General features: G+C 35.0%; 13 protein-coding genes and 1 pseudogene across 13 annotated transcripts; 5 read left to right on the forward strand and 9 right to left on the reverse strand.

Annotated features, from left to right (window-relative positions):
* Positions 1 to 2,535: 2,535 nt before the first annotated feature.
* On the reverse strand, positions 2,536 to 7,017 carry LOC120283357 (phosphatidylinositol 4-phosphate 5-kinase 2-like). Its single transcript, XM_039290015.1, is given in 14 exon segments — positions 2,536 to 3,051; positions 3,763 to 3,850; positions 3,934 to 4,064; positions 4,144 to 4,337; positions 4,473 to 4,514; positions 4,516 to 4,533; positions 4,535 to 4,585; positions 4,899 to 5,064; positions 5,182 to 5,195; positions 5,197 to 5,350; positions 5,430 to 5,526; positions 5,529 to 6,188; positions 6,191 to 6,269; positions 6,271 to 7,017. Coding segments are annotated over 14 exon segments (2,151 nt in total). The 5' UTR covers positions 6,424 to 7,017; the 3' UTR covers positions 2,536 to 2,747.
* Positions 7,018 to 11,275: 4,258 nt separating this feature from the next.
* LOC120283356 lies at positions 11,276 to 18,023 on the reverse strand (annotated as a pseudogene).
* A 4,679-nt stretch (positions 18,024 to 22,702) lies between these two features.
* On the reverse strand, positions 22,703 to 27,986 carry LOC120249342 (serine/threonine-protein kinase MPS1-like). The gene is given in 9 exon segments (XM_039257840.1): positions 22,703 to 23,298; positions 23,409 to 23,501; positions 23,503 to 23,571; positions 24,113 to 24,313; positions 25,521 to 25,712; positions 25,715 to 26,348; positions 26,430 to 26,480; positions 26,600 to 27,014; positions 27,632 to 27,986. Coding segments are annotated over 9 exon segments (2,292 nt in total). The 5' UTR covers positions 27,810 to 27,986; the 3' UTR covers positions 22,703 to 22,839.
* Positions 27,987 to 28,839: 853 nt separating this feature from the next.
* On the reverse strand, positions 28,840 to 33,862 carry LOC120250423 (histone-lysine N-methyltransferase ASHR1). The gene is made up of 14 exons (XM_039259241.1): positions 33,735 to 33,862; positions 32,986 to 33,131; positions 32,726 to 32,860; positions 32,124 to 32,178; positions 31,916 to 32,034; positions 31,707 to 31,795; positions 31,507 to 31,588; positions 31,297 to 31,395; positions 31,105 to 31,195; positions 30,874 to 30,993; positions 30,595 to 30,701; positions 30,033 to 30,102; positions 29,760 to 29,823; positions 28,840 to 29,179 (listed from the first exon to the last, which is right to left on the reverse strand). The coding sequence occupies exons 1-14, from the start codon at positions 33,832 to 33,834 to the stop codon at positions 28,999 to 29,001; spliced, it is 1,458 nt and encodes a 485-aa protein (XP_039115175.1). The 5' UTR covers positions 33,835 to 33,862; the 3' UTR covers positions 28,840 to 28,998.
* Positions 33,863 to 34,196: 334 nt separating this feature from the next.
* On the reverse strand, positions 34,197 to 37,494 carry LOC120283552 (probable plastid-lipid-associated protein 4, chloroplastic). The gene is given in 7 exon segments (XM_039290253.1): positions 34,197 to 34,498; positions 34,841 to 34,908; positions 35,075 to 35,149; positions 35,504 to 35,602; positions 36,457 to 36,477; positions 36,479 to 36,571; positions 37,102 to 37,494. Coding segments are annotated over 7 exon segments (762 nt in total). The 5' UTR covers positions 37,435 to 37,494; the 3' UTR covers positions 34,197 to 34,425.
* Positions 37,495 to 39,548: 2,054 nt separating this feature from the next.
* LOC120283614 (30S ribosomal protein S13, chloroplastic) lies at positions 39,549 to 40,515 on the reverse strand. Its single transcript, XM_039290320.1, has 3 exons — positions 40,339 to 40,515; positions 40,031 to 40,258; positions 39,549 to 39,935 (listed from the first exon to the last, which is right to left on the reverse strand). The coding sequence occupies exons 1-3, from the start codon at positions 40,462 to 40,464 to the stop codon at positions 39,771 to 39,773; spliced, it is 519 nt and encodes a 172-aa protein (XP_039146254.1). The 5' UTR covers positions 40,465 to 40,515; the 3' UTR covers positions 39,549 to 39,770.
* Positions 40,516 to 40,786: 271 nt separating this feature from the next.
* On the reverse strand, positions 40,787 to 44,815 carry LOC120250575 (uncharacterized membrane protein At4g09580-like). The gene is made up of 4 exons (XM_039259402.1): positions 44,442 to 44,815; positions 42,803 to 43,073; positions 42,434 to 42,604; positions 40,787 to 41,202 (listed from the first exon to the last, which is right to left on the reverse strand). Exons 1-4 carry the CDS (start codon positions 44,702 to 44,704, stop codon positions 41,071 to 41,073), a joined length of 837 nt encoding a protein of 278 aa, XP_039115336.1. The 5' UTR covers positions 44,705 to 44,815; the 3' UTR covers positions 40,787 to 41,070.
* Positions 44,816 to 51,291: 6,476 nt separating this feature from the next.
* Positions 51,292 to 56,401, forward strand: LOC120283293. The gene is given in 8 exon segments (XM_039289934.1): positions 51,292 to 51,640; positions 51,642 to 51,770; positions 52,688 to 52,831; positions 53,084 to 53,156; positions 54,036 to 54,141; positions 54,841 to 54,937; positions 55,830 to 55,925; positions 56,011 to 56,401. Coding segments are annotated over 8 exon segments (1,146 nt in total). The 5' UTR covers positions 51,292 to 51,301; the 3' UTR covers positions 56,173 to 56,401.
* Positions 56,402 to 56,791: 390 nt separating this feature from the next.
* Positions 56,792 to 60,291, reverse strand: LOC120250251 (transmembrane protein 87A). The gene is given in 6 exon segments (XM_039259046.1): positions 56,792 to 57,197; positions 57,267 to 57,403; positions 57,882 to 57,977; positions 58,135 to 58,485; positions 58,487 to 59,072; positions 59,993 to 60,291. Coding segments are annotated over 6 exon segments (1,536 nt in total). The 5' UTR covers positions 60,208 to 60,291; the 3' UTR covers positions 56,792 to 57,046.
* A 575-nt stretch (positions 60,292 to 60,866) lies between these two features.
* On the forward strand, positions 60,867 to 66,004 carry LOC120283496 (partner of Y14 and mago). Its single transcript, XM_039290191.1, is given in 5 exon segments — positions 60,867 to 61,139; positions 61,141 to 61,179; positions 61,271 to 61,384; positions 63,807 to 64,067; positions 65,528 to 66,004. Coding segments are annotated over 5 exon segments (681 nt in total). The 5' UTR covers positions 60,867 to 61,010; the 3' UTR covers positions 65,666 to 66,004.
* A 3,958-nt stretch (positions 66,005 to 69,962) lies between these two features.
* On the forward strand, positions 69,963 to 71,686 carry LOC120250205 (transcription factor CYCLOIDEA-like). Its single transcript, XM_039258998.1, has one exon. It carries the CDS (start codon positions 70,628 to 70,630, stop codon positions 71,483 to 71,485), a length of 858 nt encoding a protein of 285 aa, XP_039114932.1. The 5' UTR covers positions 69,963 to 70,627; the 3' UTR covers positions 71,486 to 71,686.
* Positions 71,687 to 80,392: 8,706 nt separating this feature from the next.
* Positions 80,393 to 85,534, forward strand: LOC120249859. The gene is given in 9 exon segments (XM_039258537.1): positions 80,393 to 80,884; positions 81,714 to 81,955; positions 82,050 to 82,172; positions 83,032 to 83,061; positions 83,064 to 83,150; positions 83,246 to 83,425; positions 83,614 to 83,755; positions 84,735 to 84,939; positions 85,062 to 85,534. Coding segments are annotated over 8 exon segments (1,359 nt in total). The 5' UTR covers positions 80,393 to 80,490; the 3' UTR covers positions 84,896 to 84,939; positions 85,062 to 85,534.
* Positions 85,535 to 89,316: 3,782 nt separating this feature from the next.
* LOC120249618 (DELLA protein RHT-1-like) lies at positions 89,317 to 91,979 on the forward strand. Its single transcript, XM_039258192.1, is given in 3 exon segments — positions 89,317 to 90,505; positions 90,507 to 90,851; positions 90,853 to 91,979. Coding segments are annotated over 3 exon segments (1,917 nt in total). The 5' UTR covers positions 89,317 to 89,638; the 3' UTR covers positions 91,558 to 91,979.
* A 5,238-nt stretch (positions 91,980 to 97,217) lies between these two features.
* On the reverse strand, positions 97,218 to 105,364 carry LOC120249881 (translocon at the outer membrane of chloroplasts 64-like). Its single transcript, XM_039258574.1, is given in 14 exon segments — positions 97,218 to 97,694; positions 97,819 to 97,888; positions 98,248 to 98,299; positions 98,377 to 98,504; positions 99,332 to 99,523; positions 99,641 to 99,775; positions 100,326 to 100,494; positions 101,177 to 101,321; positions 101,399 to 101,581; positions 101,882 to 101,900; positions 101,902 to 102,008; positions 103,152 to 103,276; positions 103,488 to 103,640; positions 105,007 to 105,364. Coding segments are annotated over 14 exon segments (1,761 nt in total). The 5' UTR covers positions 105,207 to 105,364; the 3' UTR covers positions 97,218 to 97,611.
* Positions 105,365 to 105,693: the final 329 nt, after the last annotated feature.

The following is a 105,693-nucleotide window of genomic DNA, read 5'->3' on the forward strand; positions in this document are numbered from 1 at the left end:
AATTTAAATTAAAGTTTAAATACTGAAATAAAAAATGAACTATAATTTGGATTCATATTATTTACCTTAGAAAAACAATAAAAAAACCCATGTAATAATGAATATGGTTTTGTACAAAATAAGAGCACATGCATGCACACATGAATAACAATTTGCACGAGAATGCTACTGTTACTATCACTGTTAAGAGGTTTGTAGTTTTCTAAAATCTCATAAACAAGAATTTAGTGGGAGTGTCCTTTTTTGTCCAACTCATGAATGAAGCTGACAAAGTGTGTGCATACATTTAATCAGTTTATGTTCATGGTCCGTGTCTGCATTGAAAGCTATGTCTCATTCCGGTCCCCACACACCAACAAACTCTCTCAACCTATATATATCTATTCATATATATATATATATATATACATCAATCTCCAAAAAAGTAATAATAATAAAATCTTTAAATTACATTAAAAAAAAACACATTCAAACCATAAATCAAATTTCAGTAACATCAAACACTACTTCAACATTTATACTAAAACATCACATTGCATGACTCTTTCACTCCCCTCCTTCTCATCATCAATCTTTTTTTTTTATATATATAAATAATATATATATTAATATATATATATATATATATATATATTGATTAAGGTTGAAGAGCATTAATGGATGGTATGCTATGTTTGTGGAAGCATGGAAGCAGTGAAGAAGGAGACAGTGAAGCAAGTAACTAGTAACTGAGATGGCAGAGATAGAGTGATGTTCAGGAGGCTCGATGCATGCATGCATGCATTGTGTTTCTGTTTCCTTAGAGTTCTCGTGACAAAAAAATCAAACCCCTTGACTTTAATTAATTAATTATTTATTTATTTCTTAAATTTAATAAAGAATAATATAAGAAAGTAATTTTCTTTTTAATTTTAATTTTAATTATAATTAAAGGGAGGTAAATGATGGTTGGGGGTTGGGGGTGGGAGAGGAGAGGGAGTGGGAAAGGAGAAAAAAAGAAGTTGATTTATGGAAACACTGTGGAAGTTATCCTTGTGTGGTCTGCCACATTGACTATGTGCCGGCCTTCTCTGCCATTCATGCATGCCTTTTTCCTCTTCTTTATTTTTCATCACCAATGTTAATAATGATTCTGAAAAAGAACACAAGATGTACCGTTTGTTAATAATTGCTTCTTTTTTTATTCTCTCTGCAAAGGAAAAAACAAATTCTTGTGTTTAGATTTGAATTATACTTATATAACAGTCATCCTCTATCTCAAATAAATGTTACATTTCATTTTTTGTATAGAATTCTTGAAAATAATATATTATTTTAGTTGTTTTTATAGGTATAATTTAAAAGGTTTAAATTTAAGAATTATGACAAATCATATTATGTTATTCCTCAATTATAAAATATGACGACCTGAAATGATTTCCATGTCCACGTTGAAGACTTGGGTTATCTTTCTGAGGGTGAGATCTATTTCCCTGGATTATCATATTTTATATAAAAAAAAAAATCCCTCTAATAACATTTGAGTAGGTAATTTCAGATTGTTGATCATTTCATTTTCTTTGATAATATTTTATTCAATAAGTCAATAACACAGAATCAAGATCCACAAATATATAACAAAAAAAAAACCATTTTTTTTAAATTTATATACACTTTATTTTTATTTAAAGACTGAAAAGAAAATCAACAACAAAGCCACCCAAGATTATATATATATATATATATATATATATATATATAAGAGAAAGGAAGAAGCAAGTACGGCAGAATCCATCACAAGGAACCAATGGTTTAAAGACGTATTTATTATTATTATTATTATTATTATTATTATTATTATTTAAGGGAGACAGGGAACAAGAAAGAGGCACAATAAAAGATGAAACATTACAAACCAAAAAAATAGTAATAAAAACTGAGATGAAATCCCCAGCGCATCTATATACACAGGGTACTATTTGAATTTGGGTCCCTAAACAGTAGCTATATGTAATAATTCACATCACAAGGTAATGAATTTTTTTTTAAGAAAAAAAGAAAAAGGGCAAGATACAACAGTAAAAAAAGTGGCAAAAAGGGTAACATAGAACAAGGGAAGGGTACGGTAAAGAACCCCACCAATCCTGACCCTGACAAAGACTTTTGACCTCATTCTCATATACAGAGAACAATAAAAAATAAAAATAAAGAGGCACGTTTCTCAACGTGAACACTAGCCCTAACCCTAACCCTGACCTTTTGAACCTTCACACCAAACCCGACCGTGTCTAAGACTTTAAACTTGGTCAAACAAACAGTTAACCAAAATTGGACCTAAGATTTGCACAAGAAGCAACAGATTGGATCAGCAATTTCAATTAGCTTTTCTCTTCTTTTCATGCAATCCCTTCTTCATCCTCTCAAGAATGAAGTAATTGAAAATCCAATTCATCCATAATCACCACCACCACCGCCTATCTGTACATTCTCAACCTCTTATTAAATAAAAAACTCTCTTTCTTCCCACTATCTTTGATTCTTTCACTCACCAAAAAAATTTAGATCTCTCCTGAGAAACATGTACAGGAATGATTCATTTCGTACCATGGCTGAGCATCAAAATTCAGCCCCACCTCCACCAGCAAATGTGCAACCATGTTGAAGTGGTTGCCAATTCTTTTAATCCCAAAATTTGGAATCATTGATGAATGCCTTATATATATATATATATATATAATATTTATGTATATCTCTTCTGTGACTGTGACTCACTCATCTTCCATGAAGATTCTGCTTAAAAATTCACGGAACCTCTTGGAGTAGAGCTTTGGGTCCACTGCTGAGATGGAGGCAGGATCCACTTGTAAGGATTTGTAAGCATGCTCCAGCTTCTTACTGATGTCATAGTCCTGAAGAATGTCGATGATCCCAAAGTAGAGTATAACTTCATACACTTCACCATTTCGCCGTTGTCCTACTACTCTGGTCGGAGACAATGGCTCCGATTCGCTTCGTCTTGGAATGTGCTCTGCTGTGGCCGGCATGTTTGCGCCCAGCCGGATCAGAGTGTTTCTGATTAGGATATTCAAACAAATAAATAGAACACATTAGATTATGTGATTAAGAAATCTTTTTTATTAGAAGATTCAATGTGTTAAGAGAATGTAATTAAGATATCATTTTATTCGGCAATGTATACTACCCGTTAAGTAAACAGATAGGGCCCTAATGATGCAACACTCAAGCTTATGTCAACTGAGAACAAGGCAGTGGGGGGATGCATCATGATCAAGAAGACAACATGATTGCAACTAAAAGAAGATTGAGATAAGAAATCTTATGAGGAGTCATAAGGCGGCTTCCAATTTAGAAAAGATGGTTATTTTTTAAGTTTGAAATGGCAACTGTATACATGCTACAGAAATCCTAAATGTAATTACCCTTCTAAACTTCATAGCTCCCTTCAAAATCAATAAAACACAAGCTGGATCATACTGTAACTTCCAGTGGCTATTATTATACTTGAGCAAAAATAAATAAATAAATAAATGATGCTCTTAAAAAGGTGGATTTTGACAGGGATGAAAATCGGTGTCATTATCATCATGTGAATAAGAATATGACTCAAACCAAGTGATACACTAAACGGTTGGTGGTCTCACTGGTGATGGTGATACCATTTGGTTTTCTCTTACACTAATAGGTGGATCCCACTTCCCTATCAACTCAACAGAAAAGATTATAACATGTAACTAAAACAAGGTACTTGACATCAAGGCATACCTTCCATTTGGCCAATCCTGCTCTGATTCTGATAGGCAGAATTCGACCATGTCTCCATCTAATAATGAATTAGTCTTGCCAGAGGATTCTGATAAGGTGTTTTGAGAAAATTAGATTATCCATTATTAGCGTTTATAGGCAATCAAAAAACACTAATATGAGCCAACTTACTTGGGGAAACATTAAAACGTGACAAGCCCATTTTAGAAGCTGAAGCATCATCACGGAAGTGAACTCCAACAAGAAGACTATAATCCATGATCCTTTCTGCTTCCAAGAACTCACAGTCCCGATCAATTTGTCTGGAAAAACAAGGTATTTTTAGACCAATAGAAGAGCAAGAATACACTTGAGGCTTATTAGGCCAAGATGATGAATTACCTTAGAAGCTCTTCGAACCAATACTTATGCAAGCGGAACACAAAATTGAGGTCGAGATCCTTGAGAGTGGTGGTCTCATCAATCTCTTCCTCAGCCTTGTCAGTCGTTCGTCCATGGGAAGAACCTTTCAGATCAAATCGCCGATGAATTCGATACTCAGAACAGAACAAATTGCCCATCACTATAAATCGCACCTGATTATGATCAAATACACATGTAAGAATTGAAAGAAAAGCACCTATCAGGTGCATGAATCAACCGCAAGTTCATTGAATCATTGTTGGCAGAGAGTAAAAAGATAAATAATTTCTGATAAGCAAATGGGATACCTTCTGTCCGCCAATTGGTTTGACACAGTGCACACCATAAAAACTTTGTAACTAGTGTGTTTTTCATATTGACAAACATGCTGATAGTAACTAGGCAACATCCTAATAAGCACCTGCACAAGATTATTCAATAAGTCAACCACAAAAAAATTATGAGTGCATTGCATGCTTCCAACTGAACGGCAACTCCATGTGCTTGGATCAGAAATTTCCATATGAGTACTCATTGGGTGATTCAGAACAATCACAGAAGTAAAACATGAACATGAAGCTAATCTTTGCTACAATATTTCAAAAAAAAAATTCAGTATCACCAATAGCATCAGAAATGATTTGTATCTTTTCATTAACATCCCAGATAAAAATCAGGCAGATTTGGCATCAAAATTGAAAAGGAAGATCAAAAGATAGAAATCTAAGGCAAACCTTGACTTCAGATTTCTTCACAGTTTTGATCATGAACCGATCATCCTGGGTTAGATAGAAGAAGCTGCCACTTTTTCCGGGCGAAGAGAATTCTCTAAGAGCATCATTCCCACAAATGGCCATCATATAATCCGCAGGATCCACAGAAAACAACTTCCTCAAGTGCCTGTCAAAAAAACCATTAACCGCAACAAAAATCATGACAAACTTTCAAAACAAACGTAAACAATTAGAAAAAGCAACGGCTGAATCCAATTGAATGTGATCAAGGAGAAATCAATACCTGAAGACCATAGGGGCAGTAATCCTTCCACCTGAACTCGCTCGTAGGGTGAGGAGGAGTGATCTTGGACCCCTCGGGAGGGAATCTCGTCCAGAACTTCTCCTTCGGGTCGAAATCGCCTGCCACGAGTTCCCTCATCTCGGTTGACGCTGGCTTCCCCACCGAATACCTAATAACAGTACCAAACAACACAACAATTAACAACGAAAAGAAGAACCCTAGACACCACCAAAAACCCAAACAAACACCTGATGCCCAGTTGCAGGTTAAGCATCAGATCGTAGTTCTTGTGCCCTTTGGATATCGTCTGGCCGGGTTTCTTCGCCTCCCCGGCGTGAGACAACACGGACTCCTCCGATTACACGCCGATCCCCGATAAAATGATGTCCCATCACGGTACAACATCGAGGCCTCAAGCGTATCGATGATGTCGCAAGTGATGTCTCCGGCTTCCCCATCCGATTCCCAGATGCAGATCCGAGGAAAACCCTTCTCCGCCGCGACGCCGCTCCCTCTCCCAAGCACCACCCCATCCACTGAGGATCTCTTTCGAGGCTGCGGCAGCGACGACGGGTAGAAGGTGCCGTTCAAGCTCCTGGGGTCTTTCCCCCAGGTACCGACGTAGCAGCTGCCATCCGGCCAGGTGAAAACCCCGCTTCCCTTGGGCACGCCATTCTCCCAGTGCCCATCGTACCGATTTCCATTGGCCCAGATGAGAATCCCGCGGCCGGAGATCACCCCATTCTTCCATTCCCCAATGTACTCGTTCCCGTTCTTCCACACATACCTCCCTTGCCCTTCCTGCACGTTACGTCTCCACGATCCCTCGTAGTAATCTCCATTAGCGTAGCACTTGCGGCCGAAGCCATGCTTCCGATCAGCAACCCAAGACCCACGGTACGTACAACCATCAGGACCAGTAAAGGTCCCGATCCCCTCCATCCTCCCCGACCGGAACTCACCCTCAAAGGTCGCCCCCGAAGGCCATGAAAACTTCCCTTCCCCGCAGCCTTCCCACGCCTCCACTCCCCTTCGTACATGCACCCGTCCGTCCACAGATACTTCCCAACACCGTGTGGCGTGTTCCCCCACGAATCCACCACGATACACGTCCCCGTTCAGCAAGACCTTCTCCACGATCGAACTGTTCGTCGTCGGCGTAACTCGCCGGCTCTGCGATCGTCCCCGTGGTTTCTCCTCCTTCTCTTCAAACTGCTCCTCTTGGGTTTCCAGCCGCCGCATTATCCCTACTACACTCTCAAACCACCATTAGATCTCCACTTCTCACCTTCCTTCTCTCAATCTCGTCAATGGCGTTTAGGAGAAGATAGAGAAGACGATGAAGACGATGATGATGATGGAGGAGAAGCGATCGAGATGCTTGAGAGGTTCAAATGGAGCTGATGAAAAGAAGAGCGAGAAAGGAAAAGAGAAAAAGAGATAGAGAGAGAAAGAAGCCGGCTTTGGTTTGCTTTGCTTTGTTTTGCTTTGCCCCCTTGGCCTGGGGAACGTTGCAGAGGGATAGACAGTCTAATACCGAAACTACCCCCTTTCTAACTTTCATAATTACGGTTATACCCTTGACGGAGATGTTTAACAGAGGAGCGTGAGTTTGCCGGGAAATTGAAACGGAGCTGCAGTGAAATGACCTCTATGACCCCTATAACATAGGTAAGGTCTAGTCACCGATCATCGTACGGCTGAGTGTGTGGCGTGAAGTGAACGGAGGGACGGATTTGGATTTCAATTGGCGGGGAATGGATCTGGTGATACGTATGGTATGAACTCTGAAGGCGATTGTGATTTACGTGTTGTGTTACCGTTGGATGAGCTGCTGAGCTGGCGTACCTTGATAGGCTGATGCTTGTCTTGCGTATAAATAAATTATTTATTTATTTATTTATTTTGGTTTGGGAATTAGCATGGTTGTAATTATTACATGGATTGAGTTTTTATTTATTTAATTATTTGTTAGATATTTATTTTCAGATTATATGTATATATATTTATTTATTTATTTATGGAATTCATGAAAGTGTTGTGAGATTTACTTTTGGGATTTTTTTAATTAAAAAGGAAAACGAAAACAAAGACATGCACTCAATCATCTGATTCTTTTGTTTGGCTTAATATTTTGGAGGCTGTTTAATTGCTAATAATAATGATTACAAATGCAAGTCAATGTTTGAGAAGAAATATTTGTATATTTTTAATTAATTTTTAATATATACTTTGGATGGTTATCTAATTAAGTGATCAAACAGTAATTCACATGTTGATTATATTAGTAATATTTATGTCTCACTTTTTTCATAGATTTAAAGTAGTTAGCTTGAACTTGTGATAGACTAGGCTAATGTCCAATGTCTAATGGCTAATGTTCATTTAGCCCATCATGCTACTTTGTTTTCAACATTATGCTTTTTATTGAATATGGTCATGATAATTATCTTTTATTGTAAGGTGAGAAGTTGTGAGTTGGATTATTTAATTCCTATCACAAAGGCCTTTTTCAAGTTCATCCGTAAAAAAATCCTTTCTTTTATTTCTTATTTATTAAAAATCTATAAATAACAATGTTTTAAAAAGGGAAGAAACAAAAATCACAAGATCATTCTCCTAATAAACATGGTGATTAAATTAAGGGCTAGTTGTATAGTCCTAAGGTTATAATAAGTATTGACTTAATAATTAAAAACTGGGGGAAAAATAATAAATGACTAACAAAGCATAAACTTCGAGTAGATAAAAATTACTTTCAAAAATCGAGTTCAACTTGCTCGATTTGAGAATCAGGCAATTCTTTTGTTCCAGTCTATCGAGGCTGCCACGTATCCATTTATTTTTTCCTATTATAATTAATTTTTTTTCATGTGGACACAACATCTTATGATAGGAGAGAATTAGGGACTTGCCTGGTTCTTAAATTAGGCAAGTTGAGCTCTTCAAAACCAATGCATATTAATTTTGATTTTATATTCATAAACATTTGCCAAAGGGATTTTTGGTCTATATGCATTGGGCTTGCTGTGATAAGGTTTGGTTTGCAGAATGTTCATTAATCAGGTTTGAAACACCTTGAATGCAATGATGCCAAAGGTCCCTGATTGTGAACGCAAATTTGCAACACAATATTTGTATAAACCGGTACAAATGTGAATGATACACTACTACTGCAGTTAGCCTACTCAAGTTCAATTCGGAGAAAACTTGAACTCGACTGATCGCATCACATGTTAAGTGAGTCAAATTTGAGCATCTTAATACTTGATTCAAACTAAGTCCAGTGAGTTTTCAATTGAACTCAAGTTCAAGTACCTTGCCACTTAACTCAAACTCAATTAATTACACCTATATCGCCTAGGTGAGGGCATGCAAACTGACTATATATATATACCGCTTGTTGCATTCGGGGGAAAAAAATAAAAAACAACAACAATGAAAACATTTGATTGATTCCATGAATGTACAAGTAATGTGATCTAAACTTTTTAAAATATAAATAACGCCAATAAAATAAAAACATTTTTAAAGTAATGAAAAAAAGCAAACAATAAATACAAAAAAAGCGTTTAATTAAGTATCAAAGGAGGTGGTTAAGTTGGAGGTCTGAAGAAAGGGTTGGTTAGTTAGTTAATGAGAGAATTGAATGCGAGTCGTTGTCCAACGTGCGAGACACGATTGGGTCATGGCTGGACCCGGATTAGCACACGCTGGACAAGGACGTGTGCGATCATTGGACCCGTTCCAACCACGTTGTCTCACCGACCGATTTCATCTGGGTCCGTTATTCAATTCTGGTCCATGACTTTTAAACCGGGCCTATTTCGTTTGAAATTGAAATAAATTACAGTAAGTTTGGAATGGGCATTTTTTTTTTTTATTTTGAATTTGATTATTTAATTTATTTTATAGTATTCTGTTCAAATTTTTTTTTATACTTATCCCTATGAAAATTTAAGTTTTTTAAGAATATTTAAATAAAGTCTAAAAACTGAAACTCTAGACAAAAATGAGTTGTCAATAACAAAATAATACAAAAGGACGAAATGTACAATTGTTTGAGTTTAACATGGATCTTACATATATCTTTGATGCAATTATAGAAATAAATTCAATGAAGTTAGTTATAAAAACAAATTCCTCTAAACTTGACTAATATAGAAACAAAATGGATAGAAAAAAATCATTTACATATTTTCATATTTACAATCATTATATATATATATTTGTAGCCATTATTCTTCATAATAACAACTAAACATGTGAAGAATCAGGGAGTATACTTAATTTTTAAATAAGAGTTTTTATTTCCGAAAATAACTAATCCATAGCATTATTAGAGCATTTTCAAAATTAGACAATTTTCCAATTAAGTTAAGAGTCCAAAATAATAGATGTTTTATTTTTTATTTATTTTATTCTAGTATTCGATTTCATTATGTTATTTTTTATTCACTGTTCCCTGTTTATTGTGATATTAAACACAACCAAAAATAAAAATAAAAAAATAGAATAAATAAATAATAATAATAATAATAAAAGGTAATATTTATACATAAGTATGAGTAGATACGAAAGGGGACATAAAGGAGAAGGGTGATGTAGAATGAGTATGACAAATGGGAAGGATAAGAGACAAGACTCAATTGTTGAAAAGGGAGTTGGCACACCGGTTACCTCACAAACCCTTCAATATGCATTCAAAACCATGTGATATTGTTCCCTATCTATAACATTCATTTTAATTATAATATTTATATATATTTATGATTTTTATTATATACATATAAGAGATAAATAAATAATTAATAAATGTATGAAAAATGAAGAACAAAAGAGCTTTTTGTAATCTCAGGTGGTGCAAATGTGGTTGATTGTGTTGCTCTATAAGCAAGACAGCGAGTAGACAATGAGATCACTTGAGAGGGGACCAACAGAATCAATTCAATATGAACTTGTTCTTTTAGTTTATCTCTAGTATATATTATTAATTAGTATATATCATTTAGTGCCAAACGGTTGAAGTTATGAAAATAATTAATGATAATGATAATAATAAAAATTATTGTTTGACTGAGAATAATAGAGTCATGAATAGAACAACATTAAAAATAAAAATATTTAAAAATAAATTTTATGACTATATATATATATATATATACATTCAGTTTGTTCTTGTCAATGTCTTCATCACAAGCAAATCCTATAGTGATATTGTTTTTAAATGTTTACTTTTCCAATGCATGTAGTGATTTTATGATGCACGCATCTCCAAAATGACATGCTGGAGTTCCATCATCTGAGGAGCAAGTGTCAACACATACATACATATATACATATGTGTGGGTGTATATATATATTATATATTATATAATTAAAAAAAGGAGTGAATAGAAATGTATGATGATGAGGTTTTGAATGAGAATGGAGGAGATTTTTGACAAGTTGATGGATGGAGATGATAGAAGAAGGGCCTTAATGAGAGGCACATGCAGGTCATAAAACCAGGGGGGTGAGTTGCAATATTGTTTTCTTTTGATGCTTTTTTACTTAAAAAGCTTATAAAATATTATTAGTTTTTTATGAGAGAGCACAAGTTCAAGATCAGCGAATAGCCTTTTTTTTATTTTTATTTTATGTTTTATATTCCATGGATTGGGCAAATGATACATGTATGTCTATCTTTTTAATTTTTTTATTATTAATTTTTATTTTAAATGTTATCTTTGAGGAGTATTGTTGTTGACTTGGAACAGTTGCTTGCATCATATCATGGGTTTGATTTTTTACTTAATTTGGTTCTGGATCATTAGGTGGCACAAATTTTAAATGAAAAGCTGAGATCATAGATTTTAATACTGTTATTACTAGAGTTCAAGATACAAGAATCACATCTGAAACTCAATAGACAGGAAAAAATTGGGACTTTTATTTTTTATTACATAAAAAACCGCTGTAAAAAAACATGAAGAAATTTCATTCCCTTAATCAGAGAGATCATAACTTGTCCATATTTTCTTTTTAAGAAAAAGAAAAACCAAGTTTTTTGTTTACAAGCCATGCGGCACATCTGAACTGCTCGAAAATGGCGAGCATCAGACCTGAAACTAAAAAAGATTAATGAACTATGAGAGATAGTTATAGCGAAGAAGAGCATTAGCAAGCACGGTTGAATTGAAGATTTCATCAGAAGCTTTGCAGTGATTTCGAGTCAGTCGATCGTTTGATCGGTAGGGACCTGACCAAATATATCAGGACAACCTTCCCAGTTTCCTTGTTCTCTGGCCTCCCAATAACCGCCGATGTAATGATATGTGTCACTGTCTTTATCTTTCGCAAAACCACCTTGGTTTCCAACCCCTTTTCCTGCATTTTTTTCGCGCCTGCAACATGCATTTGTTACGATGAAATCGAAGATTTTAAGGTTTGTAACAAATGGTGGCATAGAGGTTTTATGCAAATAAAAATTTCAGGTTTGATGTAACTTAATAATAGGAGTTGTTCTCTTTTGGAAGGTCACTCACCTGCCGTTGTCTCTGTTCGAGTCTCAACTTCTCCGCATTGGCCATCTCGTACTCGCCGTTCTCCAAGCATCTTTGGTCAGGCCTTAGCCTTGAATCAGTTGGAGGTAGTTTTTCCTGCAAAAGTTTATATTAAAATTGAATTATGGAAGCAGGCAGAACGACAATGAATTATACTGGTTGATTAAGAATGTGGCGCCATTTCTTACCTTTAATCCTGGAGTGAGCTCATTCATTGTGATTGCAAAATCTTGTAAGGTTGTAGCGAGTGGGAAATCTCAAGGCTTTTGCACGCTTCCACAATAAACGGGCTTCCGAAAATGGTTCAGATCCTTTTCCTTTGCCAGAAAAGTCTCCATACACGTAATGCACGCTCTCGTCCCACTTACCAAAGATTGTGGCCACTGTTTTCCCATTCCTATCTTGAACAACACCTTGCACCTGTAAATAAAGTTTTAAATTCCATGAATGAAGTATATCTACTTCCTACAATTCATCTAGGAGGAATTTACATTTTGAATCTGGGAAAGTATAGGTAAATAGTCATATAGCTGAATTAAACACAGGATCACTAAAGCTAATCCGCTACAACTTTTTGAATACAATTGCTTCCTTAGATATTTATATATAGGCAGAGCTCCTATGCATTGAAAATTCTTAACCAAGCAGTTATAAGAAAGATGAGAAAGTCCACTTATCAGGGAAAGTTTAAATAAATGACATTACAAAGTGACTGAAAAAAGTTGCAAGGCCAATGGCAAAGAGTTTAGTGAAGTTTCATCAGTATATATGAAGGAAAAAAATAAAATCACCTGGTGAGGATTCCGGTCTATTATTGATTGCTCCTTAAACTTTATCTTGCATGAATACTCGCCATTTCCTTGGATACGCATCGTACCATAGTGATCACAGTAAAGTTTGCCAAGTATAAGGTTGTAAATGGATGTTGTTACCTAAGAAATTCACCAGTCTCAGACTAGACCACCAACTATGGAAAAGGGAAGAGAACCAATATCACATCCTGAAAAACAGGGAGAGGGGGAGTTTATACCTTGCTCCACTGAAAAGTTTCACCATCATCAAATTTAAGTGTTAGAACACCAACAGGATCAAGCTGGATTGAACGACCCCAAAACTTGCTTTTCAAATTACTATCTCCCCAGAACTTCCATCCATTACCGTCGCAATGGCATGCAACAATCATAGGGGTGATGACTGACCTGTACAAGTAAAATAAACCAACTAAAACAAATTACAACGTAAGTTCTCAAAAGTTACAGATTATTTATTTATTTTTGTTAAAATACTAATGGACTCAAGTGAGTCAGCGAGTCACATATTATCATGACAGTTTGTTTTCTATAGTCATGAAGTTACATACATAAAGCCGAATATAAAAATCTGGAACAGATACAAAATCATGAAACATCGAAATGAAGCATACACAGTGATTCATAAGTTCAAGTTACCTTTTCCGAGAAAAACCGCAGCCCTCTGTCTGGGTAATCAGCTTCATAAGTCTCCCCAAGAAGGGGGTTAAAAGGTTTACAATGTCTGCCCTCGGTCGAAGCATATCCAGAAATAGCAAATGCAGCAACATTTAACATTCGCATGATACTGTTCCCCTGCATAAATTTCAGAGGACATTCAAATACTATATGAAAGTTGGCATGCATCATTGTCAGGCAGACAATAAAAGTAGGAAGAATTTAAGAACTATTTTTGATGAAAACTTTAACAATAATGAGATCAAAGCTTGTTCAAAACCAAGAGAGAATGGAGGGAGGATTCACTAATTACAGGCAATCCTTCATAGTATGTCAGAGTTTCTACCGCTTATGAGTTATGAGTTCCTTTCTCTAGGGCATGTGTTCAGTCACTAGCATGCTTTCCACAATGATATATCCTATTAGTGACTTCAAAAAAAATCACCAATCCTAACTTATATGGAGAGACTAATCTAATAATATCTTTGCTGGTCTTTAAAAAAGTAGAAATGGTTTTCAAAGTGAAAAGAAGTCCAAAAAAACTGGGGTGATACAAGGATGACAAACTGAAAGCCTTCACCATAAAAATAAGAGTCTTTTTATTGCTGCAATATATCAGACTACTTGTGGAAACAAATGTTTAAATTAAAAAACGAAAACATATTTCAGACTTTTCATGTTGGGGTTTTTGAAATAAATAAGAACACAATTTTTAATAATTGATACTACAGACAAATTGGAATTTAATGAAAATGAAAGAGAAACAATGTGCCATCAAAAGTTTACCTTTCTACCCCATTCATATGCTTGGTCTATGAGGTAAGAGTACTCGAGGTCTTCAAAACACTTCTGTAATGATGAAAGTGGTTCATTAAAGTACACAGGAAGACAGACTTTGGTAAGGTCTTTCCCAATGTTATCTTTGATCATTGACCAAAGGCTGACTCCTTTCTCTTTCTCAACAGGGTCAGGCAACTTTTTACGCCTCCCTAACATAGGGGTAGTTAGATCCAACATGCTTCACCGAGTCAGTGCCGTCGAATGAACCAGCATAGAGCTCATCATCATCCGAATCAATTTCAGATCGAAGAAAATCAGATCCACTGCTTTTAAAAGAACTTGATGAGAGAAAAATCTCGTGTATCAAAAATGCATTTTTCTTCCTCATCTGTTTCTTCCTCAGCAGCATCGTGTCTTTCGTTGTCTTCATCAGATTCACTTCCACTTCCACTTGCTTCTAAATATTGAAAATTGCAATTAAAATAGGTATAGGCAATGCCATATATAAGAAAGTATGCCTGAAGCATATACATCTCAATGAATTAAAAATAATACTCCAGAGATGATATCAAATTCCAGAGGTTGTCAGCCAATGAGCCAATTCATGGATGACAGGTTTTTGAAGGTCCTCAAAACAGGTTGAAAATTGGCCAGAAGGAAAAAAACCAAATGCATGAAATGATTACAGATCTGATGCAACCATACGTGTCTTAGTAATGAAAGCTAATGCTAGCATTTGATCATTTTTGCTCAAAAGTGGTCAGGAGTGGACGGAAACTTAGGTCAGATCAACCAAAAATCCAAATGAATCCACATGCATGATAGACAAAAACATATCACAGTTGATTCAGTTGCAACAAATTATAATCACAAAGTACTGCTAGAAACTAAAAGCTCAGTCTATCCAATGCAATACAAAGCAGCAAAACCAGTTAATTCCATGAAGTATTCATCTAAAACAGGTCTGGATTCCAACCAAATACAGAAATTTAGAATCCAGAGTCTCACAGTCACAGAGGAATAAATGGCAAAAATCATGCCAAAGCATTACATCATTGTATGGGTACTTTTAAGATGTTGCATGGTACATTTTCATAGAATTGAACTCCACAGTGTGGGCAATCTATCTATATACTACATTGGCTTAAACATGTGATTTGAATATCCAGAAAAAAATAGTACAAAAAAACCCAGTTGGAGTGATAACAATGTTGGGTCACAGAACATGAAAGTCTAATTTGTTTCATGCTGAGTCAACTTGCATTAACATGAGGTCTGTATTTCATTATTTTGCCTAGATTAGGGCACAACTAGTTGAACTAAATGCTTAAAGAGAATATGGTGACCAAATTGCCACAAACTTGGTCAGGTTCCAGTCACAAAAAATGCATAGAAGCCGACAAAAGATGAATAGAAGCAAACAAAACATGCTGTGACATGCACAATTTTCATCAGATAATAGCAATAGATGCAAGCAATAAATTTGTTCAGAGACCATGATACTATAGTCTGTATGATATACCACTAGATTTCTCTTGCCGTGATCTAGAAGCAGATTCATCATCTTTTGCCTGTTTTTGGCTCTCATCAACCAGGGTATTCTCCAAATCAACCTTTTCTGTCTAAATAAAAAGAATAAGGAAAAAGGCAAATTTTAATGTTACCAAATAAAGCATTTCAAATCTTAGCAATTCCAGAGAATAATAACCCCTCTTCAGGTTTATATAAAAATCAACTAAATTTAAGTGCTTCACATAGGAACAAAAAATTGCTTCCCTGGTCTGTGCCAGAAACACAAATTGAAGAAGTTTCAAATGGTTGCCAATTCTATTACGAACATAAAGATTTAAATAGTTGATAACTTCATCTGACGCAGCATTGACCACATGTCTGCAAATGTGCATTATCCATCCAGCACATAAGATGTTTTATTCAAAACAACATCCATATTAAAATTTTAAAATTAAAATTTTTCATTTTTCATCCAAAGGGTCACCTTAACTTGCCTTTCAATTTATTCCGCGGATAGTTTTTAGACTTATGCTAGTAAATATAGCATTAAATATAACTTCACTTAATAAGGGTAATCCATTTTCATCAAGTCAGATGAAGGAAATACAATACAATTTCAGGGATAAGTCCTTGCTCATAGCAGTCAACTGACTATTGGGTTCGTTATGAGATTCATGTCTAACATGCCAACTACTTCTAGAGTAGTCGATGGTTAATCCTTCCAACCACAATTCACTATCACCAGCTCTCATGGAACTAAGATGGCAGACAGAAGGAACTAAAGAGGACATGGGACTTCCGAACAAAACTACTGCTAAATTGCCTTTAAATAGTTTGTATTTGGATATAAAGATTTTACAGCCTGTATGGCGGCAAAAGCCATAGATTTTTGTCTATTTTAGGCATGACATTTGGACCGCTTAAATTTTCCCTCGAATTAAATTTGAATGTGAGCCAAAACTTGAATTCTAGAAAGAATGGATGTCGCGTCTTAACTGACACGATGACAGTTTGACATAATCTAGAGAAAAAGGCCCATCTAATCCTCCTTGGCATGAGGCAGATGCAAAGTTATCGAGCTCTACATATCTTCTATCATGGAAAATATCTAATTGCAGATAAAGTAAATTCTATGAGGAGGTGGCTTTCAACTAACTGGTGGAGAATATGAGATTCAAATCACAGAGATGACCTTATATTGAGTTTCTTTTTCAATTTCATATTTCTGAATGTAAAAAGCTTTATCCAACATACAGAGACCATGCAGATTTGATCAAATTTTAACAGCCATCTTGTAGAGATCATCACAAATTCTGAACCATTTTAAATAAGAAGGCAAAAGATAAAACTTCAGAAACCAAGAGAAAAAGGAGAACTTTATCCATGCAAGATCCAACAAGTATTGTATCAGTTTACGGGAGGCACGCGAGATCACTTCGTACCTCTAGTTGACGGAGGGTATCCACGAGAAGCGACTGCTTCTGCTTGAGAGCTACGAGCTGGTTCTGTAACGCAGCAAACTCAGCCCTCATGATCTGCTCGCTGTCCTGTATTGCTGCCTCGCTCACCCCCTCCTGCTGCAACCTCTGCCTCAGTTTCTCCGTGGACACCACAAGCCCATCCACGGGGGCCATCAACTCGCTGTTGGACATTCTCGGGAACATCTCCTTCACGGCAAGCAAAGCCTCCATCCACGATCCTCTATCCTCCCGCGTCTCCGCTCGCAGGTGCAGCGTCTTCGTTCCCGTGAATATTGAAAATCGCTTGTCATCCGATCTGCTCTCCTTTATGGACGACACCTAAAGAAAAAGAAGAAGAAGAAGACGAGATCCAAGATCACAGAAGATCACAATCACAACCGAAAGGATCAAATCAAAAACAAACAAAGCATCTCACCTTGAGATGAACCTCACCGATAGGCTTCCGTCGGAGGTGTGAACAATGATGTTTTCTATGGCGACCGATGCGGCGGATCGACTCGTCGCCGATGACTTTCGATCCCTTCTCCGTCTCCTTATTAACCTCGATGCGATCAGGGCCATGGATCTTATAGTAGGAGAGCACGCCATCCTGAAGAACAAACCACCTAGGCCGCCATCCTTTCCCATAATTCACCCACTTATAGAGGATCCCAGAGATCCCACTACCCACAACGTCGTTCAACTTCACCTGTCCGCCAGGAGGGAGGAGGCCTTCATGGAAGGAAGCTCTCAGAGGGGCAGAGAACTCGACGCGGGGGGCTTGACGGCCGTGATCGCTTGAAGACCAGCGGAGGGCATTGGGTTGGAGCTGTTTGGTGATATGGGGGTCGCGTGGAATGGGATCGGCGGCAGGGGGAGGGGGCATGGGGGGAAGAGGAGGGGAAGGTGCAGCGGGGGACACGGGGACTGGAGGAGCGCAGCAGAAGGAATGCATCAACGAAGGCGAAGGTGCAAGGGATGGAGAGGAGGGCGCTACGGCGTCGGCGCGGGGAGCGCGAGGGGCGGTTGAGAGAGAGAGAGAGAGAGAGAGACGCGGAGGTGGGCGAAGATATAGGAAGGGACGATGACGAGAAGACGTACCGAGTCAGCGAGGGTGACACGGTTTAGATTCGGGTTTGGGTTTGGTTTGGGTTTTGGGATTGGGTGGAATCAAGTAAGGATCAAAGGGAAGGATGTGGTCAAAGATGCTTGTCAGTTTGACTGGTGGGCGATGGTGTTGTGTGGGGCTCGTTTGTTTCTGCATTTATGTTTGTGCTTTGAGATTCGGGGATTTTATTTGAGATGGACAAATGGGTTGGTGAAAAATTGGTGAGTTTTTGTGGTGATTATTTATTTATTTATTTATTATTATTTGGTATTTTAAAAAAATATGGATAAATTATTTTGTTATTTTATACTTGATCTTTTAGCTATGGAAGGTGTTAAGATTTTTTTATTCAAAAAATTAAATAATAAATTAATTTAATACATTTGGTATTGAAGTGTATTTTGTTTGTATTTGTTGATAAAAAGTAAATTTACAAATAACATTAACAAAAATTAATTAAAAAAAAAAAGAGAAATACCAGGAAAAGGACAAAGGAGAAGAAGTAGGGGAAGAAGAAGAAGAAAAACAGTACAAAAATAAATGATGAAGCATAATGTAGTGAGTTTAAAAGATGAAGGCAACCCTAATTGATAAAGAATCATGTCAAACAAACAATTACATCACCTCAAAACATCAATTCAAGATCTAGTGATAGAGAAGAAAGAGTATGTGTATGGGCAAAAAGGTCCTAATAAGGCACCTGCCCAGACTAGGTACTATTAGAATTTCAAAGGCTGGGGTACCCTGCACTTGGATTTCAAGTAGCCAATCAATTGGTCCTTTTTGTGTTAATGACCAGAGCTTTCTTCCTTTCTTTTCTTTCTTTCTTTTTCTTTTTTTCTTTTTTATTTTTTTTTAAATATTTTTTTAATCATTTTTAATATTTATTTATTTATTTATGAGGAAAAGAGAAGAGAGGGAGCGTGATCCCAGGAAAACCGCACGCTTGGTTTAGAATCGGACTCATGCACAGTACAACACGCAACACCTTTTTAGGCTCGTTTATCACACACACACATAACAACGTGGCTTCACGGATGTTGCCAACTAATCCAACGTGCCACCATGCCTTCATTTTTTTTTATTTAATATATATATATATTATATTTTATATAGTTATTTATCAGAGATTGATAATAAGATTTTGCTAACAGGAAAGTCGTTTATCTTATCTATAAAAGAAATACGAATATAATTTAAAAGAAATAAATTTGACTAATAATATTTATGAGTAAACGTGATATTTCAGATATAACTGGCGTGGATAATTTTTTTATATCGATGAATAATTATTTATTTGTTTTTGTATGTACTACAAAAATTGCAGAAAAATAGAGAATATTCATGAAATACGCTCTTTTATACTATCAAAACTTAAATTTCTCATCACAGCATCACCCATTTAAGAATTAAATACACACTAGCTATTTAAAAAAGGGAAAAAAAACAGAACAATTACAACAAACTACAAACTAATTAAATTTCTAAAATACACTAAAAAAAATCAAAGTGATTTTAACCAAAAAAAAAAAAAATTGCACCCAAATGTTGTAAAGGTAAACTGATTAATAATAAATAAATAAAAGAATAGATAGATAGATAGATATGAAATAGTGAAGTTGGGTGGCAATGAAAAAGAAAGAGGGGGTGTGTGTGAACTGTGAAGAAGTGGGAAGGGGGGCATGAGGACCAGTCAAAGAGTGTACTCATGTTGTGATGATGATGGTGGGCGGCGCCCATCATCACATGAAGAGTGAGTTGAGGCAGGTGGTTCTCACGTGGGATTCCCGTGCGTTTTTCCTACTTAGCCAATCCAATCTTAAAACCCACTTAAATCATTAACCATGTCTCTTCCCAAGCCATAACCCAAGTAGGCCAAGGGAACCTGTCTCCTCAAACACTCATTCTTCATTAAACTATTTAAATAAATGCCATCTCAACAACTATTTTCGGAAAAGACATTAACTACAACCCAAAACCTTAATAAATATAAATAAAAATGTAATAATATTTTTTTTTAAAAAAAGTACTACTATTGTAACAAGAGACCTAAAATTGGTTCAACTTGTTTGATTTCACATCAACATAGAGAGCAATTATTTTTTAAAAAATTTAAAAAAAATACAAAAAATTAATAATAATCTCTAAATTACAAGAAAACAAATGAATAGTGGTGAGGTCTGTTTTATATTGTTATTATCATCATTCTTTGTTTAGAGAACTAATTTGAATGGTTCTTAGGCATAAAGATCCAACTAAATAGTAATATGTCCATAAACAAATAGAAAACTCTCACCAAACATAGGAGAAAATCATTAAATAAAACAACCAACACATCAATCAAGTTTAGTAAGATGAAAGAGTAATTAGAGAAGCTCATAAGAAAAGCAAAGTCTTGGGAAAGCATGCATAGTGCTTTACCATATTCTCTTTGAGAATGGAAAGCTAAGCAAAGTGGGGGGGAAGATTACAAGCTTAGGAGCCAAGCATGCTTATTCTCTCTAATGAAGGCAAACACTTAAAAATTTATAGTGACCCACTTCCTCTACAAAAAGGAAATAGGCCACACACTATGTCCTCTATTCAATCATGGTCTAGGATTCCTATCACTAGAGAGGTTCATTAACACAATACACATAGCCTTGAATTCAATATCCTGTAAAGATCTGTTGTTTGGCTGGCATCCATATTTGTTCAACGAGATTAAGCACTAATTAGGAGAGCTGAATTCATTTGTACAAATGCAAATGCAAATGCTAATAATAAAAAAGAAAAAGAAAACAGCTTCAATTATTTATTGGCCAAGCAATTCAAAAAAGGTCAATTGTCTGATTGATTGACAAGCTGGTATATTCTTTGCTTCTTGTAGGTGATGGGATGTGATATTTTGCTAGGAAAAATCAGCTGCAGCTGTTCTACGATTCTTAGCTAATAATGGAAAGATTCACTATTAAACAAGCTATTAAAGAAAATCACAAGTTAGGGTGTCTAATCTCTGTCATTTTCAAGCTAATATTTGCCATACCACTAATACTCTAATCATTCTCAGCTTTTCTCTTTTAATGTCAGTATCAACTGTGTTTGTGAGCAAACAGAAAGAATATATAGGTTGAGTGAAACTAAGCACTGAGAATTCCTAATCCCTTGTGCACAAGAAAGAAAAGAAAAAGTCTTATAACTTTTTTATCTAGTGAAGTAGGCATGAACTTGAGGTTTTATTGGTCATCCCTTTCAAAATATATCAGGGTCTAATATACAACTCGCCGGCATAATATAAAAAACAATCTTCTCTTTAAGTTAAGGAACAAATGAACAAAGTCTGGAATTTTTAATAATAATAAACACATCAAAGGACCAAAGAGGACAGTGAGGCACGTAAGGCAATTAAAAAATAAAAATAAATAAAAAAACAATTTCTACATGTAAGGGCACTAATTTCATTGTGATTCTATTGCTATCATGATGCAACTAAACTTAGGTTTAGGATTTCTTATCAAGTCAACTTTCTCTAATCCCTCATGTTGTTTCAATAATAGTTAAGTGAACTTGGCCAAGTTTCCTCTACATCCTAAAATAATAGAAGACATGACTTATTTCATGCAGTCACTATCAACTGCTGATTTTTTGTTTGTTTTGCAGGAGATGCCAGAATATTCAGCTCAAGATGTTTTGCTAATGTTGAATAGATAAAACAATTGAAGGAAACTTAAACAGAATGATGCAAATAAATAAAATAAACTGCAATTTCCAAGTAAAAAAGGTTGATTGCGATCTAGATATGAAAGTCATTATTCTATGGACTTCATTGCTCAAATCATTCATATAAAAAAAAGGAGTATACTTGAGGAAGCTTCATTGTATGCAGTCCTCTTCATGACAATATTGAAACATCCGAAATGATTCAGTGTTGATCAAGGCTAGGAGATCACCTAACCCCACATACACAAAACTACAAGGAAATACCTAGCCATTATCGACAGTGGTTCAAAAATTAGGAGTGATAATCAAGGGTCCACCGTCCACATATCATTTTCTTTATGCTTCTAAGAAAACCAAATATGCTAAGAATCTGTTTGGCATCGAAGTTAGAGTCTCCATCAATCTATTTAAACAGCCTCAGGAAACATTTTGAATGTCTTAACTATTGCCTGACAATCTCAATAGAATACTACTATAATAGTGCAAAAGCTCAAAAAACTTGTTCCCCAAAAATTTAAGTTCTGGGTGTTGTGGGCCTAAGTCCAAAAAATTGCTGATTTTGATTCAGTGTTGGGTCAGTTTCAAATCAACTTAACCAATTCCCAGTCCAAAATCTAAAGGGCAAGACTTTGAATTAACTGCTACATGTAAAATATGGTACACATCAATGTCAATGCAACAATACGTGTTGTAAATAACTTAATGATATAGGTTATTCTACAGATTAAAATTTACCAAACCGTTTGACAAATTTACCTGGTATTCATTAGAAGGCGATTACTTGAATAGATGAAGAAGCTCCCCGCTAAGCTAAGCTGCTTACTGCAAGAACAATGACTGAATTAAGGATACCATCAATGAGGCTCTTCCTGATTGACTCATAAAGAAAATTGGTTAATATCAAATATTTTCCTCCATGGTAACTCTCTAATTAAAAAGATTACTGGAAACAATAGGTTGAAATAAAAAGCAGTACAAGCAACAGAACCCTATATTTGACAGAAGAAAACCATTCCGTAATAGCGCATCGTAAGCATCAAGCAAGCTGGCATTCTTGTCATGCGTGCCTGGTTAGGTCTGATGCTTGTTTAAGGTTTTTCAACAATCATATGGAGTTCAGAACACAACTGAGATACTTTGGGTTCATTCCAAAACAGTTGAACCTTCTGCATAAGTAATCTACAAGGATGGTCTTGAGGGAGAGGAAGTTCCTCTGGTAATGGAGGAACAAGGAATGGGTGCCGAAGTAGCTCAGGTATCCGCCACCTCTCATTCCGGTCCCATGCAAGACATCTACGCATCAGATCAATGAGCCATGGGTTGGAGACTGGCTCATATACAATTTCGTGGTTCCTATCTGTTATGACTTTAAACTTGGCCCAGAAGGTCTTATATTCTGCAAATGGTGTCTTACCATAAACCATTTGGTAGAGGATGCAACCAAGGGACCAGATATCTGAAGGACGTCCACACTTGATAGTGTTTCCATTTGCATCATGTTCATTCCACATGAATGCCTCTGGAGACATGTAGTTCAGTGTGCCAACCTGCAGTTTAGTAACATGAAATGACAAACTACAACAGTTAATTCTACAAGACATTTGTCAATATATTTGTGTAAAGCCAAAACGTGTATAAAATGTTTAGAATATGAGACCTGTGCATCACGCTGGATGTTGGTTGTATCACTCAAGATGGCTTTAGCAATGCCAAAGTCAATAAGCTTCAATGAGCCTCTAACAAGTAGAAAAATTTGCAGGTTTCAGGTCTGAGTGCACAATACGCTCCTCGTGTATAGTGTTCACAGCTTCAAGCATTTGCTGCACAAGGTTCAAACTGTTTAATGACGTGAAAGGGAAATAAATAACAGCTAAAATATCATCCCTTCGTTCAAGGTGAAATAGTGTAACATGCCCATTCAGAACTCAGAAGTCAAGGATCTCAACTGGGCTTGCTAAAGAAGACATACTACCACTTGGTGCTTGTGTTATAGCTCCAATAGCAAAGGCACCCTACTCTAATTCTTAGTGTTGGTCTTATCGTGTGAAATTTAATTTATAAATGTCAGGTATATGTGCAGAGCCTAACTGAGAAAAAAGCTTCACAAAAATTAAAAATATTACCACAAACATGCCTTTTGCTACTGCATGTCTGCAGTTCGCATTTGCTGATCCAATAATTCCACACTAAAAATGAAATCGTCACAGTAGCCAACAAAGATAATCTAATTAGCCATCCACAAGACACGATCGCTGGCAAGCAACTTCTAGTTTTCACCCATATGTTCACCTAATGGTTCCCCACTTCTATTGATAACACAAAAAATCCTTCAAAAACAAAATTAAGCAAAGTGAAAAAGACCTGCCAGTAAAATCGCAGCCAATTCTCATCCAATCTCCAGTTTGAGCTATCCATCTCTTTCCACTTTTGTGAAAGCATGTGGGCCAGATCAATTTCTCCATATTCAAGCACCATATAGATGTGCTCATCATCCTTAATCCTCCCCTCCTTTACCGTCATGCTGCCATTCACAACCTCCATAAGCAAAGTTTTGTCTGTGACCTAGTTTACATTGAACATTAGAAGTATTAGCGGCACGCAGAGCAAACTAATTACATTTCACAATTGTTATGAATAGCTGAATTTCAGACAATATGGTGAAGTTCAAAGAAGAACGAATATATCTCGAATTCAAAGAGATTATGCAAACTCATATACTCATTTGCAGGGTTCTGTTTGCCTATTTTTGGCACTGACAATAATTAATTAATTAGAAGACAACTTCAAGAAAACATATCTCAACATTTTTCCCATGGCAACAAGATAATAAACTGTTCGTAAAAATATGATGCCAATGAGAAGATAATAAATCCAACCACCAGCTATTGGCCCTTGTTTCCGGAGGCATTTCTCTCAAAAGTTAAGATTACAACCACAACACAGAAATACATTTATCAAAAAAAAGCTACACTAACATAGTTCAAACATGAGATCTTACACCAAAGAATGTTAATAGTCACTCCTAACCATAGACACACCTTTTGAGACAACCAAATGGCTGCAAGAAGATATTCATAGTATTATTGCCATTATTATTACATAATAGAAGAATGAAAAGGAACTACTGCAAAACTGCGCTTCAAGTGGCAATGAGGGGAATAAATGACATATGTTCTTGTTTTATGGTACTACACATAATGATCCTGATGAAATGGACAACTCAATATCAATGTGGTTAGTAATATTGCAACTTACAGAGTGTATTGTTTGATATGACACTTCTAAATTTAAAGACATGACACATAAAACTTCACTTCTAAGTGATACATTTTTCCGTGAAAGAATTCAGTTCTAGTTATGTTCTATTGCAAGAAGATGTTGATTATCAATGGGCTCAAACACAGAAAAGAGCATACCTCCATAAATATGGAAACAAATCACAGTTTAAAATTCTAGATTCTAAGAAATTTTATACAATGTAGTTGTTCAAATATCAATATAATACATAATTTTCTACCAGATCTAATAGATACCAACAAACAAAGTCTATCTATTAATCATGCAGAAACCTACCAATTGTCTAAAGCAGTCGCACAAATGTATGAAAACTTAAGAAAATTCTCCTAACAGTTGTTAAAGTCAAGCTGCAGTCTTTTTTGAACTCTTAAAACCCTACATGGGATAGATGCAAATCACCAAATTGATTTTTTAATCAGTAGTCTAAATGAACAATTTTAGAAAATGATGTACACAGCTTAAGAACATGCACCTCATAGTCAATCAGTTGGATGATATTGTTTTTTCCCTTCAACTTGTTCAAATACTCTATCTCCTGACAAAATCCATATGCAGTTGGGTAATCACGACCCTTAAGTTTGATCTTCTTAAGAGCATATATACTTCGGTCGGCTGATATTACTTTGTGAACTTCACTGCTCCCTCCGCTGCCTATTTTTACCAAGCTTTTTGATAGAGCTTTCCATTAACTTTGAAGAAAACATCTGGATCATACTTCTTTTTACGAGAGACCTTTTCAACTTTGCTTGATTGAGAAGGTTCTAGATCCACATGTGAGGATGGGTTACCTCCCCAGGAACTAGAGATTGGGGAGCATTTACCAGAATCAGTTCCACCTTTCTCTTTAATGCTGTTACCCATATGAAGAGCCTGATGTTGATGCTGAAGAGCCTCACCTACGTTCTTTAAACTCCCTTGTCCCTCTTGAAGGCCATAATCCTGGAAAGCTGAAGAGTTCTCCACAGCAGATGATGACATTTGAGTTGGAAAGGCAGTTTGTCCACCCAAAGGAGCATGTGTCCCCTGGTATGTTGGGCAGGAGTGCACTGACATCGTAGTGGCATTTGAGGCGCCTACAACTGAAGACCGAGTTATTGGAGCCACAAAGTGATGACTATCCCTTGGTTCATTATGTCTCACTAAATCCTGTTCACTCACAGCTGTTTCGTTGTTCAAACTGCCTCCTCCTCCCTCTGTCAATGCAAGAGAATTCAAATAAGATGAAATGTCATCCATTCTAATATGAGTTTTCAGCCATGCATCAGCACCTGCATGAATGTAGCCTAAGATAGATAAATAACTATACACCAAGCAAGCACACATTAGCTTATCACAAAAACCAAAGCCACATACAATAGAACATAATGAGCAATGGACAAACTATCTAACTCTCATGCTTACTCTAACAAGTTGGACCTGAACAGCATAAAGTCTGAGACAAATCTCACATAAACAATAAGCAAGTACACATGAGTCAGCAGTAAAATCAAAGCCATATAAACAATTAAAACATAGAGAAGAAATGAAAATTTATCTAAAACTTCTGCTTACTCTGAAAAGCTGAAACTGAACCAGCATCCCCAAGAGAAGAGGACTGTTGCTTCTTTGAGACATCCACTGCTAAGGCCTCTCTGAACAGCCCGTAAAGCAGGATCACTGTTCTGTATAGCAAACAAGTTCATGTTCTCATCATTTGCAGCAGTTATAGTTCCCGTTATTGATGGAGGGGTAAGGGAGGAATCCTCGGCAGTGTTAATTCTAACTTCCACAGCAGCATCCTTCCTCTCCTCTAACGATATTTTAGGATGGTTTACGGCTCCAACAACCACTTGACTTTGAGGCAATATATTACCAACATTGTCACTAGTCGTGGCAGAGATGGTGGTGCGATTCTTTGAAGACTCTGTTTGTGAAACCATGACACGAGTTGCACGAGCTGGTCGGGAGAAATTGGACTGCATAGTACCTGAGAGCAAAATCACAGAAGCAGTTCATGAGCACATCAAACGCGCACAATAATAATCATCCATCAAACCAACAGAATTAAGTCTTTACACAAAAGAAATTCAAGCAACACATTTGCTTTTACTTATAAATCAAACCCACTATAATGTTGCTTTTAACAATTGTCGTTTGTCCTTCAAAATTCATGTAATGTGCTGAATCTCAATTGCAAAGATTCCAAATTTTAGAAAATAAAAACAAATTATGTTAGAAAGATCCACTACAGCTGAATCAGGTGCTATAGGTACCGAATGTGAGAAGAATGCCAAGGCTAGAGCACAGTTCATGACTACACAATATAGTTATTAACACACTTCTTACTGACAAAAGAAGTCCAAAAATCAGTCTGATGAGCAAAAATCTCCAGAAAACAAGAGACAAAAAAACTTAAAAAGAAGTTCGATTTCCAAAGAGACCTATTGAACTAATTTATTCTGAACAAGATACAGAGCAAAAAATCAGCAGAAAAAAGATCTATAAAACAAGAACTACTCAGAGTAAGCATCAGATGCACACCAATACCGAAGATCCTTTTGGCAAGAAAACCAAGAAAAGAGATCGAAAGGGGGAAGGGAATACCGAGGGGGCGGTGGCGCTTGAAGACGGCATGAACGTGGCGGAGGAAATCGGGAGGGGAGAGGGAAAGCGAGGAGGAGGAAGACGTCGACGACGACGTGATATTGGAGTCTCCGCCGGCGATCGGACGGATGGAGATGCTTGACGGCGGAGGAGCCGGAAGGTCAGCCTTCCTTTCCATCGGGATCCAACGGCATCTCGGCCGGGTAAGGTGGTCAAGAGAAGACAAGGAGAGGCTTTTCGTGGATCTCCGATGCCGGATCTCTCCGGCGGTGATCTCGATCCCGCCGGCGGCGGCAGTGAGAAGCTTTGCGCCGTTGAAGGGAGTGGGATCGAGGAAATTTGAAAAAGGCCTTGACGCCCGCTCTTTGCCTCTTTGGGATGTTTTCCCCCCATTTTGTCCTTTTTTTTAAAAAGCAATTACCTTATTTAGGTTTTTTTAATTACAACCCTGTGAAACCTATAATTTCATTTAGTTTTTTGAAAAATAAACTCCATTTTTTTTCTTATATTTGCATAAGGGTATATATGTAAGAATCTTTGATTTAGTGTGGGTAGTGGTCTATTGATAGTTGGGTCGCCGATAGAGCTTTTCATCAAATGGTGAGAGTTCGATTCTCGGTTGTCGCAGATTAGTCTCAAAAGTCCACGTGTGCGCATGCGCCCGCCCATCGACGATTTAGCGAGGCCTTCATTGTCTGCTCCTTTTGTCAAAAAAAAAAAAACATTATTACTATTTTTAAAACTCCGAATTTCTAATTTGTCCACTCAGACTTCTCAAAATTAAATTGTTGATCATCAAAGTTTTAAAAAAAGGAATTATTTGGGTAAAAAAATAATTAATTGTTCCTCGTAATCACATCATTCACAACAAATTTTTATGATTATTTTTGCTGTTAAATACTTCCTCCATTTTTTTTTTTATTAATTTATATAATTCATATTGATTAAAAAAACTGATTGAAATTAATTAATAATCTAAAATTTATAAAAATTATATTAACTTTTCAATTTTACCATATTAAAAAAATATACTTTAAAAAATTTTATAATTAAATATTATTTATTAAAAAAATTGTAAATGTATATTAAATATAACAAATAAAAAAATAATATTTAATTTATACAAAAATTTTTTTAAATGAACAAATACAAAAAAATTCCAAAAATGTGACCAGTAAAAAAGGAAAGGAAGATGTAATAGTCTAAATAAAGAGAAATCTTCCATTGACCCTGTAAAAAATGTCAGAAAATTACATCTAGTTGTGATTGATTAACAGAGGACTGGTGCCATACAGCTTAACAAGAATCCATGCAGTTTTGTAGGCTTATCATATCATAGGCCACGAATGATCGCCGATAACATTCATTCAAAGAAGTTTATTAGCGGAGGATTGGCCCGCGGAGTATTTATAAGCAGCCTCAGCGCGTGCTTCGTCAAGCTTGTTCAGTAATTCTCTCATGAAAGGGGTGTTCGTCCCATGAGTGATTCGGAGTATATTAGTGGCCTTGGTGAATGATTTCAGAGCATCATCAGTCAGCTCCAAAAGCCTGTACCGACAAAACATAAATAGCAATGAGCACATCGAAGCACATGGTATTTGTATTCTTAGCCTCAATCCAAGAAGACATGACAAATATCAACTTATAGTGTGCTGCATTGTGATCACTTCACGCATACATGTTATTGATGGAATGCAAGAGTTTTGTTCCAGTAAATCTAAACTTCTAATCAAAACTAAACAAAAAAGGCCGAAGACTAACAGATTGACGAAAGAAATCATATGAATAAGTAGTTGCAAGCCAAGTTGAAACAATACTTGTGCTAGGTTCGAGATATGCTTCACAACAAAACAATCAGGTTCTAGATTTTGATAAACAAGTAAAAATGCCCATAAACAAGTCCATTTATGATTTACAACCTCTAGAGTCTCAAAGTTGCTGATTTTATTTGTTTTTGCCTTCAACTAAAATTGCAGAGTGCACAGATGTTTATAAGACGCCAACATAAACAACAAATAGAAAGATGTTCTGAAAAGATACTTAAAAATGTTAAGCATATCACAAGCCCAATGCCTTGATAAAGATGAAGACATGGGTGGAAAGTTAAATATTAAAGAGCATGACCTACCATTCTAGCTTCCCACAAGTGTAATATTGCAGGCCAACCATAGGATGATTTTCTGGGTACACTCCTGCTCTCATAAAAACACCAGTTTTGTCATAAAGTATGGCATGAAACTACATGAACTACCATTCAAAACAATAGAAACTGTATGATGGTTCTAATGCCTAGGAAGACAGAAAAAAATAACAAGCAAGGAGGCTTCCCAAAGCAAGAGATGGTATGATTATTTCTCAAGAGCAAAATGATAATTTAAAAGTTAACACAAGTCCAGCATACTCTGATAAACTGTAATGGTCAATTGACAAATTGTAAGGGAAGATCTCCAATCTTTTAGTTCCATGAAAATCTGCATCAACAACATAGCATATATGGTATGATCAGTCAACAAAAGACCACTCATGCAAGACAAATTGTAAAGTAATGTGGTCAACCAATTATATAAGTCTTCTATTATCTTGTAGACAGAATGTCTCTACCAGTATGACCAGAGAGATCTAGATAAACAATAGATTAACAATGACAGAAAGACTTCATGCACTCCATTCAATAAAGAAAATATCCCAATAATCAAAAAATAAGATCATCAGCAAATATAAGAATAATGTATGTTAGTTCATTCAGTAACTATACTTTCATTTCTGATAACCATGCAAACAGCCAACTCATTGTTCAAAGTCAAGCAGTTAATCGACATGATGGTTGATGTCATACAGTTCAAAGCAGAACAATAACATTCAGCTATAGATTCTAAGCAATTCTGATGTATTCAGTAATTTTAGATAGATATGGGAAAAAAATATACATAGGAAAAAAGATGGCACTGAGAAGATGATTGCACCTTCATAAGAGTTTCGTGAGTTCGCATCAAATTGATTGAGAATGGATGACAGAGCTTGCTTTGAATTTGCTCGATATTTTTGTACAAAACACATGCTTCAGAATAATCTGATCTATAGTCAAGTTCAATGAAAATTATCTATATTGGTTACAGCTAAATGAGGAAACAACAGGGTTCCACAAAAGAAGGCAATGCAACGCACAGAAGAAAGTTTCAATTATGAAAAACAAATATATATATATATATATATTGTCTATTACATCTTGTAATGAAGGATACTTCCAGAGGAATAACATGTAGAAGCTTTTGATAATAATTTTTCAATTTCATTAGCGGTCTTCTTGGTCTTTTCCTGATCCCTGGGAAGGCCGCATTGCTGGCAAATGAATGTTTGCTTCACTGTATATCAAGGAAAGCAACCACCTGAGCAGTTGAGAACCAACATGCACATGACAAATGAAGTGGTAGTTCCAGTTAAAAGTTTTTCAGTGGTCACTATTAAAGGCTTACCAGTGTCATGCAACAAAAATCCATAGCATTTTTTGTCCATACATCGATAGCCTTCCATAATAGCATTTTCCCGAAGGTCTTCATCCAAGCTCTAGATATGATAGAAAAATTTGTTCTTGAAAAGAGTTCAAGAGAAAGGGAGAAAGGGTGATGAAAAACTGTTATCTTAAAAACAGATCTAAGCTAAACAACCTTAGTACAGCGGGGACATCTGCAACTGAAGAAATACTGCTTCAAATCCTTCTGTCGTGTTGAAGTAGTTGCTGCAGTTTCTATATAACTTATCAAGACCTTACCAAGATACAGGCATAATTAGCACAAAAGGTCCTCTCCATTTAAGTTGCAAGGAAACACAAAACATTAGTAACGATTTGTATTCACATTTTAAAGGTTGATTCTCACCTCAATCCCTTCAGTAATTGGTTCCATGGCACGAACAACAGCTACACGGCCTTCAAATACCAAAACTGAATTGGGCAAACAACTGAAAATACTTATGATTCCCATACAGAAATAACTGAAGCATATACTGCTAAAGAATAATTCACAAACTGAAGGTTTACAAAGTAAAAGAAGTAAACAAACACATTTTAAGTAACCACCTGTGATTAATTGTTGAGATAACAGGGTATAGACCAGTCCCCAAGGGCCTTAGCTCACTGTCGCAGATTGTATGCGCATTGCATGCTATCTGCAACAAATCATAAAATGGCCAATTTTGAGGATACTATTATGAAAGTGGTGTCCCAATAAGAAGGAAAATAATTAACAATAAAAAACAACATGAGAAGCACACAAGAAATCAAGTTACCTTTGAAAAGTTCTCTGAAACCTCCTTTAAATTAATCTCCACATATGGTACTACCAATTTGACAAGGTTAGCCATTTGTGCATACAGCACAAGTTGATTCTCATCAATGTCAGAGATATCTTTCGTAAATGGTTAATCAGACCAAAAACTAAACCACAATAATAATAAAAGATTGTCTCCTCTAATACAGAAATTAAGATTAGGATACGAGATACTAAGGCATTCACCAAGTCATAGTTGTCTGTTGGTGTAGTTGGAATAACCTACATGACACAGAGAAAGAGAAACACAGGATAAACTAGATAGAACAGCAGATAAACTACCCCAAATGTTTATACTCACATAATTGCATCAGACCAACAAACTATTATAGGTCATGTAGATAACTCTTGAAGTTTATCTTCTTAAATGCAGTTTCTCTGCTTACAGCATTGTATTTAAACTGTAAGGAATCTGCCTTATTCTCAAAACAAATAAATAAATGGAATAAGACAATCTAACCACGTACTATGGAAGTAAGCAAAAGACGTATTAGTATTTATCCAATCACTCACATAGTAAAATTGGAAGAAACATTAAAGGAGAGAAGAAAAGGTGGTGCTGAACATTACACAAAAAGAGCTTCAGAACAAGATTTTGATGAATAAAGTTGTTGCAATCTTATTAAGAAACCATCTTGGATGGAAATATAGCAGAGAAATAGAAGCATCCACAAAAATAGAGAAAGATATTGAGAATATCAATAAACCTAGAATATGAAAACAAGGCATTATCTACCAAGAAAAGAAAACACAGCAATAAAAAATGAACCTGCTCATCTTGAAGTTTTCTCCTCAATAGGAGTTTCACCACAAGGCGTATAGAAGGAGTAAGCATTTTTCTTCTGTCTTCACTAAGTCCTGCAAGTGCTTGGCATTCTAGTTGATGTACCTTCCACTCAGATCTCTAATGGATAATTGCAGCACTCAACCTTGTTAGATAAGAAAATGAAAAAGAAAAAAATATGTGCAAGAAACCAATAACACAACGCAAGCTTATAAAACAGAAAATTTCTGCAGATTCATCAATACCTGGCAAACATTTCCACAGTACCATGCAATGCGGCAGCCTGAGCATTTCCTCAAGTTGCTTGAGCCAAAACATCCATCACAAACAGAGCCTCCAAGTAACTTACTAGGTGTAGAGGCATAAGGCTCTTGATAAAAAATCACATCTCCTGGAATATATAAGTAAGAGAATGAGTTCAAGACCAAACATCTCACAATTACAACAGAGTTGCCCAAAAATCTTTCATCTCAAATCCAACTCAAAATATGCAGACAAACTGGCAAGCACAGAGATGTTGAAATCTTCAGAGCTGAAAGTCATTCAAACACTACAGACCAAAAACTATCAAGTTGCACATACTTCTGACTTTGATGCTTATCTTCTTTTCATGTTCATGATTTCATAATAAAGCAAGCTCCTGTAATGTTGAATATGTAATTATATTTATATATATATATATATATATATATATCATCAAGACGAAGCCAATGACATCTATTGATTGCCTGATTCTGTGCATTGACGTTAATTAGATTAAAAATTCAAGTATTCAACTGATAATCGAAAAGATGGAGCAATAAACACCAAAAATAGAAACTTTCCGACATTTTTATGCTTGTTCAGGCAAATGCATTGTCTAGCTCTACTCAAAATCACTCCTCTTCGCATATCTAATCTCAGGAAAGATAATCACAACGCATACAGTAATAGCAAGACAACAACGAGACTTGATTGAAAGAGGGGGCAAGAATGATAGGGAGAAGACGCTTACCAGGAGAGAAGTCTTTGGTGGTGACGAGGCCACGGCCCTTCCCTGGAATGGGAACCACGGCCAAACCACGGGAAGAGAGGGCTTGCTGGAGAACCTCCATGAGATTGCCCCCAATCTTGCTCGTTGTGTATGCTAAAGAAGAAGAAGAAACAAGACCTTGGCTTTTCTCTTATTGCTCCCTCGAAAGTTCAAAATTATAATTTCATTAACTTCTCAGCATCAAATTGAATGATAGAACGAGAGATATTTCTCATATAATTTTTTTTTTTTACATAATAAAAAATAAGTTGGTAATTTTAACTTTTCAGCCCGACTATTTTATTTATTTATTACATAATAAATAAATATTTTTTTAACTGCAAGACCAAAATGAATGCGAACAGTCAAAAATCATTATCAAGTATCAGCTGTGAAGGAATTTTAAGATTGTGGAGGGGTAATAAGTAAAAAAGAAAAACACACTGAAATTATTTGGCTTAACTTCCTTGGTAATATAGCACACTGGCAACAAATCCAGTTTTACAACACACATTTGATAGTTATTTATACAGATATACATAATTCATATTACAGATATACAATTTTTTTTTTCTTCTTTTTTCTGATAGAAGAAAGGGGCAATATATCACTCCAAAGACTGAGAAAATTTGCAAGTGATTCTGATAGTTGCAAAGGTGCTTTCTTCTATCAATCAAACCGGAACTCGATAAGAACGATCTACCATTTTCAAAATAAATAAGTTTCCTTTGTCACCTCTAGAGATCCTGCAAAACCAAATGAAAAAAATTAGAAACTCCACCACAATCAGTAATTTTTATTTTAAGCATACATGCCGTCAGAGTAACTGATAGCTTTCACCACAAATGAAGTTTCAGATATATAAAGTTTTTTTTTTTTAATCTAAAAAAAAATGCTAAAAGAGGAATGGTAAATTTATTGTTTAGATCGTGTATGGTCAGGTGTGCAGTCAAGTAGATGCTGTATGCAATCGAATCGACAAAATTGAGACTTGAGAGTACATGGCTGAAAATAAGTATTACAACCTCTTTGATTATTATAAACGATGAACAGAGTAATATGGTGGACATATATGAAAACATCATTACCTTATCTCTTCATCCAAATATGTGATCTCCAGTTCACCTCGACCACTTCCAGGTGATTTTATAGGAATCTGTTGATGAATTTGCAGAGATATAATACCATTTAAGGGTCATCAAAGAGTTTGTTGTGCAAAAAAGAATGGATGCGAGAAAACAAAGGGATTAGTTCGTAAGAAAATATTAGCTATCAATTGAAGCGAGATCAATAAATTTGAACTTCATGAATCAACCACCTACCAACCCAAATATCTTGAAAGTATCAAATCTGACAGCCACCCTTCTCGCATTTATGGGCACCAAATCAGCTGTGACCTGCAAAGGCAAACTTTATTTGAAGTACAGATTATCTAGAGTGACCAAGAAACAAGACAAAAAGTACAGAAGAACCTCAAATCATAAACAAGTTCAACAGGATTTGATTCAACTCTTGTGGCTCACTGGCTCTGTAACTCTAATGAATATCACTGGCAATGGCATGATTGAGGGCTTGGCAGACTAGAAAGGTATATTCAGGTTTTAGACAAAGAAAAGCAAATTCAGAAAGAACATCGAAAAATAAGTATCGAAATTGAGATACATGTAATTTGGATCATTCTGCTGTACTGAATGTGAGCCTAACGCTTGAAGAATTAAACCCAAATTTAAAGAAATAAGATGCATAAGTACCTGATTAAAATAAGGCCAGGTTTCCATATTTTGAGCTCGTAACGTGTCTGCATTTATGGCTTGATAAATTTTCCCATTGGGTCGTAAAAATTTAGGTCTCTGCAATATTAAAAAGAACAAGTATATTAGGTGAATGATCCATGCCCTTCAAATATCACGTAATCAACACTCAAGCACCGAAAGAAAAACAGAAGAAAAGACTGTTAGCCATTCACAGCAGCCACTAAGAGTATACTCCAGAAGAAAGAAGGTGAATGGTCAAGGCAATGACTGTGCATGACCACTAGAGGGTATTATGGGAAATTCCATATTGATACTATGACCAAGGGTTCACGTGCAAGGATTATATCAAGGGTTAGCAAAGGGGATCTGGGGAGAAAAAGAGAAAAGAAAGAAAGCTTGATAACCTTACAGGTTGGCCTCTATCTTCCAATTACTTTCTATTAAAGACACTTTCTTTATGATCTCTTAAAGTTTTAATAAAACAATGTGCAACGATATATAGAACACAGAGATCATGCAACACTGAAATTGGTAATTGGCGTACAAGAATGCTGCCTATGCAGTGTAGTGCTATTCATGCAGTGTGGCTCTTTGGAGATCAGATCAAGGTACAGAATGACATTGTAATTGCAAAACAAGCCAATCTAAGAAAATTATATAAGTAAAACTATACAACTATTACCAAAATAGGTACAACCAACATGAGCAATCAATTAAACACAGAATATATGGATCTTAGTCTCATATGAAAAGCTCCAAGAAAAATAAGGCAAAAGAAAGAAGATCATTACTAAGTAAAACATACTGTATAGGCATCAACTTGACATTAACAGTCATGAGAACTCTAGATGAGAATATTTTATACAATTAAACAGAAAAGCTGAATTAAAAAAGGGGGACAAGCTTTTACTTGAAAAATCCACACTAGGTCAAGCAAATGAAAAGAAAACCTGGGGTTGCAAAATTGAGTCTTGAAGTTGTATATAGAAGCTCCCATTTCCCATTAAGCAGATCAGACTTGAGTGGCTCCTTGATTGTATTGACAGCCTCAAGTTGGCGAGCAATCTAATCAAGATATAAGCCAAATGCATCAAGAATTAACGCAATATCTCGTTCAATATCAATAAATGCTAGAAATTACAAAAGCATGAATCATTTGTAATAGTGATTTGACCGCCATGCAAGATAAAGCCCAACTGAACATCATACAAAACAACATCTTTGAAGCTTCTTGATAACAAAAAGTCAACAAAAGGAAACAAATGTCAAGAACTAGAGCAATATCTCTCTCAGAGACTATAAATGCCACATTTTTCAAGCAACTACAAAAGAACAAGCCACCTGTAAAAGTGCTTTTGACTGCAATGCAAGCCAAACATTGTCAATAATTAGAGCAATATCTCCTATGAGGACCATAAAAACTACATTTTTCAAAAGAACACAACATCACAAAGTCAGTCTTAATATTAATTTCACTACCATGCATGGTGAAATCAACTCCCATATCAAACAAAACGACATCTTTAAAAGTTCTTGTGAAACATTTTCAGAAAATAAAACTTAAAAGAAAAGGTGAACAAAAAAAACCCGCATACCTGATCGACCATTTCCTGGTCCTCAGGAGAGGCCTCAGCGCCGCGATCAAGAGGGGCAATTGCCTCAAAGAGCTCCTCTTTCAGGGCATCCTTGCTCTTGCCTCTCTTTCCGATGAAGGAAGGGAAGAAGGAGACACTAGTCCTCCATTTGGCGATGAGCTTGTCAGGGGTTGCGGAGAAAGTGAGAGGATTGGTATTGCTGGACAAGGGACCATGGCAAGCAAGATAGGAGCAGGAGAAGGAGGAGGAGGAGGAGGAGGAGAAGGGTTGAAGGTTTCCATGAGAGCCGGAGAGAGAGAGATGGAGAGCCCGCGAAGAATAGGCGCAAGCCATGCTTGTTGGGAGCGCGAACAGAGAAATGAACAAGAGATGCTTGGGAATCGGGATCGCGAGTGGATAAGCCAACCATCAATCAAACGAAGGGATTTTTGCATGTACACCCCTCAAAAAGAAAATAATGAAATTTCATGCATACAATACCTCCCATTAATTTTATTAATTATGTGTTTACTGTAGGAGAATTTTGCATAATATGTAACCCTGGATTTCAATAAGATATAAACTTTCTGAAGATAAAATTATTATCTTCATATGTAAGTTCTTGGTTTATGTCTTCAGATGAGGATAACAATATTTTTTTATAAATAGAACAATAATATTGTGTAATAGGTGAAGATGAGGAATTATATGATATTTTTTTATTCTATTATTATTATTATTATTATTATTATTATTATTATTATTATTATTATTATTATTTCACCACCACCATGCCCGAGTTGAGATATAAACTTTGTAAATTCAATAACTTTAAATTAAAAAATTTTAAAATAATTTGTCTTTAAATTTATATTTTTATTATTATGTTCAGATATAACAATTTTTTGATTTATTAGCATTAAATCATGATTATTAAAGACTCAAATTCAAATTTTAGTTTAGGTAAAATGAAAGCACAAATATATTAAAAAAATCAACTCCACGCATGGACACCTTAACATGGTACAAGACCAAAAATGATCTTCATTGAAAGTCCAGGACTGTATAGCACATGAACCAATAGTGTGGTCAATCTTTAGGAAAATACAAATGTAAGTTAATATATTTTAAATTAATATGGGAAAACATGAACAAAAAAATCCTTACCACTTCCGACCCATATCAATATATATCTTGCTACAAATATCAATGCCTTCATTGAAAACAATTAATTAGTTTGGAACCCTGTAGATCAGCAGTCAAAGAACTTATTTTTGACAAATAAGAGATAGAAAGACCAAATACACAAAGTAGAAGTGGGAAGGAAGAAAGAAGAAAAAGAGATTCATCTATGTTGAGAAAGAAATGAACAAAGCAGACAAGAAAATCTTGAAAATAAAGACAGTGAACTGTGCATATAAACAGAGATATACTCAATTTTACCTCTGAATTTTCCAAGTTACTTGCAGATGACAATGAGGTAAACCTAACTTGGCAGTTATTTTAAGTCTATTTGGTTCTGAACAAAATTGTAATTTTAGATTAGATAGGTGATCTCACACAAACATAAAATTTAAAACATAAAAGAACAACCTCAATTCAAGGAATAATCTGCAAAGGCAAAAATCAAATATGTATAGAGAGCTGAAATGCTAAACACACACACACACACACACACACACACATAAATAAAAAATAAAAAAAATAAAAAAAGGAGAGAGAGAAAAGGTTCATATAATATATGAAAAGCAAATTCTCTTTCCCCAACTAAGAACTACCCTGGATCATTCCATAGCCTTTGTTATGAACCACTAGTGTAATGAACCTATGATGCAATTGAGAAATAATAAACTCTCACACTGACAAGTAATTAATTATGAGAAGAAAGAAAATCACATGAGCATGAGCAATCAGAAAAACAAGATTCAACAATGCGTGAAGTTAATTCAATTACACCAGTAGGCAAAACACAACACTCATAACAATGATAATCACAATAACAAATTTATCCTCATACCACAATAAAAGAAACCAATACCATGTTTAGCAATAACAAATGGACACCACATCAAAAATCCAAACTAATCACTGATTACTCCATAATCTTTGTCATGAACCACTAGAGTTAGATGTAAGTGAGAGATGAGAAACTACAATGAAAGAGAAGTTAATCACATAAAGATAGAAAAACACATGACCATGATCAATTAGAAAAACAAGATTCAACACTGACTGATATTAATTCAATTACACCAATAGAAAAGGAAAAAAACACCAACAACATTCTCATAACTTGATACTCACAGTAAAGAGCATATCCTCACACCACAAATGGAGAAAACAGTACCACCTTCAGAAAATCACAAATGGAACATAAAAACCCAAACCTAAATATCATTCTAACCAACTTGGACCAATTCCTTCAAACACATCCATGGGCAATTCAATTCAAAGATCATGACAAGAACTGATTAACAAAGCCATTCAAATGCAAATCTAACTGAGAAAAATGTCATCTTGTACACAGCACCCAATAAAACTACAAGGGAATGGCATGATCAATAAAATATACACTAGAAAAAGGTTTCAATTTCCAAACGGTGTCTAGTTCATGGCAAAGGATAGCAAAAGAAAGAGGTTACAAAAGATAAAGAAAAACACATTACTTATCTGATGGAATAGTTGACATCTTAGCGAGACTTCTTCTTGCCGGCAACGGCGACCCTCTTGCCCTTGAGCGTGCGGCAGTTGTTCTTCGTCCGCTGGCCCCTGCAAGGCAAGCCCATCTCATGCCTGATCCCTCGGTAGCACCGGATCTCCTTCAACCTCTGGATAGCCAGCCTATTGAACCTCCTCTGTGAATCAAAACCACAAGAAATCATCGCCATTATGACTCAAACTAAGCTACAAAGAGAATTTTAGAGGAGGAACGCAAGAGGGGTGGGATTACGAGGTCGCCTTCGATCATATACTTGGAGACCTCTTCACGGAGGGAGATAAGCTCATCATCGGAGAGGTCCTTGGTGATCTTATTGTCGAGTGAGAGATCGCAAAGGATCTGGCGGGAGCGGGAGCGACCAATGCCATGGATGTACTGCAGGGAAAACTCCACCCTCTTGTTGTTGGGAATCTCCACTCCGCCAACGCGAACGCACCTTATGTTCAGCATCCCTTGGCGCTGCAAAGCAAGCAAGCAAACAACCAGTGAAAATCTACACCAAATTGAATCGCGAGAAAGGGGTTTCAAGAATCGAGGACCTTAGAATTGGCGGTGTGGTTGGAGAAGGAGAGATTGGTGGAGAGAGGAACGGAATGGCTTGGGCCTCGGCTGACGATGGAGAGGGAGGAGGAGAGAGGCAACGCTGCCGCCATGGAGAGGGCCATTGCTTCCACTCTCTGTGGATAGAACCTCGATGCTCAGCGCTGCGAGAGATAGGGTGTTAATTATAAAATATTTAAATGAATTGGAGTTTTTACATATACCCTCCTGTGTTTTCTCATATTTATATATTTAACGTCAAAAGTCATGAACGCTGAGAGAGAGAGAGAGGTGTTAATTATAAAATATTTAAATGGTTTGGAGTTTTTACATATACCCTCCTGTGTTTTCTGATATTTATATATTTAACGTCAAAAGTCATGAGTTAGCTTTGTAAGGTGCACCCTCCTAACTTTAACATAAAATACAGCTCAAAATCACTCTCAATGAACAAAAACAGGTTGATTTGGAAAAGTTAAACATTCCAATATTACATCAAACTATATAACAAAGAATTCTCTTACATCCTTGATTTAGAGGAAAATATTTTGAGGTAATAATTAAATGAATTTAAGGTTAAATATTAGCTCCTATCTTCAGGGATATATAGGCTTGAAAAAAGCAAAAGCTTATCCTCATCAGACTGATGACACAACTTTGCTAGTCTTTCTGTTCTTCTCAGTGTATACTGTGCTCAAGCAACATCCACACACATTCTCTGAATAGAAAACTCATTCATATGTTCGCTTCTTCTTCAGGATTGTTGGAGAAATGGAGACAAATCCGATGAAGAACAGAACTACCAAAGTCTTGAAATCATATAGATCTCTGACTGATTTCAAATCCCCGAGAGCAAGTCCAGCCTGACGAAAAATCATACATACATTAATGTCTATTCTAACAAGGCAATGTAGAATCTATATTAGAAGATGAAAATAAGAATTAATTGTGGTCTCCAGAGAAGGGGAGCAGGAGATATATCATGCAAGGGTAATAGTACAAAGTTGATTTGTAGGACCATGAGAAACATTTAAACCTATATAAATCTTGAAAATGCGTGATCTCTAGTAGGTAACATAACCTCTCTTTCATTTTTCAGAATGTGATAAAATTTTGAAGGAAAAATGTGAAGTTTTTCTCAATGTTATATTTTTCCAATATAAGATTCCTCTTCTGCAGAGGATTGTCCACCATGAAATCTTATTCACCATAGAACCTAACAGCAAGCATAATGCTTGATCACAAGATTGAAGGTTGAATTCTTTTGCAATGTTGTCAAGCCACATCAAATAAAAACAACCTTGAGCATCTCTAGACAGAAGCACCCCCAACACTAAATTACGGATAGTTTGGTTAGGTGCACACATCTCATTATGTAATTTCCAATGCAATTTGTGATGCAAATCACTAAACATCCGTTTCTCATTGGTTTGGCTGTTTAATGATCCTCTGATATCTTAATAGCGATCCAAACAGACAAATGTTGTTTTCCCTCACCAACATCATTAAGTATAATGACAATTTGATTAAATTACAGTAGCAATCTACCATATATTCCTTCCTAAACTATTGACGTTTCTTAGCTTTTGGAGGGTTGACTCAGCAAATTCTTATTTCAATGCCAAGGTACTATCATTTATGGTGGATATCAGACTGGTAACCATGCAGCTTCTTCCATCTATAATCTTAAGATGGACCTGTCAATTAACTGTCCCAAGTCCTACCAACCTGCTTTGCACTAACAAGAACACAATTCAAAATAGCACACCATAGGTATTGGCAAAGCAGCTCTAATCAAATGCCAAATGGACACGTGATTCAATTATGCTTTCTTCCTACCTTCATGTTAACTAAAAGTGATGCATAGAAGAATACATAATGAACAAAAACAACAAAATTATGGATTTCACTTCATGAAAAATTACACCAACAGAGTTGAGACACCAAAGCAGAGGCCCAAAGCTTGCAGCCATCAACCTCGCTAAATAGTTCATTAATAAAGATGCGAAAAAAAAAAGTGATATAGTGGAGTAGGCAAGGTATTAAATATAACACCAGCTAAATGGTAAGTGCATCAATGAAAAGTTAACTTACCCTGACAGTAATATAGGAAGTTGGGATAAGACCGATCAATGTCGCAAGAAAGAAAACATGAAATGGTATGTCAACAATTGGAGATGCCACATTAATGAAAGTGTTTGGCAATGTCGGAGTTATCCTCAAGAAAAGCATGTAGTTTAACAACTTATCTCGCCGCTTTGCTATCTGCATTAAAGTGGATAAAACAATCTTAGAATTTCAGAAAAAAAAATAATAAAAAAATAGTAGCACCAACAAAGTGATACATTTCAACTGGGAAATAGCAAAAGGTATAGGAGCCACTGCAAAATCTGCAGGGGCAGAGAGGTATCTACATGCACAATCAGTTATTTAAGTTGGGGAGAAAATATCTAACATTAATACCTCTGATTGGAAAAATCGCAACTTTTCAGGCCACAACCAATTAGCCAAGGGCCGCCCAATTAACTTAGAAAGAAAGTAGCAGGATGATGCACCAGAAGTGGCAGTGAAGACAACCAAAAGAATACCTCTGACAACACCAAAAAGTGCTCCAGCTAGCAGTGACATGAAAATGGTTCCAGGTATCATAAACGTTTGCATGAAGATGTATGTCGCACAATAACCCAGCATAAACTTTGCTTGGTAGTCCCGTGCATAGACGGCAATATTATCTCTGCATCACAGATTTAGAGAATCAAAAAATATCACAATCATGAAGAAAATAGTATCAACTTGTGTTGGAAGTGGTCATGCTAACAACATCGCAAGAGTAGTACCCGCTACTAGGATTAACATGAGATATAGGCTATAGGGACTAAATGAAGTGCAGCAACTAGCCAACAGCAACGACAATAATAACAACAACAAACCATTTGGTCCAATTATTTGCGGTCAGCTACATAAATTCTTCCCTTCCACATTTCTCTATCAAAGGCCAAGGAACTAGATAAACTAAGCACAAACATATTACTATGCAAAGTTTCTGCGAAACATGTTTGAGATCTAACTCTCCCTTTTCTATGACCTTCCACTTGGAAAGCTTTCAACTTTCTAATGAAGCATCTATAGGTCTATCTTAACCAATTCTCTCTTAACTTGCCAGTAATAGGTGCTACCCACAATCTATTTTGAATAAATTAATTTCTTAATCAATCCTTCCTAATAGTGTCAAACATCCATCTCAACATTCTCATCTCAGCAAAACTTATCCTTTTAATGTATTGTCCTAACCACCCAACATTCTAACTTGTACATCATTGCTGGCTTGACTACTGTTTTATAGAACTTACTTTTCAATCTAAGACGTATTTTATGGTCACATAAAACATTAGAAGCTCCCTTCCATTCAACCTGCCTTAATTGTAGTTGTGACATCTTCTATAAGTTTTCCATCATCTTAGATTATAGAGCCTAATTATCAAAAACTTCTACTTCTACCAATCTCAGCAACTAGCCAGTATCACCCTTATTGTGCATTGCCATACCATTGTCAGGTCAACAACAGCGAGCCCAATTGAAATTAAATGCACTTTTAAAATGAAGACTGAAAATAACCCAAATGGTTCTCAAACAACAAACAACAATTTTAATAAACATAAAAATCATAGTTTTTCCAATCCAAACATATATACATGATACTACAAATCAAATCGCCAAGCTATTAAGTGGCCTAAAAAATCAAGCGGTAGATTTTCAAAAGATTGATGCTAATGATCAAATACTCTATAAAAACCAATAATACTAATGCGCTGTCTCTTTAGAACGGATTTAGTGGGTACATGCTATAATTTTGGTTTGAAGGCTCTCAACAGATCTCAGCAAAGAGATGGTGACTCCAGTGGAACACTGAAACCGCAACTCCAAATCAAGTGATTACATTATGAACATGCAATTAAGCGGTGCGGAGTTTCAAGCAATCAATCTCTCCATCTAACAAAAAAACAGCTTGCAGCCATTTCATGTTCATTCACAAAATCCTCAAAAAAATTTGGTAATTCGAAAATAAACCACGAAATCAAACCCATAGCCCGATCCAGCTTACTTGAGGATGCGAAGATCGGAGATAGTGCGGGGGAAGCGGAGGATCTTGTCGTACTCGGCCTTGGGCATGGTAAGAAAGATGCAAAAGAGGCCAGCTGAGAAGATAAGGAACACCGAGAGCGCAGCAGCCGTTTCCCAACGATTCAAAGGAAACTTCGAGGAATCGAGGCGAGCGCCGGCGGTCTTCTTGCTTGTAGGCGAGTCCTCGTCGGTGCCCAGAGCGTTCTCCTCGTCCCGGCCGACCACGATCCTCGGCGCCGCCATCTCGATGGAGCTGCGCAAGGACCAGCGCGCATGAGAGAAGGATTTGGGGGCTTTCGAATTGGGAGTGGTCGGTGGGTGGAGGGAGAGAAAGGGAGGAAAATGGCAGGCCAAGCAAGGACCTTTCTTTCTTGTGTTGAGAGAGACCTTGTAGAATAAAATAATGATACTTTGGAGGGGGTTTTCCGCATAATACTCTTAATACTTACAAAATTGTCAAAATATTTGGGCCTCATTGGAAAAATGCAAGGTAAATTACTTTTCAGACCCCCTAATTTACTGCTAGTTCATTTTTAGTCCTTATAAGGCATTAGGAATTAGGATGTAGTTTTTCCCTGAAAAATAAAAATTTCTTTCTATACAATATATCATAAATAATAATATTAGCAAATGAGTTAAAATTCTTTTGAAGCGTAAAATATTGAAGTACAACACAACCAAAATTTAAGTTTCAAAGAATTTTATATATGAAAATTACAATAAATTTTTGTACTTCAAAAATCATGGCACAAAAAAATTTGTTAAATTACAACACTATCAAAAGAAAATTTATTAATTGATAGTTTTTATTAATTTTTTTAAAAAAAGTAACATGTGAATATTGAGAAGAAAAGAAAAACTCATAAAACATTATTGTAAATTTTTTTTATTGCAAAACAAACCTAGAGAAAATAAATAAATAAATAAATAAATACTACGTAATTTTGAATTTTTTGCCCATCACTTGTACAAATCAAGGTGTACATCACAAATAATTTTATGTTGACCAATTAATATTAAACACAGTATAATACAAATACTTATAATACAGCTCAACCATCTCTGTTGTATTTGATTACTTATGTTATACAAATCAAGGCTTTTGGTTATATGCAGTTGAAAATATAATGAATTTCATATTATAATATATTTGTAAATCTTATATTTGAGAATGTAGTGAGTATCAAATTTATTTGTTGGTTAGATGTATTTAGAATGTTACATTATAAAATTTTGTATTTAGTTTGAATAATTTGTAAAGATTGATTTGATATATAGTTACAAATTTTATTAATTATAAATACACAATTATATTTTATTAATTATAAAATAAAATAACATATTTAGTTAATTTAATAATTTATTATTATTTTTGTATTAATTCATTTTATATGTTTAATATTTATATTAAATATAGTATACACTATCAATTATTGCTCAATGACAATAAAATTTAAAACAAACATTTAAAAATTTAGTTATAAAAAAATTTTGTAATTTTTTTATAATTTTAAAATTAAAATAGACAATTATATTAAATATTTATAAAAATAATAAAATAAATTTTATAAAAATTAAAATGATAATAAAAATGGATATTTTCATGCCTCGCATTATAGTTGTATGCCTATTTCAAACAATCGGATGCCTTGTGATGAGTATTTTAAATCTTGGATTTTATAATTGGCCGTGTTTCAAAATCCACTTAAATGGGTCCACTGAATTTTCATTCACATCAACTTTTTAAATCCCACCAAATAAACAATGGATTTTAAAATAATATTTAATTTTTTTTAAACATATTACACATATTCCATTATAAAATTGGCAAGTATATATACAATAAAAAAAATACATACACCAGGAAATTAAATATTCGGTTATGTGTCCTCGCTCGTGATACAAAGTTTAGATTTTAAACCCACATCCATAAGGTCATGCCTCGAACCCGGCTCGCCAGGCTCAGTGCGCTGACAAACGGCCGCACACCTACAAGGCCTAAACCAAATAGGCATACAAAGCCTCGAAACCTAGTCCAAAGCAGAACATACAATATAACAGAGCTGTAAAATCAAAAGTCAAAAACTGAAATTCACAAGGTTCAAAATTCCAACTATCAAGTACAAGATGGTGCTCTATAAATAAAACACATACTCACACAGACAGAACAACAACTCAAACTTATAAAGGATCAAGATCACAATCTCTCGCTAGCTCACTAGATGTCTGTTGTACTATTCACTCCTGAACTTAAAAAAATAAACAACAGATTATGAGTTTGACAACTCAGTAAGCACCCACTAAAAAATTATAGGGATCATTTGCAAAAATCAGAAATTATCAAAATCAAAATCAGAAATCAAATTTATTTCAAATAAACTTAGATGTCAAAACCAAGCATATAGGTCCCCAAAACAATTATTGCCAAAACAAAATAACAGAACTCATATATTTACCCTCGGTGACCCGAGCCAGATTTATCAGAGGCCGTTTTTCTTCACCGACGGAAAGCGGTGTGAAACTATAGTTTCTATATCAGAGTACATGTCGACACAGTCAGTGTTTAACCCCTAGTGACAGGGTTATTGCAGAGTTAGTTTGGGGACTACGAGTACTTTGTCAAAATATTTCATGTTCACAAAACAATAAACTATCAAAATTCATACTGGGCAAAATGCAAGTAATTTGCAGTCACATGATCCCATTTTTATCATATCAAAATAATCCAGTTAATTGAATCCAAACATGAACAGATAATAAAAAAACACAATAGTAATTAATCAGAAAGTAAATAAATATCTGAAATTCAAAAATTAAGTAATCCAAACTTAAATAAATTATTTAAACCTTTCAGATAATTCTAATCCAAAATAAAATATCATTAACTCGAACTTTAAAATAATTTAAAATAATTCTAAAAATAATAATAAATAAATAATTCAAAATATAAATAAATAAATAAAATCATTATTTTTCTCAAAATTTTCAGATGTTCAGAAAACTAAAGTATATACATATAATATGATTTATATGTGGGATACTTACCAGCCAGATTTTTGAATTCTTACATCAATCGAGTATTTCTAAAGAAGTCCTAATTTGGGAATAACCCATCAGAATTACAAGTAAACAAATTCTAAAATTCACACGAATGCAAAAACAAATCAAACACTAATGCTATGTTTGGATTGAGGGCCGACGAGGGAACGTAAAGTAAAGCGAGGGTTTTGGAGGGTCAGAGTCGGTCATTCCCTCGTTTGGATTGGTATTTTTAATTTAACGAAGGGAAAGGAACTCTGACCCTCCAAAACCCTCCGAAACCCCCTTTTTCTTGGCCCCCCGATTTGGGGTGCCGGGGGAGGGAGAACCTCGTAAAGATTTTAAAATTTTTTAAAAGACCTTATTGCCCTTAATTTTTTTAAAATTAATTACATAACACCACTTCATAAGTTTTTTCTTTCACTTTTTTTCAATCTAATTTTATTTTAATCAAGTATTCACATGACACCCATCACAATATTTGTTTTTATGTATTTCTTTTTTGTTTGCTTATTTTTTTTTATCTATTTGTTTATATTGTGTTTTTTATTTCTCAATTCAACATTAGAATAATTTATCTTAATAGAATTCTATTCTTAATATAATTCTATTGCTATCCAAATTTTATTCGAAGCACAAATAAAATTAAAATTTTCTTTGAGTGAGAAAAAAAACTAATAATTATGTAATTCAACATGATTATTATGCTATGAATTAAAATATTAACATAGGTTTATTAACAATATGATAAAGTGATCTTGTGATGATCCATATAGAATTGTAGAAGGAATTGGTCTTTAAATCCTAATTAAGTAATTTGGTGTTGTATAATTGAGAGGGAAACTATTCTAAGAATAGTTAGAAGCTACTTTGCATCGGCACGACTAATTGTTCATGCGTGATGCTACATAGGATAATGTGCTATTCAAAAGGTAGGTTGTTCTTTCAACTATAGATTCTGATGACTAATAATTTGTTTGTATTTAAAAAAATTTGATGTTTGGGAAATATATATTTTGGTTTCACTTTTATCTTCGACTTTATTTTTGTCTTCTTTATGCAAATATTATATGGTTATATGATAGACGATAGTTTATTTGTGCTTCAAATATCCACATAATTTATTTTCTTTTATAAATTATGTGATTAGACATTAATGCAATTGTATTTTATTATAAAATATAAAAATCAAAATCAAAATAATAATTTTAATATTTATTAAAAAAAATCTACTTAAAGTGTGAATTTATTCGAGATATTCATAATGCATGTGTTTAAATAGAAATAAGTAATTTTTATTTAATAATAAGGGTATAATTGGTAAATTATATTATTATATATCTTTTCCTTTCCTTTCCCTTCCGTAATCATACAAGGTTTATTAGAGAACTCTTTTTTCTTTTTCCTCCATAAAATTTGTCTATCCAAACGAGGGTTGAACCCATCCTTTCCTTTCCCTCCCTTTCCCTCCCCTTACTTTCCCTTCGACTTTTGAATCCAAACACTATGTAACAAAATTACCAAGGTTAAGACCAATAACCAATTCCCCTACAAACCTTAAGATTAAAATCAGCGTAGCTTTGCAAATTCTAACCCAAATCAAAAATTTTAAACTTCTGAGAAAACTAGGCATCTTCATGTAAAACATATCCAAACCTTACAATGATTTGAGACCTACAGAATTTAAGCCACCGGTATTAAAAATCATAACTATGTAAACCAACAGTTTCAGACATGCCTATTCCAATAAAAATATCTCACAACATATAACTTCAAAAGTAATACAATCTTACTGACAATCACATAACTCAGAAATGAACAACTTTCCTATTTTTTTTACCTTATCCAATTCAATCTTCATGATCATAAAAAATAACCATAATTCTTCATGCTATGCACAGAAATATCATCCGAGACACTTATACCAATAGGGCTATATCTCACAAACTACAGATGCAAAAAATCTAAAATTTTGCAGGTATTTAGGTAACATCAAACTATATAACTTTGTTATACTACTCTTCTCCAAATTCCATATACAAGACCATCAAATTGTCTAAGAAATCCTTATGTTCTCTGCAGATTTAGTATTGAGCACACCTATAGAAATCTGATCATATCTCACAATTTACATGGCTAAAAATTCTGAAATTTTGCAGAGTCAAATATAACATCGTCCTATATAACTTTCTTATATAAATATAAATCTAAAACAGAACTTACAATTATGAAAATAATCAAAAACTGTTCAAGGGCTGAACAGAAATCCTGTCCGCATCACCTGCGTCTAAAAATTTATAATTTGCAGGATACTACTCCAAAAATTCTGAAATTTGGCAGAAAGCTAAACAAGATCTCGATCTACAATTTTTCTATTCTGATCTCTTCCAAATTCCATCTCTAGATCTTCGAAATAAATTAGAGATCTCTATTATGCTAACATGAACTTTCTAAATTTTATCCTCAAATTAAAATTAAATCAATTCTCACCAAACCCTAACCCTAACTAGTAACACGTCACAAACAAGTATAAGAAAGAGCAATAACAAAATAACTCGGAACCTTACCTCAGCAATAACAGTGAAATGAAAACCGTGACGATGAAACCCTTCTCCCGTCCTCGTTGCCGACATCACCCGCAAAAAGGAAGAGAAAGAAATGAGGCAAGTCTCTCTCTCTTACCTAAAAGGTGATCTAAAAACCGAAAGGTTCGAGGAGATCTGGCAGGTTTTGAAAACCAAACAAAAACAAAATCAATGCTAAGATTAAAAGTAAAACCAACGGCTAGGATTAAAAGATAAAAGCAATGGCTAGAATTTGATTTAGGGGTGGGGCTCACACATAATAAGAGACTATTAAAATGTTATCACCATTATATCAAGCAGGTTTTGTACTTGGACAATAAAATTCACATATCAACGCTTTTTCGATGGAACCAATGGCTCTAGATTAAATGTATGTTGACTTGAAAATGGTGGATTTTTGTGATATAGTATTATTTAATATAATATAAAATAATTTTAATAATAACATTACTATATATAATAAATATATCTAAATACTTAATATACTCCACCCAGGTAAAACTACCCCTCGAGATGAATTAATTTAAAAAAATTTCAAATCATGAGTGAAAACAAGAATCACATTTAGTTGGAGTTTATTTATTTATCTTTTAATAAATAGGGAGAAGCCTTTTATTTATAAAAAACTTAGGGAATATGGATAAACATGTAGTTAATATTACATACATCTCTGAAGTTATTTTGGGAATGTTTATTTTCGGGGATTTTGGGAGAAGTGAGGAGAAAATGATATACTTTATCTTATTTTTAGTGTTCATTTGTCATACAGTAAATTTTGAATTATACTCATTTCAATATTTTTTTTACTGAAATGTTAGGGGAGTAAGCCAATTTATAAAACCTCATTTATTTTCAATTCAAATTTTTTTTTGAATTCATAAAACTCTTTAATTTTTATTTTTTACAAATAAACACCCCCTAATTTTGAAATGAATGGCCTCTAAGTTTTGTTTTTTTTAAAAAACCATAAAAATGTAGATATAGAAACAAATAATAATTAACAAGCATGTGATTTTTATGCGGGAAAATTATGGAAACGATGACAATTAATTTTTGAAAAGGTTACTTACAACGGTGGTGCTTCGAATGGCCCACCATGTGACACGTGTCCCTTCCTTTCTCTCGTGTCTTTCTTTTTTTGTCCTCATTCCCAAATGAAAAAGAAAGGAACGAAACTTTGGTCCTCACGAAATTCCAAACATTTATAAATACCGAGATGCTGCCATTGAAGAAGCCCGAGCTCGCACGGCGTGCCTTCATGGCATCTCTCGCCTCGATCTCCGCCCTTGTCGCTGGGCGTCCTTTCGATCGCGCTCGCTTTCCCTCCCCTCAGCGAGCCAAGGGGTTCAGGGTCTTCGCCCGGACCGAAGGCAAGGACGCCCCGATCGAGGAGAAGAAATCCCTGGCTGTCGCCACCGGGGAGCTGTTCCTTGGCCTCGCGTCGCGGCTTATCAGGACACGGCGCCCGGAGGTGGATTTTTTTTACCCCAGGAAAGGGAGGTCGGTGGTTGTGGAGGATCCGACGGGAGAGGATGTGGTTTGGGAGCAGCGGGAGAAAGGATGTGGAGGCGGAGAGGGAGGGGAGGATGGTGACGAGCCCTGGGTTTAGTTTCTCTGCCGCTGGGTTGTTGTTTCCCTACCATCTTGGTGTTGCTCAACTGCTTCTTGAGAAAGGCTACATCAAGGTGACTTCTTTTTCTTTCTTTCTTTCTTTCTTTTTTTTTTGGTTGATTGAATTTTAAGTATTCTGTTCTTCATTAGCAAGAGCTAGATTCTGCATTGCATTGATAACTACTAGTGAAACTCTAATTATAAAAACCATGTATTTAATTTAGAATTCTGTAAACCTAAAGAATTTTGAGATTGCTCTGTCTGTTTGTCTGGCGGTAATAAGATAAATGGTGTTTAATTTGGAATTCTAGAAACCTAAAGAATTTTGAGGTTAATCGTTTATTGGTCGGGTGGTAATAAGATGTATTGTGTTTAATTCGAGTTCTTAAAACCTAAAGAATTTTGAGAATCTCATCTATTTGTCTGGTGGTAATGAGATGAATGGTGTTTAATTCATGATTCATGATATTTGTAAATTGTGGGCCTGTGGCATAGAGTTGTTTGTATTGACTGGCATTTAGTCTATATTTATTTGAACAAATGCAGATAAAGATGGATGGTGTTGGGGTAGTGATTTAGGTGACCTAAAACCATGGTACAGCTTTCCAATTTTTAACATACCTGCAAAAATTACCAGTTTGTTTCATAGAACAAATGGCACCAAGAAAAATTATGTAAGCTTCGTATCTAGATATGAAATTTATGGTAACATTTTCATATGTTGGCAACATGATCTATTTATTTAATAAGGAAATATACCTTTTTGGTTGGATGGTGTATTGTGTGGCACATTTTAGATTGTGTACTGAAATATCTGGTGTATTTGTGCTGCGATGCCTTTAAGATGCTGTTTGTTTAGGATTTATCTGTTATTATTTGTTCATTTCTTTCTTGGCTGCAGAATAGCTTCTATTTTCAGCATTAATTGTGTGTTGTTTTATTCTTTCTATTTCCATTTATTTATTAAGGCAACCATTCCTTTCTGATTTAGGAAACCACGCCTTTGTCTGGCTCATCAGCTGGAGCAATAGTATGTGCAGTGATTGCTTCTGGAAGCAGTATGCAGGAAGCCCTACGAGCTACCAAGATTCTTGCTGATGATTGTCGACTCAATGGCACTGCATTCCGCCTAGGAGTATGTATGATCTCTGATGAATTTGTCAAAGTGCTCATTATATTTCCAATTTACTTCTTTTGAAGAAATCCTATAACAAATAACTAGGTTCTCTTGCCTTCAGAACAATTTGTTTATGCGTATTGTATCTGCTGTATCTACTGTTTTAATTGTGACCACTTTGGATGAAAGATTTTTAAGTTTGCATTCAAGGTAGATGTCTTCTGTTAAGTTGCAATTGATCTTGTAATTTCTGAATCTTGTTATGCGCAGGCAGTCCTCAGGGATGTTCTTAACAATTTCCTGCCTGATGATGCACACACAAGATCCAATGGAAGGGTTCGTGGTAAGGATAGAGTCTCTCATTTTCCTTTCATTTGGTGTCTTTAGTTTGCTTCTTGCACTTTTGAGGTTGTGTTGTACATCTAAGATTGAGCTAAATTACTCTATAGTTGGTGAATGTTTCCTTATTGTACAAATGAAAGAATGAATGTCCTTGGTCTTTGATATTATAAAGAAGCACATAATCATACCCAATCATGTGAAGTCATGGAGTGCCCATGTTAATTGAGCGGGCTCTACAAAGGAATATTAAGGCCTAGCTCAAAATTGGGGTTTACTGCAAGATCTTAAAATCATTTTACACATTAGTACTGATAATTGCTAACTTCAATATGTGCATTTCTGGAGACTTAAATGGAGTTACTGAGAGCAGTACCACAAGTGTATTATGCTTGTATTTTAACAAGGTGATGATATATATTGGGTAGCACCTTTTGTTTACCACATTTATGTTCTCTAAGGCTGGTATATAAGATGTATGCCTTGATAATGTCCATTTACAATTGAAGTTCTGAAATTATATTCTTTATTCAAAGCAACAATCTCTCTTGGCCCCTGAAATGTTTGAGGTTTTGTGGTCTGAAAAAAATTATAAATATTGTACCTATGTTAATTAAACATTTCTGAGTTAGATTTTTCTCACTCATGGTTATTCATGCACGTCCATGCAAATGATACATGAGTACCTAGCTTTGTAAGTTACATTTATCTGAGAATATTTCAACATGGTGTGCTAGCTTTCTAGATTCAAAATGTCATTGTTTAAGTTAGTGTATTTTTTCTTCTTTATTGTCATTGAATTTTTACATGATAAATCTCTATATCCCTTATGTGTATCTAGATATTATTTTCTTGGCTGATCCGGCCCTCGCTTTCCCTATAGTTGCTATCACTCAGTTATTCTGGAGACCAAAGGGTCTGCTTGTGGATCAATTTGACTCCAAGGAAGACCTTATCAATGCAGTCTTCACCTCTTCATTTATCCCTGGGTACGTTTGTGTTAAATATTGCTATTGTGCTTTATAATATAAACTTTGTGAGATTTTTGAAATATGCAAGATATGGCCATGACCTTCAAGATGTACCCTTGTTGGTTTAATGACTTTTTATCTGATGCTATGGAAGGGCTGTTAAAATTTTTCACATTGTGATAGCCCAAATCCATTAGTCTTAGGTCCATCTTTCCATTTCCTATCTCTGAAAGGGAAATTGGTTAATTTCTGCATCATAATAGCATCTCCCAGGCTTCACTCTAAATGGCTCTATTTTTTTTTTCTATCCAAGATTGTGCGCAAAGGATTTCTCTCCTTTATCTTAAAAACCTTTTTACCTTTATGTGTGAAAATTTGCTGTTTGGTGTTGTTTTGACATTATTAGTTCTCTTTCCTGTGTTTACTATCCTGTATCGAACCTCAGCTGCAAAACTTATATTTTCCTTTTTATCAAATCTCATTTATTCTACATGCTTGTTTCTAGTTTCTCTGGTATTTTTCCCTATTCAATCCCCTTCAGTCCTTAAGTTAAGGTCACTAGATATAGGCTTCACCACTGGCCATAAAATTGTGCTCCTCTTAGTTCAACTCCATTGATAACAATCTGTCATAAGAAAGAGTCCCAATCTGCAAAATAAATTCTAAATTAATGTACTACTTGCTAAAATAAATGGACCAAATATTGTCATGGTACAGGTATCTAGCACCAAGGCCGGCAACTATTTTCCGAAATCGGTTATGTATTGATGGTGGTTTGACGTTGTTTATGCCACCAACTTCTGCTTCAGAAACGGTGCGACTTCTATATTCATCATTGGGCAATATTTAACTTTGAATGGCATCTGAATTATAGTTTTATTGTAGTGATTGTTGTATCAGGATTGCTAATGTCCATGCTTTGGAAGAATCATTTGTCCTTGTATGAAAATGGGTGGAATTTTGATGTCATATATGTATATATACATATATATATATATATATATTGTATTGCCATTTTATCACACTTGATATCATGCTCACCCATGAAAGTTTTTTATTCCCAATTTAGAATGAATAGATGAAGGTTTACTAGTCATCCATATATAGGAGAATTATATTTTGACGCATGACATTACACCCACATGCATTTATTCATTGCTTTTTTTTTTGAAAAATCCTTCAGACAAACTGGTTTTGGTACATTTCCATTTCTGTATATCTAGTAATTTGCGTGATGAGGCATAGGCTTCTTTGGAGTGGGCTTGAACATGTTCTGCTTGTTGAATATCAGAACTTCCTAGCAGAAGTCATCCTTGAAGTATTTTTGTTGTTTTTTTTAACCTCGTGACTATCAATATCTCAGATCTGGCTTAAGAAAGGAGGAATTTTATATAAATATTTTGCATATACATTAAAGTGGGACAACACTTGCACAGAAGAGATTCAGTAGGTTTACTAATATCTTGAGCCCTATGACATTAAATTTGATTTTGGTCTTAAATCGTGTAAAATAGCAATGCAATGAAAGTTAATTTTAGTTTCTTAGAGAGCTCAATCTTCTTGTTGCTCATGCATCTTACACCATTCACGGGATAATCTATTTTGTAAATTGTGCTTCAACTATGTTTTTCAGCACAGCTACTCTGCAGTCTTTGCTAATCTGATTTCCAACTATATTTTAATTTGCTAATGGCTACTCGTTGCAGGTGCGAGTATGTGCTTTTCCAGTCAATCAATTAGGGTTAAAAGGCATTGGAATCAGCCCAGATTGCAACCCAGAGAACAGAGCTGGCCCTCGACAGGTGCATTTAATTATGATAAAAGCAAGTCCTGCACTCAGCCAATTCAGTTTCTCATGCTTTCAATATATATCTTCTTTCATTTCAGCTCTTCAACTGGGCACTAGAGCCTGCAGATGACTACATTCTTGATAAACTTTTTGAGCTTGGATATTTGGATGCGGATGTCTGGGCTTCGCAAAATCCAGTGGAATCGATCATAAAAGATGAAGATGACAGCAATGGTTCAGTGTCTCAGATCATAAGCTAGATTGCTGATATAGTTGAAAAGTAGATGGTAAGCGCTGACTGTTTCCCTGACAGTTAAAACATTCGTATAGCTATATTGTTTTACGAAGCATTACTGCAACTGCTGCATCCTGCAAGGGCACAGTTTTTACTTTGGGGATCCTTATTGGGAAAGGAGCATAAGAATTGAAAAATTCTTTCGTTATTTAAATAAATTTAAGCAAAAGATGAGGAAGAAACTAAAGAGATCAGGCTCTGGAGTTGTGTATAAGCTTTAAATAGTAATACATACTGAACATTGTTAAAAATGATGTTGAATGTTGACAAAAACAATTGTTGTGTATTTGTATATACAATTGTTTTATTGTTAATTATAGATATTTTTATGTATAGTAATTATTGAAAATTTCATTCCTTGCTGTATTTTTTAAGATAATCAGGGTAAATTCTGCGCATTTGCAGGTGCAGTACATTTCTACAGACTGTATTTTGAACTCCGAAAAATTTGTGCACCTCAGTTAATATTGATATCTTTGACATTTAAACCTCGAGAAAATTTTAAATTATATAAAATTGCTTTTTGCTCACTATCTCAAACTAGAAATCCAGCGCATGGGAAGAAACTGTTGTTGCGGAACAAATTGGATCCCATCTAACACAGGGCTCTTTAGAAAATGTTAAGAACAACCAAAGTACAAGCAATCACACCATCACTCTTACAAGTAATTCTCTAGCATGTACAAAAGAACTGTAAATTGAAGACCTAATGGTCACTTGCAACCTGGATAGAGAACTGGGAATTTGTATTCAAGCTTCCGCAAAATTCCAGCCAGTAAATCTTTTCCTTGTCAGCAAACCTCTTGGATTGAACAATTTGGCTTCCCCAAGAAACATAATTATTCCCGCTTATCTTCTTCTGGTTCATCTTCAAGACTAAAAACATCAACCATTTCCTTCTTCTCCAGCTTGACTAGTGACACATCGCCGGTAAGGGATTGAGATTCTTCATCATCAACATCCTCTCCAGCTTCACCCGAGTAGGCGTATCTGTTTTGGCATGTGAAGATTGAGATGTTTTCTTGGCATAAATTTAAAGATCACCAGGGTAAGACATACCTTTGAGAGCTTTGAGATGGTGCCCAAAGATAACACAAAACACATAACAACACAAAGGTTAGAATGTCCCAAAAGGCAATGATGATCCAAGCAGTTTGCCACCGTTCACTGAACGGATCAGTAGCTTTGAAATAAACCTGTTTAACATGTGTTTTAGATCAGACGATATGCTCAATATCTGACAAAATGAGAAACTTAAATACAATCATGTGGGAAGACAGCTTCTTATTGTCAGATAAACTAAATAAGGAGATTTTCTGTTGTGAAAACCAAGATTGATCTCAGCATGGAGAAAGATTAGCGAAAGCAATTTAATGATGCCATAGAAAACTAACAAGTTTGAAGTCTTGGAGATTCACAGAATGGTATTTACCACAAAGCTGTAATACAAAATGGAAAAAGAAAACTGTTGCCAATTTCCCTTGCATTGATAAGGCAAACACAGGTTAGTCAAACCACAGAGACAATGTAATTCATAGGATGTTCAAACAGAGTCCAAATAAAAGTTTCTTCAGTTTACCAATCCAAGATGCTGAGAAGACTAAGATATTCAAATGAACCACAAAAGGTAAACAATGTTCTTAATACACGAAAAAAAAGGGAACAATTTTGTACCTCATATCCAATCCAGGCAACTGAAGCAATCACAGCAACCGCAAGAGCATTAGTAAATTTACGGTAAATGTCCAATTTGACAGAACTCCGCCTTGCCTGAGAAGTACAAAGTTACAACTGAAATCAGGCCTGAACCATAGAAAAATGAACAAAAAGAAATAAGCATCAACATGATCTCTAAGACCTATTTGTCAAAAAGAACAATTTTAGAAAATCATACAGCTCAACAGATCCACACAGAACCAGGATATACCTGCAGCTTTTCCAATGTTCGAGAGAGGGAAGTAAAAATCCAGAGTATAAGAAAGGCATCCAGGAGTGCATCAGGGAGGACAAGAAAAAGCCTAGCTTTGCCTGAAATATCACTTATGGTTCCCACATTTTCTGCGATATCCAGCAACTCAGAAGCTACAAAATATGTTACGCCAAGAAGAAGCACCTTAGAGGTAAGACCTCCAAGAGTTGGCCGGACAACACCATATCCCATAGAGATAGATAATATGAGCAGACGTGAAACTGTTTTCCTTATAGCGCCAATGGTAACAACCCAAGTTGTAATTACAACAGGTCTTATCCCAGAGTTATTAAAGTTCAGATACTCAAAAGTACCAAAGTGTCATTTCAAATAAGCCGAGTGCAATGACAAGAGTCATCCAATTCTGTATTGGCAGTATATCCTTCCAAAACCTCACGTACTGTGCAAACCAAATGATGCTAAGAAGCAGATATGACAGGGACATGAATATGTAAAATGTCATTAGTGGGGCCATCCTCCCTGGTAGATAACCATCGGGATTTTTCCAAGAGGTCTTTCCACTCATCTTGAGTCCTCTCAACTTCGGATCACAGGAAATAAAGAACAGGTTGTACATTCCAGTCTTCGTAATGTTAACCTCTTTGGTTTCCATTTGTGTGGATAAATAATTTGCAACAAAATCCGTATTTAGCACTACTGGCCAGTTAAAATCCACAGAAGATGGTCTTCTAATTACTTCTCCTTGTCTACAACCCTCAAGCTTTGCAAGATCAGGGGTACAGCATATTGACCTTTGGCCACCATAGGCAGATCCTCCAATGTTATCCCTATCAGCTGCTTCAAATATAATAGCCTGTATCAGTCCAGTACTACGCTCCATACCAGAATGTTGATCAGCTGCTTCCTTACTCCTCCAGAATGTTATGTTCTCAAACCTGTACAATAATTTTGGATGAAAGGGTACTGAGAAGTTGGTTATAGTATAAGAGCAATGGGGTACAAGATGATTATGTGAACATATAATTTGGAAGGGGGTACCAAGTTCCACATCATAACCCAAGTAGAACCTATTTGGCTATAGTCAAAGCTTACAACCTCAAGTTCTGTACTATATATAATATACAGGTTGACATGCAAAGCTAATTACATACGAGTGACAACATCATTTATGTTCTCATGTGATGACAACCAAAGAAAGCCACTCGATTAAGTCAATACAACCGATACACATGCTTAATTCCATATATATATATATATATATATATATATATATGAATAAGGAACATTAACCAAATTGTAAAACAAGCACAAGCTATCACAACCGAAAAAACCAGACTTTTTATTGATTCACATGCTGACATGCACTTCATAATGCAGAGAACCAATGAGCCTTACCTGATGTTTCTATTAATTAATTAGCACATTTTAACTGGAACATCATTCTACAAATCAATTTCTCTCTTATTCTCTCAAAAAGAGTGTGTCTATAGAGAAAACTAGTCCAAGACCTAGACTCTCCTTGTGGAACCAAACGTTCCTCAGATCCAAGTGAATAATACTCACTACAAAACCACACAAGATCTCCATTCCCATTCAAAGACTAACTTCTAATCAGAGAAAAGCAACTCCCTCTTCAGCAACACGGATTCAATCAACTCAGCTACCAAACAGACACCTTCCTCAGATCCCACACAAAAAAGCCATCAAATCCTTCCATTTTCAAGACAAAACCTCAAGCAACCCCTTCACCTCAACTTCCAATACAAAACCAAGCTAAAAAATAAAAGAAATCAAACAAAAACCATCCAGAATACCATCAAACTCACATCAAAAGATCGAGCTGAAGCGCGCTTACTTGATGAAGGAGCGTCCATCATGAATCCCACTGGAGCCATGGCTATCCGAGGAGTCACGGGAGGCGACGATCCCCTCGCTTCCACCGGAAAGGAGAAAGGCGTTGCCGACCTCCTTGAACGTCTCGAAATCATAAGTGTGGATCGATGGCTCGACTGCGGAGAACCAGAAGATGAAGACAACGGCGAGGAGAAGCCGAGAGCCGGCGAGATCCATGGGAGAGGGAAGGATGAGCGAGAGATCTCCGAGAGAGAGAGAAAGAGAGAAAGAGAGAAGGGAACGGACCAACCGCCAAAGCTTCAACGGAGATGCCGATGCCTCGTGATTGTAAACGAGGAGATGACTATGCCTCGTGATTGTAAACAAAAATAATAATAAATAATAATAAATGTTATATATTAGATATAATATTTTTGGCACAGATACACTAATTTCATGGAAATGTATTTTAGTAAGTTTGATTTTTAAAATTTTTAAAAATCAAAATATTAATTTTTTTTAATTTAAATAGAATTAACGGACCAAAATGAATGTGTATGTATGATTTTCTATAACTTTGTCTTTTTATAATAAAATAAATCTATCTAAAATAATTTAAGTTTATAAATAAATTTTTAGATACTTGAATAATTTTCTTAATTTTTGTTTGTTTTAGAAATATAGGCATAAATATCTCAATCACTTCCAATATATCTAAATATTATCCGACTAAATATAAGCAAAATAACCCAAATAAATTACATGAGGAAAATAATAATAATAATAATAATAATATATTTTTTTAAAAAAAGAAGCTCTGAAATAAAAAAAGGGGTATATCCAATTAAAATAAATAAAAAAATAAATGAAATGTATTTAAAATTAGGGTTTAATTTGAGAAATCCCCAAAAACGAAAACAAAAGAGTTTTTGGATCGCGATGCGAAAGCGAACTAGTGCAATTGGGCAAACGAGCTAAAAACGTCTCCTTGTTTCCCAGATCACCGAAGGGGAAAGCCCAAAGCTTCGCCGGCGCCGGAGATGGGGGAGCAACAGCAGCCCTCCCGCCTACTGAGAATCCCCAAAGAAGGCGAGCGGATTCTCGCTCCTACGCGCCGCCCCGACGGCACCCTCCGCAAGGCCATTCGCATCCGCGCCGGCTACGTTCCTCCAGGACGAAGTCGCCATCTATCAGTCCAAGGGCACCCTAGTAATCCTTCTTCTTCTTCTTCTCTATGCCTTTAATTTCTGATTTCTGCGCTTGTGGTTGTGGTCATTTGCTTATTGTGCTGTGCTTTTAGTTGAAGAAGGAGGCGCAGCTCGAGGGCCCGCCGGGGTATGATCCGGCGGTGCATGCCAAGCCGAAGACCAAGTCGGCCAAGAGGAACGAGAAGCGCAAGGAGAAGAAGCAGCAGGTGATTCTTGCTTTCTTTTATTTTTGCACTTTGTTCTGATAAAAAAGAGCTATTTTTTATTGTCTAATGAAGAATAATGTTGCAAAATTGTGACTTGATTTGATGAGACACTGCACTAAGCTTTAGTTTTGGGTTTTTTTATATCTATTATGCATACTGTTTTTGGATCTTTGAGCATGCATATCTTGTGCCCACAGACTCCTCAGAAAGGAAATTGACACTAGTTTTAGAAGATGGTCGTTTAATTGCCACTTTGCTGTTGACATTTATCTGATTCTTTTCCTACCTAATCCTGATGATTATGATTTCAATTAATCAATAATTGACTTGTGAGAATTATTGGCTATGAAATCAATTAATAATCAACAAGCAAAGATTATGTATTTTTCTAATCAATTATGACTGGCCGGAAGCAGCAGAAATCAGTGGATTCATGGGTAAGTTCCTCGCACTAAAAAAAAGAAATGGTTAAGGATCAATTCCTTATTCACAACCTCCTTTTGGAAGGGTATTGAAATCCTATACCTAGGAAGAATTTTGAGTTAGAATTTCTAAGAGTTGTCATTATTTGAGAAGAAGCACTTGTAATTTTCATCCTCTAGCCATTTGCTGATTGCTTTTTGCACTTGAGCATTTCGAGTTAGATGAACTTCCATCATAGCTCATGAGGACCCCTCTGATGAAGTCAGTCTTGCCAATTTTTAATTTGAACTCAATAATATTTTCAGGAATTACATAGAGTGAAGAACTTATCTCCACACCAAGGAGCAATTTTATGTGGAAATCTCCCAAAAGCTCTTGCCTTTTAGGTAATATTTTCTTACCCAGTTCACCAGAAGTGTTCTTTTGAGTTAACAACCTTCAAGCCATTTTAAAGTTTAAAACCTTTTAGATGTTCTTCAATCGATAGATGGGTTTTCCAATGTTCTTCATCCTCTAAAGTCATGTCTCAACGGATAAGGATTAACTAGTGACAAGGCAATCCCGCATGGTTTTGCACCAGTTTTCTATAGTGATATGCTCATGCTTTTAGCCACTTTGTAAAATTAAACCAGTGCAGAGTGCTAGTTAGAATGACATTTCATGATAATTTTATTGTAATATTAGTAGAGAATTTCTATCTTCTCATAGAACAATGATTTATAAACCCATTAAGGGGGCGTTTGGTTCAATGTAACTGTAAATACAGTGGATTTCTAGTTACAATGTAACTGAAAATCCATGGATTTTATAATACAGTGCAGTCAAATCTAGTGTTTAGTTAAATGTACTGTAGATGCTGTATTATAGGATTTTGTATTTGATAAGAGATATTTATAAATTTGAAATTAATTTTTTTTTTACATTATAAATATTTTAATGATTTTAAGTACTGTATTAATTAATTTAACTATTAATTTTATTATTAAATTAGTTATCAAATTTATCAGTATATTTATTTATTTATTTTATTTTATTTAATATTTTTTAAATTTAATTTTTAACCCAATAAAAAAAAGTATTTTGAACTTTTCATATATTTTTAGCATGTTATTAATGATTTTAATTATCGCATTGATCATTTTAACTCTTAATTTTATTATTAAATTAATTATCAAAGTAATTATTAAATTTATTATTAAATTTTATAATTTTTCACTCCACAAAAATATCCATAAATATTTAATCATATTTGTTTTTCTTTAATTGGTCACATATAGGTCACAAGTTATGCATTTGAAGAAATTTAAAGATAAGGGATTTCGTTTTACGCCCAATTTGGCCGTAAAACCAAATCTCTCAATGGATGTAATATGAGTTACATTGGTTTTTGAAATCCTGTGAACCAAACACTGGATTTCAGAAAACCCAGCAACTCAAGTTACATGTAACTCAAAAACCCTCCAAACAAACACTACCTAAAATGAAATGACCACCGATTTCTCTATTGAATCACACCTATTGTACTGTACAACTCCCAATACTTATATTGTTGTGTTCAGTCATGGTGTGTTTGAAAATCTTCTCCCTTAGATAATTCATGCATGATAGGCTTTTTCTCAATAATAGTTTAACCATGTTGAAACTTTTTAAAATTGAAGAAGTTTGATTCTGATCATCATATCAAGTGAATGAGGCAGTTAATATCTCTTGCCAGCTTACAGTCCTAATCCTAATTGATTAATTGATTACTAGCAACTTCATTACAATTTACTATGGTTATTTATTTATTTGTGGTTACATCTGATCATAGAATCTTGTGATATTTAATTAGGAACTCAAAACACCACAACATTCTATGGTGTGAATAACCAATATTAACCTATATGAACTCAGAATCATTCTAATGCTCTATTGTTCTGAAAAACAGAACATTGAAATGCATTTATGTGTGCATTTTTCAAGATTGGGCTGGAAATGTGACCAATATGTTTTATGGCAGGCAGCTCTTGCTGCGGCAGATAATAAAGGCAAAGATTTGGATTCAGATCAGGCCGAGGTGATAGGAACTACAGATGGCCCTTCTGAACTCATCCCTCTTGCAGAAGAGGAGCATGTGGAATCAGTTGTTGACCAAATGGATACCCTCACTATTTCTGTAACACCAGTTGTATCTACTACTTCCTCTAATCCAGATGATTGCTGGGGACCTGGGATATCTGGTCCAGATATTGATAAGAAAATCCGCGCACTTAAAAAGAAGGTAAATTTCATAGCTAAGACTCATAAAAAGCTTTTTCATTCAGTGATATGTATTTTTTTCTTTCAAGGCATAACTCATAACAAGTTGGATTCTAATATATATATTTGAACAGGAGAATTGTGTTTATTCTCTACCTTAAGATTAATGCAAAATCTTCTGTACCAATTACATTTGTGGGCATTTAAAGTCTTGTATTTATTGAATTTTCCATGATAGGAATATCAGCATTGAATTGTTGAATAATAAATTCTTTTTTTGGCAGCAAAGTTAAAGGTTATGAACTATGTCAAAAAATTAATGGTAGGTTGAATCTAGGCTGCTCCTCATTGTTCTCCTTCCAGTATATCTCATGATGGGTGTTTCATAAGCTTAAACTTTGCTAAGAAACGTAGGTTTTATGCATTAAAGCATAGATATTGATAAGAACTTTGCTAATTGTGGAATCTCATTATAAGTCTACCAACAAGAAAACATTCAGATTAACTGATTAGTACCAAGATCCCACTTATGAAGCATTAGCTTTTTAGTTTGTGTTGTGCCCTTTTCCTTTTATTCAAATTCAAGTGAAGTCCCCACTTATGAAACAATAGCTTTCTAGCCTGTGTTGTCTTTATTCCATTTATAAGGAAGCACGGTAATTTCTCTAAACACCCTTATCCTCTTCTATAACTGCTGTTTGCATTAAGTGAGTCTAAGTTTTGTTTTGTGGTCCATATTGTGGTTTATGATGGCTTTGGATAGCTTGGGGATAACTATTCTCAAGTATCAAATTGGATCATGAAGGCATGAGTTATCATTGTCGCAGATTTAATTTTTAAAATGTTCACTCAACTTCATACATTTGCTAAGAGAGTTTATAGATTATAATCAGGCACATCCTCTAGGCTTTATGTATCTAAGAGGATATGTGGTTGTGAGATAGTTGTTGGGTAGGTCATAGGTGGTCCCAAAGGGTGTTTTTTCTGTTAGTGCAATTCTTTGAAGCCATAGACAGACTTCCTTTGGTAGTTGAAAACTTATGCTTGATTTGTCTTTTTCTCATTAATTAAAAAGGTATCCTTCGTATCGCCCATTAGCTTTCCAGATTTCATTCTTATCCTTGATTGCGACATGCCATGGTAGGAATCTGCTACCGACATATTGAAGATCAAAATCAGTCCTAGAATGTCTTCATCTTTTCAGAGTTGTGCATCTTAGTATAAAGCATTAAAGCTTCTTGAACTTGATGACTGACTGGAAGATTTCTGTTTGTCTGTTATGTTTATAATACTCAGTACTCATTCTTAATCTGACTTGCATCAAATATTTGTTCCATATAAATTTTGTTCTTGTTGAAAGTGCCAATACATGACAAAGGTTGAAGGATGGCGCTTTTGTTCCTAAAATTTCTGCAATAATCGAACAAATATACTGCAGCGACAAGTATTCTAAGACCATCTTTGTACATATATATGTTGCAGATTCGGCTTGTAGAAGCACAATTACAAGGCATTAAACAAAACACCAAGCTTGAGCAGTCAGAGAAGATGACAAAGATTGAAGGATGGCGTGAGGAGCTTAAACTGCTTGAAGAAAAAAAGACAACTCTAGTTTCTTAAACTCCTAGATCAAATTCTCATCTTTTCATCGGTGGTTACACAAGCTCGAAGATCTAGCTACTGGATGTGGGAGCCTCTTTTCTTGAATCAGGCAGTCAATCAAAGATGGTTTATGGTTTATTTATTTATGTCTTCCAATGCTGCTTAGATATATGAGTGTACCATACTGATATCTATTATCGATGAACCTTCGGCTAGTTCACTCAATTACCTGTAGAACTAAGTTCCTAAAACTGGTGAACTCCTATGTACCACCGTCCTTGACACGACTAGCTATTGCATTGCTTTTGCCTTACCGAATTAATGAATTATCAAATTGCATAATCTTTTATCTTGAAATTGAATATGCAGAGACAGGAACAAGCACGTAGTCTGATGCGAGTAGATTCAATTCAGTCGGCATGATATGAAATACGAAATCATCGAAGAAAGGTCTGTCATTGGTACACTGATCCCTTTTCTTTTTCATCAATGGCAGGACTACTGAAGGATTAAAAGTGATATCACTTTACTACATCTAGAGGGTTTCTTCTCACTCAAAGAATGTACGTGATAAAGATAGGTATATATATATATATATATATATATTTTTTTTTTTTTTCTTGAAAGCCATCAAAACCTTTTTTGTGGGGGACTTACAACGATGTGCACTATGAAAGTAAGTCCACTTGTTTGGCAGGGCTTATTTAATTGAGTATGTTGGAAATGCACCTCAGATGCTCAATCATTTTATATGTGGTTAATTTTCATCCCTCATCTTTCTTGTCTCTAGTATAAAACTTTTATTTATTTTTATATTGCTGAATTATTGGTAGCATATCCAAAAGATTTTGTTCATTTTGAGCATCATATGTTGTTATGGTTGATGGTGCTGCTTGTATTTTGGTTCAATTAACAAAACATAGCTATTTTTATGAAAGGAAGTGTTTCAATATGTAGTGGTGTGAAATGGTTTCAAGTTAAAATTTTCTTGTTCTTTTTAATCCACTTCGCCTCCTTTTGAATTAAGTGAATTCAGATTAAAGGAGGGAAGACTTTCACACAGTCTTGAATGATAAAAAAACTAAAATAAATAATTAGATATAATAAATCAAAAAATATAAATCATTCTGTAATTTCACTTAATTCAAATATTTTTACTTTAATTAGGCATATGATTGGATATCATTGAACCAAATATGAATCTTCTTCCTCCTTTAATATAATAACAATAATAATAATAATAAATAAATAATAAATAAAGAAGGAGTGGTGATGTAACTTGATACCATTTCCACTGCATCCAAGACATATGATACCATAAATGGCGTAGGGGCCAAAGTTGTTATGATCCATCCCTTTCCATTTCCTTCTTGCTCTCTCTCTCTCTCTCTACTTATTTCTCCTCATGCTTCAGGTGAAGTGGGTGGGTGGTGAATTGTGGTAGTACAACATCCCAAGTTCTATCTCTATCCTTCAACTATTCACAATCTTTTAAGTGATGCCCAAAAATAGGACTCTGATAAAACCAATCACTTGCTTGTTTACATTCTCAAAAAGTAGGAAAGATAATATTATTATTATTATTATTATTATTATTATTATTATTATTTTGTACTAGATATTTCAGGACATTGTTATTGATCATCAAGCAGCAAAAACAACAACAACTCAGCTTCCTATTCTTTTATATGTTATTATAACTAACCAACTAACTAACTACCTACCAAACTAACTAACTTTGTAAATGATATTATGGCGTTTATTTTTATGTATGATTGTGTATAGATCTTATACACATGAGGTAGGGGGGAGTGGGATATTCTGAACGGGTATCTAACACCAAACTTAGGAAGTGGAGAAGGACAGTCCTTGGCGTGGGAACAGATAATGTTGGGGTTGTCCATTGTCTGCTCATCATCCAAAATATGATGTGATCCCCATTATCTATTCACTATTGTCTTGTTATTTTTATTTTTTTTATTTTTTATTTTTTGATTGATCACATATACTTGAATTTATTTACATGGTTTGGACCTGCTTAGCAATAATACTCATGAAAATACCCTTTGAAATTTACTCTATCAGTCACCGAAAACTTGTGTACATTCATAAAAGTAGATAAATTATAATCGAAAACCAAAATAGAAAGATTGAAAAACCTTGATTATAAGATCAATAAAAATTAGATGACAGCTATCTAAATAACAAATGACACCCAGAAAATAATCGGTTCTTTGAATTATGTATTACCATAACACATTTGTTTTTGTTTTAAAAAAAAATACATAAAAAAAGAAAGAAATATTCAACACATTTCATCTAGTGACAGTAAAAGTAACGTAGAAGTAATGCAAAAGTAATGAGAGGTTATCTAAGCGTATCATGAAACTACATGTCATTGTTTATCTTTTGAAGTGAAATATTATAACCCACAAGTGTGAACAATACCAGATGACTCAGTTAAAGGTTAAATAGCACAACCATGAGGTGTATCAATTTCTTCCTTGTAGATAAACAAGGGTATAAAAAATAACCTTATTGTGACAAACATTCACATAAGCATCATAATAATAACACATGGTTTCTTTCACTGTTCCAAATTTCACAATGCAACCTGTGTAACATAAGAGTAGAAGATGAAAATTTTTCATTGTTACAAACAATATCACATATTCATAAAAAATTAATTTCAAATGAACATTAGATGCAAGACACACGAATTAACAGTAAAATCATAATTTCCCACAATTCTACAAATGTGAATAAAAGTTACATCATTTGTTAATGCAAATATTCCAAGATACTCATTTCATTATTATAAAACTTGCACCACAAATAGGTAACATAATCATTGATAATCATGAGCTTGTGAAATAAGAGTAAAAAAAAAAATCGCATTTAAATTTTTATTTCACAAAATACACAAATCACATTAGGAGTCCAGCTCCACATAAATGAAATTAACACCTAATATCTGTATCTTCACTTTGCATGAACTAAAATTTGAAACCATTTACACAACAAAAATATACATCATATACAAAAAAGAATTTAATATCAATGTACCATAATGCCATTAGTAAAATAAAAAATAATACTACAGTCTCCCATAAATTAATTAATTTGATAAATAAAAAAAATCTATTAATGACACATAACACATCACCTGTTAAAATAAACCATGGCCACATATTTTGAAAAAAAAAACATATCATTCTTGCATAAATGATTTGACAAATGAAAAAAAAAACACAACCTAAAATCATGTTGCATTTGACATATGGGTTGAGAATAATAGCGCGGATTCAATCAGTGAAATGAAACATACGACAGAGTTATGTCAAGTATGAACAAACAAGAAAGAAACTGTCAAAAACGAACCCAGCTAATTAATTAATAAAGGAATTATTAGCTAAGCAAATAGATAATAAAGTATCAAATCAGGGTTGTTAGTTGTGTTTGTGGATATGTATGAAGGTACGAGGGGAAGTGGTCATTGCTCCACAAAAGAAAAGTCTGGTTGTCCTATGAAATGAAAGCACTCAAGCGCCAAAATGACCCCAAGCCCCAAGCGTGTGTCAATGAGGGGGCTTCTCTTTCTATAAACCTTTCTTTGTCCATCTCTCTCCATCCTCAAAAGCCACTCTGATAAAAAATGAGATCCACACCCAATTATATGCACATCTATAGAGACAGACACACACACAAACACACACTCACAGAGAAAGAAAAGAGAAAGAGCAAGAGAGAGAGAGAGAGAGAACTAAAACCATGTTATACCCACTCCTCCAATCAACGTCCATTCAATGGCATCCTTACAAAGTGGGTATAAAGCCATGGGGAAAGGCATGTGTTAGAGAGATAGAGAGTTGATGAAGAGGTTTGATGATGCTGAAAGTGAAAGGTCACTCTGGTTGTCCAACTCCCGCACATATGTGAAAAATGGAAAGGTAGAACTACTATACACAGAGTAACTAACAATAAACTATCATAAAAGCAGGCAATGAGAATGAAGTCCTGAAGTCTACTGTTAAGTCATGAAACTATAAAAGAGCACGCTAACATTGACTTGCAGAAAAAGAAAGAGAAAGAAAGAGTATTTATTTATTTATTTATTTATTTATTTATCATTGTTAATTTTATTTTCCCCATATAACAAGCTGCTGCAAAGAGAGGGAGGAGGGGATGAAAAGAGTGTGTGTTGTGTGTGTATGTGGTCAAAGGAGAGGCCTCAGACAGTGTCAGGGCCATAGCACCAGAGTGAGGGGGTTGTGCCAAATAATTGTCCCTGAGGTTTCCAGGATAAGGACACGCGTAGCCCCTAATCCATCCATACACTAGTGTACGGACGTACCAATTCATAAACTCTTTCTTTTAATTATTTATTTATTTTTTATTTTTGTAATGATAATATATGTACAGTAACAACAGTAAGCATTACAAAACTGAACAAATAAACCCTAAACACAGCCATGCATGGATGAATATTGTAACACACAGAGTTATTAAACTTAAGAAAGAGAGAAAGAGAAAGAAAGAAAGAGAGAAAGAAAGAGAGAGAGAGAGGGACTGGACTGCTTACCACGTGATGGCGCACCATATGAGATGTTTCAATCCACTCACAGTCACAAACCCACCACCCAATATTGTGTGATGAGGGGGTTAATGTGGGAATGACCCTTGTTTCATTGCTCCTAATAAATACCAGCTTTGCAAAGCTACATCTCCATCTCTCCAGCAGGCATTGCATATTCAAGCTCATCATCTCTTTCTTTCTTTCTTTCTCTCAAGTCTTTTTGAGAGTCTCATCCATGAATGGCTTGTGATCGGCCACGTTTAACAGACCTTCACCGCCGTAGAAATCTCTAACAATCATCACCATCATCATCATCATCATCATCATCATCATCATCTCTTTCTGTTTTTCTCTTTTTTTCTCTTTTTTTATCTGTTTTGTTTGCCACCTTTAGCTTCACATAAATGCAACCATTCCCTGAACCTTCATCCTTATCTTCTTCTCCTTTACCCACTAACTCTTTCCACTGTGATGGTCTTCATGAGCTTTTGTTTGCTGCTCATATACTTCCTTTTAGCAGCAGCACTACTACTACTACTACTACTAGTGATCCACCACTGCTCACTCCTGTTGTACCAAATGATGTGCAACTCACTCCAGCGAGAACTATTACTACCCGCAAGAGACCAGTGAGGAAGGACCGACACAGTAAGATATACACGGCGCAGGGGCCGAGAGACCGGAGAATGAGGCTCTCACTTGAGGTTGCTCGGAGATTTTTCGATTTGCAGGACATGCTTGGGTTTGATAAACCAAGCAAAACCGTTCAGTGGCTGCTTAACAAGTCAAAGTCAGCGATCAGAGATCTTACCGCAGTAGTGAACCCCGGAGGAGGATTCATGTTTAGTAGTGGCAGTAGTAGTAGTAGTCAGTCTTCTACTTCAGAATGTGAAGATAAGTTCACTGCAACAACAATGACTAATGAAGTGAATGTGAAACCACAGAAGATCAAAAGGTCAGTTGTTCAACAAACTAAAAAAACCATGTTTAATCCAGTTCTTGCTAAGGAGTCCCGGGCAAAAGCGAGAACAAGAGCAAGGGAAAGAACACAAGAGAAGAAAAGATTAATGCTTGGAACTAGTGCTAGTACCATTGAGGAATCTGGTTCTCATGATCTCAAGTCATCACTGGAATTGGCTGCTGATGCTGATGAGCCGATTCAGAACTTTGATTATCACCAGAACATCATCACCTGCAATGATATGGTGTCATCATTCCCAGACCATTGGGAGTTGCAACAATTCTCAGGTATTTATTGGTGAAGCCCTAATATTCCATGAAAAACCTAATTATCAGATATTGTGTTGTTCTCAGTTAAGTGTTCTAGATTTAGTTCCTATCTTGTTTGGATTTTAGAGTTCCAAGAATTCTATGATGTCTATCATGCCTGGTTTAATTCAATGTATCAAGAATAATGGTTTGTTTGTGAGCTCCTTCATGCAATCTAATGCCTTGATTTACATGCTTACCCATTCATCAAATGATCCATCACAATCACTCTTTTTGTGTTTGTACTTCATGTAGATAGGTGTGTAAGTGAAGTTGTCTCCCTTTGTTTTCCTTGTTTCTTGTTCTTGTTGTTTTCTTTTCTTGATCATGTGAAACACCAGAAGTTAGTTAAAGAAACATCAAATATATATGCCACAAAATTCATTCACAAACCTAGTTTCCTTTTTGAATATGTGGTATTAGTCCAAATTCACTACCCAAACAGAGTCACCGGAGCTAAATCAACAAAGAGAAACAATTTCCATTATTTTAATGTTCATAACTAGAATCATGACACAGCTGCACAGCATGCACCTCAGTGTTAGCATGTCACTCATTTGTCACACAGTTTATCTATCCATAACTGCACAAGATTACTGCTGCTGTCAGGCTCAATACAATGATCATATTACGAGCACAAGGTTATCAATTTTTTTTTTTTTCTATAGATTCTGGGTTTTACCCATTGGGAAGGTGTTTAACAGCTTATGGAATTAGAATGAAGATAAGATCACGGTTTAAGATGGAACAGCCTCTCCCACTGACATCATCAGTGAATCCTGCATTTACTTCCCAACTTCAGAAATTTCAGAAAAAACTTTTAAAACTACAAGCATCAGTATATATATCTTACCTAATTACTCCTTAGATTTTAGAATTAGGATAATCCATGGATAAATAGGAAAGACAATCTCTTGAACTAAGAAAGGTGTTTGTCCCTTTACTGTTCATCACTTTATTGGACCAGATCATCATGCATCTACATTTCTAGTCAACCACACCATGATCATTATATTTCTGAAGCTTTCAGTGTCAAATTTGCTAAAGCTCACTAAGTGACGGATAGGTCTCTTTTGGCAACCAAAGGAATAAAAAAATCACATATATGAATGAGCTTCATAACTCATTTCCAAGGCAAGTAGCCATATTACAAGGCAACTTCATTACAGCACAAAAAGAAAATTATGAAGATCCTAAAATATTATTACTTCTACCATTTGCTCAAGACTGATTAAGATTTAAACAAGTAAGAAATTAAGTATTTTCACACCTAAGTTTGAGTATCAGATCTCATATGACAAAATTAACATTCTTAAGCAACCAACTTCGAGGGTGATATAAATCTACAATGATGAAACTTAAACTCAATTGACAACTTGAATTTTGCAAAAAATTAACTTGTGATAGATAGATGAGGATCCAGCTTACAGAAGTATGCAGCTCCCAACTTCATATTTTTAATGGTGTCAAGGTTATAGGTTTCAATTTCATTGAGCTAATAGGAGTTGGGTGAAACAATGAGTTCACTGAAAAGTGTACATTGGAAAAAAGAATAAGACATTTTGAAAACCAGACACATACAAGGAAAAAGCTCAATGCTGAGGTTCCTTGTATGCAAGAATTTATAATCATCAAGCATAAAGCTCTGATGATGTAATGATTCATTTTCAACTCATACAAAAACATCATGCATTTCTAAAGAGAAGACAGGATGCATGGGTGAATTGAGTATGAAACACACATTTACTTAACAATGTAAAGCAAAATTATCCCTGGGTAACATCTATCCTCATATTTTACAATATATAGAAGTCCCAATTCATTAATTCTTCAGTTAATAATAACTAATCAAGTCCACCACCCTGAGCAAGACTTTGGAATTTGGTGGACTAATGCACTTGAACTCTATATAAAAATTTTCCAATGGAATGAAACTAGAATCAGAACTCAGTGCTTTTGAGAACCTCATCAACAGGAATGAACGGGAACAATTTGAAGTTGAAAACAAAGACAGACCATGTAGAGGAAAGTAGATAATCATTTGGATTAGTTGAAATTGATCTTCAAGATAATGTTCATGCATAGCTGGAAGTCTGCATATTTTTTCTTTTTGTGTCTCCCATTTGAAAAAGAAGAGTTTAAGGTTCTGTTGGATGACCCCCATGTTTGGAATCATGATGGTTTCTACCTAAGGTCCACAATGCATGTAATAAAAAATTGTTTGTCAGACCAAAATCAAGTCTGAGAACACATGCAACCAAAGGCCAAAATAGACCAGCTCAGTGGTGCGGAAGTTGCCCCACTTTCATATCACTAACTGCTTCAATTGCACCATTGAAACTTCTGAGGTTCAGAAACATGGATGGCGTGCTTTGTATGTGTTCTGTCAGTGAACATATACATGCCTGCAAGCCCACCAGTACTAATAGGAGTAGGACAGCTATATGGCAATAAGGAACACAAAAGTTGAACAGTTTCCTGCTTCCGACCCTCTACGCACAGCATTTTCCTTGTCATTAATAATACATCACCCACTACCTCCAAGTAGCAAATTGCTAATTTATGGAAAAACTTTCAGATCCTACAAGTAATTTCAGGATGCATTTACTAGTTATATGAGTCCACTTGAGCAGTGAAACTCCATATTGGACTGAATTCTTCTCTAGTATGGGACCTCATACACAAAAGAGTTGAGCTTGTGAATTTCTCAGGACAATGAGAATTAAGTCATTGTGTACCACTTGTCTTTCCCCTTATTTGCTTCGTGTCTTAGCTTATTAATTCATGCAATTTATATTGTCCACTTGTTCATGTCCTTTACGATAAATATCATAAGCATTAACAATTTATGATGATTGTTTTAGGAAAACAATAGCGGAACATAATTAATTCTAGTACCAATGAGTAACATGGGGCTTGCCTGTTGATGATAAGAGAACAATGTAATGGTTGGTTCTGCGGACTACAATGAATTCAAACATTAGAATAGTAAACAAGGCTTTCATTCTTAAAAAAAAACTAAACAAACGTTTCAAGCTAAGGTTTCTACTCACCATCATGGAACTAGAACAAAGAAAAACATTCATGAAGAGCATTAATTAAGCTTTGTATTTGTGATTAAGAGCAGTTGATATCCAAAACAATACTGTAGAAATCCTTTTGAGCTGTTGGATTACAAACTCCACTGCATTATTTGTCCTTTTGCTCAATGATTGTGAGATAAACTTCAATAATAACAATGTATTTAAGTAGTGGGTTAATGTGGCCTGGATATTTCAATGAGCTATCACCATCATGTCTAAGTGGCTGTGTTGGAGGTCTCGGTTAGAGCCCAGATAGAGCCCTTAACATGGCCAAGGTAATAGAAACCAAGAATAGAAGTACCATAAGCTTGATACATACAACTGTTTCAGTCAGGTTATTCAGCAATATCAAGAATCAAACTTCCCCTTGGTTTAGCAAACCTCATAACAACTAATTAAAGTACACTCAATTTTTTTCAAATAATGGAAAAGGTCTTGTTCACAACAGAATAAATATATAATCCTGAAAGAGACTAAATAGTAATGATGTACCAGAGGTAGTGCTCACCCAAGGGCTCTAGTTATAATTCTAATATAGGTAGTGCTCATCATTGTAATTCTAATAGGTAGTGCTCACCCAAGGGCTCTAGTTTCTGTCCTCATTAACAAATCATTAAAGCTAACCTGCTAACCTAAAAAAATTTCACAGATAATGAAATCATATATACCAAAAAGAAAATACTGAACATAAATGCCAAAGAAACAATATATTCATTTATATATAATTCTATATAGCTAGTGCCGGACCAAATTTCTCCATCATAACAAATAGTAAAAAGCTAGGGTTACTTTTCTTTCAACATTGGGATACTAAAATCAAGCAATATTCTATCACCAGTCTCCTATATATGCATGGAATAAGCATAAATATTAACCATATTTATGTTTAAAATTTGCGTACATATAAATATCTTAACGATCACTTTCCATGTAGTTGAAAAGTTCAATACATAAAGCTCAGTTCCAAATTAAAAACACACTTCTGACTAGAAAAGCTATTGTTCATTGACTTGTAAGCTTTAGACAACTTTGGAGTTCTTGCATTCAATGAGTTGATATAAATTGTAATGACCTAACCCTTTTTTTTGTTTCTTTTTTTTCACCTGAGAATGTGGACAACCACTGCCTGCATTATTATGCCTCAACTATGCATAAGGAGGGAGTTGAATCCTTGACATCTTGCATGAGAGTCAAATTACTTACTGCTCACCATTGCGACGGTGTAGTGTTGAACTCTCATTCTTTCAACTTGTCTCCCTCATGTACATGCAACCCCTTCATTCTATTTGTATTAGGTTATGCATTTAAGCGGATAAGTAACCATGGGATACTCTTTGTTTTATAGTGAAATAAATGGATCATAAGCATGATTGTTATGCATTTAACATAAATGGGGCCGTTTGTTTCGTGATAATGACATATTGCCACATAATAACATTACAATGGTAATATGAATGACAATGTTTTATAGTTGAAAATATGGTAATAATTTGATATAACTATGTTTGGTTGAGAACCCTTATTACTAGAAATAGTTCATTACCGTGTTATGAGATTACAACACATATAATAATCCAAAATAGACACCAAATTTAGTGGTAATAGGATTACTAATTTTTTTAATAATGTTCCAAAGTTGATAATGTGATATTACCACCTAAATTACCACCAATGAAATGCCAAATGTAATAATATTTTCACATTACCACTTAACGCACCACCTTACCGCGGACTAAACGGCACCAAAGAATTATTTTCCCACATTTATCATAACTTATAAACTTTCGGATACAAATTATATCAAACCGAAAAGACAATAATGACGCTCTAGTTAACACCTAGAGCTATTAAACCTGGCGTCCAAATTGTTCATCAATGACTAAAAGATCAAAACAATACAAATAACATCTTACTAACATAGATCATTGCCATCCATATTAATCACAGATCCTCTCGCAATAGATCATAGTGACCATGGAGATAGAAACACTGTCAAATTCACAAACAATAAGAAAAATATATGCAAAAAATAGCAATCACAACTCTTTTACCACTGATATATTGTCAAACTTCATATAAGATACATTTGATTTTATTACTTGAGCTACTTAATCTACACTGTTGCCTAATTTTATCTCGCGTGCATTTAATTTATAACTTCAACTACAAGAAATCAATCTATATATTTTAACAAGAAAAATCAATTTCAGCATTTCATAACAAATATGACCATATGAGAGATAATTTATTTATCACGCATAAACAAAAAACCAGACATTTAACCTTAAATAAAAAGTGTTTATATAGCCATTGATATATGCATATTGAAAGCAATGCAACCCCATCAAGCAACATCTTCTCTTCATTCATCTTTAACATTAGTAATTACATATAATTTTATTTCAAGATGTTCCATCTCTTGGACGATCATAAATAGAACTTGAATAATTCCACCATCATTTAATCGATACTTTAAAATAAAAAAATATGTTCCATAAGCACTAAATTTCTTAAGACATACTACTCTTTCTCCTCAAAAAAGAGAAAGGAAACAAAATTAAAATCAGGAACAACAACAACAACAACACGCTAATCAATGAGCACTGTGTAGTGCATGCAATCTGAAACAAGGGCAAGAATCAAAGCACCAAGAAACATCAAATCAACCAAATATAAATCCAATGAAAACAACATCTCAAAAGCATCATCAATGAAACATAAACAACAAACCTGCAAAAATACCCTAACAACTCATAACTCCCGCAACCAGATGAAAAATCCCAATCCCTGAAGCATCTTCCAATTCCAATGCAGCCAATATATAGGAATGTCTCAGCAAACCATGGCAGTGTTTGCTTGCAGGAAGGATAAACTATTTTAGATAGTGGGAGAGAGAGAGAGAGAGAGAGAGAGAGAATACCAGCGTGCATGGGAATGAGGTTGAAATCCGAGCCATGGACGTGCAGATGCCGGCAGAGAAGAAGGCGTAGTTCGCGCTGAAAAGCGCGTTAGGGCACGCCCTTGTTTGTACGGTATGGCCGATCCTTCCGGGATCCGCACCAGGACAAGCTTGTCCCTGCCTACCCCTATCCCCTACCCTTACCTCTACTACCCTGCCTCGTCGCATTTTAAATTATTAAATCACATTTTTTTTTATTTTTTATATTGCGTATATTTTTACTGACAATTACTTGTGCAAAAAGAAACAAATAAATAAATAAAGATTCAGTGTTTTATATAAAGTGTTGCAGAAAAAACGGAAGGACAAAGGATATGGGCTATTTATAGCTAGGGGGTAGGGGGAGTAGGGAGTGGAGGATAGGTTGTTGGGGTATGGGAATCTTTTTGACCAGGAGAAGCATGGAAGAAGGTGAAGGGATGGAGAAAAGGTCACCTGATGATGATGAGATTGAGGTGTAGCCGAGTGTGTGAAAGGAGGAGGAGGAGGAGGAGGAGGAGGAGAAAGAGTGCAGTCGAGTCAAGTGCAGTTGGCGCATTGTCACGAGGGGGCGCGAAACTAGGCGGCATTGTCGGTTCAAAAGCCGGCTGCCACGCTGAACACCATTTGACATGATAAAAGTTTGCTTTTAGATTTTTATTTAGTTTTGTTTGCATTCATTCAAACGTTGTGAAGGAGCTCAACACACTCACTCACTCACTCACTCAGTCACTGTTATCATCACTCGTCACAACCCATCACCTTTCAGTGTCAACATTATAATAATATGCTAAAAAGCAAATCATATGTTTTAAAGGGTTTTTTTAATAAATTGTTGAATTTTTGGGAAAAAATATTTTTATTAGTGAATTTTGATTTGTTTTGGCATGCGCATTTCATTTGTAATTCAGTCGATGGATTAGCATATTTATTAACTAACGTGAAAGTTTGAAAAAACCCAATCAATACTTTAAGTGAGCATTTCAAAACAAATTAAAATTTAGTGATATCAATGATATTTGATCAAAATTCAATGATTTACTAAAATAATTAATCATTTAAAAAAATAGATATATTGTCCGAAATACATTCAAATAACCGAAGTGTTTATAATCTAGTGGTATTTAACCCTATATAAAAACAAAAGTTGAGATATTTAAAGATTCCAAGCTCACGAGTCGTTGAAAATATTGATGATAATAGGTCACCAGTTATGAGTGTAGACTCGTGCGTATGTCTCTTATGTATATAGTGCTTGTCACTCTCGTAAAAAAATATATATATATATATATTAAAAAAATTATATGTATAAATGGAGAACCATGAGAATAATTTTTAGATAATAGATTACCTTAAAAAAATATATTGTGGTAAATTAACCAGACAAAAAGTCATAAAACCGGTGGATTAAGGCATTCAACTGAATTGTTTTTCTCTTAGAAGTTGAGTAAATTTCAGGACAAGTTATGCATAATTCATACAGGTGGGTTAGTACAGTCCAAGATTCCTACTGTAAAGATAACTGATAACTCATCAGTAGTGACTGATACTTGTGCACAATGGAAAGATACTTAGCATCCCAAAAGTACTTCTTTCTGCTTTAATTATGCACTTTGGTTTGTGCTTCATATTTCAAATTTTAACTTTCCCAATTTGCAAATATTTATGCAGTTGCATCCGTATTACAGAGGCTTCATAATAGCATGCATTCCATGAGCATGAACATTCAAGACAAAAGTGGCTTCCCATTTCTTTTGTATCTTTTGTCTGTGAAAACTTGAATGGCACATGGTTCACATGGCTTTGCTAAAGCACTGTGATGGGAAGTCTGAATAACTATTTGTACCTCATAATATCTTCATGTTAAGTAATACAAAAAAATAATTATACAGTGATAATCTTAGATTTTTTGACATTATATTTTCTAAATATTATAATTTTTATTGAAAGAATAAATTAAAGAAGATATGAACTATTTTATTTTATTATTTATTTATTTATTTATTTATTTTATAAGATTGACAAATCAGTTATTTTAACTAATGTTATACGAAAGATTTATTACTTAACTTTTTTTAACAAAATAAATAAATCATAATTTATTAAATAAAATAGGAACAAATAAATAACAATTTGATAGCAGAGAAAGCACAAAAACATCAGAATAAATTAATTCCAGACAGAATATTTCAAAGAATACTTTAATTTATATGAGTTTTTAATAAAAAAAACAGATCATATTTGGTTTATGGATTTCATACTAAAGTTAATTCAGAAATTATTTGATATGGTATGTGTAATATCTATTGAGTGATATGGTTGTTAATTTAGATTTTAAAATAATTATGAGATACTAATACAGTGAAATACTATCTATCGTATAAACCACATAGTGTTTCCACATAAACACTAGATTTTATGTTGATAAAACAAAAAAAAAGCAATAAAATAATTATATATTTTAAATCATATGCTAATTTGCATTCAAAACTACTACAAAGGTAGTAATATGTTGAATATATAAAAATACAATTAATAAAATAATCATTTGTATTTATATATATTTAAACGTATTAATTAGTCAATAAAAAAAGTACTGTACACTTATTATACTTATCAAACTTTTTAGCATGTTGGAGTTTTTGGATAAAATCATAAAACTGGAGAAAGATCTATGAATAATTTCCAAAACATATATATATATATATAATAATTATATAACTACAAAAAAGAGGTTAGTATATTAACAAAAAAATAAATAAATAAAATACCATGTCTATAATAATTCCACACGTGTACCTCCAGTGGATGGTGAAGGTGAAATCCATTTCCTATAATTATAATAATCCATTCAACGAATCACGACCGCCCACGTGGCACTCTCTCCGCAGCCTTCCAGATTTATCCTGTACTCCTTCCTTTCCGTCTTGTTCGCGCTCTCAGGTCTCCACTCTCCGGCGCTACGGCGACGATCTCCATGGCTTCCCCTTCAAGCTGGGGACGCTCTCCGATCGTCGCCGGTACCGGCGCCGCCGCTGCGGTGCAGGCTTCGCTCACTCTCCCCACCACCTCCTCCCCTCTCTCCGTTCTCCAGACGAAGAAGATCAAGAGACTTCGGATCCGCTCCTCCTATGGCTGCCCTCCTGAGAAGAATCCTCCCAACTCCGAGCCCTTGGTTTGGTTGGAGAAGGGATCTAAGACTCTGCCCCTCTCGATTCCGAGATCTGGTGATTTTGTGTCCGTGATCAGGAAGCTGAGCTCCGATTTAGGGATTAAGTACTTCCGCAAGCGCCCTCTGTGGAAGAGGATCTTCTTTGCTTCCAAGAAAGTTAGGAGTCTCATCTTGCTTAACGTCCTCACCGTCATCTATGGTAACTACCTCCTCTTTTCTTTCAGTTGTTTCTGGTATTTTTCTTAGAGTATCTGAAGAATTTTGTTATGGACCTTTGACCATCATCTATAGTTCAACTCTGAGAACGAATGCTGTTTTGTTTTGCTTTGATTCCGGTGACAAGTCGCTACAGTGACTATTGTAGCAAGCGTTGTCACTCCATAGATTTGCTTGCATAGTTGCATGAAGGATGTAGGATAAAGTTAAAGATTTGTTGTCATCCATTGCAGCACTAAAATGGATTTTCTATTTTTTTATTATATATGTGTATGTATATGTTTTCTTTTTCTTGAGAAATGTGGGCATCCTCCATCTCCATCTTTTACTTGGGGAGAAATGAAATACCAACTCTCTTAGATAGATTACTGTGTTGATCATGTGAAAATCTTCGTTTTTGAACCCGTGTAAAAATTGTTGGCTAATTATATCATCCTCATTTTTACATGTCCATATATTATTTGTAAGAGCTGTGAATAGCAATGGCATTATAGCATTCTTTTATTTGCGTGAATTTTGATAATCCTTGTCAAAGGTACGACTAACAATGTCATCATTGCAATTATTTTATATGTGTAAATTTTCATGTTTCTTTATCATACTTGTCATAGTTGTTACCGATGACATCATGACATTCTTTTATTTGTGCAAATTTTGATGTTATTTGATAACATTTGTCAAAGCTTGAAGAACAATCACATCATGTAGCGGTCTTGTTTGGTAAAAAATTCTCATATTTACTTGATAAGAATTGTATTATTGTTGCATAGTTATTTGTTTTCTGAGTTTCAGTTGATTCCTATATATTTCAGCCAGTGATATTCCAGTTCTGAAGGAGGTTGAGGATGTTATGGATCCTGCGGTCTTCACTGCTGTGCGATTTCTGCTAACTGCCATTCCCTTCCTGCCGTTTATTTTCCAAACACATGGGGATTGGAAGACTCGTTCATGTGGACTAGAATTAGGTATTTGGGTAAGTCTGGGCTTCCTTTGTCAATCCCTTGGACTACTCACCTCTGATGCTGGGCACGCATCTTTCATTTCTGCAATCACTGTAAGATCCCTTTGTAAATTTTTCTTGTGCATGTCACAGTAAAGACCTTGATGAACCACGCAAAAGATTTAAAGAGATCCATAAAAATAACCAGGTAATTGTTGTACCCATGATTGATGGTTTGGCTGGAGCAAAAGTGCCTGCCATTACCTGGTATGGAGCTCTCTTATCCCTGATGGGCATTGCTATGCTGGAGCGTTGCGGTTCTTCAGTTTGTGTAAGTGTAGCGCCTTGTTTATCTTCCGCATTATACTGTATTATGCAAACCTTTTTTTCCCTATATTACAAAGACAAAGGCATTTTTTTTATTTCAATTCTCTACATGTCAACGCATAGGATATTGTCAGCAAGTTGTATATGCATTTAAGTATCCTGCATGTGCTTTTTAAGTCCATGTATGTTGTTGCAGCAACCATGTTATGAGAGCATATTCGAGTCTTATACTAAGATAAGCTTGCTGTATGGATGTGAATTGATTGATAATGGCATGCACTTCTCTTCATAGTGGCGGCAGATCATGAAATTTTTTGGTTCATAGATCTTTCCAATGTCACTGTAATGGAAGAAAGAGATGTGAATTGGGTGGATGCACTTTGGCTTATGGCCAAGAGCGGACCATGATTGAACATGATTGCTTTACTTTCCTGTTGGTCATTAAAATTGTGATTCCTATATGATCTTGGGCCTTCAATTGATTTTATGGTGAAACTGTTAAACCCACGCCTGATCATCTATTTATTAGCTAATAGAAAGTAACTTTTTTTTTGTAATCAAAGGTTTATCCACGTTCCCCAAAAAGTTTTGATCTTTGACCAATGGTGGACTCAACAAACTTAGCTTGATTTTCCTTCCCTAGGTTAATTTTTAATTTCTAGCTCATGGAATTTCTAATAGTTTCTAGCTCATAAAATTTCCATGAACGGATTTTGATCGAAAAAACTATGGCTGTTGCCTTTTAACCATTCCAAGATCTGATGCTGCGGTAGCTTTGGGTTTGGAATGCATTATTTTGTGTAGTTTATTTCGAAAGAGGTGAAGCTCTGAATCTCATGAGTGACAATTCAAATTTTTTGAAGGTAGGTGACGCTCTGAATCTCATGAGTGCAATATTTTTTTTGGAATCCATACACTTCGTACTGAGCATATTTCACGAAGTACAAATCAGGATAAGTTCTTGGCTCTATTGGGCTATCAGGTATGTTTTATCATTGTGGTAGTGCATTTGATGATGCTAACATCCCCTCCGTTTGCTATTTATTTTTATCTTTACAAATGACCTCCGTTATTCAGGTATCTGTTGTGGCATTGTCATCTGTGATCTGGGTTTTCTTGAAATCCATCTTTGATGATAACCAATTTGGCTTTGGATCTTGGGCCTTGTTAATGTCATGGGACTGGGCAATTTCCTTTCCCTGGATACCGGCCATATATACAGGCATCTTCTCAACTGGGTTATGCTTATGGGCAGAGGTCAGTTCAATTCTCCATTGTCAGTTCCTTATTTTCTAATTTTGCTGATTTGTTTATTTTCCTCTGATTCCTCTATGGTAGAGTTTGTTTTGTTGTATCATCTCAAAATCCTGCTTGTTCACCATTTGATAAATTGCATTTTCCCTTGCAAAATCAAAAGATATTGACTAAACCATATAATTGTGCAGATGGCTGCAATGTGTGACGTGTCAGCAACTGAAACTGCAATTATTTATGGGCTTGAGCCAGTGTGGGGTGGTGCTTTTGCATGGTTTCTCCTTGGTGAAAGGTGGGGAACCATTGAATGGATTGGCGCTGCTCTCGTGCTATGTAAGATAAAGTCTGATTCTTTCTTGCTCCATGAATGTTTTAATGTTAGTTAATCTGACTTTGGAATAATAGAGTTACCTCATCTTTTCTTTCTAGATTTTGTTTAACCCTTGCTTGTGAGAATGATTTATTTTTATTTCTGAACTGAAACATAGACCATTTTGTTTATAAGCTAGACATTTTCTTAGATGTTTTTCACTGGTATTTACTAGCCTTCCAAGATTGGCACTTTCCTTCTGGTCGTAAATTCTATCAACACACCCAATTTACTCTCCAATTTAATTTTCACTTACTAAACAAATATTCATTTTGCACAATGGTTCTTGGCTTCAACCATTTCCCATTTTTAAGTGCAAAGTAAGCGTGGCATCTGCATTAATCTTGAAACGCTGTATATACCTGATTCTTATGGGAATGTCTATTCTATCTCAAGTTAATACTATCTCTAGACATTAAGAAATGCAAGAGGTTTTATCGAATGAAACTTGGCACATGCCTGCATGTCTATCTTCTGAGAGAGCAAAAGTAGCAGCTTTTTTTTTTGTCAGGCTGCAGTGGATAGGAACTTGAGATTGCATTTCACAGCAGGAGAGAGTTTTGTTGGTTACTCAAACTGCATCCAAGCTGGCGGTGCTCCGTGCTTAAGACTTTCTGCATATTTTATTTCTTTTCAGTAAATTCCCTCTGCAACTTTCAGAAAGTTGCTTTCCTCTGCATTTTCAGAAATTCACCAACAGACAAGAGTAACAATCAATCCCTTCTAAAAGTAGCCATGTTCTAAACAGTAAAATTTTATATAGTTTTTACGTCTGTACTTGACAAAGCGGTATGGTTGAGACCAATTTACCATCCCTTGATTTTAATCCAACAATTTTACTGCCCTTGTTGGGAATTATTATTTAATTTGTCCTATGCTGTGGCAATAACATTACCGAATTTTTTTTGCTCACCGACAATGACTCTTAGCTGGCTGATGCAGGTGGCAACCTGACAGTTCAGATCCTGGGCTCTGCCCAAGAGAAATCCAAGAAGGATGATGAAAGAAGTGACTACAATCATCTGCTAAGTGCCACAGACAAGCGAAATGATCTTGCCCTATCAACCGTTGTAATCAACACTAGCAAGAATACCTCAAACTAGTTCATTGGGTAACGCTGATGCATACTTGGCAACTACATTTCAATGTGCTTGTTTTGTCCTCGTTTATTTCCCCTTAAACCTATCTACTGCCGAATCTTCCTATTCATACTCTCTAAAAAGCAGCTGATCAAGATTCCTGCACTTAAAACTTACAATTATGATGCAGGGCAGCAGAAAAGCATTCACAAAGCAACCTGGAGTGTTCATCCTGAACTGACAACCAGAAGAGAAATCAAGAATACCAGAGGCTCTTGATAAGTACAAGAAATCAAGCATAGTTATATACAACTCGTCTGAGCAGCATAATACAATGCTACTACAACTGCTAGTGTTGGGCAGTGAAGTGAGATCTCTCAAACGCATTAATCTAATATACCTTCATGCCTGACATACTTGCAAATCAGAATTGAACTTGAAAAGGAGATTGGCAAGCCAAGATGCCCAATAATAATAATAATAATAATGAGAAGCAGGACCAGGATTGAGCTCTCCTAGTGTACATACAAAATGTATATCATAAGGTGGTTTTATTTTGCCAATCAATTTTATGTTAGTTCAAAAATGAATTATAAGGGTTTCATTCAAAAGTTCAGTAAGACTTATTTGTATATATGTATAAAACTTTGTGTTGGTTGACCAGTGAGGAGTAGTGTGATGTATATGGTTCTGTACTGTAACAGTGACTAGTCAAGCTAGAGGCAACAGGACATTGTGACTGTGATGATGAGGCCTTTTCACTGAAGAGAAGGAAAGTAGGGCACAGGCAGAGTAAAGCACTCATCATTGATGGACCAACATCTCTTAATAAGAGCTTTCTTACAGCTTTGGGGTGAGGAGGGAATTTAGTGCCACTCTTTTTCATGCAATGCCTTTTTTTGGCTGCTTATGTCCAGTCTATCCTCTTCTGGCTTTCATAAAATATTCTAGATTCTTCACCTTTTTTTTCAAAAAAAAAAAAAAAATTGTTTGTTTCTTTTCTCTTTACTTTGCGTAAAAGATTCCACTCTACTTTTTTTTTTTTACCTTCTTCCTCTTGTTTAGCAAATTTACCTTCGGGTGTTATTTTAGGAAAAAAAGGATTCTTATTGGACTGTATTTCTCTAGAATTATAATTCTATTTTTTGAAATGACGTAAGAAATTGACAACGTCAATGCGCCAATCGGAACTTGAGTTGGGCATCTTCTAGACTTGGACTATGTGTACTTTTTAATTAAAAAATCATTTAACCTCCTATTGTAATTATTTAATTTATTTTATAATTTTTATAAATTATGAAATAAAGTTATTAATTAACTCTATGTTGGACTAAAAATTTACTTTAAAACGAAATTAAGCTCAAAAGCTATATTCTAACTTATTCAGACACTAGTCACACTACCCAAACCCATTTTAATTTGATTGAGAATTTTCTGAAATCTTATAACCAAAGGCTGCTATTGACTCTCCTCAGTCAAGGTTACTATGGGTACGTAAACTAAAAATAATAATTTAATTTACTGCCTGTATAGTTACGAATTTGATATAATTCAATGATGATAAAATCATACGGCTCACTCTAAACGTTTGATTTTAATGATTAAATAAATAGTTTGTTGGTTTTTCCATCATGTACTAAATAGTTTATTAAATCCATAGTCCAATGTCAATCTCACGCCAACAGTTTTAATAAGAAGGAGGGTCCACAATTTTAACGTCACAAATCTTGTCCTGTCAACAGAACCATGCTGCATGAAAAATGAGATGTTGATGTCATTAATGCAAAAATTTACTAGTTTCATAGACCACCTCTAAAAACATCATAATAATAAATCACCAAATTATTTTTCCTACAAATTATATATATATATATCATAAACATGCACACGCGCACCGGTGCACATGCGCGCACACACACATACCATTTAAAAATAACAAATATAAATTCACCATTACATATATATATATATATATATATGAGAATCATTTATCTATCAACATCTATTATCAATAGTTAAATCTCGATCTAACGATCAACATTAATAAACATTAATTAATACATTAACAAATGCAGTAGTTATTGTTTAAAATAGTATAACTCACGTTATTATTGTTCATCAATGTCATCTGTTGTATCATGATTTAATGACTAATAATTTGACGTCTATAGATAATCTATGAACGTTCAAAAAAAAAAAAAATTGTTGTTCCTATATATATATTTAATGGAAAATTTGATTTGATTGCATATAAATCAAACATAAACTATCAGTCGGGTTACATCTAACCAAAGATTTTAATTTTTTATATTAAAAAAAAAAAGGAATCTAAGGCCGGCAGGTAGGTCTGGTAGGGGGAAACGTGTGTGCCCAGTCACAAAGAAGGTGTCAAACAATCAACATTCAACATAGCTGCCAAGTTTGCTTCAATAATCATAACAAGATAAACAACACCTTAATTTTAATAATCAGCAATAATTAACAGCCATTTAATGTCATGTTACACGATGTTATATTCAGCCTCACCTAAATGGCTAACTAAACTAGTTGTTTGATTAAACAACCTCTTCCTCTTGTTTTAATGTTGTTGTTATTATTATTATTGAAATTAAGATTGTGTGATTATGTATGTATTAAAAGGAGTCTTTGTTGGGGGGTTTATTTAATGTTTATTTACTTAAATTAGATGGGTCCAAATGAGTGAGGAGAGGGTGCCAAATGGCTAAGAATCAGGATTGAGCACTGAAGCCCAGGCTGGTCTTCCCCAAAGACCAGACTTTGATGCTGATAAATGATATAATGTTAAATTTCTTTTAATAAAAAAAAAATTAACAATATGTAAAGTTATATAAAAAAAAAATAACTTTTCACTAGTCACATTCACCTCACTGTTGGTCTGGTTTTCTGTCACCAGACAGCTGTGTTACTGTTGTATGATCATTTGATAAATAATTTTTAAAATTTTTACATAGTGGTTAACAGATGCATGCATTTGTTGTACTTCTTCCCCAATGTTTGTCCCTGTAACACCACCACCACCAACAAGAACAACATATCCATCTTTTCCACTGTACCAAAGAGAAATATATATATATATATATCTGTTTGTATTTTTCTAAACACCAGAATTTGATTATTTAAAAAGTAAATAAAGATAATTCTTTTATCTATTTATCTTATATGCATCTTATATACATATATCTTAAATTAAAATAGTAATTACTAATTTTCTAATAACCAATCCTGATTAAATTCTAAAACACTATATATACTCTAAAACTCATTCTATAAATATCTAATATGTGCAAATTTTTTTACATTATATAAATCTAAAATAAGGAAAATTTATGTACACTCGAGATGGAAGGGGGGATTGATTCCACATCTCTCTCAATCCATCATGGTAATAATCAGAAGGGAATGGAATTCGGCTGATAAAAAAAAAATTAAATTAAATAATTAAATAAGGAGAAAAAAGAGGGAGTGGGGCGGGAAAAGAGCTGAAAAGAAGGGAGCGATGAGATAAGAGAGAGAGAGAGAGAGAGGAATAGGGGTGGAGTTCCCAACGGCCTGCACTGCAATGTGGGGACCACCGGCGAACAGAATCCTGACACGTGGTGGTATCACATGAGCATGGACCCTGTGATGATCTGTCAGTGCTCCTTGTTGGGACTTGCGAGGGATGCTTAGACGTCATCCTCCCCCTAACCTTTTTTTAAAAAAAATTTTTCTTATTTTCTATTTTTTTAATAATCATTTATATATTTTTTTAATAAATTGAAAATATTTATTTGCTATTAATTGAAAAGGAGCACCTTTATCTCTCCTCAGCCATGGATTTTCCGTAACAGAATGCTAGAGAATAAGAGATCTTTATATCTATCTATTCATCTAACCTTTTTTTTTAAAAAAAATCTTAAAAAAATTTCTAATTTAAAATTAATAAATTAAATTACTGAAATGCCCTGAAAAAGGGAAGTTACGGGGAGAGGAAAGTGGTAACGCCGTCATCTACCGGGCAAGGAAAATGTGGGGCCCACAGCGCACCCGAACCCGATTCATTTCGGAGCTGACAGTGACCCGCGGGGCCCCTCCCTCGTGCGTGTCCGCAGTCCACTGTCCTCCCTCGCTGCACCCCTGTCCCTCCTCCTCTTTCCCTCCTTTTTCTTATTATCATTATTATTTTAATTTTATTCCCAATTATATTTTTTTTATTCATCTTTTTCCTATTTAAACTTAATAAAATAATCCTCCATCCTCGGTGGTTGAGAGAGAGAGAGAGAGAGAACAGTGTGGGGGAAAAGTGGTGGTTCTGATTCCGCTACAACCTCTATATACTAATAATTTTCTAATGTTTATATTAATTTAAAGTTATTTTATTTTATAAAGGGTATATATGTAAAAGTATTAATTAATTAATTAATTATTAATGGGTTGGCTTGATGAGTGCTTCCAGTTTCGGCAGGCTAATGAACGACTTACTACGACTAGTGAGAGGAAAGCAAACATGGATAAAGAAATCCCAGATAAGAATCGAGCGAGAAGAGAAAAGAAACAAGAGAGAAGAGAGAGTGACCTCTTTGATTAATTAAAAACTCTCGTAGTTCCTCGTCCACCTTCAGCTCGTCATCCCATGGCCATGGCTTTTGCTTCCGCTTCTACTTCTATATAGACCACGTCTTTGGCTTTTGTATATCCCCTTTGCTGGGTTCGACGGTTGCTAGGCAAAAGGTGGAACAAGTTGTGAGCGTTTGAGGAAGAGGAGAGATGAAGAGAGAGCATCAAGAGATTGGTGGGGATGGAGGAGGAGGAGGAGGAGGACTTACCGGGATGGTGGGAGGTGGTAAGGGGAAGATCAAGGAGGAGGATGATGAAGGAGTTGATGAGCTCCTTGCAGCGCTTGGGTATAAGGTCAGGTCGTCGGACATGGCCGATGTTGCGCTTAAGATGGAGCAGCTTGAGATGGCTATGGGGAGTAACGCCGGTGCCGCGCCGGATGATTCGTTAATCGCGCATCTTGCGTCGGATACTGTGCACTATAATCCGTCTGATCTATCGACCTGGCTTGAGACTATGCTGTCCGAGCTTAACACGCCGCCGCCGCCTCTGCCGCCGGCTCCGGCGGATCGACATCTTAGTTACGATCTTCCACCTGCTCCGGCTCCGGCTGTTTCCGTGCAGTCGTCTATCTTCGACACCATCGCGCCAGCGGAGTCGTCTACCATCACCACCGTCGATTTCAGCGCACCGCCACCCCCGTCGGCGAGACCCGTCACCGGACCACGGGTCTCGTATGGACCAACAGAAACCCCATCGGATCTTACGGGTACCCGAGAGAGGAAGAGGATGCGGTCATCGTCCGCTTCCTCTTCATCTTCTCGTGGCGGCGGAGTGGCTGGGATTGGATCGGTCAATACCACCACGACGGAGGCATCATCGATCTCCCCGGCTGCGCCGGGACCTACCGTGGTTATCGTCGACTCGCAGGAAGCCGGGATCCGGCTAGTCCACGCGCTGATGGCCTGTGCCGACGCTGTCCAGCAGGATAACATGAAGGCGGCGGACGCCCTATTGAAGCAGATCTCGGTTCTCGCCGCATCGCAAGGCGGCGCGATGCGCAAGGTCGCAAGCTACTTTCGCCCAAGCCCTAGCTGGCCGGATCTATCGGATTCATCCCCAACAAGACTGTTCCCTGGACTCCGCCTTCTCCGACATCCTCCAGATGCACTTCTACGAGACTTGCCCTTATCTCAAGTTCGCCCACTTCACCGCCAACCAAGCCATCCTCGAAGCCTTCGCCGGCCGCCGTCGGGTCCATGTCATAGACTTCAGTATGAAACAAGGGATGCAGTGGCCGGCGCTCCTGCAAGCCCTCGCTCTCCGTCCTGGTGGTCCTCCTTCATTCCGCCTCACCGGGATCGGCCCACCCCAGCCGGACAACACCGACGCGCTCCAACAAGTCGGATTGAAGCTCGCTCAGTTTCGCCGAGACGATCCACATCGATTTCGAGTACCATGGTTTCGTTGCCAACAGCCTTGCGGATCTGGAACCCTATATGCTCGATCCGAATCGCACCGGCGGCACCGTTGCCGGTGCCGACGAAGAACCAGAAGCGATTGCGGTGAACTCCATATTCGATCTGCACCGCCTTCTCGCAAGCCCTGGCGCGATCGAGAAGGTTCTCGGAACAGTGCGTGCGATGCGGCCGCGAATCGTGACGGTAGTCGAACAAGAAGCGAATCATAACTCGGGTCCGTTTGTAGATCGGTTCACGGAGGCGTTGCACTACTACTCGACTATGTTCGACTCGTTGGAAGGCGGCGCTTGTAGCGGCGGCGGTAGTGGCGGCGCCGTTGAGTCAGGAGCGGGCCAGCAACAAGATCAATTGATGTCTGAGGTGTATCTGGGCCATCAGATCTGCAACGTGGTAGCCTGTGAGGGCGCGGAGAGAACGGAGAGGCACGAGACACTGACTCAGTGGCGTAGCCGGATGGTGCGAGCCGGGTTTGAACCGGCTCATCTCGGCTCGAACGCGTACAAACAGGCGAGCATACTACTGGAGTTCTTCGCGGGTGGGGATGGGTATCGGGTTGAGGAAAGAGACGGGTGTCTCACGCTCGGGTGGCACTCGCGCCCACTTATCGCCACGTCGGCTTGGCGGCTCGCCGACGCCGCAGCGCGCTGAGCGAGCGGCGCAACTACGCCTATCACGTAATCAACGCCGTCCGATGGCCTGACGTTGATCTTGATGCAGATGTGCAACGTGGTGTGGGGGGTCCACCATCAGCTCGGATTGAGTGGTTAATAACTGATTAAGAAAAGCCGAGCCGATCCGACCGGACCCGACCGACCGACCGACCCGGCTTCCTTTCCCTTTCTTTTTATTTTCTTTTTATTTAATTTCGCGGTTATTTTTACTCTTTTTTTTTTTAAGTTATGTTTTTTAATATATATATATATATATATATTATGTGAAGTAGTAGTAATAGTTGTAGTAGTGGTAATAGTAGTGATCAGTGTAAGTAGTATTCCGTTGTGATGATATTTGATATTTTCTCCTCTATAAATATTTCAATGAAATAAAATCGCGAGGGGATCTTCTTTCAAGAAATCTTTTCTATTTATTATTATTATTATTATTATTTTTTTAAATAGTAATTATTGAAGATGAGGGGAGCTGAGATGGTTTGAAGTCTTGAAGATGGATGGGTGTGTGGAGTAGTAGTGGGTTTGGGTTAGACATAACCAGATAGGAAAAGTGTGGGGCCCTTGAAGCTAACTATTGGGAGGGGAGGGGAGGAGTAGGAGTAGTAGGGGTAGGGGAGATGTGGAGTCAAATCAAAAGAGGTAGATGGGTGACCCAATTGTTTGTAGAGATGGTAGGCCCATGGCCCGATCTGAATTGATGCGCTTTGCCGGTGTGGCCACATGACATGTCACCTTCATTATACATACATACATATATATTTTCATTTCCATTATTATTATTATTATTATTATATGTTTTATATAACATGATGATTGGGCAGTTAAAGAAATAATATAGTTTTAAAAAATAGACATTGTCAAGATGAGAATAATAAAATAAATAGATTTTGAGAAATCGACTCAAATAACATGTATAAATCTTTAGATGATGAGTAAATGCCTTATAAAAATTAAAAAGGTGAAACCCCATCAAATGGAGTCGGCACAAGAAAAAAAAATTAAATCTAAAAAAATATTATTTAACAAAAATAAATGTACAGAAATATATTTAATTTTAATTTATTTATCATTTTGACATTTGATAGAAACTTACGGATACATATAGTCGATCTCAATTTTTTTATTATTATTATTCTATTTTATCAGTCATGTATTAAGAGAAAATTAAATTTTTTTATTTTTTAATATAAAAATTAAGTGTTTTAAATGCTCGATTATTATCGACTATTAGGAGAGAGAGACATATCAAGTCATATGATAAGGAGGAGGAGGAGGAGGAGGAGGAGATGGTTGACCCAAGTAAAGCATAGTATACAAGTTGCCAACAGCAAATTGTCATGGTTTGGTCCCACCTCCCAAACAACTATGTTCCTCATGTGTATCCACTTTATTTTCCCATGTGTTTCTCCTTCTATTTTTATTTATTTATTTATTTATTATTAGAAATTATATATATTTTGTAGTTTTTAATAAATTTATTTGATTTTACCTTTCACAAAAACATTAACTTTTTTCCAAAAAATAAAAATAAAAGTAAATTTATAGGTATTACAAGCTTTTTTGAGAAAAATATTTATTTTGTAACAGTTAAATTATATTTTAGCAAATATATACATATTTTATAATTGTTGATAAATACAAGATAAACAAACTGTAAAAAGTTACCTTCTTTCCATTTTTGTGTACCGATTCTTGTTATACACTACATCTGATTCATTAATTTTGAACTTATTAATAAATTCCAAAAATTAAATACCACCACCGAAAAAATCTAACAATTCCAAACGTAGGATATATATATATATGTTTAAAAATAATTAAACAAAATTAGTGAAACAAGATAAAAGCATTAGGTGAAATCTCATAACAAAGAGTGGGAGAATATCACATCCTTATCAAAAGTGGCGGCAACCCGTTGACACTCATGTGAACACTTATTTCAGCATATCATGTCAATATATACCTAATTTACAATATATAAAATATTTAATATGCAAGATATTCTTTAAAAATAATAAATAAATAAAAATAAAATAAAATAACTTTCCACATGATAAGACTAGTGGACCCCAAAAATGCTCCTCCATAGGTTCAACAAATAACCAATTACTATTTTATCATTTCACTTCTTTTTGCTAAAACATGCACTCAAACCTTCATTTTTCTCAAATTTCTATTTGATATCACTACAAATTAAAAAAATACATATATGCATTTATGTAAGTAATCATTTTTCTTATTTTTATATAAAATAATAAGAGGATAATGAAGGTCAATGGGTTGTTAAAATTAAAAAATGAGGTTATTGGTCAATAGATTTGGATAAAAGTAAGTACATTTGTAAGGACACTTGTAGTTGCATAAAGACCAAAGGGGGATGTATTGCTGCTGTATTTAATAATACACAACAAGGAAGTACACCATTAAAAGGTACAACCAATCTTATTTATATTTTTATTATCATTAAATTCATAGCTGTCACACATATAAAATATAAAAAATATTGATTTCAATTTTATCTTTATAGTTTATGATACATTTTCATCAAAACTAATTGTGAATATATATATATATATATGCAATATTAGCATCTCACAAATTGTGTTTAAAAAAAAAAGAAGATAAATAGCATGTAAATTGGATTATATTGAACAAAGGGTACACAAAATTGTGGAAATCCAGCACTGAAAGGACCCAATTTGGGGACATGAATTCATGTTTTGGGGTCACATCTGTGAGTCATTGATTTGGCATCCCATCATTGGACATTTTACCAATAATTTCTGATTTTTAATAAATGAAAATTTATGTTTATATTATCCACACATCTGAGTGACCCACAAATATTTTTTCCTGTAATTTTTAAATTCTAACAATTCAAGTGTTTATCCTCTCAAACCCAACAAATCTAATAATTTCTCACATTGATTTTTAAATCTATTTTTGCATTAAAAAAATGTTCACTAAATTGACTCCAGGAATGATTATCAATTGATTAACGATAAGTTTTATGTGTGCAAAAAGAAAAACCTTTATTCATATTTATCTTTGGAAAATTTTTAATTTCTTTTTCTTAATCCACTGATATCTTTAGAAGATACTGTGTTTTAACTAATTTAAGCGAAATATTAAGAGCTATATAATATAGTAGATTTATCTTAATTGGTGTTTTTTACATACACCTGACCCTTTTTTAGTGTGAATAAAAAAAACAAAATCATTTCAAATTAAAATTTTAGAATCTTGAATTAGGATTTTAATTTCGTTATTATGATTCTTGTAAGTTAAAAACAAAATCAAATATTTTGAAATTTACAAATTACAGTTTCAAAACCGAAATTAAACTTTGATTCAAAGTCAGATTCACATGTATAAAAATTTAAATTCAAAACCACTTATTTAAACATTCAAATTTCTGTCAATTCTAACTATCAGTGTTGATAAAGTTTTTTTATTATTACTAATACAAAATTATTATTATTATTATTATTATTATGATTATTTGAGAAAATTTGAAGCAATTATGGCTGCATAGAAACCACAGAGAACATGACAAAATCCTGACTTTAAAAAAAAAAAAAGATTCTATCTTTTCAAGGACCTGCATGAGATTTTATACACATATAATATACTTAATAATTTTCTAACATAAATACTGAAGCTAAAATTAGTAAGCACATGAACAGAGGATTAATTTAATAAAGAAATAAGAGAATGGCACAGAGCTCATGGATAAAAAGAATCAAGTCATATGGATATACCAAAACGTCCCTTTCTAAGGACCTATTTGATAATTGCTTTTAAGTTTTATAATTATCATTTAAGTAATCAACTTGCATTGAAGAAAGTAATTAAAGTTCACATCAATGAAAGATGCTTGGACTGGAATTCCAGACTCTCTCTCTCTCTTCTCTCAATAGTAGAGAATAAATAAAAGATAATATATTATTGGATGAATTGACAACATGATCATTCACAATACTCTTCAAGATTACGGTTCAAATCTTTATATGTTGAGATGTAGACTTTACTTTCTTTAATTAATAAATAATAATAATAATTATTATTATTATCTGAAAACGAACCAGTGTCTGGCGTGTGTTTTTAAATAGAAAATTAAAGATATTTAAGAGGTGATAATTAATACATGAGAATTAAAAAAAAGGAGAGAAAAAGCATTTGTAGATTTTTTTTTTTTTCTTAAACAAAATGATCTTTGAGAATAGTACATTCAATAAGTAAAAGATTGTTTTAAAGAAAAAAGTTGGCACAATAGATACATCCGGTGGTAGTACTAGCACAAACAAAAGGCAAACAGTAAAATAGATACTGATATATATATATATATATCTATATATATATAAGGTAATGGCTTCCATCAACTTTAGAAGCCCAAATCTTATCTTTTTCTCAAGGGAATAATGCAAGATAGATCTTCAAGTTCTAAATTTCTTCTTTATTATTTTTCTTTCTTTTTAGTTTATGAAGTGGAAGTTTAAAATATATATATATATATATTTTTAAAGGAAAAAAAAAAACTTTTAACAGGTAGTAGTAGTAGTAGTAGTAGTGAGTGAGTGAGAAGTGGAAAGGCCACTTGAATAGTTATGTCATGGCTGAGTGGTGAGTCATGTTCAGGAACAAGGATTGGACCTCATTCTCTTCTAATCCAACTGGCTTCATTGTTTTTAATATATATATATATATATATTAAAAATTATTTTACAAAAACTGTCATCATGGATGTTTTTATTTGGAGACCTCTCAACTTGGTATTTTTGTTGATGTGCATAATGAATCACTCTTTGAATCCAGGTCAGACAATTGGTTAAGCCTTTGGGGAAGACAACAGGATTACTGATGTGGAATGAGTTAATCACAAACTTTTGTTTGCTTCTCCAAACCAATCAACTTAAATCTTTTTATATATATTTTTTTCTTTTTTTTTAGAATCAAATACTTAATCATAGCCTGCTTGTCTTTGTGAAGTTCTTCTGGCAATCATGCTTGCAAGCTGTTTTCAAGAATACCTAACCATAAAATCAAACATAATGTTCTTTTTCTTTTCTTTTCTTTTTTTTTAAAAAAATAGTATTTATTATTATTATTAATTTTCAATGAAAAGAAAGGTTGTGTCAAGAGATGCTGATTTTAAATATCAAGTTGAAGGTGCTGAAAGTGAAGGTTATACGTGCGCAAAATAGAATAAAAATATGTCCAGGTATGAAAGCAACTGCAGCTGCATTAAACAATAGAGAGGAAGCCAAGTCACAATTGAAAAGGCATTCAGATCCTTTAATTAATTAATTAATTAATTAATTTTCTTTTTAATTTTTTTTTCCTTCTTTTTCTGCTTTCCAGCTGAGAGAGAATTTTCTCCAGTCATGTCTTGATTCCTGTTGATGTGGGAGACCATTCCTGAGTTAAGTTTTGAACCGCACTTTTGGTTAATCTTTCCTGCTTTCTTAGAGTCCACAGCTGCAAAGATATTGTCAACAATAATGTCACCATCAACAGATCAGAACCACAAACAATCTCCGACAAAATAGAATCCACAGGCAATTTAAAGATAGGAATGGATGGACTTTCATTGTTCACATGATTTGGTCCTAGCACCAACAAAGAAAGATGATCATGTCAATTAAGTTGTTTTCTCTGTTGCAATTGAGTACCAGCAAAATAGCATATTAACTGATGAGAAAAGTTTTGAGTAGGAATACTGAGTCAATATGATACACATTAATTTGGTAGAAATCTAATAAGAGATGTTTTTGCCAAAATTGGGATATGATTACAATGCTATTGTGCGGAAAGGTATGCGAAGTCAATAATAATATAACCACTAGCACTGTGAATGAATTTTGATTCTCTCTCAATTGAGCTCCTCTATCTCCAACACTAGAGACTTTTTGTCTTTTGAATGGTGATGCTTCTTCTCCTACCTCTGATCTAGAAGATGTCACCTCCTGGGCTGAAGTTTCTTGATCGCGAAATTTAACTTCTGCTGGTAACTTGCTGAATGTCTCGGTATCTATTGAAATAATTTCTTTAGGCGATTACATGCAAGATTCGCAGTTTTGTTGGTAGGCTCCAGAACAAGGGCATACTTGAAATCTGCCACATACAAAGAAAGAACAAAAACAGATATGTTACCAAAAGAAGAAGATAACGGTCCTTCATTTTACTACCTACATTCTTTCATGCATGTGTGTGTGAGAGGGGAGAGAAAGAGAGAGACCTTCAATAGCTTCTTTGTAGTAGCCCAGCATTTCCCTGGCAGTCCCTCTCCGCAGATAAGCTTTAACATTCTGGAAATAACAGAACAAACAAGAAAGAAATGTTTCATAGGAACAATTACATGAAAAGAGCTTGTAACAATATACTGGGACAATGGTGTATCAAGGCTTATGTTATGTTTAAGTCTCTGATGGCACATTGGGGCACCACCCAACACTTTGCAATCTTGGTTCTTGCTATACCAAAGAGAAGCCACTAAGTTGCAAATCAAAATAATCTCCATCATATAGAACAATTAATGAATATCTGAGCTACATCCGAAGGTAGTAAAAGAAACGCTTAATGTTTTCCAAGTTCAATAGGCTAACCAATTTCCACATACAACCTTTGTAAAAATTAAATACAGTTGGTACTCCGTGAAAACACTAACCTTTTTATCAAGACTAATAGCAGCAGTGCAATCAGTTTCAGCTTGTAGATAACTGTAAAGGAAAAAATAGAACTTGTAAATTACATAGAGATCAGTTAGGATATAGCAGAAACAAGAAGATATCAGCACCTTCCGACTTCCAGATATGCTGCAGCCCTGTTACTGTAGTACGTGGCGCTATTTCCATTAAGTTTGATTGCCTCAGAGTAGAAACCGATTGCTTTCTGCCATTGCTTCTCTTTGAAAGCAGTATTACCCTGTTGAAATAAAACTCGTTACTTATTGGAAAAGCCCCTAAAATCACCTACTATAGAGAGACTGTGATAAAAAGTTTGACTAAAAAGACGAAATAAAATATAATGAATTGCATACAGAAAGGATGTTTCCCTGATACATACAACAAGAAAGGCCAGAGATTCAAGAAATAATAATTAATTTAACAACATGATCCAAAACATTACATCAAAACAAAGAGAAAGATTACATGATATCAACACTAGAATAAGTGCTGACCTAACGTAAAAGCTTAATGCTCACCTCCTTGCCAAATGTATCAAAAGATCTATAGACAGGTCCATGACCCTAAACTCTTCTGCATTAAAGAGTAAAGATCACAACAAGATAGCCAAATAACACTCTTTAACGCAAAAACTGACAACCCATTGATGGCAGTTTTTTAAATGTATGGTACCATGTGGTGTTATATCATATCAAAAGGAAAAGTCTTTGTGGTCTTTGAAACACAATAATGGAGGCATGAAGCAAGTTTTCTGTACTTGTATGGAAACCATTGAACCTAATAATGCCCTATTTGCTACCTCCAACACCCTACAGAGTTTGAAATGCATAAGAAAGTATCTAACGAAGATCTCTAAGTGATGCCATCCCTAGATTCCAATTCCATATTAAACATAAACCTTTAATGTGGGATAAAAAGAATATAGTTCATTTGATAAACTTATTGTCAGAAAAATAAAAGTTAACATTGGAAGGAAAAAGATAACGGCATACATAGACACGCGCGCACACACTAAATAACCAGTTTACATCCAAAATAATTATGACAGAGAGAAAAAAGATTGACCTTCTCTTTAGCCATTTCAGCCAACTCTTCCCTACTACTGGAAAGGTTGGATTTTGTCACGATGTCCGCCTGTTCTTGGAGTGTAGCATAAGCAGCCTCTATGGTGTCAAGCAAAAGGCGGTCACCTCCATGCCTTGCAATGAAAGAGACCGACACGGGAGATTTCTCGTGGAATCCTAGTGGTATAGCTACCTAAAAATAAGAACATCATATATAATGCTCATAACGAAAGAATGTCTTTGATCTACAATAAAAAGCTTTTCTGCCAAGAAATAACTAAAGTAATAATTCTAAATAAAATTACTACACCTGACAACAACCAGACATGCTAGCAATAGCCAGCAAACTAAAAAAACGAGTTTGATAATCCTCAGAAAGAACTTCCTTTGAATTGAGTTTTGAAGGCGGTTGAGGGATGGAAGGAAGAACAAGAATTCCATCGTCCTGCATTTCAATAATGGTGAAACGTAAGTCCCAAGCTGAACACACAAAGTTGCTGTTTGTCAACAGCCTCACATTAATTCTACAAGAGCACCACAAAAAAGAAAGACATTTTAAGCTTCTAATCCAGCCAAGATTGTGAAAAAGCCATATAACACATCACAATACATAGGTTCATTTGAATGAACTTATTATCAATTTGTTACATAACCTTTACATCCTTTTTGCAGACAACTTCCTATATTCTTACTATTTCTGAGAGAAAGATCAAGGATGTTTGTAGACCAAAGCAATTTTCTTTTGACATATAAGAATTTCGAACAATTCTTAATTGTGATAAACTAGAAACATTCCCAAAGTATTTGTCGCAATTTGGATCAGTCTTAACATCTAAGTCAATGATGTATTTGCATATATGATGACTCATGCAAGGGGTAAATAAAAAAAAAAAAAAAATTCTACAAGCCATTAAGAGAAATACTTTCACGGTCCAAAGAAAAAAATTCAACATGTCTTATTGTAATACTTTCATGGTCCAAAGAAAAAAATTCACCTTCAAAAGAGCATTCATAGCTGATCGGACTTCATTTCTCACAGAATGACAGTGATCAATATGTCTATCATTAGCATTCAATGAAGCATCTAGTTGTGCGGATATACAAGAGCCAACCGTAGTCTTATTGCAATTAATCCATTCTGCATGCTTGTCTTTAAATTCAAGGCTGCATAAAATAAAATTAATAGTTAAGGAAAGATGATACATAAAACTTGTTTATAACTTTATATTCTTAGAAAACAAACTTACCATCAAAGTAACATACTAACATCAATTGAACTCAAATAACTTAAGCCAAATCAAAGAAGATAAAGAAATGGAATGATTAACTACTTGAATGGGTCGCTCTTGGATAAGGATATGGTTGGATAGGGATGCGAAAAGAATAGACATATTTTTTTGAGTGTTGGTTGACATACATGAAGAGGCAAGATGTAAATACATTTTTTTGTTAATATCTATATGAAATGACTTTTTTCATCACACTTAATTAATTACAAGGTTTATTTTCTAAATTATTTTTTTTTTTATGAATTTTAAATTGTAAATTAATATTTTTATTTAGAAATTTAAAATTTTTATATTTTAAAAATTATTAATTATTTTTATAAATTAAAAAAATAAAATGAAAACGGATGGAGTAAATCCCCATCCAGCCCCATCCCCAAACCAAGCACCACTACTAACGAAATGGGAACAACTACATCATAATTACCTTGAGCAACATGAATATGAATATGATATAAAAAGAGATCAAATAACATTACTAGCTACAACGAGATAATCAATACCAAGGCGATACGTGTTACCCTAAAAAAAAAAGGTCCATAACATAAATTGCAACTAACCTATGAAGCAATTTCATGGCATCAGCGAGTGATTTGAGCGAGGAAGTTTTCATATCACCATTACCGTTTAGCTTTAGAAGTTGTTTGAGGCTGGGAACCATCGAGGCCAGATGATCAGCAAGTTTAATATGGTTTATAACTTGCCCTGAAGCCAACGGTTATCCAAATCAATTAACTCTAAAGTAAAAGGTTAAAAAAGTACAAAATATAATTTGCACATACTTCCAAACAGCTTCTCTGTGGATTTGGTCACCACTCGGATGATCCTGTTGGCAGGGATCTTTGATAGTTGAAAGCAGTCATCTGCTATAATAACACGTCTGGGTTGGCACATATTAGCATATGGAAGTCGCAGTAACACATGCCCCACACGACGTACGATACTTGGATCCTTGGCAAACCACCCTGTGCCATAAATTTGAAATATAATTATCAATATGGTGGATCACATCCAATCGACAATAGTTGCATTACCTATCACACCTAGCATCATAGCATATTAGAGCTTATCCAATAAAGCTAATGGGAGTGATGAAGATAACAACAGAAATCCCATAGTAGTGATAAAATAACAAGATATCTTTGATTAAAAATCGGACAACATGCACAATTTGAATTAAGTCAGTTTCAATTATATTGCTTAAGGATGCAGACAACAATGTTATCAAATCAATCAAAACCTACAGGGGTTGTTTCTGCAAATACCTGTCGTGTCAATACTTGGGTGAAACTGGTATTATGCCAGTGCTAGAGACAGACTCATGTGAAGGACGGAATCCCAAAATGCCACAAAATGCTGCAGGTATTCTTACACCGCCAATGGTATCAACACCTGCATTGTTTCATGGCAAAAGAACAAAGTTTCAGACCTTATATCAATATATCATACTTGGGTAAGATACCAAAAATTCCTAAAACGAACACACCAAAAACGACAAACTTAAAAAAATCAATTTATGCAACTGTCTGCATCTGAAAAGATCAGTTCATGAACAAGAGAGAAGATGTGGAAAAACATATTATACTATCAAAAATAAGTATACATAAGAAAAAATGCAAAATAATTATTAAAAACCACTGCACGTTTGAACAGTTAAAGATAATATTTAAGATTTTTCTTCTCCACTTTCCAAGGGAAAACAAAGAGAAGATCCAGGTTGTCAAATGAAAATTTGTACAGCAGCAATTGCATCCAAGGTTAACAATAGGTGGTACTTCTTTAGAATTGAAGAAGAAGATTTCACATAACCAACCAAGCCATAGTGGGAAAATGCTTGGTAGAGTTCATGGTTATGGCTATCGCTTTAGAAATGATGAGAAGCAGATAGTTTGTTCAAGATCATCAAACATTATTGTTCTTCTAAATACTTAAAAATTGAAATTACACTTGGCAACATTGTAGATAAGAAAAATAGAACAATATCATTACTCATGGAAAAAATACCGCTAAAAATAGGTACACATACAAAGACAGCTTTAGCGGTAGTTACATTTCCAAGAGACAAGATGCCACTAACTTATACCCTAACATGCCAACTTTGATTTTATTCATCAAAAGACCATTAAACTTCTGAAATATAAAAGAACAAAAAGTATAGCAACACATAGCACAGTGCAAAAATTATAAACCAACCATGTATGAAAAAATATGAACACACTGGTTCATATAAAATACCAATATTAGCAAAAATCAACTATAAAATATAATATCTATGTTACTTCTCAGCAATTATGTTGTTAGAGAAACAAAAACTAAATCCGAAGCCATTTAGATGTTTTTATGCTTCCAAGCAAACAGAAAACCATGTCTAAGAATAATTAAAACTAAAAACAGGTTCACTGATGACGTTATAGCATATCGGGAAAACTATTGAAACTAAAATAGTTACCACCTAGCCATTTAAAATATTCTAAAACTAGCTATAATTGCTAGTTGTTGTAACTTATGAAGGAAATCAGGAATACAAAAGCCCACCTAAAGAGAAGTCTACTAAGCCACCAGCAACAGCCACACCTGACCCGCTTGAAGATCCTCCAGGTATTCGATCATGAGCAACAGGATTTGTAGGGGTATCAAAATGTTTGTTTTCACCCGTGATACTGAAAACATCAAGTATTTGGTTATGAAATAAACCTACAAAAAATATTATAACATAAAGAAAAAAATATGTAGAACAACTAAACACTGCTGACACATATCTAACTAAGAAAGTTGCATGTGATATTCTGCATATTTGAGCAAATGAGCAAACCTTAAATAACTTGATCATTAAAGATAACATAGGAAAGTATATAAGGAAAAACTACTCACCCATATCCCATTTCATCAATGACAGTTTTTCCAACACAAGTAGCACCAGCTTCTATCAGAGATGAAACAACAGGGGACGTCCATTCTGCAGGCTCATGTGTCCTCATCCAGTCTTGATTACCAAAGCCAGTGACATAACCATTGATATCAAATCTATACCAAGCAACTTATATTAGCATATTACCTTATGAATAGTAAAGTGGGGTTTTGATAAAACTGCTATAAAGCAGCACAAGTTCTTTAATTTTCCTGACAGAAAACCTCTAAACAACCTGCATAAACTGTGCACATCAGCCAAGCACATTTAAATTTAAATTTTTTAAATGCTTATTACAAATTCCTTGGAGAATGCAACAGCAAGTAAGGCTAGGCCATTTTGATTATTAGAAGATCTCACGACTCAGAGAAATAGCCAGGCAACTGGGTGCCAACAATATCCTAATAATTTCAAACAGTCATTCCCACTTAAGACACATGAATAAGCAAAACAAATTTTTAATTGCTTAGAAGACAACAAAATCTTCATATCAAGAAAAACCCAATTATCATTCTCCAATAGGCTAAGAAGATTCCAGATTCAATATTGCCTACTTGCCATTTAAGTCCTTCAATGACTGAGATTTTGTCGGAATTCAGGAAGAACATCCAACCAAAATTCACTTGTCATTTAGAAAATTCAGAAACTCATGGCTTGTGTGGAATCTGCCTCCACACTTTCAGTGTTCCTCTAGCATATCAAATAGCAATGGAGGAAGAGATGATAAGGACCAACCTAACACACTATTAAATATCAGTTGTAATTTTCACAAAACATGCCACCATATAAATATGAATTTGCAGTGTCCAACAGCCATATGACAATACGTACAAATCAAGCATAAGCTCATATAACTTACTCTAAATAGATAGTCACCAGTCTCGCATAATGAGAAATACTTCATTGAAGATCGACAAAGCATAACATATTAAAAACACAAATCTTTTTTTATGATTGCAATTATGGCAAAGTATCAGCCCACTACCCTCAAAAGAAACTAGAGAATCAAGAATATGATATATTGAAATACTTTATAATCATTAATAAGCTCTTCGATATTGTGATCAGTCTACCTTCACTGCTATTTATATGATACTCACGTATTCCAAACATGGTGGCAACATCAATTAGGCATATTTCATTAAAGAGCCAAAAAGAGTGGCATACTAAAAAAACTCAGAATTTTTTTTTCTTGGCTGCTATAGCAATAAATCAGTCCAGTGCTAAACAAAGAAACTACAAAACAAGAATCATAAAAAAACAACTATTGAATCAAGAATTATCCACACAAATCAACCAAATCATCAAGAATTAGCCAAACAAAACTACCAAATTATCAAGAATTAGCCAAAGCAAGCTACTGAGGAATCAAGAATGAACCGGGCAAAGCAACTATAGAATCAAGAATCGGACATAAAAAGCATCAAAATAACAATTTCACTAAAGCAAAAACAAGAACGATGGAATAACTCTTGAACTCACATATCAGCAACAGCAAATGTGAGGCCGGTCAATGGGTGGGGAGCTTTGGGAGGCGGAGGCGGAGCCGGAGGGAGGAGCTCAAAGCGCTCTATGAAAGCCCCGAAATCCTCCTTGATGGCACGCTTCAGCCGCCGGGTCATCATGACTATCCCAGCCAAGCCGAGGCCGAGCAACACCCATAGGTTCGCGGACGACGACATGGATGCCTTCCCGTCCTCGTCCAAACTCTCTGGGCAATCGAAGCAGGCTCCCTCCGCTGTTCTAGGGTTTCAGAGAGCCCTGAGAGAGAGAGAGAGAGAGAGAAGAGAGAGGAAGAGAAGGGCGAGCTTCGAAGAGAGGCGATGGAGAAGGCGTGGATAACCTAAAAAGAATGATTGTTGTAGGGATTTGAAGTACGTTTTATTTCAAATATCAAGAAATATACACGATGACTTTGAGATTCGTGTTCTCAGTCGATTGCCTTTGATTATTTATTCATTTCTTTATTTTTTAAATATGGTTATTATCATTATTTAATTATTATTTGATTGAGGATATTATTGATCTTTAAGAAACTCACCTTTTTTAAGTTCAATTTAAATATATTAAATTAATAAAAACAATATATATATATTCAAAAACACTAGCAAATATGTTTAATTTATATATATATATATATATGTGATATAATCTTTTTGCTCATTGGAT

The sequence above is a fragment of the Dioscorea cayenensis genome, chromosome 19 (assembly GCF_009730915.1).
Source record: "Dioscorea cayenensis subsp. rotundata cultivar TDr96_F1 chromosome 19, TDr96_F1_v2_PseudoChromosome.rev07_lg8_w22 25.fasta, whole genome shotgun sequence".
NCBI classification, from domain to species: domain Eukaryota; kingdom Viridiplantae; phylum Streptophyta; class Magnoliopsida; order Dioscoreales; family Dioscoreaceae; genus Dioscorea; species Dioscorea cayenensis.

Bases quoted from the DNA above. Each gene is read 5' to 3' on its own strand.
- LOC120250575 (XM_039259402.1), bottom strand. From the start codon at position 44,704: ATGGCGGCGCCGAGGATCGTGGTCGGCCGGGACGAGGAGAACGCTCTG. The intron at 42,605-42,802 runs GTATTAATGTTA...ACTTTAATGCAG, and splicing joins TGCGATTTTTCCAATCAGAG to ATAGCAAAGCGGCGAGATAA. The intron at 41,203-42,433 runs GTAAGTTAACTT...ATTTTTCGTCAG, and splicing joins CTTCCTATATTACTGTCAGG to GCTGGACTTGCTCTCGGGGA.
- LOC120250423 (XM_039259241.1), bottom strand. From the start codon at position 33,834: ATGGAGGTTCTCCAGCAAGCCCTCTCTTCCCGTGGTTTGGCCGTGGTT. The intron at 31,796-31,915 runs GTAACTTGATTT...GATTTGTTGCAG, and splicing joins TTTCAGAGAACTTTTCAAAG to ATAGCATGCAATGCGCATAC. The intron at 29,180-29,759 runs GTAGGTCATGCT...TTGTCGGTACAG, and splicing joins ACTTGTGGGAAGCTAGAATG to GCTTTTGGAGCTGACTGATG.
- LOC120283614 (XM_039290320.1), bottom strand. From the start codon at position 40,464: ATGGCCCTCTCCATGGCGGCAGCGTTGCCTCTCTCCTCCTCCCTCTCC. The intron at 40,259-40,338 runs GTCCTCGATTCT...CTTGCTTTGCAG, and splicing joins ACCACACCGCCAATTCTAAG to CGCCAAGGGATGCTGAACAT. The intron at 39,936-40,030 runs GTAATCCCACCC...TTTGATTCACAG, and splicing joins ATATGATCGAAGGCGACCTC to AGGAGGTTCAATAGGCTGGC.
- LOC120250205 (XM_039258998.1), top strand. From the start codon at position 70,628: ATGCAACCATTCCCTGAACCTTCATCCTTATCTTCTTCTCCTTTACCC.